The sequence below is a fragment of the Mastigoproctus giganteus genome, chromosome 4 (assembly GCF_048544385.1).
Source record: "Mastigoproctus giganteus isolate SK-2022 chromosome 4, ASM4854438v1, whole genome shotgun sequence".
Taxonomy (NCBI): domain Eukaryota; kingdom Metazoa; phylum Arthropoda; class Arachnida; order Uropygi; family Thelyphonidae; genus Mastigoproctus; species Mastigoproctus giganteus.
Genome location: NC_143578.1, coordinates 111,505,549 through 111,627,444, shown reverse-complemented (window position 1 = coordinate 111,627,444; position 121,896 = coordinate 111,505,549). Strand labels below are relative to the sequence as shown.

Sequence of the window (121,896 nt, the reverse complement as noted above, 5' to 3'; positions counted from 1 at the left end):
AAGATGCAAAAGTTACATTAGTCTGCTGGTAAAACTCCCAAAAACTTTCTTCTTACTTACTGTTTAATGCAACATTCCTACAAATAGCTCGGCTGGTATTCTGTCCACGATGCACAAAAATAAACCGCTGTACATAATAAGTATTGCATGTAAACCACAAAGAAATGGTCAGCTTGTAGAGCTAGTGCTCCATGCTCTCCAGCCTTCTGTATTTCATTCAGCTAGTGGGAGCAAATCGATGTGTGTATGTGTGTGTCGCAAGGTGGCGCACCATGTGGCCAATCAAGGCCGTGTTTAAACAGAGGATCCTTCCCAGAGGTGATAGTAGCGAGTGAACCACACATCTGAGGTGGATACGCAAGACTTGCATGCGATTAGAATGTTTTCTCTGTCCGTATCCGATCAAGTACGATTTAAAACTAAAAAGGGAAATGTAGTGACGGCGCTTCCAGTTCATGCGGAGCTGGGGAAGCTGGTAAAAGGAGACAGGAGTACGAGAATAGCTAATTGTGCCGAGTGGAAGAGGCTTGTTGCTGCCGGTCTGGAATCAGAACAGGTAAGCCTACTTTTAGTGCTGGATTCATTCACCGAACTTTAGTACGATTTGAATGACACCTCTTGAAGGTGTAGAAACAACGTACTCATTACTATTACTTATGCATCCCCTGGGGCATTTAATTCTGGACATGTCCCGGGATGTGTTTCCCAGTTAATAGTAATTTCCAAATATTTGAAAATGAGTTCGGCATAAGTTTCAAAATTGCAAGAGCGTAGAAAACACGAGATAAAATCCAGCGCCCACTCATCTGCAACCCAACAAAGTATCCCTGAAGATAAGGGCGTAATATTCAGCATCAAAAACTGGAAGGTACGTGCGATCATCAGAATAGCAATTTATTTTTAAATTTTTTAAAAGTTGCCCAATCCATTAAATTCTTCTTGAAACCACAAGATGTAAAAAGTAAGCGAAATTATCAGTTCATTCCTGGTTCGATTTGAATTATTAAACGCTGAAATTAAAAGCATTAAAATTGAAGGCACTGATAAATTGGCAACATTCCCTTAAAACTTGTGGAAATATATAAAAGAGAGCTTATAAACCATAGTATTAACTCCATTACTTTATATTCATCTCATATAATGCAAGTGACTTTTCACTTTTATTTCTAAAAAAAAAAAAAAAAACCGGGTGGGCTTAACATCTACAAGTACTCTTATAATATCGAAAAACATAATTTAGATGTCTAAGCATTCATTCGTTTCGTGCATTTATGTCGCTGAAGCATGCTTCAGTGACCACTTGCAAAAATGGGTTATGTCTGATCTGTTTGCAAGTTTTTAAGTCAGGACTATTGCCAGAAAATCCGATGTTATTATTCGCTGCAATTATTTAGGCCATGATAATCTGTACATTGTGTCGTTTTTGATTTTATTCAGTTGGATTTGTTGCGCAACGCCACCAGTAGAACTTCTAAAAGGCATAGTGGTCTCGATTTGTACTTTTATAATAGTAATAAACAGGGTTTAGAGCGTTGAATTCAAAAGTATTGAGTGTATCAACGATTCTTTCCTTATTATACATATTTATATATTTTTTTCAGTCTGTCGTGTTGTGTTATTGTACTTGAATATACAATAAAATGATGGATTTGTATTTATTTTAAATGGAAAGATAAATTAAAATATAATTTTTTTTTTTTGGTGTTGAAATACTTTCGATTGTTCTGTATATTTTTTTGGTTTCATTTTACACAGATTGAGAGACAAGACGAGTTCTTCAAGCGGTTAAAACGATGCTGAAGATGATTTTATGCTGACGGAATTAATTAAATTAAAAAAAAAGATAATTTATATAAAAAATACATTTATCTTATCCCGGAAAAAATGTTGAACGTCAAACCTTCAGTAAAATAAAATTGTAGGGGTATTCAACTTTGTCTGGACTTCAGAAAGTAACTTAATCAAAACCTATTGCAGATATGGTCTCAACTGCACCAGCTGCCGGCTGAAAATTGTACATAAACTCCCACACGAGTCTGAATACCCAAACTACACTGACTCTGTTTTCTCGACAAAAGTCCTTGTTTTACTGAGTACTGTTTGTCCATCAAAAATAACAAAGCAGTTATCATAAAAAAAAAAAAACACAAAAGTAATTTTACTAATAAGTAATAAATATTTGGAAAATGTAGAACACCGAAGCACAGTAATAAAGCAAAGTTTAAAGCTTCGCTTATAATGTTTCTAAAATATATTTTAATTTTCACGACAAGTACACGATGTCATAAATAAAAATTCTCTATTCAGCTCTCAAAGGGTTAACAATGAGCACATCCTTCAAAGCTGTCACAGCGATGAATATTTAAAGCAATAACTCATTAGCAATATAATCACTGTCCAGGTGATATAGACTAGGCTAAAGATGGTGAACCAGTGGCACGAACAGGAATATATATTTTCACATAACAACTCATAAATAATTTATACTATAAAGAAGTATTTTTACCGAGAAACAAGAAACCTAACTGCATACATTTCACTGACACTTCTTATGATTTTAAACAATTTTCCTTAAGCCCTCTGAAAGATAGTAATAATAAACACAACACAAGAGTTGATAGGGAAGTGCATCCTGAATATAATAAGATAGAATGGCAATACGCATACGCTCTATGCCTACCTTATTCAACGAAACAGGCCTTGTCATTCACTGTAGCCAAAGTATAGAGGTGAGAACTTCTGTAAACATTTGCTCTTAAATGATTACAAAATACAACAGCTGTGCATTGAAAAACTTTCTATAAAGAGCATTTCTAACTGTTCCTAATTTTATTTGGTTCTCCAGTGCCTCTTATCATAGCGAAAAGGCCTGTGCATGTTTATTTATATCCAAAAAACACAAAAATAAAAATCAAATGTGGCGCTTATTCGCTACACAAAATGTCGGAATGATTTACACCCGGTATGATTTACTATTGAGATCTCCATAGACCACAAGAAACACAGAGCCTCAGGAGCTTATTTGCAGATTACTGAGCACATTCTGAGGTTGTGTACTTTCACAATTATATAAACCTGCAAACAATTTTCCTTAGAATTAAAAATGCGTACTGCTCACAACATGCAGCCATTACGATCCATCCTTTTTTTTAATTATTCTTGGAAACCCCAGTGATTCTTGGGAAATAACACGTAATAACACGTAATAATAGCCAACACGCAGCCACGAGATTAACGCACGTAATCTGCATCAAACGTTCACAAGTATAAAATGCATATTTGCTACTTGAATGTCTATTATATTAAATTATTTAATATTTTATAATTTATTAAATTATAAATGCGCATTCTTCAGATAACTGCAATTTATATTAATTCTAGATGATTAATCAAATTTTCTGCTGACATTTGCACCTTACAGCAAAAGAGAACATACTGTCATACCATAATACATAAAACGGTCCTATATTCCAGCAATTCCCGGTAATAAATAATATAGACCGAAAACTAAGGCCCTTACAGCAGGTACAGGAATAAATATTCCTACATATAAATAATATACAACAGTTAGTCTAGACAAGGTTTTTATACAATTATCTTAATTGAAGTTTGGCTTAAAGAAAAGGAATAGATTCTTATTGTTCCGAGCATCGCTTAAAGCAGCACAAACACCAAATGTTTAAAAAAAAAAAAAGAAATAGAAATGTGAGGATTATAACTATTCTAAATGTAAGCTTGTTAAAACATGCAGAATTAGTCTTAGAATTTAAAATTCATTAATCTCAGACTCGGCGATTCATTTGATCTAATTTATTTCTTATCCAAGTCCGAATATCTGTCTATAAAGAAATCACATCTTTTCTGAAATCCATATGAACGTAGATGTCCATGTAAACCCTGTACCAAACAGCTCTTAGACACTTTGCCCAAACACCGATAATTTAGATCTTAATCTCTGAATAAAGAATCCATGTAAAAATCATATGATGTAAACTCTTACCAGTGTGTTAAAAACCACCACCCTCCTTCCTTCTGTGAAGTTTGGAGGTAGTGGCATGGTGTAGCAGCCCTTACGGTCTGAGGCGAGCGAAGGGACCATTAATTTCTCTCAATATGTACATGTTTAATTCATAATTAAGTGTCCCATGACTTTTGTTAGACCAGTGTATATCTGTAATCTATTTTCGCTGTATATTACAGCATCCAGTATTCTCTTTTCTCAGTTATCTTTTATCCTTTAACATTTTATTATGACTGCATCTGTATTTAATTTTCTGCGCACTGTAACCGGGTTTTTGTTATTCCCGTGAACCAACACTGTAACAAATTATTCAAAACCATCCAAAATCTACTTTACTCCAGCTATATGGGAAAAGAATTTATGTTCTACTAACTGTTACAAAAGGTACGGACGTTGCCCCGATGTTTGTGAACAAAATATGCGGTGTGTTCATCCTAGACACCTTAAACCAATCTATTTAATAAATGTTTATCGCTTCGATGCGTTACTCTTCCACGAACTGAATATTCCGTGTGTCCCATTCCCAAATGCAATAATCCAACACTGTAGAGGCATTAACGGTAAACAGCCATATCTTCTGAAAGCGCTTCCACATCTGTTCAAATTCTGTCTTCATGGCCGCATCACACCCATTATGCTCTTCTTAAAAGATAAACTCAGACAAACTTAATCGCAACTAATCTCATAACGCATAAAGTTCTTAATGCCATAGCACAAATCGATATTGTCTAGCTTGATGCAGCATTCGCCTTTGATTTAGTAAACTTAAATACTCAAATTTCAGTTACTGCAAGACTTAACAGCTTCGGTGACATTCTTAGTATACGCCTTAGGAAAAGCTGATTATTCAGTATTCATAATTAGGCTGTTTTGAGCCAAAGCGACGCTGGATTCCTCAAGGAAGACTCATTTTCTGCAATCTAGGCATAATTTAGGACAGTAAAAATTTCCTTAATAAGCGTACTGAACAGTTGAAAACTAAAATAAAAAAAAAAAAAAAACAATTAGGGATGATCAAACAAGACTGATCTGTATAATTGACCGTAAAATTGCACGAGCATATATCCGAAGATTCATACAGCCACCAATAACTTTCAGTCCGGTCAGGCTTGGCTCAGTGTTAATTCAGAATTATTCACCCAGCCGAACACTGGGTGCTAATCCTGTACCACATGAAAGTTACTTCTCCCAAGATGTTCTCCAAAAACTTGGATCAACTAATCTCAAATGAGGGTTGCATGGTTTCCCCTCATTAAAATTTCCACCCCTTCATGGCCCTTGGTTCATCTTTCTTCATCGTTGGCAGGAAATAAAAGAAGGAAACCGTGAACTGTGTCCATCTACCAACACTGTTTGACTGTCAAGTTCCTCTCTATCAGTTCTCGTTTCTTGAATTTGCAAGGTTTCCGCGTCCCACTCATGGTATCTGTGTTCAATGATTTTTTCAATCTGCTTTTGAGTCATAAGTGTCTCATAAGTCATAAGAAGACGTCAATAGGCCGACTGGACAGTGTACAAGATCGATGGAACGAAGTTCGTAACGAGGGTTTATAAAAATGCGAAAATATATAATCCAGGATTTATACAATGTTTGTAGTTTATGTTATTTGCGTACTTATTCAAAGAATGTACACTCACTGGAGGTGGTATCATGGTACAGGGTATGTTCCGTTGATACTGAGTCCACTCATTTATGTATCACTTACATTGATTTTGAGGAAGTTAGTCCACTATTTTCCATCTTGTTTGCACAGTACTTACCATCCCCATTCTTCCACGCCATATGCCTAAACCCTGAGTTCGAATCTCGTCAATATGGGAGGCATTTCTATGGACTATTTCCACAGCGGTTCTGAGACGGGTTCCAGGACAATTTATATAAAGTACCAGTTCTCCTTCCTTGCTATATAAAATTTCTACTGTTATGGATCACTATTTTCAAGTCACCCATGTCAGACTACAATATCTGCGAGTGTTCAGTGATTAAGGTAATCTATTTTTATGCCACAAATCTTAATTCCATTGGGCTGTTTGACGCTGGAATCCCTTACTGACTGTCGTATGTCAGTTAATATTCGCGTCTTTTCGACCATTTCATTATTTTCAAATTTATCGTGAAGTACTGAATTCACCATGGTGTCAAATTTTTAATTTCATAATAAATCTTATTGCAATTAATATAAAATAAATTTTCTATTTGTACTCAGGGACAGACGCACAGAATCAGAGCAACATAAGATACTATAGACAGCTTCTGGAAGTGAGAGGGCATCATTCTTTCGGTTCCTTCGCATAAACATCTGTGGCTGAATAGGTTAGACATACATATTCATAATTCTTGATTGACCTAGTCTTTACGTGAACCGAATACATTAAACTTATTTTAAATATTCACAGACATACGCACTCTGTCTGGGCATGAATGTTTAACTTGTAAAGTATCTGCTCCTATGGTCACTACAAGTCGTTTACGATTTTTCATCCTGGAAATAGTTTTCAAAACTTCCATATGTTACGATATTAATCCTAACTGATTAACATCGTATGACGTGCAGAGATTATTTCTAATAAATGGGATATTTTCAATTAGCCAATCAAAAAGCCCGGTGCATTATGATATGGTAGATCTCTAAGAATGGATGCATGCCAACAGTGCAACTTACTGCAGATAGCAAAACGAGTGACCAATGCAGTTTTATATGGGTCGTTAAAATTCTGTTAAAACTGGCATAAACTGATGCATTTCCCAAGAGAAGATTCCTAAAGAAGTGAGCCAATGGTAGCTCAGTTTTGTTACTGTTACGATAACAAAACAAACTATATTCCACCACGCGAGGGCAAATAGTTTTATGTAGGGCTAATTTCTTTCATACATAATTGTGTCGTTTATGGGCCAAAAAAACGTCTCGTGAAGGGATGACACGTGACGATTTCCTACTGTTTGCTTCTTGGAGTGAAAGAAATCGCGTTCTTTGAGAACGTTTATGAGGGAATAAAAATGTTTGCACACTCCACAGATGATCCTCGTTTGTAATGGAACAAAGCGGCACGTGGCCAAATCTGCATATCGATCATTCCATTCCGCCATGATGGGAAAAAAAAAAAAAGATTACTAAGCATGTGACAGGAATAGAATAACGTCTGGACACTTGAATGCTACAGCGTTTCACACAGGATAACTTGGCTGGCGCACGCACACGCAGCCAATGAGGCAAATAAAGACAAATGCAACATCTGGACATATTAAAAAGAATGATGCCATCTACTGATAATTTGGAAACCCGTGTATCGGTTGTTCAATGGATTTCAGGATCGCAAAATACCACTGACAGCCTTGTTTTGTGCAAGACTGGTGAGGGAATGATGTACTGTCCACAATATGCTTTAGGTAGTGAAAGCCTTGGCCTCTAGGGTAAATTCTTCATATTGTGAAATAGATAAACATCCGACTCACTTGTATCCGAAAAATAAGAGGGAAAGGTACAGTCAAGTAATCTTGCTTCATACACATAACTCAGAGCACCTGCAGCACGAACTTACACTTTTCTACAAAGCGAAACAACCTTCTCATTCAACATACACTTAAGAAACTGCTACTGAAAAACTGTACCGTCTCTTTTCATACGTAGCTTACACCACGAGAAGTTCTTGATCACAAGTTCACATAAAAGGAAGCGTTGCCACTACTTTTTAAACAGCTCCCCGGTAGAAAGAATTATTTTTAGCGTTGTGGTAAAACAAAATATTATGTTCTTAATATACACTAGTAGCAAGACAATGAAACTAATTTATTTTTATTTTACTTGTATTCTCTGTCGATATTCTTGTATATTGGAAAGAAAAGGTTTAGCGTTTATCTGTGGTATGTGTTCGGACGTGTTTGTTAGTCCGCTGAGTTTAGGTTGCAGCACTCAGATTATATTCTTGAGGCGAGTAATTGGCCATTATTTTAGCAAGTTTCTCGTTACTGAGCAGAACAAAGCTTGTTTCGTAAGGCATCCGTAATGCGATACCAAGTTGAGCAAGAGTCTTGCTAATTTGTCCGGGTGGTTTCTAAGGTAGGAAGACACTGTGAGTGTAGTGCTTTCGCTAGTTGCCATTTCGTAAGGAACGCAACACAATCGCTTGCTCATTTTCCTTCCTGCATTCAGTTCTGTTTGCTTTGAACGTTGAACTCGTTCAGTTTTATTGGGTGAGTATCCTCTTAATGCGAAGAATTTAAACAGACTAGATATACACTTTCTTCAATCGATACGCAGTATTTTTTTTCTTTATATATCGTGTGGTCCGAAGTTTTTATTTTCAATACTCCACTGGAAGTTTATAGTTCACATAATCCGCCGAGTTCTGAAATGAGATAGAAAACTACCCAGGTTTCATAGACTCCATTTTGTGGTTTGGTTGAAGCACAGTTCCTCTCCTCTCCAACGATGATTTCGATACCCATAACAGATGTTTATGGTACATATAGGAACTCACACCAGACCACTACTTCTGACGTAGTGGTTGGTATCTCTTTCTAGGTATTTTATTACCGTTAAAATCACACCCAATCATTTACATCCTAGCCTCATAACCTGGATTTTTCCCATTAAAAGCATAGTAAGTTGCATTAATTTCAACTTTATTGATCTAGAAATTTATCTGGTAAACTCAATAGACATAAAGAAAAAACTGTACATGGTCAAAATCTAATTTATGGTCGGTTCTTTGGGAAATTAATCCTCCGATCAATAAAATAAGAAAACTCATATTCTGAATTACAAGAACCGATTTGAGAAATAAAAACATCTGACTTTAATTAGCAAAATTCTCTCATACATGCAAAAACCATGAGAAGATCAAAAGAGAGAGAAGAAACAATCCTGCCATGAGTTAATTACATGTTGTGATTAAAGGTGCCCACAGGAAATACCATTTTATAAATACAGCAGTGCCTATGCTTGGAAAATTAAACTTCCGAGTAGACTAAATACATACACACTTATTAAAAAAAACCTTGGTTGCTATATGAATTCAAAGTGATTTCATACAGCGAAGCATTCTGTAGAGTTGAAGATGAATTGGGTGCCATAGTAAAAGCATTAGAATGGGACGTTGTGATATAGAGAGTAACAAAAGCGTTATTAAAAGTGAAAAGGCTCTGAATACGACCAACAAGGTTATGACATAGATGGAGTGGCTCGTGCTACTAGTCCATAAAACATTTGAAGTGATGATAGCGCACTCAGCTTTTCGTGCAGAAAATCTGAATTACGTGCCAAGCCAATAAGATTTGCTTATCGAACGATATCTTATTGATATATCTCTGATTAACGGAGGGATAGAATAATAGCTTTAAAAATGGCAGAGTAGGTTAAACTGTTTCTCTCAATCTTTAAAAGGGACTTTTCGAAACTGGGGTTTAAGGACCATTCAAAGTATAGACGTTACCCAAAGTTATTAAATTGAAACGGGCAATAGATTCTATTCGATATATGTTGGATCCCGTGAATAAGTTCTGTGATTAGATGATGGATGTTGACCCACGCTGAGTGAACAGATAGAGTGGAATAAATGACACCAGGACTAATCAATTAAGCTTACTGGAGTTGGATCTTTCTGTTATAAAAGATGCATATTTATTGTTTTTAAAAAAGCATCACAACTGTACCTTGTCACACCACGGACACCCTTCCATGGATGGGGAAACAGGTCCTATGCATGCAAAACGTCACAGAACCTGCTATAAATATGCACACTGGGCTTCGAACAGACAATTGCAAAAGAGAGCATGTAAGATGACACGTTCAACAGAATCACCTCAACAGTTCAACAGAATTGATCACCTCAACAAATGCTAGACATCGATTAACATGGTGTAAGGAGTGCGAATCCTGGACTGTAGAGCAGTGGAAAACAGTCCTATGGACAGACGAGTCGAGGTTCGCACTCTACCAATCTGATGGCTGTTCCTCGGTATGGCGAATGCCAGGGGGAACAGTTCCTTTCTGATTGTATCCTCCCAACAATGAAGTTTGTTGGAGGCAATGTCATGGTAAGGGGCTCCTTTCATGGTTTGGCTTGGGCCCATTAGTCGTTATCGACAAAACCACGAATGCAGTGCAATACCAGGACAGCCTGGACAATTACGCACTTCCAACATTATGGCAATACTTCGGGGAAGGCCCATATCTGTATCAGCAAGACAACGCGTCATGCCATACGCTCGGGTTGTAACAGAGTGGTTTGAGGACATGGGTGTGGAAAAGTTGGATTGGCCAGCCTAATCTGAACCCTATTGAGCATCTTTGCAATGCATTGGATCGTCCGGTACGTGCACGTCGAGATCGCCCAAGAACTGGTGGCTGCGTTAAAGGCCCCGAATGGAGGAACATATCACCTGACATTTATAAAAAGCTGGTTGAGAGTATGCCGCGAAGATTGAAGGCCGTCATAAAAGCAAAAGGTTTCAGCACAAAATATTAATGACACAATAAAAGCTCTTTTTTTTGTCTAAAGTCAGATGTCCGGATATTAATGGTAGGGCAGTGTTATACACTTAAGAAAATCATTCCAAAAGCAATGATTCAGTTTATACCCCTAAGAATTACTTCATAATTTACATCTATTTCTCTACTTATTTTTCGAATAGTCTTCTATATATTCTACACATTTGCGCAAACGCGAAGGCAATGCTTACTACAAAAGAAATGTTCAATTTATACTCTGGCATGACCACGTACACTCAGTGGCCAGTTTATTAGGTACACCTACCCTTTTCATGAAACTGAGCGCTCCTGCGATACACATAGGTGGGCAGATACACAGGGGTGCTGAAAGTGTGCAATTCAGTAAAAGAATGGGCAAGACGAAAGATTTAAGCGACTTTGAAAACAGCATGGTAGTCAGCGCCAGACGCGCTTGTATGAATATCTCGGACGGTGCAACCCAACCTTGCTGGAATTTTCATATACGACTGTCTCGGGTGTATAGAGATTGATCTAATAACCAAATAACATCCAGCTGGTGATGATCATGTGACCGGTAACAGCTCATTCATGCGAGTGGCCAACGGATGCTGACATGACTTGTGCCTCTGCGGGGGTAGCACAGTGATATCGTCACTGTTCTCGTCTCACTGTTTTCCGGGTTCGAATCCCGTCGATGACGCGAGGAACTTTAATGGGCTTTTTTCACTCCGTAGCTGAGTTAGTCGGTCTCAGGCGTAGATAGCAAGATCTTTTCCCCCCAGAAACTGGGTTTTTTTTTTCGTGCAGCAAACAGGCAAATCGACCAGAGAACACACGCATATTACAGACAAAATAAATATATAGATAGATGTAATCATTTACGGGGGACTCTAATATCATAATTTGGTTAACACGACTTGTGCAAGTTAACAGAACGGCTACTGTCAGTCAAATAACACAGTACAACAGGGAGCGGGTTACTGCTCTGTCAGAAAAAAAGGGGAAAAAACACAGGAAGGTACAACTACAATGGGCTCAGAGGCATCAAGGTTGAACAGTGGAGGATTGGAAAAATATTGCCTGGTCTGTTGAATCCCGGGTCCTGCTGCTTCATGCTGGTGAGAAGGCTGGAACGAGGCGAAAACATAAGTCCATGGGCACACCCTGCCAGTTATCAGCAATACAAGTGGTGTTGTAATACTGTGGGGTGGTGCACACTAGCCCCCCCCACTTGATACCAGTGGAGAAACATTTGGGCGCCGCTTTATCTGAAAATTGTTTCCGTTTCCAATATTCGTTCATGGCTGCAGTGTATCCATTCGTGAATGAGTTCTTCCATCAGGATACTTTATCACGTCACAAGCCAAGAATTGTACAGAAGAGTTTACAGAAAAGAGAGTGAATTCAGCCAACTGTGGTAGCATCACCAGATCTCAATCCAACTGAGCTCCTCAGATGAGAGGGAACGAACGATTCGATGTAGAGACCTGCATCCATCCATTTTGCAACAAATGTCGGACGCATTGCGCCAATATGGACCACCTTCCCTGTGGCTTTCGAACCTAGTTGAGTTAATGCCATGACGAATCCAGACTGCCTGAGGATTAAAGGGAGACTTACTAGCTATTAAGTAGGTCACAGAAGTTTACAACTAATCATTTTGACAATAATACAATAAATTCCGTATTTAGCAATTACGTGGACTCGAATTACTTTTCTCAAATGGGCTACTGCACTTCCCGCTGACCACTCCTCTTAGTTAGGGCCTAATTATTCAAATCCATCGTCGCCCATTTTGCAGTTTGTCATTCAGAGACGTATACTGATTTTGGAACTTGTTAAACCACCCTTTCACTGTTTGTAATGCAAGTTGTCTATGGCATCTTAGTCCGTATGATACATCGCTTTCTACAGCTCCTGTGGAGAGTTTATTAATTTAGTTCTGGGTTCGATTCCTGTAGATGACTACAAGAATTTCAAAATTTCTCTTCCAAGTTGTGAAAAAAGACCATAAAAATACCTCGCGTCATAAATGGGATTCGAAGAAGGGCCTTTTCCACCAGGTGCGGGGTTGTTCGGCTTCGAGGGAGGGTTTTTCATCCAGCAAAACAGACAAACCGACCACCACAGACTACACGCAATTTACAGACAGGACATAATGAAATCTCATAGCTTTGTCTGCCTTGGTGTAAATTAAAACAAGCAGAAACCAATCAGCTTCTCCGTTTTAATTTTTATTTATGACAATCCAGAAGTTCAGCTGTGTTTTTTTTTTTTTTTTCAATCAAATTTCTCCAATTACAGACTACGCATTAACACTACATTAGTAAGGAACACTAGAATTAAGGGATTTCAGCTAATTGTCTTAAGTAAAACCGAAAGTTAATGGATGTCTTTTGCTAAGTCCTTGAATACTTATTTATTGGATTCACCTCACGTCTACAATACTGCTGTAAACTGGAGAAGCAGTTTTAAAGTCTTCTCTACCGACTTTCAGCGATGCACGAGACGGGCTAATTGGAGGTTATTTATTGCCAGCACGTGCACTCGAATTAAAGACGAATTTTTTCTTTTTTTTTTAATTTTGTGCAGAACTATCGTCTTTGGTACACACCCTAATTCGTTGTTGTTGACGCGGATCGCATTGTTTGATCATCTGGGTACACTGGTGAACTCATTTTTTGTCCTTACTTCTAACATGAAAGTTTGCTAATCGTGCAGCGAACAAGACAATTAGAAACCACTCTTTCTGCCACCTAAATCTACATATCGATTTTCTAATTACCATTAAGTATTGAAAGAGTACAGCTTCCGTTCCAATAAACTTACTTGGTGCCACTTGCAGATGGGGAAATCAGTTAAAGAGTTTCCTAAGAGGAAAGATTTCGTTCCAGTTCTGGTAACACCAGAGTCTACTGAACAAGTAGTAACTTTGAGGTATTTATGGTCTATGGTTTAGAAGTAACTTCTGAGGAGTAATTATCTTGAAGGTATCGGAACGGTATTTGACAATGGGTTGGCAAAGAATTACGTGATTCAAGTAGCTATTGGTAACTACTTATTAACATGTATAAGTTATACATTTCTTTGTTAACAGTAGGATATCCATAGAGATCAACTATTTTCTGTCCCAAAAACAGGCTATAACTGATTCTTGTTTTTTGCATCTTTGAAAAGACTATTGAAGAGTTATTAGGATCATCGAGAAAACGTTTTTTGTCAAATTGTGTTCAGCGAAATTCCAGGAAAAAAGGGAATAAAGGTTTTGAGATTGAAGTTATCAACAGTTGAAGTTATTAAAAATATTTTAACAGGATTAAAAATATCCAAGTTTCAAAACTGTTTAGAGCGGTGGTTTTTCAAAGTTGTTGTTGTGGTAGGGTTTTAAGAGCATTAGTGACTAAGGCCATATTGCTCTGTGTATATTGTCTGTAAATTGCGTGTGTTCTGAGGTCGATTTTCTGTTTTGCTGAACGAAAAATAGGAGTTTCCGGGAGAAAAAACCAACCATGCTACCCTCGCCTGAGATCGACTAACTCAACCAAGTTGTGAAAAAGGCCCATGAAAATTCCTCTCGTCATCGACAGGACTCGAACTCAGGTCTTGTCCACCCGGTATGGGGAGGAAGGTGACTCTATCAACTGTGCTACCCACGAGGGCAGGTTTTCAAAGTGTGTTCCGCCGAAGCACCTTAGAGATTCTGCTGAGGTTCCGTTAGTTTGTTCGCATGTATTACTGTTTCTTAATTTGTGTTTAATTACTTTTTTTAATGAAATCTGTATTCCGCAGATGATTTTTCGAACCATAAAAAGTTAGAAAAGGTCCCATCGACAAGAAAAATCTTGGAACCTCTCTTTTCAAAAGCCTTGACACCATCTTCTCCATATTCTTCTCTAAGTACAAACTACATTTCGGGATCATTTCATTCAGGTGCAAATTAGATCGTTGCGTAAAGGCGTTGGTCCTCTTCTGAGCTCATCGGAAATATTAGTTACACTTTTTAAAAACCTTTCAGCAGTTTCCGATATTACTTACATATTTTTTCTTCTTTGAAAACCTTTAACTGTTCATGAATATTTACAGCACACAAGTGGCTTGATGCAAAGCGAAAACGGATCACCCAACGTTGTCGGAAACGGGCATCATTTACATTCGCCATAGTTCAAGGCCAGGCAAAGATAAAACTCTTTAGTTATGTGCAGTAATGAGTTAACATTAATATTATACTCGTACATTGGCTCGTACTCATACTAGTAAATTTTCTATACATATTGAGTTATGGCTGAGCTATAACGTAATGACTGTGCTATCCTCACAGATAGCATCATTACGATTCCCGTTGTTCCCCCGTGGAAAATGGGAGAGATAATTAGACTCGATTCCCGAGGATCATACGGTTCATCTCCTCCCTCTCCAGAAATCTTAGTTTTTCATTCAACAAAACATAAAAATCAGCAACAGAACAGCAAGAAATAGGTGTATACGAACCAAACATACACAGCCTCAATTTGTAGAAAAGATTATGGAGATTTTCCTTTTTAAACCTCATATCCGAAGCCGAGTGGTCAGAACCAGAGTGCAGTAGCACACGCTCTTTGAGTAGACCGGGGTTCAAACCCCTGACTGCTAAATACGGTCGATCTGCCAACCCGCATTGGACCAGCGCGGCAGATTATGGTCCATTTCCCTCAACAATGAATCGTTGAGGAGGCTTCCATCCAGAAGTGGATCGATAACGGTTGCTGCTTAACTTACCTTGCCTTTAATTGGCATTATGACAAACATCAACGTAACAGAACAAAAGAATGTCATACACAATACATTGGTTTCTACAATAACAAATTCAAAAGCAGGACCTGCAATGTTTTATTTTCAAAAAGTTATTCAATATAAAAAAGACTATGTACTTGCAAACGTTAATTATAAAATATAAAAATGTAATTTTTATTTCCGATATAAAAAATGCAATTTTGTGATCCACATTACTTGAATTTCAAGTTTCACAGAAACTAGCATGCTTCCATTTAAGAACAAAATTGCTGCTTGCATTAACAATGCCATTAAATGTAAAAACTAAACACAGAGTAAAGTGAATGGCCATTTTATTAGGTACTCTTACCTACTTAATAACGAGTAGATTCCCCTTTAGCTCCCGATCAGTCAGGATTCGACGCAGCATGGACTCAACGAAGTGTCGGAAGCGTGCTGCAGGGAATATGGTACATTTTGATTCAACTGCTTCCACATTTATTGCAGATTCGATTGTTGCGGATCTCTACTCTGAAGAGCTCGCTCCAACTCAGCCCACAGGTGCTCAATTGGAATGCGATCTGAGAATGAGAATGGCTACCGCACTAGGCTGAATTCACTCTCATGTTACAAGAACAACTTCTGTAAGTTCTGGCCTTGCGACATGGTGCATTATCCTGTTAGACAAACCCATTCTCAGAGAGATATACGGCAGAAATGAAGGGATATATCCAGTTGAAAACAATTTAAAATATCTCATTGCATCCAAATTTCCTCCATTGGCATCAAAGGGCCCCAAGCGCACCATGAAAACGCTTCCCAGACCATTAGCCTACCACTTTCGTTTGGAGAGGTCTAGGTTCGAGTCTTGTCATAGACAGGAGGAATTTCTAAATGCTTCTTTAACGTTATTAGACCGTGGATGTCATTGGACCAATTTCGATACATCCCAGATAAAGTATTAAGTGAAAACCTCAGCAGGGTTCTATTTTCAAAATATTCATACCTTTAATCGAGCTGAAATTAACCAGGATGAGGGACTAGGGCACTCGGGAGTTATTCCAGGTTTTTCAGCAGCATAATATACAAATAGGCCCAAAAATGCACTTGTACATAAATATACATGATACGTAAGCGTGCAAGCGGGTAAAAGTAGCTAATGCGTTTAAAATACTCAACAACAAGAACCACCATCATCACCTTTCTAATTGTTGACACCAGGCAAGATGGAGCCGTGGACATGCTGCTGTCATCAAATTCTGGCCCTCCCATCAGCTGTCAAACGGCAGGAACCGAGATTTATCAGGAGTGGAACCCAGTTCGGTTGTCGGCTTCAATACCCCATCGGTGACAAGGTACAACGAGTAGTGCGTTATGAAATGCCTCTTTGGCTACTACTGTCGTATTAGTTTGTTATTTAACTAATCATAGCCGTTCTACTACGTTTCATAAGCTTGTCAGTCTCCGTTGATCTCCCGCATCAAAGAGCTGTTTCTGACGACAGGCTGTTATTGGACTACAACTACGTAGCTTAAGACCACATCTTAATTGGACTACATCTTAATTCACTTACATCCCAGATAAGGTCTTAAGTGAAAACCCCAGAAAGATTGCTGTTTTCGAGATATTCATACCGGCGCATCTACTGCCGACTTCTATGCCATGTTCAAAGTAACTTTAATGTTTCTTCTTGCCCATCCTTGCACTGAATTACACACATACAGCATCCCTTCACACCTGATTTGTATCGAACGGTACAAACAATGCTGTTACTGAAGGAAGTAACAGAAGGTCCAGTGCGTAGCAAATGACTGAAAAATTCAATGTAGGCATCCGAAAGAGTTGAAGAATTTAGGATTTGGCAGTCGTATTCTTTCTGTAAAAAATCGAATGATTCGGGTGGACTCCGGTCTAGCCTTGGCCTTGACGGCCAAGGCTAGACCGGAGCCCACTACGATCTTGAACAACGACTAACCAATCTGTCCCTAGCAGAAATAGCTATTACACACACGTATATGCGCTCCATTGTATAGGTAATCAGAAACACACAAAATAATTTTGTGTTGTGTTTGTCAAAGTGTATAAACAATGGGGGATCCTTCACCATTTGAAAATAACATTCCATGCTGACAAAATATCTAGCATAGTAACCCAACCTCGTATCTTTTAAATCTCATCTTTCTCCTGCCGTGGTTAAGATACTCCCGCTACAAAAAAAGATAAAAATTCTAACATACCGAAGGAGGAAGAAACGTGTTCTTGTAGTGAATTGCCAATCAAGTGCAGTTTTAGCCAACTTCCCGAAACAGTTCTGTACCATATATGACTCCTCCTTTGTAAACTTTTCTCCGCTTCATTAATTTGTTAGTAACCCCACACGATGAAACACGAAACCGGCATCAAAAGGAGCAGCTGTTTGGTCCCAAATCTACAACCATAATACGGCGGTTTTTTTTTTTTTTTTAACTGCTTCTTCCATACTAATCCTGCAATGCGAACCTCAAGTGATCGATGCAGGAATTCCAAACCTGAACGCATAAAAAATGAATGAAAACGAGTTCGGGCGTTGTAAGCGTACTGAGATTATCGCTCCAACGTGTTATATATAAATTATGCCTCCATCGTAGTAAGGATGTCAAAGGAGAATGGATACAGTGGATGGGAGATGGAGTTATTTACTGCCACGATAACTAGAGTTCATTTTAGTAAGAAGATTCTGTTTATTTTTTAAATTTCTTTTTATTCAAAATATGTAAAAACTTCGTACATTTTTAAGCGCACGTGGATTACTAAAACGCATCGCTGTATTTTTAAAAGACGTCACAGTGGTTTAAATTTTTTCTCTCTGAAGTAACTGTGAAGAACTTAAAGGTATTAAGGCGCGCTACAAAAACTTCTGCACGCTGAAAGTGCCCACACGGCTTACATCCTTCGCAATTTTCTTTCTTTCTTTCTTTTTTTGCAAATTATCCACTCATACATCAAGTGGTACCTTCACTTTAAGGGTTTTTCAGACACGCAGCTCCTCTTGACGTCTGTATTTGTTTTAATTGGGGGAAAAAAAACATTCACTCTGAAATACTAGTTCATGTCCAGTGCAATTGCATCCATTAACTTCATAAAAGCAACTAGCAGTCGATAAAGTGAAACACAGAGGATCAGTTTATACACTAACATCTACAGCAACCCAAGCACATTAAGAACATTTGTCAGAGGGCGGATCCAGTTTCAAACGATTGATGACGTTGGTGAACTTTTCCGACTGCTTCCTGAACAGCGACATACAATTTGATCATTTCGGTTGGTGCATCATAAACGATCGATGAGGTGTATACGATGAATTTTCAGCAATTTTCCTGGATAAAGTTGTAAACATCAAGGGTTTGGAAGGCCAGAAAGGACTGCCAAGGGACGCCAGCTAAATAGAATTATTTCTATTTAACTTCTTATTAACCAAGTCTGGATTTACAGAAGTTCAACAACATTTCTGCATATGGAATAACGGTGTTGGGTCGTCTAATACCAGGTGTCCATCATGCGATTTTTTGAGTATAATTTAGTAAGGATGAGAATAATTTAGTAAGGATGTCAAAGGAAGAACTGGCGAAGGCGCTGGAGTGATACAAAATGGCGTCCAGGATTGTTTCCAACAATTTTACAATCCCTATCAAAAATGCGTTATGTTGCTCAAAGACACTTGAAGAAAATGTTACTTTTAACGGTATTCGCATTCATTGATTTTAAAAACAAATTAGGGAATTTTCTGAACGTATTACGTATTAATAAACATGCGTCAGATTATGGTTCCTCAATTCGTCTTTTCACTTCTTTTTTTCTTTCGAGGCTAATAAGTATAATTATTAACTATCAAAAACGACATTAAATCTAAGCTGGAAGAAAACCATTTACATTTGAAACTGAATGCACTCCAATAATGGTTTTTTAAATGTTTCCCATAAAGTTTGCCATCGTCAAATTCAAACCAAACATTTAAGAAATATTAATTCGCACGTTAATGGAAACTTTTGCATCTCGTTACTTCTAGAATCAGTAATGGATTGCAATAATAAGAGCAACCTGGAAACTGTTGCAATTCAACTTAACTCTTTAGGAAGCTAATATATCATTCACTTGACAATAAGTACTAATTTAGTGGAATAAGCAATTACGTGGATTCATAAACCTCGGTATCAGATTTAAGCTGAAAGGTTCGTTTCACTTAATAATGCTGAGGTTAAGCATATGGCTTAATTATACTGCAGCCAGGTTATTAAGTTACAACTATTTGGAGGTGGAGAATGCTTTATTTGTTGATTCTCACAGAAGCGGGTATTTCCAGTGTTAAAATTTATACGTCGTATACGTAACATAGATCCACAAGATACCACTGTTGTGTTCAGTTATATTTAGTGGATTGTCTACTTTATAGTAGAACAGTTCTGTATGATTTGCATGTTGGCAAACGTAAAAACCCACTTTGCATCCGAAATACTCACAGGAGAGTATTTCGGATGCAAAGTGGGTGATAAAGATAAACTTTGGACCCCTCATTTCTGCTGTGTTAGTTGTGTTAAATTACTTGCTGCTTGATTAAACGGATCTTACCATCATGTACCATTTGCAGTTCCTTTTATTTGGAGTGAACCAAAATACCATTCTGAAGATTGTCATATTGTTTAACGAACATTTCAGGGATTACTTCTAAATCTAAACATACAGTAAAATATCCAACTATAAGAACAACCTGTACCAAAATCACTGGAAACTTAAAATTTGGTTGCAGAAGAAGAACTCAGATGATTTTGAGTTTGATAGTGAGAACCAGAATGACTATGACGAAGAGTAGCAAGTTACTGACCCCCACATACGAAGTGGCATGTTCATCCCCAAAAGCAACTTAATATCTCAAGAGGAACTAAATGATCTTGTTCGTGATTTGAACTTATCTAAAAATCAAGCTGAACTTTTGGCTTCTAGGCTGAAAGGATGGAATCTCCTGCAAGCGGAGAACAAAATATGCTATTTTTGTAAACATCGGCAAACATTTACATTTATTTTCTCAAGAAAGGCGATTTCGTTAAATGAAGTGATATAAATTCTCTAATGGAAAGCAGGACACTTGTACAATCCAGTTGAATGGCTGTTATTCATCGATTCCTCAAAAGGGAGTTTGAAAGCATAGGAGAAATACATTGCCATTATTACCCTCAGAATATGCTGCACAAATGAAAGAAACATATGATAACATGCAACCTCTCTTGAGAAGAGTCATGTATAAGCAGTTTTCTTGGTATATCTGTGGTGACCTTATAGTGATTGCTCTTTTACTACGCCTAACAACTTGGCTATACCAAATATTGTTGCTTTATTCGTGAATGAGACAGCAGAGATAAGAAAAACAATGGTCCCAAATAAAATAAATGATTCCAGGAAAGAAAAATGTTGCAAGCTGGTTACTCTTGATGAAGTTTTATCGCCATCATTGCGTATTAAACTTGATTTAATGAAAAATTTTGTCAAAGCAATGGATCGAAATAGAGCAGGTTTTCTTTACTTGAGAGAGAAATTTACTGGAGTCATTGAGAATAAAATCAAAGATGGCATATTTGTGGAATCCCAAATAAGACAACCGATGAAAGATAAACATTTTGAAGAACAGTTAATGAAGTTGAACGAACTGCATGGGACTCACTTAAAAAAAAAGTTATTGAAAATTTTTTGGGAAATTTCAAGGCTGAAAATGATCAAGAAATAGTCAGTGAGCTTCTCACGTCATATGAAGTTATAGGGTGTAATATGTCCCTAAAGACCCATTTCTCGAATTTACATTTGGTCTTTTTCTCAGAAAACTCAGGAGCTCTCAGTCATGAGCACGAGAAGCATTTCCATCAAACTATTTCACAATAGAAAAGAGGTATCAGGGCAAGTAGATCCCAATCGTTCTGGTTTGTTATTGTTGGACCCTGAAGAAGGATGTTCCACAAGCGAAATACAACAGCAAATCACCAGAATCTACAGTCTTTGAAATCAGCACAAAAAATAATTTCTAATTCACTTATTTTGATATGTGTGGTAGAAAAAAGCATTCTTTTGTTTATCAGTGTAATCAGAGTTTCACTGTAGTACGCCAAGTCATATGGTTCATCATATATTACATCAAAAAGTGTGTTTACAGACCAAAGTAAAGAAGCCAAAGCGCATACCTCTTAAACCGTTTAATTACTTTACTGCGCTAATTTCTTCAAAGGGGAAGAAAGTTGTAGCAGCAAATTTATGAGGTATCAGTGAGAAGGAAGATTCTAACTTAGAGATTCCTAAAGTGCGAGGCGTGCCACCTGAGGCAGGGGGCTTAATTGTTTGTTTGTTTGTTTTTTTGTAGGGTGCGTGCTGTTTTGTTTGTTTTATTTCATTTTTCAATAATTTTAACAGTTTTATTTCCTCAATTTCATTTCAGTCTTTGAGATTAAATGAATTGAAGCATATATTAATTTATTAAAGCATAACTAAATTTTACGAGTAAAAAAATCTGTTTATCTGAGATTGTTCCGGAAAGGTGCATGAAATGCATAATATATATTAAAGGGTGTACAAAATAAATGAATTTTCTATTTATACTCTGAACTCGCATGGTTAGGAAAGTTCAAAGGGTAGAAAGAGTTTGAACCCCAGTCACTCAAAGCACCTGTACTTATGCACCCTTGCACCGGCCCTCTCTGCTACGATGACCTTAGAGTATAAAATTTTGGGAACCTCTGTTCCAGTTCAATTTACAGAGATCTTTTTTACAACAATATACTGAATTGGAATTTTTAGATTTTTTACCTTAATGCCTTAAAATGAAAATATTTCAACTTATTTACGGAAATTTATCACCAACTAAAGTAATTATTTTATTCTTTCAAAATTCAGCAAACGTTTTAAGTTCTTAAAAAAAAAAGAACTGAAAATTAGCCATCTTTATCATCTTTACCAAATATGAAACAATTATAGAATCTGAAATTAGCTTTTTCCTACACCTGCAAGACGAAACCAAAATGAATTCAAATCAGGTTCAAACTAAGGTTTGTGTATATTATTCCATGACAAGAAGCGTCGAAGTACACACAGGGAATGCTATCAGTATATAAGGGTCATTTGCGCCAACATAAAATTAATGTCGACAATTTAGGCTGGAACATTACAGAAATAATAGCACGCATGAACGAAGGAAGTTGAGTTTGGAATCTCTAGAAAACAAATTTAATCTATAACCAATCGCAAGGAGACTTAAATTCACAGGTCGGTGGCAACTGATGAGTACTGAGGACATAATGGGCCCGCACAGGCAAGGGGGAAGAAATTTAAAACTTGAGAAACTGATTAATATTTGCCTCAGAATATTAAAAATTAGAAAAAGTTATTTCAAGAAGAAACTCGGCCATAAAATCATGAGATACAGCTGGAATGGAGCACATCAATCGGCTTTTGTTGTTGTAGTAGGGTTTTAGGAGCATCAGCGACTAAGACCATATTGCTCCTTGTGATTGTTTTTAAATGGCGTTATATTCAGAGGTCGATTTTCGACTGCTGGATGAAAAACACGAGTTTACGGGAGGAAAAACCATGATACTCTCATCTGAGACCGACTAACTCATCCACTTTGCGATAAAGGTCCATAAAATTCGTCACTTCATCGACGGGATTGAACTCGGTGTGGAGAGGACGTGAATCCTATCAAATGTGCTACCCACGAAAGCACCTAGTGGGCATATGGGCTGATAAGAGGATAGAGAAAGATCTAGGTTTGGAAGGAGATAAAGAATAATTTCCAGGAGAAAATAAAAGAAAGATGGCTAAAATATAAGAATGCAATAGTAAAACACTTAAGAAAATCTGCGGGCGAACACTAGGTATAAGAAAACAAAAATAAACTCGCTGGCGGTATGTCGGAACTACAGATGTGAAAACGAAGAACAATCCATTTGGAACATTCATGCAAAACGGAACCCAAGAAAGCAAAAGCTTTACTAAACAAAAATGGAAAGAAGCTAAGACGATTATCACAGAAGAAAAGCAGAAAGTCGGAACGAATTTACCGAAACTTTGGAAGAAGATAGTAAAAGGAATGAGAAAATGATAATATGGTCACGCTCATTAAAAATAAGAAACGAGTATCTTTTTACTGGTGAGACGGAGAAAAACATGTAGAAAAATTATTTTAAGCAAGTATTCCTCAAGGGTAATGAAAAATCTACTTATAAGCATACAGCCCTATGCTGACAGATTCGAATATCAACAGAACCGAGATTGAGGAGGCGAAAGATGATGGAAAGTGGTAGAATTCCTCACCGTGTAGACGACTTTCTTTCCGCATTCTAAAAGCAGCTGTTGAGATTATAGTTATCTGGACAGATACAATATTCAAATCAATTTGGATAAATGAAGAGGTACAGTGACTGTGGATGAGACATGACGCAAGAACCAGAGAGCACGTGAAACAGCATGCAATGGAAACATCGGTCATCATCACTGTCAACGACTCAACACTTTCGAGAGCACTGCCAATGTTAGTTACGTTTGTTCTTCGACTCACTGTGCCATTTCAAGTGCAGAGGTTAAACAGTCGATTCACAAAATTTGACCTCTGCATTTGAAACGACACAATAGCAGTCCCCTGTAATAACTTAATACACTGTACAGACCATCCATATAACGCGAAGTAATTGAGTATTTTCCATACAGTCCAGACCTCTCGTCTTGTAGCTTTAATGCTTTGGAAGACTGAAAAGTGATCTGCAGAGATGTCGATTCTACACGAACGATGAAGTGAAAGAAGTTGTCAAACAGTGGTGCCCAATAGTAACCAAAAAACTTATGAGCAGAATTCTGTTGCACAGATAAGATAACTGCTTTGAAAAGCAAAACGTCAGTCATTGTTATAAAAAATGTTTTGTTTTAATTTGATTCGACCTCGTATTTCTGGATATTATAAAAGTTTTAGGTATAGTGGGCAGAGAGAAAAACCTGGAAAAATCCTCGAATAAAATTAAGTGAGATGAGAGTGTTCAAAGAGTGTTTAGGATTGTTCAAAGGAACAATCCTAAACACTCTTTGAAATGGAGTCTCTACAAAAACAGTTAGCTACAAAGCTCAAGTTATTATGAACAAAGTAACAGAGACAACACGCATTTCTAGAAAAATTAACACACCGGCTTGCGACTTCGTGTTCCAGTCCCGTTGACTGATAAGTTTATTTCTCCACGCTTGAAATTTAATTTCTACCTGTAGAAGAGTGCAAGCGTGCTTTTTTCCTTCCCTTAATGACTGCCTCGTGATGTGTTACAGACTACATAATTAATTCCTGAAGTTTAAAAGAAAATCTCAGTTGATATAGGTGGTCTGCGTTGGAACACAGGAAAAATAAGCAGTACAAGAGTTTTGGGAAGAAGTCTCTACCACGCAAGCGAAGGGTGTTTTTGCAAGCTGCTAATCGCCACTTCACTTGAAATTCATCTAGAAAAAATGGCTCCTGTAAGTTTTGAAGTGACAGAAAGTGGTAGAAAGTAATGCTGATTGAAAAGTATTGAGAATTGAATCCATGAAGTTGTACCAAGAAGGACGAGAGATTAATCCTATTCAAAGTTAATTTCACACAGTTATTCTACCGTTCCTCTCAGTGCTGAAACACTTCTCAGTCGATTTTTGAAATCGTCAAAAGCTACCCCGTCTATTTTCCTCCATTAATTCCAAATATCCACAAATTATTTTAAATGGCTGCTCTGTCATTGATTTAAAAGACTAGATAGCGCGCTACGTAGCCCCGAAAACTGTAACTCCTGTTCTACATTGCCGTGATAGCTTCTTGTCGGATTGTATTACAACGCGTAGATCCTTTTCATCTTCAGCAATAGTGTGCCATCTTCCTCTCAGTTGAAATTTTAACAGCATTGAATGCTTTGTTTCTAGGTCGGTGCAGAATCCATGCGCGGGGCTGTCATCTCAGTATCCCCATGTTTTGTCCATCCGCCTAGATGGACAAAACATGGGGATACTGCTGCGACAGCTTATTTCAGGACTTGCTGGTCCCACCCTTCTGAGAACTGCCACGCGTAAAACATGTTTTACGTGAACAACCCTCGCACATTTATAGCAACAAATTAAGAATAATATCAAGAGACTAAGATCATACATAAAGTAGTCCGAAAGCAATGGAGAGTGAGTGTGTTTAAACAGTCTGGCGTGAAGTATAACTGCAGCCATCAAGATGGAAGAACTTAAAGAGAAAAGCTTCATGCTCAGGAGGAATATCAAATAAATAGCAAACGCCAGATTAATATAACAAAATCAACTTATTAGTGCCAATTTTATTCTGAAATAAAGTATTTACATTTATAATATAGAATTTTTACTATTAAATCCGATTCTCACAACACATTTTATTCAAAAATAGTATTTTTTATTATTACTAATAATATCTATCAAACTGTTAGGTTTAAGAAAGATTTACGAAGTGAAAATATCGGTTAAGGACGGCTATACAGGCCAAAGAACTCTCAACTATATAAGTGTATTCTGGGGGGATTATAGCAGTTCTTGTACTAGAATCGTCTAGATTCGAACACAAGTCGTATTTTAATGCTACCCGCTGGACCATGGACAATTCGAGACCACACAACACGGCCAAAGTGCGAGGTCATGTATTTCACTGCACCATGCGTTGCTTAATGTTTCAGCAAGTTGAAATATTTATTTCGATTTCAGCTGCAACTACCATCATCAAGAATAACCTGAAGGTATTTCATCTTTGGCATTAAAACTGAATGCTAAAACTGAATGTGAAATGGAGCAACAATTCCCATCGTTTTCTCTGTAACCTAACATCAAGCAACCCTTTGAAAGTTTACTCAATCCATTCAAAGCCTTAAACCTCAATCAGATCTCATCGCAGGTGCCCAGTCTTCAGACTCTGCAATTTACATACCTGAAGCCCTTTCTGGCAAGAGTACCCTTTTGTTCCCCTCACTAATCTCGTTCCAACAGATCCACGTCCTTCCTAAAATTAGGCTTCCTGACCTGTATGCAGTACTCAAGATTCAACCTTGAGTTCTGCATACATAACCGTGGACAGAGAATACATTGGCATCGCAGAGTCCTCAACTACTATTTTGGAAAATCAAATAGAAAGCACGAATTCGAAACTTCAGGATCTTAAAAATCAGCTAATATGTAATTGAATATACTAAATATTAAATAAAAAAGCAGACAAGCTATTCGCGGATGAGAAAGATTTTGAAATACAGCCAAACAAACAAAAAAAAAAAAACAGATTAAGATTAGAATTAATAGAACAGGAGCCTCCCTTAATGGGCTCAGGAAGGCATCAGCTGAAGCAATAAATCAGGTCAAATTAGGCAACCAAATTACTAAAGCTCAGATAACAAAATTAGGAGAGGATATTCAAACAACGCACGCTCACAGTAAGGAAACAAAGTTTATCATGCTAGAATGACATGTTTCAGGCGAACATCTTAGGGTTCTTCAATGACTTGGATATAAATCGAGAAAACTATATGGTGAAAGAAGAATACAGAGACAGACTCTGGTATTCGCTCACAGCAGCACAGGAATTTTGTTAAATTTGTTGCATCATTAGACCAAAATAAAACCAACTGTGCATACATCAAACTGCCCAAAAGTTTATAACAATTTCTGCTACTGAATCGATGTTTTAATTAACAAAATTTCAGTCCAGTTAAGATAAAATGAACACAATCTTTATCTAATAATGCAGAAAATTATAAATCTTTCAGGCGAATAAGAGAAAAGGGGAAAAATCCTGCAAATACCTAAATCAGCAGCCCAACACTTGCCGAAGTATTCATTTGTATTAAATTAATCTAAAGAGTTCTGCCGAAGTAAAACCCAGTTCAAAAATTTCTGATTGTTTTAAGTTTTACGGCTGCTGAAGAGAATTTGACAGGGGCGTAATCCACTCAGACCCAGAAGCTATGATGCATATCGAAATTATTAGACTGTCGTGAATTCCATAAGGGAGAGAAAAGTCTAATCAGTAGAAATCCCTTAGCGTCCAGGGCTCATTTCTCTGAACTTTCAAGACGATCATTTAATGGAAGGCAGTGCGAGTTCTAGCTGTGCAGTAGGCGGGCACGTTTCTCGCCAGCTAGTCTCCTCATATATAACATCAAATTGCCTAGATAACGGCAGACGTTAATGAAAGAGAACCATTAGCAGCTCTGAGACCACCAAAAACTCCAGACGTTTCTCAACCCTTTTATCTGTATCAGATCTCCTGGCAAACCCAATACATTTTACAGCCGAAAGAGACAGGGAAATCGAAGTAGGCAGGGTAGCGATGAAAACTGGTAAGCGTGACTATCATCGAGAGGTTTGAGGACGCAGAAATTCCCCGCTGAACTGAAGTTTTAAGGATTAGTCCAGTGGGAGGATTTAATCAGCCTTCAGATAACTTCTCGACTCAGCGAAGCTACCAACTAGTGCTCTCTCTCTCTCTCTTTTTATCGACTTCCAAAGGAACGTACTAAAAGTCCTCTAAGCACTTATAATAGCTGGGTGGTAAACTGTGATTTATGGTATTGTTATAGATCAGCAGGAAGAAGCGACACTAGATAAATGAAGTACACATCCACGGTTTCAACAACCCTCTCTGAAGTTCTTATTAAAAGTAATATCTCATGTCCATGACATTCTGGCGTTTTATAGTTTGTTTTGTTCGCTAAAATTGTCCTTTTAACCAAAAGAGATTGTTGATAATAGTTTCTCGCGACTTTCATACAGAAAAAGATTATTTCATCATTCAATTCGCTCTATTTGAACATAATTCAGATCTCTTAGTGCGAATTAATAAATTTGAATGCAAACGAAGTTCAGTATCTGTAACACGTGAATTAACGTAACCATCTCGAAGGATAAGGTTAATGAAACTCTTGTGGAACGTTATTTCCCAAAAGTCTACTATAAACATAACGCATGCGCTTTCCCATCCGTTTTCGTTGTCATAAATTAGACAATGTAAAAGATGGCGGCTCCAGTTTGGTTATGCAAGAACGAGACGCAATCTGTAATTCGTTTTTATGTTCGAAAATGGTAAATGCATCCAGAATTTATGACAGAAATGTCCTCATCAGGTGACATTACATCAGATCGACGCCACTGAAGAAATATCATCGCCAGAAAATGTTCTCTGTGGTTTTCTTGAATAATTAAATATTTATGAAACTTTTGCGATGGAGATTGGTCTTTTTTTTTTAATCTTGCAACATGGACATTACGATTATGGATACACCACACTCGGGTTTTTGTTTTTTTAAATCATTTGATGAATTTTATGTTCCAAAATGTCGATTCGCATAAACAGTTGAGTTGCAAAACATGCATTCATCAAAAATGCAATGTTTTCTTGGATTTCGACATTTTTCAATATTTATGTCTAGCCTGCGGCGTCCTATGGACAACTCCACCTCCCTTCTCTGAGGTAACCGATCACCCTCGAGTGACGTCTTGTTCGCCACTGCTATATATCAACGTTTCGTATACAGCAATCCTGTTCAAAGATGTGTCCCATGAATTCAAACCCATTACTCGAAATATATAAAAACATGACAAGCGAATATATGGCAGAATAGATCTGGAACCGCATAGAATTTTTAATCCGTCCTTTTTATCCCGATGAAAATATAACACAGCTGTCTGTGAAAGCAAATTTCTTTCTAAATTCCAGCCGGAAGAGCATATCCTTGAAGAAACAAGTAAAAGAAATAATTTAAGAAAACGGGGAATACTACACGAGTAAAAAATTTAAGGATAAGAAATTTCTAAATTTCTAAATTGCATTTCCATATCGATTTTTGATGTTCCGGCTTTTTTAACTTATGCATTAGATTGGTTATTTGGCTTTAACAGGTACTAATGTTACTATGAAATAAATTACAAGGACCAGATGACCCAGAAAGCTTCTCAAATAATTTCCAGTGCAAAGCAAGGACTTGGTATAACAACTGAAATATACCCGCCAAGATGTCGCGTCGTTTTCGAATCAATAGACTGCGTATGCTCCTATTTATATAATTACAGATTTCCAATTTCATATTTTAAACATTTATCGACATATGAGTCTAAATTCGTTCCCCAACCCTAATTAAAGCTATTCTACTTTGAAGTATTTAACAGGATTGAATAAAGTATAGCCCTGTATAATAAGAAGAATCAACATTGGAAAACTGCCACGGATAAAAGAAAACAGCAAAGAAACTACTTAAGAATTTTTAAAAAAAGAAAAAAGGGGAGCTAACTCTTAAGTATTATGAACAAAGATCCGTATATTAATTCCATAAAGATAAATATGGAGCAAATGATAAAAATTAAAAACCCCAAAGGAATTGAAGGGAATCTTGAAGTTCTCCTCAACTGGGGATGTAACTTACTGGGGTGGTAAGGGGAGGGACCCTACTAGGTGTAGTGATTCTCGATACAAACACTGCCTACAACAACAGCATGAATCCACGAAAGGAAGATCAGTTACTACCAACCAGGCTGTGCTCTGGGATTTCGTGACAAACATTATTAACAAAGGAGGACAAATGTACGTCAATCTACACACACGTACCTGTCCCATGCCTTTGATTGTGTTTCACATTCGATTTTGAGCAGCAGATCAATACATTATGCCATGAATCCACTTCTCTCCTGGATAATAAGCTATATTAGCCAAAGAAGCCAAGGATTATTATAGAAGGCACTAACTTGAGTCCTAACTCGTCCAATCTCTCAACCGTATGCAGCGTTCCTCAAGTTCATCACTAGGACCGCCTTATTTTTGTTATTTTCATAAACGACCTACCCAAAATAGACATCCATCAGAAGGTACAAAATTCTTATGTTCACTAATGACCGTACAAGATGCCACAGGCAAGTTCTCTTCTGGAGCAGTAAATCTACTTGAAATGTGCCACACCTTCACGGAACCTTTAAGGAGAAAAAATAAAGTTTCGAATCATTATTCCGTCAGACAACGTTCTATCAGGCGGATAACAAAAATGCAAGGACTCGGGGATTACATCCATATCAAGAAAACAGCAATTCAAGACAGTCTTGAAGGGTTCATCAAGAAAAATACCCTTCAATTCATTAATCCTAGCTTTCTGTCTTATTGTATAGAGCTCTTGTTCTTCCGAATTTACCTCACAAATCTGAAACTCACATCAAGACCAACCAACTAGAGAAGGCACAGAAATATTCATCAGGCACCGCACAAATTGTGAACTAGTGCTTTACCACAGAAAGTATTGTACCCTTCGCTCTCTTAAAAGGGATGCAAAGAAATTTGATGTACAGAGAGAAAGAGTTTTCCGAGTGTTACATCATCGATCATTAGTTGGTAAACTATACGACTATTTTGTGACTAGGGTAAAGTGGACTGTTCCTTTATCTTATTATGAAGATGATGTTTATCTAATTATGATGTCGATGTTGTTTGGGAATTTTTAGCTCATCAACTACGTTGGTCATTACGTGCCAGTTCATATAATCCATCGTGTATTATGTTTGCACATGTGTTCATAAAACTTGGGTTTTAACGGAAAAAATTAATAAGATGTTGGCCTCTTTTCGTTCCACTTAACTCAAATACTATTCCTTCTTCAGTGCAGTCACCAGTTCAGCTGTAAGGGCATAGGCTATGCACTCCCAAAGGTTCGATAGGATTTGTCTAGATTCTTGTCTAGCTTTGACTAGGTTTCTTTATTGCTCACTGTGTGGCCATTTCTATAGAGCTTGTGAAGTGTAAGCACCACGGAATTATCCAATATGTCAATGTACGACTCGGCATTGATGGTTTTTGGCACTTCACCCAATGATTCGAGTCCGAACTTCAAAAACCAGCTCCATACTTTGACACCACCTGCTCCGAATTTCACTCTGAGCCCAATACATTGTAGTAGACGACATTGACCAAGCACTACCACATCCACACTCGATGTAGTCATCTGAAAATGGCGAAGGTGACTCGTCGCTCAAAAGAACCCGTTTCCACTGTTCGAAGGTACAAGATCGATGCACTAGAAAAGACTTCTGGAGTGTCGCTGGTGTGATGGGGAGGAATTTCGCCTTCTTGAAGCAGTAAGCTCCTTGCCACGACTCACTCTTCTTGTTTGCAAAATCTCTACTATCACATGAACATCTTTAAACTACTTGTTCCTATTTTGCATACAGTTCGTTCGCACGTTGGTTACACGGGGAAGAGTATCCGAATGCTATTTTGGGTAGGATAATGTACACACACTAATGTGCGTTTTCCACAAATAAAAATAATAATAATTAATACTCTTCCCAAAAAGCCAAACTTAAGAAATACGCTGTTTGAATATGTCGGATCCATCCTTCCCACATATTCAAAACAAAAAGCATCATAACATTCAAGTTACTGTTCGTACAAAAAGTATTTGCCTGTCTAATTTCAAACAGATCCCAACTAGGAGTGGTAAGTCGTTTCCCTTCACGCCAAATTCTAAATTATTCCACGTGTAGCACACACAGACTCCAGCTCTCGCTCATATGCGTCAGAATATCACGTCTGTAACTCTCGTGTATTCTACGGTCGATTTATCTGTTGCGTCTGGAGTGAAAACACCAGAGTTTCCACGAGGAAAGCACGTGCGACCCTAGCTCGAGACCAGCTAACTCAATCACCGCGTGAAAAAAGAAAGGGAAAAAACAGAGCTCAAAATTCCTGAGGCTTTTTCATTTGCTATTCTTTCACGAGGCGTGAGGCAGAAGACAGCATTTTAGCTGAAAATAGACAAGTTTCTCCAAGCAAACCAACTAGAGAATTCATGCAATTTTCGGACATCATACACATGAGTGGATGAGGTTGTTCTCTCGGGTAACCCTAATACGAAATATTATTATTATATTACGGTTTTAGGCATTTCGATTATTTTTACATTCTTTTAAGGAAAATGTAAATTATTTATTATTATTATAACTAGGAGAACTTCTAATTCGAACTTTATTTTCCTCCTTTATGCTACTTTGGATATCTGCTCTAGTTACACCTGCTAAGCAGTTCACTACAACTTCACCAACACGTAACAAGATTATCTTAAGCATTAGGAGAAGAAGAGTTGAAATCTGCTCATCGAATAATGGCCAAGACCACAATAGGCTTACGTTTTATGTTCTAGACAACCCGCAACATGTTTCATGAATTTAGTGCGTGATTATCGGAATACCGGTTAGTTATTGATTATTGGAAATTGCACGACTCCTGGTAAGAATCTTTTAAGTCATATTTAAGGGGGAAATGTACAAAATTCTAAGCGTTTAGTGATAATACTTTATTCTGAAAAACTTTTCGTATACACAGAAAGAGAAAGAAGATATCGAGTGGTCCTACTGACTGCATGTTCTTTTCAATGTGAAAATTCTTCGTAATTCAAGCCTTTCCTACCCGAGTCCTTATATTATATCTTTGTTATTATGTACTTCGATGCACGTAAAGTAAAGAATTACAGAGTAGCCTTTCCAGGCCCTTAAAATCGACCACTTTTGATTTTCCATAATAATAAATTGGCGTTTAGCTAAAATATCAAATATAAAATATTTCTGTTTTCTACTACAGGCTTTCATTCACGATTTATCCACCGAAAAGATGTTCATTTAAACGAAAAGACGTCTACGTTGACTTCCCTTAGATTACACGTAGCAAGAAATGGATCGATGGCTTTAGCAGTGACATTTTAAGACCAAAGGTGAATTGCAGTTGACACTAATCAATATCGTACTACAAAATATCAAGACAAGCGTAATCAGTATGGATCAAAATATACACTTTTGTATTAAACGTTCAGGAAATACGTTGCGTATAAAATCCTAGCTTATATCATCGTATAGTCAGTTCTTTAACCACCCGTAATATTTCAGCCATATTAGAGGAGAATTTTTTTAATTTTGAAAAACTTTGTAAATACGAGCCAGGGGTTTTCGTAAAACCTAATACAAAATGTGAGGTTCGAGTCCCGTTTCTAACGGAAGAAGGTTTCCTAGGGTCTTCGAAAAGGCATTCTTTCCCCATAACAAACCATATTCTCCACTGAAGCCAGCCAATATTCACTCGCGATCTCTGGTAAATCAATCATTACAAAATTAGCACCAACGCCATCACTTATCCTGGACATCGACGCAACTTTTGATACTATTTCCATTCTCCTTACGTGGCCTACTGCAATATCACATTCTCTGGATGGATTTCTTGCTCGATGAGGACGCTCATGCAACAAGCCAATAACCGCACCCTCCCTCACAAAATCACAACAGGTGTTCCTCAGGGAAGAGTTTTGTCATGCGTCCTAATCATGGCAGTAAGAGCACCATTAATCTCATTCAAAGATAACATATTCAGCTATGGAGACGATCTCAAACTCTTGACAATGATCACCACTGAGGACAGCCCTTCACATGTAAATATCGTTAACACAACCCTCAAGGGCCTTGAAGCAACACGTATTGCTTTAACCTAGAAATGAATCTAATAAAGTCTGCACAAATGGTCTCATTAAAACCCGGCACTTCGCAACCTATTCTCTCCCTTGGAGGAACTGGCACTACGAATGTTCAAGTATACATCGATTCTGGAGTGGTCCTTGATGCCAAAATATCATTCGAAACCTGTATTGACATAACAACCAGTAAGCTCTCGGCTGAAGTGGGACGCCAGGCAGCAACTGCTTTCATGTTCGGGGTCCCTCAATCCTCTAGGTTCCTCGTTACTTCAATTTATGCAACAATCCTGTACGGTTCTGAAATTTGGACTGGACCTAAGTAGATTCTTCTAACATGAAAAAAAAATCTACGCCGGAGGATACTCGCTACTAAAATGGGCCAATGCTAAACTCCATTTCGATCCCAGGATTATTGCAATGCCTAAACAGCAGGATGTTCTCCTTTAATTACGAAGGGAAAATATTGTTCACTACCAAAATGCTAAGAGGGTCTATTTCCAAATTTTGAACTCTTGCTCATGGGGAATCCCACAACCTGAACTCCGAACGTCTCCAATGTTGGTCACTCACAAAAAATACAGAAAGGATATTCTCCTGTATTTTTTGAATATAGGAGCCCAAATCACCATCCTTGGGATTGCCTGCACCTTTCTACTTTGGATGGTGAAGTGTTTGTGAAACCATACCAAAGATGACAAATCTTCTTCTGTCCATAATGGATTTTTTTCACAATGTTGTTGAGTTAGTCGGTCTCAGGCGAGCGTAGCTTGGATTTTTCTCCAGGAGAATTGGATTTTCCGTCCAACAAACAGAAAATCTACCACAGAACGCACGCCATTTACAAACATATGGCCTAAGTCGCTAATGCGCCTAAAACCTCACAATAACACGAGCTACCCATAATCCACTTGTGATACCTCCTGTATATACCTCGTATTACCCTCTAATGAACCCCTACAAGTGACTGTAAACTGCCCATGTCCACACATGGTTTACCTGTATATATGTTAGAAAAACCATTTTAATTATTCACACGCGTGTTATTGTACTATTAGCGTAATTATTATTTATATCTTTTGCTGCTTCGCTTAGGTTGTAAACCCCCCTGGCGTTGCTTATCCCTGAAGGGATTTATGCGTAATTTTTAAGTACTACAATAACGATTACAAATTTATTTATTTTCATGCGCCTATGAGTTTTGATTTCAGACGGACATCGTAGAGTTTCCACCAGAAATTCCGGATTTTCATCTCCAACGATACAGACAAACTGACCTTTAAAAATGGTGGATTACCAATTACAGGTTAAAAGGCCAACATGATAACAGATCATACTCCTCTTGGATCACTTCCATCATGACTTTAATAAGATTATTCTCACAGAACAAATGAAAAACAGTTACTGAATTCCAAATCTGCTCCAAGGAACGAACAGAAATACAACGAAGGAACAGAAATCTATTCAGGGGGAAGGCATGAATCCAAAATACAGAACGGCTTGATTTTAATAACTTAGCCATCAAACCCTGAAGTCAGCGCCACCTGGTGCTTTCATCACACTGGAAGATGAAGTAAACAGAGAAAAGAAGAGTCACCCCTTTCCCCTTCCTTACGTTAACGGAAACTTGCCGTGTATTATTTATAACCTTCATGTGTTCGCGAGCTAACTGTCCGTCTGTAATTTCCTTCGTCTCCACCCATCTTGTTCAAGTGGCCGATGTTCCGCGTGATGTGTGAAGGAAATGGGAATATTGCTTTCTCGGAGACCTCACTGCCGTGCAACTGCCAAATGGCGTGAGGGAATTTACGGTGCAGTTTCGATAGCCTTGTACGCGCTAAAAGGAGACTCTGAGTTTGTCATAGTGGGCATCGTGTGGAAGACGTACGTGCCTAACTTCCCCTAAGTTACGCTTCCTGTTGCCGAAGGCGATCTCAAACGACGAGGTCATATTTTACCAGCAATACGCCACCGTAGTTCGAGTTAGCAGAAGCCAGTGGAGGATAAATGACCTTCTCCTGGCGTCTCCAATCGTTCATCCCAATCAGGTTTTCCCATTTACAGTGCAAAGTGATCATTACAAGGTCTGTACTCGCCGGGAAACAGGTGGTACATTTATATCAGTTCAATTTTCGCACATCAAGGCAGGACGCAGGATGGATACCAAACTTTCAATACGACAGACACTTCCCGAAGGTTAATCCTGTATCAAACCACTTTAGTGTTAATGGTGATTAAAGTTGTCCAGTTTAGACCATGTCTAAATGTGTCTCGCTGGACTAACTGGACAATGTCCAGTTAGTCCAGCGAGACATTTATTTGGACATGGTCTAACTGGACATTGTCCAGTTAGACCATGTCCAAATAAATTTTAACGAATTTTGAAGAATTATTTTCAAAATTTTTTATTATTTGATAAATAATAAATAAAATTATTCTTCTTAAATTTATTTCTTATTTGACAAATAAATTGCGGATTTATATCTGCGGTTATAAATTAAGAAATCTTCAGATGGTAAGTGTCGTTCTTTGGACCATGACAAACATTTGACGATATTCCTTTAAAATCAAGCCACGATTAGCCCTTCTTAAATTATAGAATACAAAATCATTGAAAAATCTGAATACCCGTGTTTATGCTTTGAAAAGTTTTAACTAAATGGGTTTTTATAATATTTAGTGGAACTTTGGATCCTCTCTACTCAGTGTTTAGATTCATCAACGCCAACCAAAAAAAGAGACATTTTGGGGCCTTACTTCTGATCACTTCAATTCCCGAATTCGCTGCTCTGCTATTCGAATTCTTTCTTCAAATTTATATTAATAAAGTATATTATTGAACATAACGTATATTTTTTCCAAGCTAGCCATCACCTAAGGGAAAAGAACACCATTAGCGAGCGTTGTTATTGGAGTACCCAGAGAGAATTGCTACTTTTCACACGGAAGCTTCGTAATTGGGAACACTAGATTCTGGACTATCCTAGTGCTGAACATCACCACTTACCAGATGGTGCGTGTCCTGTTTCCCTCATGGATGTGATCCTTCCGTTGTTTTTTTTTTTAATCACGAAAAAAAAACGTGTGGAATCTTTAAGCAGTGCAACAGTTATTACACGATAGCCATATTTCACGCACACCTCGTGCTACCTCTTTCGTTTCTATGAAAGCATAGGTACGCACTGTCATATTTCATAGACTACCCCCTCTGGGTTTTCCTTGCGACACACAAAAGTGTCATCTGGGTGATTAATTGTAAAAGAAGCTTGACGGTTATTACCTCAGGGATGGTGGAACTGTTTGCCCAAATTAAACTTTATTGTACGCAAAGGGTGTGGTGAGAATACGAAACGAAGCACGCAGCCCACATCTGTAAAATCTATCATATATAACACCGATCTTGCGATGTTCATAAAGGTGATTGATCGATCTCTGGATAAAACTGCTTAAATCCTTCTTTGGTGTATTTTATATGGACTGCTTTGTGTTAAACACTGTATAAAGAAATCAAATTATTGTGATAAAAGATGTCCCAGAAGTTGATGGCTTTTCTACAACAAAACTTAAGCACACTACAGAGTAGCAGTGTAATACCTACCCCCTCTTATGTGTTAATGGAATTGAGTAATTTGGACAAAATCTGTGATTCGTATTGAAGCAAAAGCAGATAATTTAACTGAAAAATCCGCTTCACGCCTAATAAATCCCAAAAACATCTAATTGGTCTTTTCAACGTTCCCAGAATTATAGAGGAAATATTGTTAACAAATACAATTCTCAGACTTGCATGAATCTATTTAAAGATAATCTATAAAAGATGTAGAAAAATATTTGTCAATATTCAGATACAAATTATTTAAATAAATTGGTATCTTTTCCATTAAATTTCAGGTTATAAATTGCTTTATGAATTTAGACTTTATCTGTATAAGTTAATGCGTTAAAATTATTGAGTCTGATGGCTTTTTAAACCCATTAAAACATTTAGAACTTCACTTGAACTGTTCATTAAGCAATTACAATGAATCGTAATAATAATTGAATTGTAATAACAATTAAATAATTCGAACTATTATTACAATTCAATTATTGTTTTGATATATATAGCAAACAGAAGTGGTCCTAGTGCAGAGCCCCAAGAGCCTCCGTTATAGAAAATTTGAAAATAAATGCCTGTAAGATCAGCAACAAGGGCCAGAATTTTATCAATAATGCCGAAGCCTTCTAATTTACTGGAGGATCTGAAGGATCCTCCAACTGAAGGATCTTGCAACGTCAAGATAAATTTCATCCATTTGCAAACCGATGTTTTCTTAAGATCACGATCAAAAACAAAGAAGATGGTGGTGACAGAAAGACCACATAGGAAACCATGATGAATATCATCAAAAATATTTTTAAAATCCACTTGGATGAGGACCTCCATGATGTTTGCGAGAAAACTAACGACAACTGATAGTCCTGTATAAACTGGTGATTTTTCTAAGTAGTTAGTTATCCTGATGCCTCCTTATCTCGTAATAGTTTTTTCAGAAAAACCAATTACAGTTATTCAGCAGGTCATAAATATCGTGAAGAAATTGCTACCAAAAATATGTACAGGATTAAAAAAAAACACCGCAATGCTGCCATCAACCTTTACCCTAGTTACGGGTTAACAACAGTACCAAAATAAACCCTACTCTAATATTCCTGATGGGTAGGTCACGAGATTTCCAAATCACGAAGAAATTCGTGCATGCGAAGATATATGAATGAAGCATTGACGTACTACGTGAAGATGGATTACTCACACGAAAGTTCCAGTGGTCACTGCGTATGTTATATTTAGATTTGGGAATGAAAAACCCAAAAAGGTTACTCAATGTTTTTAATACGTATAAATAGAAACAGTTGTTAGGTCTGGAATGAGGTAGAAGTTCAAATAACATTGGAATTAATGTTTAGAAATCTTTTTTTTTTCCTTCATACTTAATCCCATCCCCTCCAAGTATTTTAACTCCTTTTCCCACTTGATTCTCTTATAATCATGGCAGCTTACAATGATCATTTTCAAATGTGGCATTAGCTAACTACGCCACGCAACACTTTTTTGTTTTTTTTGTTTCTTTTTTGTCACGTACAAGTTTAATTTCCTTTTCGAGTCCAGGACGGAAGTGAGCCTTGGAGTTTAACGTCGTAGATTTAGCGCACTTCACGCGATTCATTTAATTGGAGAAAAGGAAGAAACTGCTAAGAAAAAGAATACCATAAGTCATTAATGTACGCGGACACGTTTTCTGTGATGTTTTTCAGCATGGAAGCCATAATGAGAATGTTTTAGGGTTAAGTAACGGTCGTACCTTTGTCTGTTTGAACTGTTCGATTTATTTCGGTAACCATCGAAAACGTTCGAGTGACACTTCTCATTTAGTACGCTCACTGGGCAAAAAAATTGAAACATTTTACAACTGGATGTCAACAGATGATTAAACGCGCGATGTGCAAATGTAAATTGTCTCATGGTATGATCAGAGGTTCACAAGTATCAAATAAATACTGTGCGCTTTCCTGGGGACCCTTAGTTCGTCCAGCCATGGGGAAGACGGGTGATCTTTCAGATTTTCAGAAAGGTGTTATTGCTGGAGCACGTCTAGCAACAGCCTAGAAAGCAAACATTTCAAAAGTACACAATGAGTGGAACATGAAAGGCGAATGCAGTTCGAAAAGGCAGAAATGCTGCATGAAGTCAATCCTAAGAGAACCAGGCCTCAGGAATTTAAATGGAATTGTTCGAATTGACTGAAAAATTCAATATAGGCAAAGATGTACCCATTTCCATCTGAACCATGGGGGTGGAAGTTGAAAAATATGCGATTTGGTAGTCGTGTGTGTGTGTGTCTGTACGAAAGCCATTTCTTTCTGTAAAAAAAATCGAAAGATTCGACTGGAATGGTGCTGGCAATGCCAAGACTGGATTGTGAAACAGTGGAAAAAACTTATGTAGTCTGGTAGGGTGAAAGTTTGGCGTGAACCTCATGAAGCCATGCATCCAGACAGTCCCGTATCCATCACTCAAGCAGCTGGAGGTGGTAACATGGTCTGGGTTATATTCTGTTGATAAGAACTGGGTTCACTCATACCGTTAGAAGGTCGTGTTACCTTCAATGAATTTCTTTCTGTCTTGTCCAACCAACTCCACCCCGCAATGCTTCATTTTTACATTGCGATGGATTCTTTAAAGATCACAACGCAACTGTCCACCATGCAAAAATTGTATCTGAATGGCTGGAGGAACATTCCCAAGATTTTCAACATCTACCCTGGCTGTCTAATTCTCCAGATCTGAATCCAAATGAGAATGTCTGAGAATGTTTTGGAAAAAGCAGTTCTCTACTGACCACAATACAGCAACTGACAAATATCCTGATGGAAGAATAGTCAAATCTGGAGCTGGACTCTCTCAGGCATTTAGTGTAATCCATGCCACGACGGTGTAAAGGCATAAGATGACCAAAATAAAGGTTTCTAATTTTTTGGCCAGTCAGTGTACATTTTTAAAAATGCAATGTAAAAATAAACTGCAAATGTATGTTAAAAATAATAATAATAGGGGGTAGGAAATGCAGTAGCCCCCCCACAAAAAAAAGAATTTGAGATGGAAAAATAATTATTGTTTCTAAGAACCATTAAATAATCAACCGATTTCGGTTCACTACATCTACCTTTCCTACTCACAATAAACCAATTATTTGGCCGAACATTTTCCTCTTTCTTACATCATCTGCGGCTTTTTTTCTCCCCTTCTAAATCCGAGCACGTCTCACTCGGTATATTGTGCACGAGCTTATTTCGTATAACCAAATCTCTTTCGTTATGCCGCACGCGATCCTCATTTTACCGAATGCCTGGAAATATCCTTACACACGTTATGAGGTATGGCAGTGCTCCAAGTTAGATTACCATCCCCCGATGTATCGAAATGCGAGTGTATAAATATTAACGCTCCTATTAGAAGTGTCCCCAGTTGATGAATGGCTAAGCAGTCTCGTGTGAGTAACTCTGATGGAATAAAATGATATCTCTAATGAGTGTAAATTCCTATTATTATGCATTGTTAGAGAAGTGGGCAGGTTACTGAATATGCAGTTCAAACTAACGTGTCTATTCGAAAGTGGTTATTTCTAGGCGCACTAAAATCTACCCAAGATTGCAGATTTCACTGAACTTTTTAATACAGTTCGACCAGTAATGTCTGTGATTAGTTTTGTGAGCGGTATCAGTTTACATTCCGATAGTCCAGCTACGAATATCTATGTGTTCCAGCAGCTTAGTTTTAAAAATTATATAGTTTTAAGCAGGCGTTCCGGTTGTCTCTTACACAGGATCTATGCGTTCCGGTTGTATCTTAAACCGGATCTATGCGTTCCGGTAATCATACATTTCTACTCGGAGCGTTCCGGTAGGTACTCTTTTTCTAATTCAAGCAACAGATCTGAGAAGGACGACAAAACACACCGTAGGATAATTGCGAGTTAGGCTACAAGCACGCGACTGGTGTTGCAGTCGATCTATTTCAGTAATGAGAAGATGACATCACGAACTTAATTCTCCTTTGCATTGATCCGCATTCTGAAATGTCAAATAATACTTCACCTTTCTTACATATAATAAAATCCTATTGAATTTATGGCTTTCTTTTGTCTGCGCTAAGTGATTCCTTTTCTACTTGATAGTCCATTTTGTCTCAGATAACCCTTCAAGGTGCCTTTGTCGCTTTAAGAATATCCATGGCGGCGCTGTTAAGACGTCTTCCTGTTTTTCCACATTTAAGATTTTTGACTGACTTCTCCAATCTTTTTCGCGTTAAGAATTGACTGATTTATGTCCGAATACTCTCGCGCTCGCGGCGTAAACCCCAACAGCCCTTATCAACATCGCAGAACAGCTATATCCGAAACTGTTCTAGAGGGGAAATTCGTGTACTGAGGCTTTCTCGCTAGTGGCGACAAGGTGACACGGAGAACAGTGTTGGGAGCGATAGTCTGAAGGCTAAACGCGATCTGTGTTAGAAGTCAATATCTCAATAGTCAATAGTAATGTTACCACCTGTCTGAAGCATACAGTGACCGTTTGCGACCATCTGAAGGTCACATTAATGTCGTTATAATTTCGAATTACGCTGATGAAAAAAGGAATAAAATTCGCTTCAAATTGCAACAAATATCAAGTTGGTATTTATTTAAAAATGTATAAATGAAGGACGATCCGTTACCAGCCCTAATTTCCCTGATACAAAATCTACGCCAAACTAATAAAAAGAATGCTCAGATTAGTAATCTGAATTAATACTGCAAAATTTCACGTGTTACGAGCAAATTCCATTTTATTATTGTTGAAAGAAAGCAGCAGTTCCTTTTTTTGGTTTAAAAAAATAAAAAAATAATAATTAAATTGCTATTGTTAAGCCAACAAAATATATACTATTCATTGTCGCTTGAACCCCAAACGGTTCTTAACAATTGTTGATGTAACAATGGAACAGGCGATCATTGTAGACAGCAAAATAGAATTGTTGCTGACGCTTTCGTAATACAAAAAAGTTCGATAAAATTTTCCCCTTCATTTCTACCGAATTCGCTCCTGTATAACAGAAAATTAACGAACACTTAAGTTTCCTAAAAGAAACAAATCTTTCTTCCTTTGTAGGAAGCGTGCTTTCCATTTCAAAGGGAAGCTCTGAAAACGAACGGCGCTATTCTTCCGCTGGTTATTATTCCGCAAAATATTCCCCGTGGATTCACATGTTGGCTATTCGAGTTGTTAGCTCTCCTTTTAGCTGTTTTCTATCCACTATTCTTCGCCTACATTTTTAAAGCGCTTAAGAATTTGGCTTCTCCATCTACATGTGCGGAAACTCGCAGCTACAGTGCTTCTTCCCATACGCGGAGTTCGATTTCCAATTATTATGTAGCAAAAGAGTCTCTCTCTTGCTAACGCACACTACGCAGTTATTTATTCGCATGCTCCATCTGCCACTTCGAATTATGACACATTGATTTTCTTCTAATTCGTCGTGAGAGAAGCTGGCATAACAATTTCGCACTAATGAATTATCCAAATATAAAAGATATCTTTGGCATCCGTACCTTCCAAATTATTAGATTGTAATACACGTTAATATTGTTAAAAATCTAAACAATATAAAGGAATTCAAAGAAGACGAAAACTGGATGCTGAGTGGAGTATAGAAATGAATATAACGATAGAAACATAGAAATCAATACAAAAATCGATATTTTTTGCAGTATTTATTAATTCTGAAAAAAAAATATTTTTTTTAAAAATAGAAGAGTTATATTTACCAAAAGGCTTCAACTATTTAAGGAAAAGAAAATAAACTCATTGTATTTTTGAACTGGATGGGTGTGCAGTTCACAAATACTCAGAACTAACAGAAAATTAAAGATGAGCTTTAGAAAGGAAAAAAAATGGAGACCATAATTACACATTTAATTCTAATCCATGGTTTTTTTTTAATGTTTATAAGTTTTCGGTTGAGTTTTATTTAATTCTTAGCACAAAAATGGCCATTGTGAGGACAGCTCTGTTGACTGGTTTCGTTTTATGATTTAAACAGTAATCAAAAAGGAATAGTGGTTAATTGTATAGTTTAATTATAAATAAAACATTAACTTTTCTAAAAAGTCATTTGCATTCTTAAACATAATCTATAAAAATGAAATATGAGTTTGATTTCTCAATTTAGTAGTTAATAATCACAAATTTAATCAAACACCTTTTCTTATAATCAATAAGAATAATATAAGTTATTGCTTTTTTAAAATTCCGTGTTTTGTTTAATCTTATCTAATAGTTTGTTTGCTTTGGATTCATAGGTTGGATGTGTGAAGTTTGGTGGTAGAAATATGAATTGAAATCATTTAGACGCGTAGGATGTCCAGGAGCATTAACTAATAGAAGCAAAATCTTGAAAGGAACTTCGTTGTCTTTACAATATTTTTCAACTTCGGGAGTGAAACATCATTTAAACCAATCCTCAAAGAGAGATATTGTTATCCATGCTCTCTGGTTCGATCGGAAGTGCACGGGCAAGGTGGCTTTATTGATGCCATTAAATGCACGACGATTTCCAGAACGGCACACAAGCAGTGGTATTAATCTATAATCTCCATTAGCCCCAAGCAAGAGCGTGGCCCCCGTCTTTTGATGCCTGGAACTGTATTTTCCTCTTTGGCAATGTATGTTCGATCCGGCATTTTTTTCCAATACAGAGCAGTCTCGTCAACGTTAAAAATTAGCCTCCTTCATCAATAACTTTTTCCAACACATCACAAAATGCAGCTACAGAATCAGCACTAGCAACTTCACCACATACTTTAATGTTGTGGAAACCAGCGCGATGCTTGAACCTATTAAACCACCCGTTGTTTGCCACGAACTTCGGTTGGGGTTCGCCGTACAGAAAAGCCCAATAAACCGGAAAGTGCAAATTGTTTTTTGACCTCCAGAAAGAAACGTGCTTTAGAAAAATATCACAAAAGCGTTCAAAATTGATTCTTATAACGGGAACTTGAATTGGCTATCCGAACTGCAGTTTGATTTATTCTGCCTAGCAAAAGAACGAACAGCAACACTGTAAATATTTTTAATCTGTGATTATGAAATGATATAGAAATTTTGAACGTATACTCCTGGTAAAAGCAATTCATTCCAGCCACGAAAAAAAACCCTCCAGCCCTAATATAGCCGTATCTTAATTACGTTTCTGATACTCCGATAACCAATTTATAGACAGGTATCGTTTGGCATTTATGGTCCCCAAAATATCAATCACGTTTCTCCTTAAGTTATCAAGTATTGGATAACTGCCAGTGTTGATGGTTTAGCGATCAGAGCAAACACAGCTAAGAACAGAATCAGTCGTGGGATATACTTTTTCAAAGGAATCGCCAGAAAGAGAATTTTCTCAGGTAATTGCTAACAATCGATAGACATATTGAATGATGATTCACCTCTGATTTATTAAACGATACGGATAGCTCCAAGCCACTTCACCCGAACAGAACGTAGTTTGATTGCAAACTGGAAAAAAAAAACTTTCTTTTTGTTTTGTATGTCCACTAAGAACCGGGAAGAATTTATATTAAGAAAGTCACAAAACTTCTTTCTTTGGGAAACTCAAACGATCGATAAGAGAAGGGAAATTGAGAAAATAGATTTCTTTCAACGTCTCAAGAGGGTACAATTCTTGACAAGTAAATTATTCTGTTCCAAATGGGATGTTGTTTTGACACAACACAAAATCATCCATTATTACGGAAGATGTAGTTATTTGGCTGTTGTAGCAGACCGTGCTGCTTATATCTGTGCGTGTGTTGTGTAGCGATATGGCAACGCCAATGGAATTCCAAACGCTCTGCTGAAGTTGCCCAGGATTCGATAAAATCCAGGGTGATTTTTACCCCCCTTTTCCGCTAGTTGGATACCGCTTGCATTCTTCGAATATCATAATTTATTGCATTACACACACACACTCACACGGAATGCGATGTATGTGAGGTAAGTTTAATTAAGGTTTCGAAATAACATCAGAATTATCCGTTATGAAAATGAAGTGCTCCGTTATTTCTAGCTCAGGTATAGAAAGTCTTGTGGATGATTTTGATTCCCAATCAGTCCTCTGATTTTTAAGGAGCTCTTCAAATTTCTAATTCGACTATCAAAGTTTCAAATTCGTTAATGATGAAGGCGGATGATCACTCTGAAACTCTGGCTCGCAATGAAACTAATCCTCTGTCGACGATCATATCTATTATATTAAAACAATCCTCAAAATATTCTAGACTCTAACCCTAAAAAAAGGAACCGAAAACGGAACTTTCTTAAAGCTGAAGTAACATTTAAAAATGCTTTATTCTGACACGTGGATAAATTTTGATTCTTCTTAAACTAAAAACGAAACTTTTGTATCCTGATTGATGGCGTTGTCTCTGAAACCCCCATCACAACAACAGTTACAGAAAGAAGCAGCAGGATTTGAGATGCTACATTCAGAACCATTAAGATTTACATCCAGTGGAGAGGTATTATTGGACCGGAATTTAATGGAGGGGGGAAGTAGCTTTCATAAATATAGTATATATTAAAAGATGAGTTGATTTATGCATTTAACTTACGGTTCGGATGTCCCACGCATTCATTTTCCTTCCGTTTTGTCAATTTTTGTCCATTTCCATTATGAAAACAATTTTCTAATGCTCGCAACAAAGAAAGATGCGAAGGACAATATAGTAACAAAGAAATACGCAAAAATACAGACATTAAACAATGGATAAAGTAGATAACAATTAAATAAATCAAATAAATAATGTAATGGAATAATTAATGCATTTCTAAAACAATTCTAATAGTAAGAAAAGTGACCGGACCGTTATATATCTTTCTGATACATGAATTAAAAAAGATCAGAAGAGGCAGAGGCAGTTTATTGAAGCAGAGACCACCAGCCTGTCAGAAACATTACCATAAGTAAATTGAAAAAATCGGGGGGATAATTTTTAGTATTTTTTTGAAAAAAAGACAAGTTTCTTAACCCCCCCCCCCCAGAGGTCATTTTTGTTCAGCGCTGATCGAAGCACGTGGTCTTTTTGTCTTTTGCATATCCCATCAGTTTTACTAGATCGAAGGGCAACAGCGGACTTTCTCCATCAATTATTCATAGTGTGTTAAATATTGATATTTCGGTGGTGATTTCTCTATTGAAACTACATTGGTAGAGTTCCTAACATTAGCGCCAGCACGACGAATACTCATTGCAGCAGCAAGCTTCGATTTTTCAAACTCCGATACACAATACAGGTACGACGAAACCCTAATGATCTGCAACAACGTATGTGTTAGTTAGAGCTTCCCATGCGCTCACCAAGTTCATGTTTAACAAATTACAGATGGCTCTCGTTTATCCGATGAAATGTGGGGAAGGAAAACACGGATGCTGCGTGCTATTTTTATTTTCCTTTTTTTTTTTCGAGAAGTTCACAAAGGAATCAAATACCGACATTCTAAACATACGATACGCAGACAAGCGTCTGTTTATCGTATGCGTATCGTTCAAAAATCACCTGCCTGATGGCTGATACGCTTTCTATAAAGAAACGGAGTTTTTGAGCATTTTCTTGAGAATAGAGTCTTAGCGATAACCAAATCTAAAACTTTGCGTTCCGAATACGACTTGCTTAGAGGTGCGTCACTTCGTTCGCTGCAATCAGCCAAAAAAAAAAAACCTCCCCATTTCACGCACCCATTTGCTCCAAATGTTTGTCTAGTACTGGCTTCAATTCGTTTAAGCTGTCAACTTCTGCAATGACAGATGGAAGTCTGTTCCAGCAATCAATACCCGCTGGTTAAACGCAAATTTCTGCACATCTATTCTACAACTGTCTTTCCTCAATTTGAATTTATGTCCCCTCAAGCTCGTAATCTGAGCACGAGGAAGAATCCTATCAGCATTGAGCTTGCTCAAACCATTCAAGGCATTATACACCTCAATCAGATCATCTCGCAGGTGCCTAAGCGCCAGACACTGTAATTTGCAAAACTTAAGCCTTTCTTGGTAAGACCACCCCTTTGTTACCCTTACCAACCTTGTTGCCCTTCTCGGTATTCGTTAAAACAGCTCTACATCCTTCTTAAAAGGAGGCCTCCAGACCTGTATACAGTACTCAAGGTGTGGCCTGACCATTGCCTTATACAAATGGATAATCACCTCCATATCCCTGTAGAAAAATTCCTATATATCATTGAAATACAATGGACACAACACTGAATCCTCGGGAACTCCACTAATCACATTAGTTCACGAAGAGCAGTGTCCATTGATTACCACTTTCTGTCTTCTCCCCCTCAACCACCCCTTTATCCATAGCAGCAATTTGCCTCCAATGCCACACTGCTCCAATTTGTGCAGCAGTCTTCCATGTGCAACAGTATCGAAAGCCTTTCTAAGATCCAAATATATAATATCAAAGTTATTCCCTGCATCCAGTTCCTTTGTGACCACATCGTAGTATCCAATCAAACTGGTCAGACAAGACTTTCCCTTAACAAACCCAAGCTGTGTGCAAACTATACTTGAAACCTTGTCTAGATGATCCTGCAGTGCTTCTTTAACCAGTGTCCATTAAATTTCCTGGAACAGAAGTTAAACTAACTGGTCTGTAATTACTGCTGTCACCCTTTGATCCTCCTTTGTGAATTGGGGATACATTTGCACATCTCCAGTCAGTAGGGACTTCCCTTGAGACCAAGGAAGCTCTCAAAATTAGGGCTAAAGGGCTAAAGGTTTGCTTAGTTGCTTTGCCGCCTCCTTTAATATAACTGGATAGATTCCATCCACCCCAAGTGCCCTCCTTAAGTTTAACTTCAACAATTTCACCTCCACTTTGCTTTCAGTTATTACAAAAATCCTTTAGCTCCCCGTTACAGTTTATTAACCTTCTGGCATTTTCCTCCCTGAATAACTTCTCATGTGTGAATGAGATGATCATCAATAATAATACAATACAATTATCCCTATTTTATGTTACATTTTTTGGGAGATAACAGCAAACAGGGAGGGAGAACACATAAGCCAATGGCTTTTTAGGGTGTGTTCCCTTAAAAAATTATGAATATACAAATATACAATTGAACAATGTACAGTTCTGAAATTTTACAGGTAATGTTCAACAGGAAAGACATAAATAAATTGGAGATTTTTGTACATTTCTTTACAGAAGACTTCAAAAAGCATCACTACTTATAACAGCATTGTGAACATTTTGACAATTAAATGAGGAGAGAAAAGAAAAACGATGAGATACATGCACAGAAATTTACAAACTATTTGCCAACTGCTTCCTTTAACATTTGTACATTATTTCCATGTTGGTATTTTTAAAATTCAGGAGTTGAGTGGAAGGTAATTTGAATCAGACATCCCTGGTGATGTGTTCAATTAGTAGTTTCTTGAATCGATTTAGTGAAGTGATATTTTTAATTTTTGTAGGAAGTTTGTTCCAGGTTTTAGCACCTCTGTATTTTTTTACTTTTCTGACCTATGGCTTTTCTGAAAAGCGGAACCTTCAGGTTGGCTTCATTTCTTAGATTGTATGATATTTCTTCTTCGTCTGTGGTTATGAAAAAGGATCTGAAGAGAGGGGGAAAGTCTGCTGTCTTCATAGCATTGTAAACAAGGATCGCCTCAGTTTTCTGCAATAGCTGGTAGATGCTTAGGAGTCTCAATTCCTTGTATCTCGAACTAACCGATGCGTTCCAGGGGAGGCCCAAAATTGAACGAACGCATCGATTGGAGACTGGAGTTGATTCTCGCGAGGTTTTCTTGGCTGGTGGTACCCCATGAGATGATTCCATAGGTGAGGTGCGGCCTGCAATTAAAGAAAGGAATACTTGTCTGAGAAGAGAAGGAGACACCCAGGCAGAGGCCCTGGCGAGTATTCCCGCTAGTGACGAAGTTTTCTTTCGTAGGGTTATCAATAGTCAACCCATCTATGTTAAATGGTCCAATCTGATTTATCCCTTTCCTTCTAGAGTTTACATAAGTAAAGATCTCTTTACTGTTTTCGTTGCATCCTTTGCCAAAGATTTCTCATAAGCTGCCTTCGCCTGCCTAACCTCCTTTGTAACTTGGTTACAGATCAACATGTCTCATTAGTTCATCTGACATCCACTTAGGCCTAAACGTTGAACAATATTTCTTAGTTGGTATGTAAAGCCTAGTAGCTTCCATGATTAATTCTTTGAATGCTTCCCATTTTGAGTTTGTTGTTGGTAACATCATCAGTTGGTCCCACTGTACAGAATTTAAATACTGTCTCAGACCATCATAGTCGCCTTTACGAAAACAAAAAACCCTTCCCTTTACCTCTGATGGTAGTTACCTCCTTGAGTAAATCCCACTTCAGCACACTGTGATCACTGCCACCTAGTGGTTCCTTTATCTGCAGATTCTTAATGCATGAAGAATCACTACTGATAGATCAGTCAAGAGTAATTCTCCCTCTAGTTGCCCCCTCGAACATGCTGATGTAGAAAAACAATCATCCAATAAATCCATAAAAGCCTTGCTAGTGTGCGAGTGACCAACCCACAAATTCCAGTCAATATCTGGAAGTTAAAATCCCCCATTATAAGACAATCTGATTGACTGGCCCACTATTTCTCTGTACAGTTGTTTATTATACTAATCAGAGTCATTAGACCACCTAATACACTCCTTCTCTTAATTTTGTTTTCCCAGTGCTTAGGTCACACCAATCTGTTTCACCATTGCGCTGTCCAGTTTGATATGCAGTGTTGAATGTCAACTGGATGCACTTCCTTAGATTTTGTGTTTCTTAACTAACAACACTAACCCCTCCTACCATGCTGTCCTGTCTATCCTTTCTGTACACATTGTACTCCCCAAATTCCAGTTCTGCATTCCTTAATATCTGTGTGACACCACGTTTCCGATATTCCAACAATATCCACCTTTGATTTTTTGACCAACACCTAAAATTCATCAAATTTATTTACCAAACTCCTAGCGTTGGTGTACATGCAAGTATACATGCGCCTGGTTCTATTCTTAGCTAGCCTAACACAGCCCATATGTTTACTTGTTCTGCAATGACTCCAGGTAGTCTCTGAAATCCCCAGCACCTTGTGCTACTCATTCCAATAGAAGCAGTGCAAGAATCAGTTTCAACTCTGCCAGCGGCTACTGTTAATCTATTAGTCCGTTTATCCCGCCCCCAAGCTAGCGGTTTTCCGCCCCACTGAACAGTGCCTGGATAGCATCAGCAAAATATTCTTGCATCCTTTCTCTTTAAGTGTATCCCATCCCTGTAGAAGCAGTCTCTCCTGTCAACAAGCACAGGCCAAAATTCTTCCCTTTCAGCCTTGCACAAGCTCTCCAGTGCCGAATTGATCGACAAGGCTCTCATCATATACTCCCTCCTATCGTGTCTGGGCACAATTACAGAGACACTTTGACATTCAACTCTAACTCGTGGCTCCTCTTTTTCAACATGACCTGTACTTGTTTGGTAAGTCCTCAGTTCTCCTACTCTTAATATTATTGATGCCAACAGGTACAACGATATCACCTTTGGTGCCCTTAAAAGATGATATCTGCTCTACAACGTCATCAACCTTTGCCCCTGGCAGACATACCCTGGTCCTGTTCCACCTATCCTTTTTACATACCATATTCCCCGTTTCCCTGACAATAGAGTCCATCTACAACAACTAGTTCCTTTGGGACCAGCGCATTCTGCCTTGGGGGTTGCCGCTGTGTTGCGTGTTGTTCAAGTGCAAGCTGTGGCATTGTTGATGTGGGCAGCTGAGAGCTTGATCGGCCCCTCAATTTATATCCTTCGAGGGCACTACCCTGTTCTTCAAGCTCTCATAAAGGCCCATAACAACGCTGAGTTGGCACCTAATTTCATCACACTCCTTACATCGAATACACATAAAGACCGTTGGCAATATCATGTCCCGTTCCTGATAACCCCACAAACATCATACAAGCAGTACATTTCAAAAGGCTGTGATTTAGAGGACAATCCCTCCCCACCTCTCAGTTCTCCCCTGAGCTACAGCACTTCCACTACCTTGAGCTTTTGCTTTGCTGCTCTAGTCTGAGGCATGATTTAGATTCAATTTCAATACAATTAAAAAGATAACACTAAACTTACACCCCAATGCAGTAATAACACTATACATACATATAATGTTTTTTCCAGCATCGAGTTGTTTTATATATATATATATATATATATATATATATATATATATATATATATATATATATATATTTCAATATCGAATTTTATCTCCTACCGAGTTACGTTATATGAATTCGTATCTCCAACGAAGTTTAAGTTATACGTATTAAGTTAAAACGTCCAATGAAATGTAATGTTTTATTATTAAATGAAATTCAAGTTTATTGGATGCTACCTTTGTGTTTTGTCTTCCTTTCAAGATAGTCCCATACGATCTCTATAGATTTAAATGTGATGGCTTGACTAGCCAATTTAAATGCCGATTCCCTCCTGTTCTTCGTGCCAGTTTACAGTAGCGGTCCTGTGAACTGGGCAGTTGTCATTCTGAAATACAGGAGTATTTATTTATTTATTTTTAACATATAATATACACAACAGGCATGCGTCCAGTTAAAGTGTATAACAGAGCAAATAGTTCTACCAAATAGTTCTGTGAAACTCTTTCCTGTTCAGCTATATCGAGATCAATAAGTGCCAATGTTCTTTTGAAGAAGGAATTCCTGGATATCTCTAATCTAGAGTTACCGATGTGGAATGTAGTCTTCTGTGTGTTTATCGAAATCATGAGTGTCCCTCAAATGTTCAGCAAAAGGCACAACCTGATCATCTAGCTATTTTTATCACAGCTTAATTCATCCTGGTTTCGTGCTTCGAACAGGGCCCCAGTTTAACTATTCCCCAGCATCACAGACTAACCACGAGCTTGCGCTACACCTTTCACACAGTATTGGATAAAATGCCTCATTTCTTCATACAGATCTGATATTCCAGCAGACAGGAAAAGTATTCTTAAAAGGCATGTAAAGTCGGCAAAGAGATGACTGATGTTTAGAGGACATAGGAAGATAAAGCAGAGCAATTTTTTTTTTCCTTTATTGGTTTTTTCCGTCTGAGTACTTCCTGACCTTTTCCTCCTATGTTTTCTGGAGGTTCCTGGTGCTGGACACCGCTAGGTCAATCAGGTAGGAGCCATTTCTTTCTTGTCAACGAGGGTTATATCTGGTCTGTTGTGCGGGATCGTCTTGTCCGGCATTATGGCACGGTCCCTGGCCATATCCTGGCTACCTGGTCGTGTCTCTGAGTGTACTCCGTCTGGATGATCACCCTGCATCCTGCGGTGATGTGCTGGATTATTTCTGGGACCAGGTGGTATCGACGACATGTGTCATCTATTACTCCGAAGTCCTTGGAGATGTATATTTGCTATAGCTCCCGGTGTTGATTACCTGATTTCGGATGGCGAGCATGAATCCTTCGCTCTCGGGAAAGAACTTACCTTTCGTGAGCCAAGTATTGGAAGCTATCTTATCTATGTAGTCTTGATAGAGGTCATTGTAGTGCCTGTCATGGAGTGCCTTCTTCGTCCACCTTTCTGTCTTTGTTTCTTCTTTCAGTATGAGTGTGGTCTCCTTGTTCAGGTTGAGTGTTGTGTGCCGGTTGTCTACCTTTCTTATTGCTTGGTAGATTGATGCTGTGTTTTACTTGAAGTAACCCGCAGGTTCTTAACTGCTTTCTTCTCTTGTTCAGTGAGGTCAGTCAATCCCCTCCCTCCTTCTTTACGGACTATGGTCAGTCTCTCGATGGCCGACTTTGGGTAGTTCTTTCGGTTCTTCGACGTTATCTTCATCAATCTCATAATCTCTCCCAGCTCGGTGTTGGTCCAATCTACGATCCCAAAGAAGTACGTTACTACTGGGACTGCGTAAGTGTTTATGGCTGTGACCATGCTCCCGCCATTCAGCTTTGATTTTAACAGGCTTCTCAGTCTCTGATGGTATTTCTCAGTCAGGCGGGCCTTGATCTCCTTGTATTCTAACTGGTGAGCCTGCATCATCCCCAGATATTTATTTGTGTCTTCTTCTGTCATAGCTTCAACAATCTCTTCACTGGTTCTTCAGCTGGCAGTTTAGTTCTTGAAGTAATCCATGGGTCTTGCATTTGCCTAGGCCAAATTGCACCTCTTCGGTGATCCGGAGTAGCTGTAGAAGTTGATTCTCAGTTGCGGTATAGAGTTTGATGTCATCTATGTACATCAGGTGAGAGAGGGTGTAAAGGTTCTTCCTCCCTTCTTTAGGGATATATCCGTATTTGCAGTTATTGAGTCCGGTGGTGGGTTGAGTGTTGGACAAATTGATAGTGGGCTCAAGGCTCCTCAGATTATTCCTCTTCTGATGGGTATCGGTCTGGTCGTGATCTTCTTGACCTTGATGGTGGTCCTTGACGGTTGCTTTAACGAAGTGTATCAGTGTCGGGTTTACTTTGTAAATCTTCATTGTCTCTATCAGCCAGCTATGGGGCACGGCGGAGTCGAAGGCCTTGTGGTAGTTGTAAATGTAAATGTTGCGGTGCTTCTTGTAGGCTTGCTCCATAACTGCAGCGTCAATGGTCAATTGCTCTTTGCATCCTTTGCTTATCTACTTACATCCCTTTTGCTGCTCGGACATTATGTTCTGGTTCTATATTATTATTATAATAAAGAACCAGAACATTATTATTATTGTTGTTGTTGTTCTTATATTATTTCTGCCTGATGGGGGTTCCACCCCCGTGACGGGTACTGGTACCAAGTGCACAGAGTGGTTGTTATGTCTGGTGTTACTGTTTGTCGAGGAACTCTCTGAATGTCCTACAGGTGTTGAGTATTGCGACTCTCTAGAGTTCCTTGTATGCGTTCTCTGGGAGACCTATTTCTGCTAGGCTGTTATGTAGGGTTTTTACACCATACAGGTGGTTGACACGATGATCGGGACAGTAGTAACGTTGCATATGCCACATCTCTTTGATCGCCTGTTTTAGGTCCGTGCACTTCCTGCTCTTTTCCTCGCCCAACACAGATTGCCTGTGTTGGTCACTGCTATGTCAATCAAATAGGTCCCCTTTTCCTTCTTGTCGACAAGGGTTACGTTCGGTCTGTTGTGCGGGACTGTCTTATCCCAGTACAGCTTGTGGGTTGAGATCTCTAGTAGAGTCTGGGATTCGTACTTGTAATACGGTACACTTTCTTTGATCAAGTGGTATTTCCTCGCTAGCTTCTGTTTATTAAAGATCTAAACCTCCCAAACGCATACTCGTTCATTTCACAAATATATGTAGTCTCAGTTCCAATCTTAGTGATGTCCATTTTTACTTAAAGCCTGCGAAGCCACACTTTTTCTGAAAGAATTACAGTTATCGGTTGCTTCAACCATTGCTTACCTTATTTCTGCTAATTTGCTGTATATGATTCCTTTCGCCCCCAAGGCAGCGCTTGTGCATACATCTGCTGTGATATTTCCTGTCAAAGACTTGGTAATTTGGAATATCCCCTTTTCAATCATCCCTGGCTTAAAATCTCACTACCCCATTCTGTCAAATTCGTGTGTTGCGTCTGTTGTTCGCCCAACTCCACTAATCACTTGAAACTCTTTGGCCATCTTTCTTTGATACTTGACTTTCTCCAGTCCAACTTTCCTAATAGTGGGGTTATTCTCGTTTTAATGTTTACAGCTCCAGCTGGCTTAAGGCTGGGCCCACTGACATGGGCCCAGCTGGTCGAGGTGCTGAGGCTTTTGCGTTTACTAATGACCTCACACAGATTATTCATTTAACTGCCAAAATACCAGACTGTCCTAACCACACAGCCATCACTCTTGATCTTTTTTTCGCGAATAACCCTTCCAAGTGCATAGGCGAGGTGAGTGGTCCTCTAAGCACCCCAGATCACAACTTTGTGATGACCTCTTCTCCAATGGAGCCTTTCTCTCGTTGCCAATCTCGACCTCGTGTTGTTTGGCATTAAAAGAATGCTGAATGGGATGACCCGAGAGATTTCTCTTCTTTTCTTTGGTTGTATTTCTGTTTTAAATCTTCTGACATCAATGTTTGTTCAGAATGTACTGAAATTATACCAGCAGGGTTGAAATCTTTTATTCTACAATCCCTTGAAATCTCGTCCTTTATCAATATTGGTTTTCTGATAAATATGATAAGACTGTTCAACAGATAAGAAAGTTGCATACCACAATTGGCTCGCATCCAAATCTCCAAGTTTATTTTCAGCAACCACCAAAGCTCGCAACAATTGTAAAGCAGTTATTAATCAGTGCAACCAGATTTTGAACATGCTAAGATTAGAAAAGTTGCTTCTAATCCAATCGGCAGGCAAGAATTCTTCTCTCTTATCAAAGCTATTGGCTGCAACCTTTTCCCATCTGAACTCTCACATCTGTCTTGCCTCCTCAGCTAAAGATAAATCTGTCTTACTAGAGCCAACTTTTCTTCTAACTATTGTATTGACGATCTTGGTAAACTGCCTCCTACCATTTCTAGTATACCTCACTCAATGCCTCCTAGTGTACTCAAAAAGATATCAGAATTATGAACAATCTTGATTCAAGAAAACTTCAGGTCTTGACAGTATTTCTCCACTTCTCAAAACCTGTATTCCTTTATTGTTGCCTTTTCACAATTTTTTTTTTGTTCCATTGGTGTTTTTCCTTTTTCTTGGAAATTTGCTCATATCCAACTATTTCCTAAAAAGGGTGAAAAAATCCCTCTCCTCCCATTATCGTCCGATTGCACTTACTTCTACTCTTTCTAAAGTAATAGGGAAACGCTAACTCCTAAACTATCTCCAAACCTTCCGTCTGAATGATCATCAATGTGAATTCAATCAGTGTCGATTCACTGATGACATTTTGGCTTATGTTACTCATCTATGGATAAATTCAATAGAAAAGTTTGATGAAACTCAAGCAGTTTCTGTTAACATTTCTAAGGCTTTTGATCGTGTTTGGAATAAAGGTCTGCTTAACAAGAATCCATCTTACGGACTGTCAACGTTGCAATGTCCAGTTTTCTCGCTGACCACTCGCTGCGGGTGATGGTAGATGGCTCAGTCTTCTAACTTCTCCACTAATACTGGCGTTCCCTAAGCTTCAGTCCTTTCGTTCACTCTTTTCCTCTTGTATATCAATGAACTTCTTCCATTGATGAAAATCCTATCCACAGTTTTTCTGAGACAGCACATTGAGTTCCACATTCCAGTTCGAGAAACCTTGCCCAGCTCAAACAACTTCAACTTCTCGAATATCTACCATCAATTCCTTAAATGCCGATCTCCACGTAATTTTCCAGTGGGGGCAAAGGCAACTTAGTTGATTTCAATCCATCTAAAACTTAGTCCTGTCTTATATCTCGCAAAAAGGATTCTTCTGCTCCTATGCTTATCTTCGACGACATTTATATTTCTAAACAAGATCACACATCTTTATTAAGGATTACCCTGACTTCCTTGGTACAAGCACATTGCTTCCTCTCCACCTTTTCTGTTGGATACAGCACCTCATGGTTGCGAAATAACCCCTGACCTCTCAGTTACTGTTAGCAGTCAAGTTGTTTTCGGATTACACTTAAACATAGGCGATGTACTTGGGTGCTCTGGCTTTTACTTATGACCGTGTCGCTGTTTGAATCAACATTCCACGAGCTGGAGTCATCTTATCCATCTTGTAAGGAGATTCCTTAGGTTACAAGAAAGAATACAACGGTATACTTAAATGTAAAGGACTTCGCATGCAGACTGGCATTTCACAAACCGGCTAATTTGCTTTTAAATGTCACGAGTGAGTACTTAATTGTATTAACAATATCGAAGTACGCTTGGTTAATTTCTAACTGATACGTCTTATCAGAGGGATCACCCATTTTGGAATTGAAGCGCGCTATTAATACTCTCCTTTCTCGCTAGATCATAAACTAGAGCACTTTTTTCGCCTCTTGAAGCAAAATGCTAATGTCACAAGGCACGGGCATCCGATATAGAAACATCAGGTAAACTCTGACCTGAGTAATAATCCCGGTGAACATGATTGATTCTCCCCACTATCTGTGGAGAAACGTTGTTTGGTTCCAGCCACCGTTTGGAACAGCGTACTTAATCTTGGTTTAACGTGGCAATTAATCATGGGAGTTTAACTGGCCTGTCACATATCGCAAGGATCGAGAAATATCACACTGGAAAACGCATCCAATGAGAAGGAGCTATCAGGACTGTGTCTAATATTCAAAGCCAGCTCATTAAATAACTGCTCGCGTGTTCGCGTTCTTGTATATTTTTATTTCTTTCTTTGTAGTCACTCGCCATTAATTCCGCGCTGTTTCCGATATGGAAACGAACCATTCGCGTGCCCTAAAAGTTTCAAAAAGTCTCTGTACACGTCTTCGTTCTAAAAGCAAATCAAAAGGCAAATTAGGCGGACATCGATATTTCAGGCAGGGTTTCTCCATTATGCTAATTAGAGAAACAATGCTCGATTTTTAATGTTGTTTGGAGTTCTTATTTTGTTGCACATCCTGTGCACGTACGTACCATTGAAAAGCGGTAAATCCTTGCTCTTGGATGACGGGTTTCAAACGGATCGCGTGACATGAAATCTACTGTTGTTCGATGGTATAATTCTAGCATTATCATCAGCAGAAATAATGTAGTTTTCCAGTGAAGGAAATCGTGCAACTTTCACTATCGGTTTCAAGAGAGGGGTAGCGTGGATTTCTGCCGGAAAACTCAAGTTTTTCGTCTAGCAAACAGAAAATAGATCTCAGAACACAAAGCAATTTACAGGCATATTGTTTGTATATGGCGCAATACAGCCTAAGTTTCTGAAGCGCCTAAAATTCCACAAGTTGTGGTCCACCAATTAAGGCCACGAAGAGTCAGGAAATTGTGTCTGTAACTGTTTTATCCTTCGGTCGGTTTTCTGTTTGCTGGACGAAGAACCCAAGTTTCCGGGAGGGAAAATAAACCATATAACCTCACCTGAGATTGAATAACTCAGTCACGTTGTGAACAAGATCTTGAAAACCTGTCGCGTCATTGGACGGGGTTCGAACCCACGGCTTTCCCACCCGATGTGGGAGAACAGTGATAATATCCATTGTGCCACGTCCAAGGGCAGCGCAGTGGATATAATCATCTATTTTATCTGTTATTTATTAAGGCGCCGGGATACTGTGTTTGTAGATTTGATGGCCAGTTTGTTTGACTGGATGAAAAAACCGAGTTTTGGGGCATTTCAATATCCAAGTGGTGTCCAGATGTCATCCAATAATGTAAGTGGTGATGAATAACACTCTCAAAAGCGTTATATAGCGATCTGCCTGCATCTGGTCATTCACCTTTACAGGTGTTTCATTATTAATGACATGACGCGCTTTTGTCAGTGTCACTGGAGGTCTGTGGTGAACTGGCGACCACCCTTGTATTGTTCGCACTACTTGTAAACCGCTGCTTGCCTGAGACAGGATTTATTTAATTAAGCAAAGTCGATATTACTGGGGTCCTGAATTTAAGACGAATGTTTTCTTATAATGCAGTACACTAAGCATCGCAATACACTAGAATATATACAGTGGTGGGCAAAACTTAAGGACCAGTCAGGTTTTCACTTGTAGCTTCTCATAGGAGTGGCCTGGATATGGGAAAAGCATACCAAAGGAACCTCGTGAGGTACAAATGATGAAGGAAACGACAACAGAAACAAAACGGTACAGAAGGACTTTATTCAAAAATAGCAACAAAGCACTGGCTGCCATGATACAGATGCATCACTGCCAAAGATGGAACAAAGGGAAGAGGTAGTCCTCAGTAGGAGATATGGCCACCCCTAATGTCGATGCAGGCTTTGCATCGCCTGTCCATACTTAGGACAATGTTGTTGATAAGTTCTTGCGGTAACGTCGCCCATTCCTCTGTCAGTGCCATCTTCAGCTGGTGAACATTTTCTGGTGGGTGTGGACGTGCTCACAGGCGTCTCCCCAGAGGGTCCCATATGTGTTCGATGGGATTTAGATCGGCGGTGGAACGGGCAGGCCAATCCATACGAACAATGTCCTCACTTTCCAAAAGCATATCAACAGCTGAAGTGCGATGGGGTGTGGCGTTATCATCCATAAACACGAACTCGGGGCCACTGGCACCTCGGAACAGACGTACATGGGGAGGACTACCTCAGTACAGTAGCGTGCATCGGTTACAGTACCGTCTTCCAGTATCTGGAGTTGTGTACGTCCATCCAAGGTAACGCCTCTCCAGACGAGAACACCTCGACCGTCATATCGATCCTTTTCAGTGATGTTTGTAGGGGAATACCGTGTGCCAACCTCTCGCCAGATTAGCTGACGTTCAGAATCGCTGCTGAGACTGAATCTACTCTCATCAGTAAAGAGTACCTTAAGTAAAGATTTTGTGGTTGTAACCTTTAGAAATAGTGCTGGTCCTTAAGTTTTGTACAACATTGTAGTTAAGTAAAAATATAGCTTTTTTTTTCTTGTGATTTGAGAAATAAACAAATAGATCTAATGCATTATTATACAAATAAAAAATCGAAGTAAATACATGGAATTATCCCTGTCATTATTGGTTCTATACTTTGAATGAAATGGTGACATCTTATATTTTTAAGATCATGTACACTCAGTGATCACAGAACTTTAACCACCCCATCCATAATGGATTATGTCGCATAGCTCGCAGACTGCTAGCAGTGGTTGCCTTAATGTGGGGCATGTTTTGCTGGTAAGAACTAGGACTCCTGGTGCGTTTAGACCAATGTTTCACTGGTGAGGTCTACCGCCAGCTCTTAAGAGACCATGTGCGCCCTGCCATGTTGCATATTTTCCTCGGACAGAAAGAGGATCTTCCAAGTCGATAACGCCGTGTGTCACGGGGCCGACACTGTGCACGAGTGATTTGAGGAACACAGTGAAGATATCACCCATCTTGATTGGCCTGAAAATTCGCCTGACCTCAATCCAATTGAACACCTGTGGAAAGTGAGACGTGAGGCAAGCAATCGCCATCTATTCCGATGCCGTGGAAGGCCTTGCAGGCAGCATGCCTGCGACTCCCTACGGACGTCTTCAGACATCTAGTGGAGTCAATGCCCAGCCGAACAGCGGCTGTTATCCGTGCGAACGGTGGCCCAACACCGTATTAGGTAGTTGGTCACAATTCAGTGATCACTGAGTGTATGTTCACATATTTCAATAACTCAGAGCTGACATGGGCTTATCATTATTAAATGTTTTAAAGATTTTATTATCATCAGCGTACATTAAAAAGAACGATTTACAGTTCAAATGGAAAACAAGGTTATTTAAAGGGATACGTAGGGAAGAACCCTGAGTGATATCTATTGAAAAAGGAAAAGTTCTAGACATTTCGGTAATTAGCAACTCCTGATATGCACAGTCCTACAAATAACTGAAATGTCCACCAACAAGTGACCTTTAATACCGCTATATAATTTTTAATGCAGTAAGTTTTGCAGTATGGAACTAAAAGCCCATGTAGCCTCCAAACAACTTCACAAAACATTTCCTAGACAGTATTCCTTATGCAATCAGAATTTGAATAGCAGCACGCTGCCATAATTTCAGAAATTCAACCAGTGTATCCTCACATAAGGTGCACATCGTCACACTGCACTTATAGTAGTAAAACTGCAGCCATTATCAATCCACTGCAGGATGGAAGCCTCCTCAACAATTCATATTGAGAGGAATGGACCATAATCTGCCACGCTGGACCAGTGCGGATTGGCAGATCGACCGTATTTGGCAGTCAGGGACTTGAATCCCGGTCTATTCAAAGAGCTTCTGAACACTCGGCTACGGACGCCACGTATAGTAGTAGTAGAAGCAAATGATGCAAGAAAGCAAGCTTATATAGCATCAGTCAAAAAAAAAAAAAAAATTCATCCGTCCTTACTCTCCAAGAATTTGTCGAGTTCTTTCTTGAATTTATTCAAACCATCTTCCACAACAACAAACGGAAGCGTATTCCATCAATAAACCACTCCTGGCTGAAGGCAAACTTCCGCACATCTATCCTGCAACCATCCTTCCTGGACTAAAATTTATGCCCCCCCTCATGTGTGTAGTCTCAGCAAGAGGAAGAATGCCATTCACATTCAGCTTACTCAACCCATTCAGGGCCTTAAGCAACTCAATCACGTTACTCCGCAAATACCTAGTCTCCAGACGCTGCAATTTGCAGAACTGAAGCCTTTTTTAGACAAGAGCACCCCATTTGAGCCCTTCAACAATCAGGTTGCCCTTCTCCGCCCCCGTTCAAGCAGATCTACATCCTTCGTAAAGTGAGGCCTGCAGACCTGTATACAGTATTCTAGATGCAACCTACCCATGACCTTGTACAAAGGGATAATCACCTCCTTTTCCGTACTAGCAAAGTTTGTGCATATCATTGACAAAATCCCATGAGCTCTCCTGGCAGCACGCCTGCCTGTTCAGAGAATTTCTTATCAGACTGCACAATCTTTTTCATTTTCTACTACTCTGAGATTACTGCTATCCATATGCAGTACCTTGCATTGTTAATGATAAACTTCAACTGCGATATCTCTGCACATCGAGCTAATTTTTCTAATTTCTAAATCTTGTTGCAGTATCATACCGTCATTACTGTCGTTACCAACCCTGCTAACCTTTGTATCATCTGCAAACTTAGATATTAAAGCTGATATACCTTCATCAATATCATTGATAAATATTGAAAACAATAATGGGCCCAGCATTAAATCCTGGGGAACTCCACTAATAACATTAGTCCACGCAGTGCACATTGATAACCGCTCTCCGTCTTTTTCTCTCTTAACCATCCCTTTATCCATAGCAGTAACTTTCCCTTAATACCACATTGTTCCAGTTTGTACAACAGTCTTTTATGTGCAACCGTATCAAAAGCCTTCCTGAAATCCCAGTACACGATGCCAAAATTATTTTTGCATCCAGTTCTTTGGTCACTGTATCAGAGTAACCTATCAGATTGGTTAGACAAGGCCGCCCCTTGGCAATTCCATGCTGTGATTGCAGTATCTAATTGTCTGTCCAAATGGTCCTGTATTACTTCTTTAACCTGTGATTCTATTATTTTCCCTGGAACAGACGTGAAGCTAAAAGGTCTGTAATTACTCATGTTGCCTTTTGATCTCCATTTATGAATTGGAAATATATTCGCACTTCTCCAGTCCATAGGTACCTCCCCTAATTCCAAGAATGCTCTCATAATTATGGCTAAGGGTTTGCTCACCTTCTTTGCTGCCTCCCTTAATATGATTAAATAGATCCCATCCACCCCAGTCGCCCTTTTATGTTCAGGTTCAACAATTTCTCTTCCACTTTCCTTTCAGTTATAACAAATTCATTTAGCTCCCTGTTTGGTACACTCGTCGCAGTCATTAAGCCTATAACACACTCCTACTCTCATATTTGTGTTCTCAGTACTTATATCACACCAAACTTACTCAACATCACTCATCGCCAATGTCAACTGGATGCACTGCCTTAGATAAGAGCATAAATCCTTTCCCTCCTGTCCTGTCTGTCCTTCCTGTACACATTGTACTCAGTGTGGACATTGTGCACAATGTCTCCAGGACCGAATTGATTAACGATGCTCTCAACATGTACACTCTGCTAGCGTGCCTGGGCAAAATTGCAGACACTTTCAAATTCAATCCTAACTTGCGACGACTTTTTACCAACATTGCCCTGTACTTAAGTCCTCAGATCTCCTATTCTTAATATCATTAGTGCCAACGTGTGCAAATCACCCTTTGTGCCCTTAAATGATGACATCTGCTCTACAATGTCATCTACTTTTGCCCGTGGCAGACATACTCTGGTCCTATTCCACCTATCCTTCTTGCACAACGTATTTCCCGTTTCCCTGACAACAGAGTCACCAATAATAATCACCTCCTTTAGGACCGGCGCATTCTCCCTTGGACATCGCAGCTGTGTTGCCAGATACACAAGTATGAGCTCTGGCGTTAAGTTCAGCAGCTCAATAGGCATCCCTAAGATATATGGATGGATATATATATATATATATATATATATATATAGGCATCTCTAGCAGTCTACTCAGTGTCTATGTAATCCAGCCTCTTTCTCTTTATCGGCCATTCAACAGTTCTATGTTTCATTTATACAATCCATATATTTGCATTTATCTCCACAACTGTGTTCATTAAAAATTTTCCTTTGCGATTACAAGATTTCATAAATACTTTCAAAATTGCACAAACTTCAGCTTCAATAGCTGTAGTTATCAATAATAATTACGATTTTTGTTTGTTTTAATTAATTATTATCGTATAAGTATGATTGATTCTAGTTATTCTGGATGCAAGATTAGGGCTAACAAACAGGACGATTTATAAACTGATAGCGAACACTGCCCAAGATACTGGAAAAATTAACTACCCTTTTAGTTCTTGGTATAGTTGAAAAGTTGAACTGTTCTATTAGTTTATGGGAGAAACCGCATTAAACGTAGGAAGCATCGTAATAATTTGCAATCTCTAACATAAGTCCTCCAGAATTTTGAATTTTTCCGCTGTAACGCTAAGAAAAACATCACCTAGCAACAGCAGAAAAACAAAACATGAGATTCGCTAACGAGATAGAAATATGGAACCTCCACTACCCGATGTTATCAGCCCACGTAATGGCAAACTTGTTCGAGATAGGAAACCCGAGTAATCGATGTTCGCCAAACAAACTTCTCCAAAATGAGCAGTGTGAAAGTTTCCTTCCTCGGATTTCTCATTTCCTGTAAAGCTAGTGATTGAAATTACCTTATTCACTTGGGGAGGAAATGTTACGTTAGCATCTGGACCACCACTGGTTTGCTGGATTTGTAATTTTACTTAAAAGTTAGTGACAACGAAGTATCTTCGCTATTTCCTTCGCAATTTATATGCCTTCGTATTTACCTAGCTTTAAAAAAAAAATCCGTTGATTGACAGTCCTAATTAAAAATAAGTAGGAAAGTCCTTGAGGGGTGTTACTCGACATGGAAAAGGAAACTAAAAAAATAAAAGAAACCAAGCAGTAATTTAAGCGGTAAGAAATTTGCTTTAAAATTCTCTGCAGACGAATTTTTTAATAGTTCGTGAAGAAGTCTCGGACCACAGCGTTCACGGTTTAAACAACACGTGCATCGCGTTTTGATATACTTTGCTATAAAAGCATTAACAGAAAACCAATTTTTATTTCAGAGAGAGAGAGAAACATAACGTTTTATTTTATCGTTTTTTGGCTTTTTCGAAATTAAAACTACAACTACAGAAAATTAAGTTTTACTGTATTTTGTTTAATTCTTGCCTTTCTTCGACAATTCCAATAAACCACAGGACAAAGCATGTCCACAAGCATTTTAATACCGTGTTTATTTAAAGTTATTTTCATCGAGGTGAAAATGGATGGATATTAATGATGGGATAATCCGAATATACAAAAACCACGCCCAGTAGGGGACATACAAAAGAAATAAAAACAAAACAAAACATAAATTAAATACATTTTCCAAATACGGAATGTCTCATTACACTGAATACAAAAAGACAAACTTCGCTAGTCCAAAACAAATATTCATTAATTTTTGTATTTTGTTTCAAGCTTCCACGCTGTCGCTATTTTAATAAGGAAATGAATATTCTGCATAACTTTCCACTAAAAGACGTAAAATATGTTGATTACTGTCTGACTTTAATTGTGACTGAAGAATGAATGTGAGCGGGAATGAGAACACGTGGTTGGAATGTATGATGCAGGTAGAAGAAACAATTTCACCTCTAAGATGTCGTAAGAGGTGCATAAAGAAAACCGTTCTGCTGCTAACTGACATGAACAGATAAAGAAGTAATAAAACTAAGTTCATTTCAGAGGTGTTCGGGCTGTTAAATTCACTCTAAATTTTGTGAAATTTCTGTCGGGCAGAAGGAAGAAAGAAAGGACATTTATTCTTACTGTAGGATGCTAATCCTCTCCCTCCTGACGTTACATTGTCATCAGAGACAGGGATGTAAATTGAACCGTCTTAAATTATGTTCACGTTAAGTTAAGAGTTCCATTTTGATGAGCAAAAGCTGACGATCTTACATTTACGTCTTACACTCAGGTGCATTTCTGGAACTGCTCAAAGGATCGTAATACTTGATGCATGTTCATTACCATTTTCTTGATATGCGCAGAAGAGAAGTATATAAGTTGATTAAGGCGATTTTAAAATCAAATATAAATATGGCGACTGTTTAGTAGTAATTTGGCAGTTTGCCAAAATTGGGAAGGAACAACTACTAGAACAAGAAATGATCCGAGAATTGTCAGACATGTTTTTTTTTTAGTTTTACAAACTCGCTAATTACAGTATTAAAATAAAGATAGCCACCGTTTCTAAGAACTCTTCGCAGAAAATGGTTTGCTATTGAATACATCTATAAAAAAACTTTGATTATTGCAAATACAACTTTTTATAACGCATATCATTAATAATTTACTTTAAAATTTTGAAGTTAGAGAATTTTGTGGGAGAGGCGAAGAGAAACTGCAATCTGGGATGGTTTCTGGCTGCAAAAAGTTATCTGAAAAAAGCTATTTCGTATAGAGTTCTCTGTGCATGATAAATACAATATTAATCGTTTACCTTATCAACTCAACTCCTTTAGTCACCTAAGGGTAAAAGAGTCGTGCATATTCCATATACAGCAGGTGCCTTGGTTGTATTTATCTATTCTATTGAGCTGTCCTGGAGCAGCTAGTATATCTACCTAGATTCGCTACAGAGGCGCTGGCGTGCATGTACATATTTCCCGCCGGAAATAGCAGAACCGTTGAGGGAATGGATAAATTTCCCACCGGAAACAACAGACTCCTTGAGCTACATAATGTTTCTGGTGAGGGCCTTTCGAGAAATTTAAAAACAAATTCCACTGGAAACTTTACAAAAAAGAGGTAAAAGTAGAAGAAGACTTTATATAAACCAAAGATATATATTTTTGGAGATGTTTCCACTATTGGGAAGGAGGTAGCAGATTCGGAAGTCGCTGGAAGAATATTTCTAAAACCTAAATGCAGAGATACATAGTGTTCAAGAATAATTCTAAATATTATTAATTTAATTATATGAATATCCTCAGCTCAAGAATAATCCGACATATTAATTATTTAATCCTCTGAATCACCTCAAAATGTGTTGATCAACGTCTTCTTAATATTAACGTTAGTCCATATGATTCCATGGTTTCAAAGCGGTAAGAAGTTTCTTTAAATCGGCCTTTAAATATCTCGTACATAACTACGGGTGGTACAATGCCAGGGGGCCCTAGTGATAAAGAAATTCAAGACTTTTATGACGTTCCTCATTGCCTGCAATTGGGAATGAGGTTATCTCGGATTAAGGCCCAAGTAACCCATGCCATGAGACATCGGTATGTCGTCTTTGGAAAATTGTATGCGCTAAGGCTGGTCTCTGTGTTTTGAGATGATAAGAAAACGAGAAAATCGCAGAAGTCCTGCAACTCTCTGCTCGAGACCTGCGAACTCAGCATTACTTGAAAACACTTCAATAAGCTCCTAGCGTCATCGAAAAATTATCTTTCCAAATGGATGGAAGGTGACAATTTCATTCAACCTCGTATGTGTGAAATATGTTTGGAGGGTAGTCTACGAGGAGATACGTGACAGCATGATGCACTTGAGAGCAGGAACGCCATACTTTCACGTGACCAAATCAATAATCAGCGGGATACGACGGTAAGCTATAATGCTATTCATTTACTACTGATATAAACTAATTCACCCACTGATTAGCTGACATTTCTGTCAACAGATGGTCGGTCTCGTTAGAGGTGGCGAGTAGCAGGTGTAGCTTCGCTCGGATCACCTCTGATAAATGCGGACAGAGTCACTATTAAAGATGAACCACATCGCTAACATCATGTTATCCACTAGAGACAATGCCTTTACGGGTAGCCGCAGGAGGAGAATTCTTAAAACAGCTGAGCCAAGAATGTAAGAGCATTATGATTCAAGACCTGGTGAGGAGGTACAGGAGGATAATGCCAATTCGCCTAGGGGTTCGCCTTCCACGGCGTCTAATCAATAGACTTGAAATGTAACATCTCTCGAACAAATAAAGTACTTCCGGGACTCTTTCTAGAAGCTTCCAAAACTCAGCACTTTTCCTCAGTCAAGATAAACACTCTCCGAAGTTTATCATCTAGGATGAATAGCATCTCCCGAAAGTATTCAGTGTCCGTTGCTTGGACACGATACATCACGAAAATTCTTTGTCTAGGCAATTTGCTTTTAACTGCACCAACCCGGACAACAGATTGATTCAATATCTGCAACTGCAGGCTGTAATCCTGCAACCCCCCATTGGACAGAAATATCAATTAGCTGCCATGCCCTGCAGACACCACAGTAGAATTAATTGAGGTGGCAAACTGATTCATTTTCTCTCCTCTTATATAATAATTTTTCTTAAAACAGCTCACGGCTACTTATTGATTCAACCATTTGGAAGGGACCTCCCCGCTGTTGCTGTAATTACTCTGTTGCTAAGTGTGTCAGTGTTAAGGCCATTTGGCTGGAGGCTGCAAAACTAATCACGGATATCGACTCTCATTGCAGCATCATTTGCAAGTATCGGAAATGTCAGACATTATTGGACTCTGTGCCATCCTATTCTTTTACGCTGTGTTTATCTCTTCGTGCTTCGAATACTAACTCTCGTTTCGGGATGCAGATGTCATTAGGTTAACTTCGCTACACCGGTACAACCGACAATTTAAGGAACGATTCGCATAATTACCCAGAACCTACTTCGGCTCAAAGAGTTTCTCGGTTGAAACTGTTAATTGAATATTAAAACCTGGCAAGAGGTTCTAAAGATGATTCAGAAATGATGATATTCCAACTGAAAATTCGCGAAAAATCCCTCCAGCATTTGAATTGCAATCTTTAAACTCCTTGTGGATAAAGCATCATTGTTTCAGTGGAAGTATCGGAGATTAATCCACTGGAGTTCAATAGTAACTTGCAACTTGCTTTGTTCTGTTAAACTATGCGCAGAAGAATCATAAATATGGAGGACCACTTTCGTGGTGCGTACGTTTACAGGTACACCATATTCGGTTAAACAAATACATATAAAAATGTACAGATTACTGTACATTTTTAAAGCTAAAATTATTCGTCATAAGTCCATCTTAAATAGCGTTATTATCCAGGCGGCTTATAATGACCCATAACTCCATAAGGAAACATAAATAAAAAGAATGGCTGCTGGACTAGAATACTCACTATAATTGCATGTACACAGATTAGTTTCAACGCTGGTAAATAAATATAACCTATTCTTTATCAGGACACTGCAGGGACTGCAGCAAGATGTGTTCGGTATTAAAATAAATATCCCTTTTCTCTTTTCTTGCAGATGACGTCACCGACAGACCTTCTCCATGCTGTTGTGGCTCTGTATAACTCGTGCTTCCCTCATCTTTCTACCCAGAGCTTGTACAGAAAGGTGTGCGAGGAGGGATTTAGAACATTCTTTCTTCTTCGAGACACTTCAGGTAATTAGAAGTAGGAGTGCGGTAAGATTATTCATTACTCACATCGTCCCACGCATTTACTTTCACGCTGGACCAGGTTTCTATTAACTCTATTATCAGCTGTACGTTCACTTGAACAACTCGTTAAAATAATAACAGTTTATAACATTCGCAGTACGACAGTAATTAAGTATTCGTTATAACAGAATCTTGTATAAGACGTATTTTTAATTGGAAAGGGGAGGGTACCATTATTAGTCTCCAAATAATGCTTTTTTATTACGGATCCAAGAAGAGTGCGTTCCTGGGATGCATCCGAGAAGACTGCTGAACGTCGTCCCCACCTGAAAGAGACTCAATCAAAACGATAAAAAAGGGAATTTTCTCTAGGTTAAAACCGTGGGTCTGACCTATGCTGGACCGGTCGTGGTCCGGTAGTTAGATTTAGAGCCTACAAGTAAGAAGGGTGCGGGTTTGGACCTGTACGCCACCACAAAAAATGCGTTCTCATTTCTGTTTCTGAATACTTATTTAGAAGTGTTTTCTAGCACCTTATCCTTAACGTTTCAATATCATTATTGCAATTAATGGTTATTTCTTTCTCTGATATTGGAGAGATATCTGCAAATCAAACTAAATCTGGCCGCAGGCAGAACTTAGATCCATAAATGAAAAGTATGTACATAGTAATCATTGGAACTCATGTCACTTGCCTTTTGTTAAACAATCCACTTTTACTTCATCTTGTTATTAAAGCAAGAAGCCCATCGTCTTAATTTGAGATGACTCCTGTACTGTGTTGTCCTGGTCTACACTAAATGGCCACGGTCAATTGAAACTGTTTCCAAAGAGACTTAAACCCCTAGAAACTCTTTCAAGAAACTGGAATCGGCCATCTGGACACCTCGGTCTGCGCCCGTTCTGCTTAAATATTCCTGCAGCCAACCATCTCAGGAAATCTCCCAAAAGACAATTTCTTGTCAACTGAAAGTAAAATTGTGCGGTGTATTTTTATGGCGTTTAATAATCTAAAAGTCGCAATGCCCTTGAGATCAATTTATACTTTTAAATTATAGTAAGTATTTCACCTTCTCATGATATACTTCTGCATTTAAGACTAACTTTGTCCTCGCAGTACACAAAACATTTCAGAAGCATATTAGAGACTGTGTAGTCCTTCTAGAATCCTTTATCCCACTCATGTGTCCAATATACAGGCGTCCTATTCCAGTAATGCAAGCGATCGAAGTGACAGTGACCCACGTGTCTCCCAAATGCCCATTTTGTGCGGCCATTATACAACCTGTCTTCGGAAGGGTCAACAGTTCTCGCAATAACATTACCTATCATTTGTCTTCTCCATGGCACACTACTCCACGCCGGCTATTACTAGAGTGAGATATTGTTTCCTGTGATGATGCGAAGCATCCTCATAAATAGAAGGATAGATAGGCTGTGCGGCATGCTCTCCAAGGAATGGGAGGACCAATAGAAAATGCGAATTCTCTTGACTGATGATGGCAAGGCTTTAAGGCATATCTACGAAGGTGTCTTTCCTCCATGAAATGGAGCTGTACATCATCTTGTGCAAAACGACCTCAGCTCTATCAGACAGCTGACAGGTTTATGACAAAATACATCTGAGACGTAGGTATAAGGTGATTTTGACGAGGGTTTTTGAGAAGTTTTTCAACCGTTGGCGATTGTACAGAAAGAATCATCATCGCGTTGTAAATGAAATATAAAAAGATATAAACATGCGTATTATATACCTGTTTTATCCAAATCTAAACTATATTTGTAGAGATGGCCCTGAGAACTCCTTAAGTGCATCGTGGAAAAAGGGCCACGTGTTCGTGCTACGCGAATGGGAAAATTTTATAATTATCTGCTCGGTTAATGGGGCCTCCGTGCTCTAGTAGCTAACTACCTCTTCTGCTTAAATAAGCTTTGGTGTTTTGCCGATAGCCAAAAGAACTCTTCTGAGATTTTATGAGCTTTTTCATAGGGAAATTCCTGAAGTCATCCCACAGAACTACTGATGGGAAAAAAAAGGCGATTTAAAGACGCTAGCCACTCACGCATTATGGCCGGCACGACTTGCTTTTGTGCTACACAAACAGTCCAACTGAAATCTCAGTTCAGTGACCTCGGGACATTGTCATATCACGAGATTCTCCCCCACGATTAAGGGCACATTTCGTTGCAACGTCCGAAATTTAAATAATCCCATTATGAGACGATGACATTTTTCTAACCTTTCTTTATGCCCTCACACGCAAGCGCACGCTACAATTCAACAAAAGTTGGCGTCATGCCAAAAAAAAAAAAAAAAAAAAAAAAAATCAATTTTAACTGAACTTGTTGCCAGAATTGAAATGACATATTTTTCAGCTATTAAATCTCATTGATGTCTTTAATAATTTTGCAAAAAAAATACTGAATAGTTTCCACAGTCACATTATATAAGAATTCACTATTATTACTACGTAAATCACATACAGTATTTAACCAAATAAATTAATAGAAAATGACAGCTGTATTTATCTTGAGGAGTAACAATCTTTTATTACAGATGCTTAATGCCAATCAAATTTTATTAAACAAACTGTTGTTCATATATGAATTCCTCTCATATAAGCCAGAAATAGCGAGTGCACTTATTATTTTCACTGTTTGTCAATCTGTATAAGATTGCGTCATGCAATTCGCTTGTGAAATTATTAAAAGTGCATAATAATGTCATACAACTTTAATTATTCGTGTATGTCTGGCTCTATTTTGTCGTGTCAGCAAGGTGTTGGGCTGGCTGTGTGCGTCAGCATTTCTATTTGTGGTACAGTAGCGTTATTCTTTTCTAAGTTTTAGTAAATTAATGCAGTACTAAAATAAATGAATATTTTACGAGTATTGCATTAATGTATTTTATTTTTATTTACCGTATTTTTCGAACTATAAGATGCATCCAGGTTTAAGAAGGCAAACTGTGGTAAAAATATATATTTTTATTGCATATATCAGAAACACGAGATTCGTGTGCTTACTGAAAAAAAATATACATGTAAAACGAATTTACTAGTCATAGAATCACAAAAATTGGCTACTATTACAATTATCATTGTCGATGTTACGATACAACTTTACTTTCTTCAAAGAGGGCGTCATCTTTAGTACCATTCAGGGCATATTGCCGATTCTACATTTCTTGAACGACTTCGGTTTTTTTTTTTTTTATAAGAGGTAGAGTATTATTGATCTTTTCTTGGAAATAAAGGATGGGTTCTTTTGAGGTATATGTAAATCTTCATTCGCATACGCTAAACAAAAATAATATATAGTCTGATATAAGAAAAAAAATCGCACGCACGCAGTATACCATCGGACCATAAGAAGCAGAAAAATTTTAAACAACATTTTCCAAAAAGTGCGTCTTATGGGCGGAAAAATACGGTATTTATTTTTGTTGCTGTTTCTTTTATGGTCAACTTCGTCAATGTATTATGAAACAGGAACGCATTTGCTTAAAAATCACTTCACTAAGAAAAATTTCTGGAATTTGGGACTAAAAAAACAGAACGAAAGAAAAACATGATAAAAACAGGATGAGCAAATAAAAAAAAATACTTTATGATGATGCCAAAGCAACGATGTCGTCACTCACTTATTAGTGAACGACGCCGAAGAACTTTCCTTTCTTAACCATCAGTATATATCAGAAACGTCAACAAATTTAATAAAAATCTCCACATCTAGCGATATTTCACACAATTTGTTTCTATTATTAAACCATTTCTGAGTACATTCGTGGGTAGACGCATTAAAGTTACATCTTCAACCAATTCCGCAATGCCTTCACAATGTCTATATTCTTCAACTTTTGAAAAAATATTTTCTTTTCGACTTATTCCTACCCAATAACATTGCCTCAAATTTATATTCTGTTGTGTGCACAGTATTGATTAGAAGAATGTAGTAGTTTTAATGCTAATAAACCATTGGAATTTTTTTTTCCACTTCGAATTAGCAAACAATTTCTATCCTATTCGTAATCTTTAAAGTAAACTCGTAAAGAAAGATTAGCGATCGCATTAAAAACATGATTAAAACGAAAAAGAAAACTTAGAAAATAAGTACAGGGTCATCGATAAAGAATTTCGGCATTTTAAAATTTAATAAAATAAAATAATGAGGTTTTATAAAGAAATATTGTCGAATATACACTATACGTTGTTAGTTCTTAATGTTGAATTAGCGATCTGGACATCGCCTAGCAATAAACTTCGTAAATTATGTTTAAATAATGTGGGCTTAATGGAATTTATCCATCGATGTTAAAATATTCTTCAATTATTAGGCTCATTAGCATATGTGCAGAAAGCGTCCATTGTCTTCAGTATGTCCGTCCGCATGTAATAACCCGACTCCTAGTGGATGGATTTTCACAAAAAAAAAAAAAAAAAAAAAAAAAATATATATATATATATATATGTCTTCGAATGTTCGAAAAAGTGTTGTACTATGCAAGAAAAGCATTAAACGCTGTAATAATACATTTTATTGCATTTATTGTGTGGATTTTTATAAAAATATGTGGAATTTTATCAATATTACGCCACCAATTTAAAAACATAGAATATTACATGTAGTATATATTAATACTAATAGATAATTAATACTAATATTAATTAATACTTAAACAAAAAAAGCGATTTGAAAATTTCAAAATTCCCTTCTTATACGAGCAGAATTTGTTATTAACATTTATTGCCAAATCGGCGCATCACAAAAAATCTTGGCAATATGCTCTAGAAAGAAAACAGAAAGTATCCATGTCAACGTCAAATTTATTACGTAGTTTAACAGCACAAAACCATTATCCAATGTTGCCAGTCCGATAGGTGCATTAGTTAGCAGTCTTCGGCACGTTATATTGAAGGACAGATTTTTTTCTTTCTTCTTATGCGGTGGAAAGTATTTCAATAAAGTAGAAGGATTTCATTTTTACATTAATTGTAAAATTTTAGTTTTGACAGCGTTAGTTTTTAAAATTACGAGCCAGTATTCCAATACCTCGATTCTTTTTTAATATTATAAAACCGACTATCGAGATAATAAGTCAGTATTTTAATGGAATGCAGAAGCATGCGTGTAGCGATATTCTGTAGACCTATTAGTTGCTGGGAAATGATCGAAGAGTGTGACAACAGTTTCTTTTGTAACACAAACCGAGAAGGGAAATTCATTATGGTAAAATCAATTACACTCTGGTCTCCATGCTCATCAATCCTGGGTGGCATTTATGATGGATGCTAATTGTATAGGGTATTTGGCGATGTGGCACATGCACAAAACTGAAGTCATTTGTTGATTAAGTACATGCTGATGGCAGTGAGCTTTGTTCTCGTTTTTAAATTTCAGAATGACCTTTATAATTTTAAACATGTATTCGGAAACATTCATAAAAGTCATTCAACGTATTTTATGCATACTTTTATTTCTTAAACCATAGTACAAACGAAAAGTAACTTGACAACTCTATGTTAGCCTCTGAGTTAATTAATGATTTAATTCGGTAAAAAAAAACTTTTTTTGAAAAGTCTGCTGTACTCAGACATATTTCAGAATTCGTGTCATGAATATTAAGAGTTAATACACATTTGTGTATTCCACAACAGTGTTGTAGGATAGTATCTTATGTAGGGAGGCTCTCGAATGCAAGTTCATCTCTGCCATGTTATTCTGCGATGGAAACAGATCATTAAGTAGTCGTCAGTGTGGTGAATCTTGAATAGTAGTCTATGTAGGGAACGTTGAAGTGTTGTTAAACTGGCCAATTAACTACCAGTAAACAGCATCAACAAGAAAATTGCTCGTCGTGCCCGTCCCTGAGTTGGACCGCTACTAGTACTGATCCCATCCAAACACAAACGTAGATGCTCTACAACATATATGCAAAGCAGTAATTTTAGTTTACCCGGAGGTTCCAGGTTCTGTAATCGAGTTGTTTATGTTATCTAAGTGGATCCAGAATGCGGTGGAGGTTGGTTACAAGGGTCAAAAATAAAGTTTCTGTTTAACATTCAGTGGTTAGTTTATTTAATAAGCAAATTCCCTCCCCGGGCGAAGTGCTTTTTTGATTTATATCCCTGATTTATATTTTGGTCAAATTTTCTGTCAAATATAAAAAAAAAATGCTACGTTTGAATTTGATCACGTATACCTGAAGTAATAAAAACACTCATGAAACTTATCCACTGTTATTGTTGTGCTTAGAATATCCTGATTTACAAACTCGGTTAGTCATTTGTACAAAGTCAACAATTATTATTCAATTTCGCCTTTAAAATTAACTCATTTAAATGTTAATATCACAAACTCGATTCCTGGTTGAGACTTTTCGAATGCGATTTATCTTTGTAGATGCAAAACCATAGGCAAAGAAGAAAAATTCCCTTAATTAAAGTTACTTTAAAACACAGAACATGTAAATTAACATTATATCCGTGAGAGAATATTAAGATTCAGTCCAACAAATAAACCTCATTTCATTGATTCTATTCCACGTGAAAAAATTCTGTAAATCTTATATTCCATTTTTTAAAATTATTTTAATTGGAGCACTGTTTTGATCTCCTTAATTATGTGTTTTGCTGTTCTTTTCACATCACTTGACATTAATTTCGTTTAGGAATGGCAGTTCATTTTGAAAAACCATTAGTGTAACATTCACTTACAAAATTAAGCAACCATATTTCGATCAAACGCCAATTACTGCAACACCTAGCAATATTTTAAGTGCGCCTTTAACAATTATCTATTTCAATTCTCACTACAACTTCTAATGACATATACGACACTTCGAATTACGACACATAGGATAAAGGGCCGGCAGTGTCCACGGTCCTATTTTTCGATCGAGGAAGGATTTCTTGTAATTAAATCCAAATGAATCTTTAAAGTGGTAATTAACGATTCTTTTATTTCAGACGTCAGAAGGAGGAGGAGGAGGAAGGTACTAAACGCGGGATTTCTGTTTCGTAGGTGACAACAGCAGAAAGAATTGACTCAATATATTTCTTTTGCAGAAATCCTTAATGAGTGGGAAGGACAAACGCCCAGCAGCTTAACCGCAAGGTCAAGGGAAGAATCCGTAGCAGGTAAAATGCGATTTAATTTTTTTGATAAAATATTCCTAGCGTTAATTAATCCAATAAACAACCTCTTTTTTTTTTAATTTTAGCTCGATGAACATTATATGAACACGCAGCTACTAAACTCAAATGTGCTTTTGCGTTTAATAACCTTTCGCTTCGGTGAAAATTTCAAAAAACAAAGCAACAAAATTATGATCGATGTAATTATCGTATTAGAAATGCTCCTATGATCATTAATTACCCAATTCCCTTTTGAATACAGATCAACTTTGAGCTCATGTATATTTCATTCCATGGTAGAATCGGAATAGCTCGATAAATTTATAGCTATACGTTTTACATTTAATATTTCTCAAAATCGCTCCATGAAATTCGCATAGAGCAATGGCAGAACAGCATAAGCTGTATAATAAATTCTAATTGCTATTCGGGACTTACCTTTTCCACCAATCGTTATCTTAAATGGTGCGAGGTTACTCGCCTCACTTCAAAGGTTCTTCTGCTCCATAAACCATGACCTCACAGTGGACGTACACTAATTAAAACCGTAGAAGGGTTGAGCAAAGTATACGCAATCAGATCTGGAAGACCGGAATACTATACATTAATATCTCTTAATTGCATAAAATATTGAAATTCGTATACTATTATCAATGAACTTTAAATACCACAACTTATCAGAATGATAATTCTAAGCTAATGAAATACAATGAGTCGGCTTCGCCTTAGCAACCCCCTTGTGTAGGAATGGACTGGTCTGTGACGCTGGTGAAGGCTCAACATGGGAGTAGCTGATATAAGGTTGTAGTGGCGATCAGTTTTTGAGGGCCTGCGAGGAAGAATGGGTCGGGGCGAGATCTTTCCGACTTCGAACTTGGAATGATTGTGGGGACAAGACGCACAGATGCCAATATCTCGACAACAGCCAACTTGGTTAAGTGCTCCCGTTCTGTGGTGTCTGGACTCAATCGCTACTGGCTCAACAGCGGTCGAACACTCAGCCATGTGTAGTCGATGCCCGTGGTGAGCGTCGTGTGTCTCTTCTCGTAATACAGCAATGACGCAGCCCAGTGTCGCAGCTTAACAACCGTAGGCTATGGCAGTCGACGGCCGTGTTCACTGCGAGACACAAGAAATTGCACCTTGCATAGGCATGTCAGAGCCAACACTGGACCACCGAAATATGGAAACGTATCGCCTGGTCTGTTGAATCCCGTTTTCAGCTCAATCATGCTGATGGGAGTATCAGCATTTGGAGAAAGCGACAAGAGGCCAGGGCACTTGGATGCACTGGTGGCATTCGACAGCCTGGAGGTGGTGGTTTTAAATTTTGGGACTGTTGTTGTGGCATGTTGTGATTCCACGGATCACCGTTTAATCAACAGCTATTGTTTCAGACCAGATACATCCCGTCATGATGACAGTGTATCCAGACAACTCCGGCATCTATTAATAAGACAAGGCTCCAAGCCACAATGCCTAGCAAGCTGCTAACTGGTTTCAGGAACATGAAAATGAATTATTCGTCCTCAAATGGCCACCCAACTCATCCGATCTCAACCCTATTGAGTATGTTTGAACCTACTGGGAAAGGACATTCGATGCTACGACCATCAGCCTGACAATGTGCGAGCATTATTGGAAACATTGTGTAACGCGTTAGTAGCACTGCTACAGGACACCCTGAAACACCTTTCGGAATCCATGCCAAGCCCTGAATGGACTGTCTTATGGGGAAAAAAAAAAGGTGGTCCCACAAGGTATTAGGGGAGGTGTTGCTAATACAACGCCAACTCAGTGTATATAAATGAAAATTATAAAGGATACTTTACGCAACTTGAATATTATATGGCTTATGGTCCGGAGTGGTTTAGTCCAAAGAAACTCACTCGTCAATTTTTCTGGCCATTTTCATGAGATGACTTTAAGAAAGTCATAATTGAGAATAGTTATTGTCTCAGATACGTACACAGTAAACCCCACATTTTTAGATATGCTTAATTTAACGAAAACTCGAATTTTGAGTAATAATCCAAGAATCTTAGACCTGTATACTTGAAGGAAACCCCTTTCTTTTGGACTGAAATGTGATTTTTAGGAGATTATGGCTAAAATTAACTACTGGAATAGTTAATTTTAGCCTCGAAACAGAATGAAACTAAAGGCGATATTAAATTTCAGCGTAACTTGGTCTTCAACATGGATCCAAAAATATCATGTACTTTGAATCTGGAGCAACATTCTCCTCCATTAAATATATCGTAAATCAATATTTTAAAGCCTATGCGAAATAGACGGACACCCATTTTAATCTTTAACAATATTCATCAAGCACTTCTGAATAATTTAAATTCAAAAGCTCGAAACTAGGCCAATGATTCGCCTTACTTTACAGCATTACACGAACATGTCCGAGAAAGGGAATAATATCACGAGGGACGTTCCCGCATGAAGTAAGCTAACGCTTGCGGTGGCGTAATTCCTCCATGAAGGGCAGCGTGCTTTACAGGGAAAGGGTACACGTTTTATGACCGAGAAGTGCAAGCGGACTTTCTGCAAGTTTGTTTGGCAACACCCAGCACAGATTTCTTCCGAAAAATTTATGTAGCATAAGGTAGCGTGCGTATTACTGAATGTACGTTTGTGATGTGACACTAATGTATTCTTAATGCGTCATATTTCCACCTGTCATCTCTTAAGGTGAAATCTTTCCTTACAGAAATCAATAATAATCCGCTGAATGTGCAGGCAGAAGATAACACTGTGGCGAGCAGCTCACGTGAAGCTGAGAGACACAAGATTCATGGATACGAAGGTAGTGTGAGTTCCGGAAAAGAGCAAACCGATAATTCTAGGCTGTCTCCTCCTCAAAACGAGTGGAGGCCTTGGATACCTAAGTAAGATGTTTGACAGTTTTTCAAATTTTTCAGGGCGTTTGATGTTTTTCTTAAATTAATTTATTATTTTCCTTTTCTGTTACCGATATAAGTGAAAATTATATAAATAATTACTAATATAGGTGAATAATATATAACTAATTATCTTATTACCAATTAATGATTAATTGGACGTAATTCAATATTCACTCAACATATTATAATACTTTATCTATTTCCTCCTATTTTTACTAAAAATCGAAATGCAACCCGTGTTTCACTGATCTTCTGTGATTTAATAAAATAAACAAATAGCAACACGTGCATAATCACGTACAACACGTACATGACGTAGTGTGAGCTCAACATTAAATACTTACATCAAGATTACTTATACAGTCCTAAATTTCAATAATAATTGAAATATACAAGTATTTCACGTTTCTGCTATGACTAATATAACATGTAAACAGCAATACTTAATTATTTTTATAAATTAATTAAACTGATAACAAAAAATGTGCTATTCAGAGAGCAATGACTTTCGTATGCGCAGTGTTTAAAACGAGAACATTTCGTTTCTGCGCATCAGCCATATTGTCCATTAATTCCTCCAATCAGCACACAACAACAAACATATCTAGTGTTTCAGCTACGATATGGACAGCTTATGTGATATGTATAAAAAATTAATAACTGCTCGAGTTCTATTGGTCCTATTTTAATGAAATTTGCGGTGGCTCGACAAATCTGTTTAAAAGGCTCAAATATAAAATGTCATGAAAATCCGTCCACTGGGAGTCGAGTTGTTAGATGCTAGAGGGCAGGATGAATACAGTACGCGCATTATGCATATATGCTAAGGATTCTAAAAACGACTATCAGCTGCAGGCTTGAGAGTGAAACTCACCTCAGTTCCTAGAGCCGCAACAGGGTGATGTTGCGGCTCTAGGACTCCCTGATGTGGCTGGCAGATAACTCTAACATTAATTGCCCTTTCCAAAGAAACTACTGTCTTGTGAATTCACGACATTTAATTCCCAACACGTATCCGTAATTAATGTTCAACTTTGGCTTCTCTTATGTAACCTCTTGAACCTACCAATCTGACTTGTCTATCGTCACTGAATGACTCGTGCCTTACTGTACCTTCTTCTACAATTAGAGAATATATCTATTCTCTAATTGTAGGCTTAGAGAATATATCTATTCTCTAAGCCTACACTAACTATGGGATAAATAAAAAATATCCTTTTTTTTTTATCCCTCTTGAAGAAAATTCACGACTCCTTGTTGAAATATGCTACTGATTGGCTGAAAATTATATCAGTGTATTTGAATATCTCTTGATATGTTTAAATAAATACTGGATTTAAAAAAAAAAACACTGGGAAGTGCTGGAAGTACACTCCTTAAAGTATTTCGATCGATGATGCGTCTTGAAGAAATCTACAAGAAATTACAGTTAGTGTTTGAGAAAATTGGTATAACACTCGGACGTTCTCAGTGTTTTATCGATGACTACTGCCGAGGCAGATTGCAATTTCTGCGGAATTTCTCTCATAAGGAACAGCAGGAGGTCAACGATGAGAAAGAAGCTATCGATGCTATCAATAGAAAGTCGACTTGCACGAAAAAAAGTATTTTTCCTAAGAAAAGGCAAGAAAAGCGTAGTTACAATTGTGTTCTACATATTGATGTAAGTACAGGGACCGAGAAGTCTGGAACCACAAGGAAATACTTTATATTCTGAAAGATAAGCGCATTTTTAAACAGATTTCACTATTTCAGAAAATACAACAACACGATCGCTCTAGTAAAGCAATCAGGAAGATGCCAAATGTGTCTGGAAAAACAGAGAAGGCATGTGAGTTATTATATGAAAAATACCCAGAGAAGCCAAAGCCAACTAAGCGATTAGTAGACAAGGTTACAACGATTAAAATATACTACATTTTCTTAAAAACCTTGTATCGTCGGACGGGACTTAAAGGTCCTGATAGGTCCCATAATGGGGTTCAGTAATTTTAAGATCAAATCGGTCATTACCACAATCTTTTGAAAGCGACTGATTTGCTTATTAATTAAATTTTATATATATTTTTAAATTTACAAAAAAATTATATAATTTTTATAAATATGAAAATTATTTTTATATTTATAAAAATTGTGTCCGTACCTGATGTTGTCACTTTAACATTTTTCAAAGTATCTTACGCAGTTGATTATACAAATGAAACTTTCCCCTTCCTTCTCAGGAACAGGCCAAATGATGACCTCCTTCCGCTGCAAGAATATTTAGAAAATAAAAACAACCTTCCAAAAACTACGTCATTTAGTGACGGGATGAGAAGTGAGACAGACGCGCACGGGGATTCGCCTTTTTCAGACATATTTAGTGACCCATCCGACTTATCAGATTCTGACAGGTAAGCTTGGTTTCTTTCTCCCCACTCCCAGTTTGCGATTTCAAATAGAGTTATATTGTTTTTAATAAATTACTATTTTATGTATCTTGAAGATTTAAAGAGAAAAGTACACTTTAATTTTTAGATAATTAAAAAAACTTTCAATGTTTTATATTTATTAATTCATACTGTTCCGCCTCGCTCGCATAGCCTCTCCTCGCCAAGAAGGGTCTTTCATCCATAAAGATGGATGCAATACCTTTCAATTTATCGTAGACTTTTCGATACCTGTTAGTAAGGGTCCGATCTGATTTTCTTTCTTCTCATTCGCATTCTTATTCATGAAAAACTCCTTGCGCGCGTTCTTTGCTCACTTAGACAGCGATTTCCCATACTTTTGCCAATCTTTCGTTGCTCTAACTTCCCATTCTATCCTTTCTGCTCTATTTGAGTGGCCAGCTCCATATTCATAGATCTTAGCAACTTCCCTTTGCCACATTTTCGGAATGATTGTGTGTGTATATACATCCATGGCATCTGCGACTACTGCTTCAAAGATTCGATAATTCTAATGATTGTACAGTTAGCACGGCCCAGTTGACAGAGCCCATGTAGCGCCTCTTAAACTGCCATAGTCTCTTCTTTTCTTGAAATTATAACTCATTCTTTGCCTTAACTGCTACCTCTCCCTCACCATACAACTTAGAACTCCCTGATCGCTCCTGAACTGTCAGTCCTATAATACCATCTGGTTCGTTAGAGATGTTCAAGTTCAGAATATTTCGTAATGGATGCCATCAGAATATCCCGCGACCAACTAACTCTCAACTGGAACCTGTTGAGCGTCGCAGAAGCGTTGAAATCTATTTGTAACATTGTCAACTACGTTCACAATGTCACAAACGGATTTCATTTATAACATTTCCAACCGATTTCCACTGCTGCTCCAAGCGACTCGGTAATCGGTTGGAACAGAACAGCATTTCGCAAACTGCAGAAATGGTTTAAAAATATACAACGAAATGTCACTGTAGGTTATCAGTTTCTTTAAAAGAGACTGATAACCTACTGTGAACACAGAAATAAATTTCTGCATTCAAAAGCGAATAAATGGCGATTATTTTTTTTTAAAACCGGCAGAATGTGCCCCATTTGATCAGATCTAGCGCTCTCATTTCCTATGAAACATGCCATTTAAACAATAGATTAATTAATTCTAGAGATTACTCGGATTTTAATGCAACGAAGTGAGCTTCATGCTCGGAGATTCTGCTCAAATTAATTTTCGTTGCCTGGAGATGACGATACGAGGCGATTAATATAGAGATGAATCCGAAAGACGAGATAGTTGCAGAATAATGTATAATGGAAGAGACTATTCTTCTCTGACTTCAGCACAACGTTTAAACTTTTTCAGAAATATCACTTTTAACGCCGAGAAAAGCAAAGGTCTTCATAGACTGTCGGCTATGCCTTCCCCACTGGTTTTTAATTATGTTTCAAACAGCCTGTGGAACTTCCTGGAACGTGTCAACAATTCACAAGATGGACTCGCGACTGTCACTGCTCTTTTTCAAACGCAGAATCTATGTATCGAAATACAACAGTGACAGTCGTGATGCAGACAGTGTATATGCTAGAAGAGCATGCTGACACGCATCTGATCCTCAAACAGCCGTTGGAATACGGAACAGGACGCGCTATATACAGAGGGAATCCTAATTAACACACAAAAAATCCCGTTTTTAGTGTGGATCTCCGACTACGTGTCATTTCAGCTGATGTCGATCGAGGCCGCGCACGTGCAGTGCTAATGGAGATGGGAATCGCACGTGTTCGCGTATTGCGTGCACAAAGAGTGACAGCACATACTGTGGCGTCTCGCATGTGATGGATCTTCCAGGATTGGCATCTGTATCCCTATCACGTGCAAGAGTGCAAACAGTGGTAATTGATAATCCTCCGGACGAGTCTGCCAATCACAAATTCATCTTTGTACAACTACTGTAGGTTTCCGACTATGGTCCTGTTCACAGAAGAATAATTCACAAAAGATAAGGGTCCGGAACCAACTTCATCTCCATCCTCACTTGGGAAGACAAAAAATAAACCGACACAATACTCTCCCAACAAGTCAATAGATATTTTTCATCCAAGTGTATACTGGTGGGTGATTATGCGATCAGTTCCAATGTGCTTCTGTCCTTCCTGAAATTCTTCTACATTAGGGGTATGAACCCAATTATTTCGGGGAACAAAGTGTTGTTAGGCAACGAAAAGATAAAATAAACAATAACTTCTTTTTTTAAAATTAAAATGTACTAATTGTTTTTATATATTCCTATAAAAATATAAACTGAAATTATGTCTCTAAACAAGGCACACGAAAGATATCCATTTAAGATTTAGAAAGTCTTTTGATACAGTTCCACTTAAAAGACTGCTGTACAAATTGGAGCAGTGTGGCATTAGGGAGAAGTTTCAATGGATAAAGGGGATGGTCGAGACAAGAGGATGGTTATTAATGGGCACCCCTCTTGGACTAACGCTATTAGTGGAGTCTCTCTGAGCCCATTGTTCTTTATATATTTATTATATAGAAAAGCAGCAAGAATTCTTGGGGGGGGGGGAGATTTCCGGAGGCATAGTTTCCGAAATGAAAAATTTCTAGATATATTATTTTGAACCAGTATCACAATCCGGTACATTATTGATCACTAACTGCAAGTCTGGAACCAACGTAAATAGGCAGCAATATTTGACATAAACTAATATACCATAATGTGAGAACATTTAAAAAAAAAAATCCAACTCACATTTTACTACCTATTAAACATTCACGCTAACGAAAGAAAACAGCATATATATATTTCCATAGAAGAATAAAATAGGTTCTCTTGGTTGGCAATAAATCACCCGCACGCGATACGTCTAAGTACGTGCATGGCCAACGTTTAATGAATGTAACATACGTGCTTGTCATTACTGGGGAAACTTGACGCGTGCACGAGAACGCAGAATAAACGCGTGCTAGTCGTTCAAAGGTTTCTAAGCCACGTGCGGAGTGGAAGTGACAGAGAAAGTTAAATGCTGCACGGTTTATTCAATGAAACGAGACAAATTGGGTTTTCCGTCGCTATGCAATAATAGGGCCTACGCCGGTAGGAATGTTAATTATAATCACCTCTACCGTCAACGTAATATCTACGTTTACACACGTCAGCGATTATTGATTTATCACCTCTTCGCAGCAACTCACCCATTAAAAATTCGGCGCTTTTTTTCAATATAATGCGTAGTGGATTTTAATATTGTATCGTTTAATATTACGCAATACGTTGGATTTTTTGACAATTTTCGGATGAAATATTAACAGAAAGACGTGGCCAACAGAAACTGTGCAGCTCAACGTGCGCAAACGTTTTATATTCGAGAGAAATTTCCATTTATTCAGCCAGCTTTGTAATTCACGGCCGACTTATAAAATCGCTTAGTAGACGGGGAGACTAAGAAAAAGATGGATATTTCTTTTCGCCTCTGTTCAACCTACATTAAATCTCTCTTCAAAAGCCAGTGCACATTAATAAAATATTCCAAGTCCTTCCTATAAAATAATGTATGAGATAATTTGCATATGCGATTATTATTTTTTTTTTTTTTCTGCCGAAAGTATATTAAGTACATTCTGAAAAAACCATCCAACTGGATCATTCCCAAGACAGACTTCCCAAATTCAAGACGAAAGACAGAACAGGAAATACTTACCACTGGTCGTTGAGTTGTCACCAGCGGCATGGGGCACGCTTAGCCAGACCGTCAGAGTGTTTATAAACGGGGGCAGTCACCGCTTTAGGGAGCGCGTAGCTGTCCCTAAGTGTTTCCGATGTTGCCGATTTGGGCATACCACTCATACCTGTGCCCAAACCCAACTCACTTGTGGCCAATGTGCAAAACATGGCCACGACTACAACATGTGTCCGAATAAAGACAAGCCTCCGACCTGTGTAAATTGCAAATTCCATAAGTTACCAGCAGAGCACTCAATTAGGGACAGCGAATGTCCAGTGTACTGTAAAGCAAAGAGAACTTTCCGAATGAGACTAGATTATGGCCACACGCCCTAAATCCTATAACATCAACAAGGTAAAATTCATACAACTGAACACACAACGGTCCAAAATAGTAGCGGCGCAGCTCACAAAGAAGGCGAACGAGGCAAATATCGACATATTCCTCATCCAGGAGCCACATGCATATCGCAAGGAGGTCAGGGGTTACCTTGTGGCCTATAAGATAGTGCAGGATACCAGAGAAACACCCTGGGCCTGCATATTGATTCGGAATCCAAATATAACAGCAACAAAACTAACCAACTACTGCACATCTTGGGCTGCATGTGCCCATATTCAGTCTCCCTACCCTTCTCTTGACTATACACCGCGAAAGCCCCACGCATCCAAATTTAAATAAACACCAAAATTATTGCCCGCCTCATTAGGCCTCTAGAACTTGTCATCTTAGCTCCCCATGGCCATTTCGGCGAACAAACCCCACAGACTATCTCTTAATAGCGATCTTGCAATACCACTTTTTCTTTTTTCTTTTTATCTTTTTTTTTTTTTTTTTTTTTTTAGGACCCAGCCACTGAAATCCCAGGAAATTAGGCGGCGGGACCTGCCAGAGTATAATAAATTTCAAGGTACACCTGGCCAGCCTGCTCCCTGGCATAGTACGGACAACGTCGGGTCCCATCAGGGGCTCGACGGCCAATAGGCCAGAAGAACAATGGGCACAACATACTACACAACACATGATCCACCACTTTTAAATCTCTGGTCTTGACAGAGTACTGTCCCTCGATACAGCGAATACTCGCGGAGATGGGAGAAATTCCTGGTGCCGTTTGACCCTAAACACACTTTGTACTTTGTATAGGAATCTCAGAAACTCATATACTGCTCTAATAAGGACAAAAAAAGAAGGAATGTTAGCGGGCCTTGGTGGGGATATCCGGTAACACCAACCCTTGGGGTGTGGTCTACAGGATTGTCACCAACAAACAGCCAAGAGGTAATGTGGTGAACTCTACAATTAAGGCAGATGGAACTGCAACTCACACTTGGGCGGACTCTGTAAATAACATATTAAATAATTTATTCCAGTTTGAGAACCAGGAGTTAACCCAGGCTCAGAGTGATATAATGGCCAGCAACGAAAATTATAGCAATATGTCAATAGAACCACCCTTCACCATGGAAGAACTTCAAGCAGCACTCTTAAAAACCAAAAACAATAAGTGCCCTGGACCTGACTTAATTGAAATAGGAACCATTGAAAAGTTAGCAGAAATTTCTCCTGATACTCTACTGAACTTATTTAATCACCGCTTGGCTGAGGGTTTGTTCCCACAAGCATTTAAACTGGCTATAATTACATTAATCTTAAAGAATCCGGGAAAAAATCCTACGGAACCAAAATCATACAGACCTATAGCTTTATTGCCTGTTCTAGGAAAAACAATGGAACGCCTACTCCTCTATAGACTTAATTTATATTATACTAAAGCCAACCTAAATTCTGAACAGCAATTTGGTTTCAAGCAAGGATCCTCAACTGAGGATGCCATGCACTATATCCTAACAACAGTAAATAATAGTGATCAAAAGTTCATGCTGGCAATATCTATTGACTTCACTGGTGCATTTGACACCCTCTGGTGGCCAAGTATCCTCAGAAGACTCCGCCAGACAAATGTACCAAAAAATCTATATCTATGTATAAACACGTATCTTGGTAAGAGACGTGTAGTAGTTCGCACGCAGTTTCAAGAAAAACGCCCAGTTACAAAAGGTTGCCCACAGGGTTCAGCAATAGGTCCATTCTTTTGGACCTGTGTGCTCGATGAATGCCTGACAAAAGATTTAGGCCCTACACACAGGGTCGCATTTGCTGACCACCTTGTCTTATTGGTAAAAGGTAATACCAGAAGGGTGGTGGAAGAAAGAACAATGATTGCCAGAACCCCGAGCCAATTGGGGTCCCAAGCGCAGAACCCTGGCACTCATTTCCAGAGCAGTGTTTTCACCTGTAATCTATGGTGCTGGCGTATGGTTCCATCGTACAGCCATAGTTAGAAACAGAGCAAAATTAAATAGCATTCAAAGAACAATCTTATTAACAATAACTAGAGCATGCTGTACAGTTAGTATCCCGGCCCTGCAAGTTTTAGCCAGGACCCTACCACTGCACCCTGAAATTGCAAAAAAAAAGGGCTATATTATATATTTAAAAAGGAATCCCCATGGGTTTCTTAGGCATAATCCCAAACCTTGCAAAACACATCAGATATGGCAAACTGAATGGGAGCAAGAGACCAAAGGTGCTACTACCAAAAGGTTTTTTCCACAGGTGGCTATGGTTATACCACATGGTTATATCCATGACAGGCCATGGATCCCTTAAAGCTAGATTGCGCTCTTTGGGACTGGGCGATGGCCCCCACTGTACCTCTGGCGAAAGTGAGGATTGGGCACACGTTCTATATGAACCCAAAACTTAATGACATCAAATCGCATAACTAATACTCCTTTTTGGCTGACCTCGTTTTTTTAAGGTCCTAGCAACTGAAATCTCAGGAAATTAGTTGGCAGGACCTGCCAGAGTAAATAACTATAATACTGGTGTACCTAGTCTGCCTCCTCTGTGCGGAATGTGGGCAACGTTGGGTCCCATTAGAAACCCCTGGTGCCATTTGACACTAAACACACTCTACACTCTTACCGTATTTACTGGCATATTTCTCTTCATTCTTTCGTTCTTATGGATACAACACAGCTTTTCAAATATATATATATATATATATATATCATTATTTCTTTGTTAAGATAGCGCTAGAATTCAATAGTTCTTACTCAACGATGTAAGTTGTTGGCAGATCCGATTTCTCACGCGCTAAGAACTAGATATCATTTAAGAGGTCATAAATACACGAAATAATAAATAAAATAAACGGATCTACACTTCCTGCAATTTTTTCCTTCTTATTTTAAATGTCATTCGTCTTTTCAAATACGTGCTGCTTAAGAACAGGCTTAATATTCTTCGTATACTGCATTTTCTGATATGATACAAAAGATTGCATAAATACTTAACCCGGGATAACTCCATTTTATTCTTAACATGAGTTTTGTAGATACCAAAAGTTCACTATCTTATAACAAACATAAATGTGACTCGTTTGTGGCCAACAGGACAAAAAAAATAACAAAAACTTTCTTTCTTTCCAGCGATATGGAACAGGAAGATGACCCAGACGACTTTTCTAGAGGCTTGGAAGCTTTTTTGAAGGCAGTCGCCGTAAGAAAGCGGGAGAAACGCGTAGCAGCGGAGAGGTACTCCCTTCAGTCAACGAATGTCGGAATAGAACACAGGCTTATTGCATCCGCGACCTTCCATAAAAACTACAGGTGAGATAAGGCACGCGCACTCCAGCGTTACCCACTTTTATGTCCGCACTGATACTTCCAGTTCGTTTCTGACTCTAAAGCGACTAAATCTAATATATATCTCGCTATGAAAGTTTTTCTTTTTTGTAAGTTCACCATAAACACGATCGCCATTTTTAATCTCAAATATCCCATCGCTTAAAGTACAGCAAGGTAGTGGAATACAGATTATAACTCAAATCTCCTCCACCCCCCCCCCCCCAAATAAATCTATAAAAGAAAATGCATCCTGAAAAATATACTCTAAAGAGCGTGTCAGAACAAGTTTAAGTCATACTTTGAGGAGACCTTGCTTTTATACATCGTTGAAATTAGAGTTGAAAAGCAGTTTTTCATCCATGTACTTTAAAGTAATTATATTAAAATTTGAATCGCTCATGAAGGAAACTGAAGTCAGTGTAATTACCCCTTTCTTCCGCAGGATTCCTGGGATCAAGGTAGTCTATCTAAACACGATAGCAGTCAGGAAAAGATACAGGAAATGTGGAATCGGAAGATATATATTAAAGGTTTGTAAAATTCTAATTTTCTTTGGATCTTTATTTAGCAATACGCACAATTGTTAAGCGTGCTCAAAGACAGAACAGATTTTTGCTTTTAAAAACTGGAGAGTAGAATACTCTACCAAAGTCAGTATTGGATTCGGCTACCTGGCAATCGCTTGCAAATTTTAAGAAATTTATAAAAAGACAGCGTTGTGAAACTGCTTGAGGAAAATTGTTTCAAGGGAGACTTCCAAAAAATAAACTCCAATTAGTGAAGCAAAAAATTAGAATGTATTTTTTTGGAGTATAAGATCATTATACGTCGCCACACTTGATGAATTTAATCCTTCGCTTAAAATGCTTTCAGTTGCAGTTCTAAAACTACAACGCAATAGTCAGTGTGTTCTTAAATTAGGATTAATTCCATCCTGCGCACTGGCAAAGCTAATTTTAAGACAGTCTTACGAAAGCAACACGGTCTGACTATCAATGGACTTTTAAATAAGGACATAAATTACAGGGTGATTTATTTATTATACTACTTCTTTTCTTTGCAGGTTCGCAAGCTTCAATTTTTTCGTACAGACAACATTATTACTCTGCAGAGAAAGGTTTGCAGACTTGGTTGGCAACATTGAATACTCTCCGGAGTTGTCCTGGTGTTCCTGGAGGAAAATTTTCACAACAGGATGGTTTCTAATCGTTATCCAGAGGTATATGACAAAGGACTGGCTTGGCCTCCAATGTCCGATTTAAACCCTTGTGATTTTAATCTCTGGGACTGTCTCAAAAAAGGTTTTTCGTTAGAATCCATGAACTGTCTCTACTCTGAAGAAGGCGATTGAATATGAAGTTTTTTCTGTGCCGAGGAAACGTTGGAGCATGTTCTTCTCAACTTCACACTCAGACTGTGACAGATTATTGATAAACATGGAGAACAGATTGAACATGTTGTGGCATAAATTTCCCAACACCTTAAAATATAGATCAAGGATTGATTTCTGTTTCTAAACAATATTTTACGATTTCAGATTAATAAAAAAATCAAATAAACACAAAAAAAACTAAATTAAATAAACACAAGTTTATTTAATTTAGTTTTTTGCAATACGTAGCCCTCGTGGGATTAAAACTCAGAGTACAAAAGACCTGAGTTTGAATACCGTCGGTGAAGCGAGGAAGTTTTGTGAGCCTTTTCACAATGTGGCTGAGTTAGTCGGTCTGAGGAAATAGTATCACACGGTTTCTTCTTCCAGAAACTCGTCCAGCAAACAACAAATCGACAACAGAACACACTCAATTTATAGCCAAAACATATATACGGTGCAATATGGCCTAAGCTGCTAATGCGCCTAAACTAAAACCCTACCACAACAACAATTAATATGCAATATGGCCTTCGATTTTTATTCAAACAACCAGCCTCTTTAAATATAACATAAATAGACAGATTAGTGCCATTGCATCATACACTGAAAGGACAAATTCATGGCATACCTGGTTCCTGGGCAACGCGACGCTTTCACCCCTCTCGCTAATGGACGAACCCACCTCTTGGCAGGCATATAAGTACACTGCATCACTGCATTCACGTAGACTATAATTCGATGCCATATGGATAAACATCGTGAGTTAACTGACTTTGAAAAAAAGGATGGTAGCGGGTGCCCGACGCATGGGTCACTCTAACGACGAAGTGTACGGCAATTGCACTATCCCCGTTCGACAGTATCAAGAGTGTGTCGAGAGTACTCCATTTCCGGAATAACATCTCATCGTGGACATTGCTCTGGGTGGAGAAAGGTGGTGAATGAACGTGGCCGTCGACGTCTGCCTCGCATTGTTTCAGCCAACCGGAAAGCGACAGTGGCACAAACCACCACCACCGACTTCAACGAGGGAGGTGCCAGCAACGTCTCCACCAAGACCGCAGGCGATCACTGGCCGCAATAGGTTATGCGAATCGAAGAACCACCAGAGTTTCATTGCTAACACCACGACACACAGGACTCTACGCCTCAACTGGGCGAAAGAACATCGGCACTGGACTTTGGATGATTGGAGACGGATCTTCTGGTCCGATGAGTCCCGTTTCCAGTAATTTCGAGCGGACGGGAGGATGCATATCTGGCAGAAACAGCACGAAGCTATGCACCCAGGCAACTAAACAACAAGGAACTGTTCAGTTAGGTGGACGGTCGGTAGTGGTCTGGGGCGTGTTCAACTGGCACACGGTGGGACCTCCGGTATGTGTAGACGCATCTCTGAATGGTTCAGGTTATGTGTCTATCCTTGCAGACCATTTGCATCCCTTCATGGTCACCCACAAGGCAACGGACTCTTCCAACAGGACAATGCGCCTGCCGTGTTGACTAGAACATGGTTCGAAGAGCATTCCGCAGATTTTACCAGCATGGAATGGCCTCCCCGTTCGCCGGGCATGAACCCTGTGGAGAATCTTTTGGATGCTGTGGAAAGGTCCGTTCGAGCTTTGGATCCTCTACCCAGGAATGCGACGAAAGCGGTGCAGCAAGCATGGATGGAAATACCTGTGGAACGTTTTCGTGAACTAATGGACTCAATGCCTTGCCGTGTGAGTGCCCTTATCCGGGCGAAAGGTGGGCCTATACGAACTAGGTAGCTATCCCATGATTTCTGTCCATTCACTGTATATCTATGTAGTGAACTATCAAAGTAGATAAACTGGCATCGTTTTGATTATATCTCATATCGTGAAAACCTTCAAACGAATAACATCTGTTGTTCGTTTGAAGGCCATGACATTGGACTACCTCGAATAAGTAACGCTTCACAATGGAGAAGACTAATGTAACTTATTCTCGGAAGACACCATTTCAAGGCTCGTTAGCCTCTCTTCGGTGGGCGGGTAGGTATCCTGGTGTTGCAATAGTGACAACCCAGTTATGAAGTATAACTCTATAATATGAGATACCAGATGGGCTGCAATAGTATAGCAACTGTGGAAACTGACAAGTTAGTTCCATAAGTGCCATAAGTAACTGTAACATTAACTTTTCAGTGGGCGAAACATGTGACATGTTTCGCCCACTGAAAAGCCCGAAAAAGCTCAGGGATAGAAACCTATACTCTCTTCCCTTTGAGATCGGATAACCGCAGTTCTCGATTGAAAGACTTCTAAGAATTCCTAAAGCCTCTGACAGATATGAAATTAACTCGAGCAAAACAGACAAACAGGCAAAAGTTGGATTAATGATAATATTCTTATCGAACGAGTAGCTGTAAACTCCTTTGATCTTCGTAGTCGTGATAATATGCTAAGAATAATCAGATTCACTTCATTGATTTCAAGTTGGTTCTGCGCATAAGCAAACACATAACAAAAACTCTATAAAACCGTACTCCTTTTGGCAACTCGTAAATTACTGTACACTTAATAGATTTAAAAAAATCAAACAGATTGAAAACGATCACGTCCTTTGTGGAGATTCTGTGCAGTGGCAGCCAAATAACACCAGTCAGCTTTGGGAAAGTAAATCCTGCCATCAATTTACTTGGCACAGGGAAATAATCAAGCAAAGACGTTCCAATCTTCGCAATGAACAATGTATCACCAGGGAGTGACGTGAGCACTAGTGCAGGGTAGTGCGTTGGGACTGCAATTCCACGAAAGCCGTGGGCAAGCTGCTGTACCAAACCGCTTATCAGTAAAACCGATTAAGAACCTGCAGGAAGCCGACTAGTAGCCAGCTAAGTGTACACACCGGACCGCTTCGAAGGAGTAGCACAGGAGAATACAAAACGGCGTCTGAAGAACAGATACCAAGACAAACGAACTCTTACGTTGAGGTGAACGAACTCTTAAGGTTCGGAAGAACAAGGAGAAGGACACCGGGGAATTGGTGCATTCGCGCTTAAAGTGACACGAACGGTACCTTACTAAGGTGATGCTGACGTGTCAGTGACCCTGTGTCTGATCCAGGCAATGCAATTTTTTGTGTGTTCAGTAACTATTCTTTATCGCTTTGTATTTCTGCATTGTCGATTATCTGAGTCGGTTAATGATGGCTTATAAAAACTGGGTTTTTAGGCAATAAAAGAGAATCTAGTACTGCACTTATTTTATTTAATTTCACTGTCAACAGTTTGGGTGAGCAGGCTTCTTTAATATGCATCATTAAACAACTGAAGATGCCAATCAACAACGATGTCTCATTCAATGCTGCTCACTCCTCAAATTTATCAGATACCATCACATCATTTGAGAAAAGGGATGATGAAATTACTATAAATACTAACGTGCTTATGTTTCTAAGAGTCTTATAGCAAAAGAACCATTGAACGTACTACAAGACCAATACAGAAAATTAATGCTACAATTAACTGAACTTAATTAATGCTACCTGGGATTAAAATTGGCAAGGTGTGATTCCACTACCTAAGTACGCGTGTAGCGGGTTGTGTTCCAGTTCTTCAAAGACCCGTGGGATTTCCTTGCTAGAGAAATAAACATTTCTCATTTTTCCACTAACCTTCGGAGAAGTTCAGTTTCCCTGCAGAAATCCTTGGAAAAACTTCCAAGAAACATTTACTGGCTTAATACCAAAGCGGACCTTCAAAAGCGACTTTATGCTTGTACGAACAACGATTACTAGGGCTGCCACCATTCGAATTGTCTTTCAAAATGCAAGTATTTGTAACAAGCTAGACATTGTCAAACAGCTTCTGCTCTCAAAAACCCTTGACATTCTGCGTATTGCCGAAACGCGGCTTGAGAATGGGCGTAGAGGAGCACAACAACTCTCTTGCTTGTGCTCCTCAGACCGGTTACCAGATGCCATGCTTCTCTAGGGAGGATCGCAGAGGAGGAGGGAATCTAAAAATTCTACAGCACCACCTTGTTCTCATTGGTACATTCTGTGGTAATCCAATCCCTTATATTTGAAGCTACCATAGTCTCCCTCAAGCTCAACACTAACCTGATAGACAGAGCAACAGTATACATCCCACCAGGCCCAAACAGTGACATCATTGAAAATATAATTCACTGGCTGATAAATCACTTCCACCTACTCTCGCTCATCTTAATAGGAAACTCATTAGTAGCATGGGTTCACTGGATATCAGTCTACTTAATTACCTCCCCACGTGAGGATCTAATCTCATAGGTTTGATATTCTCCTCGGTACCCTACGACCTCGAAGAGAGTCCTGACAATCTCTTTCAATCGGATCATGAACCCATTGCCATACTCCTGCACTTAGCCGCACCTAACTCCAATATTCAAGTCCCCAAAAAGATAAAAAGAGATCACAATTCACTGATTCGCCACGATGTCTCGAACCTGCATCCTTGATCCTTTGGGAAGCTCTCAATAATTGCGATCTCGAACTCTGGACAGACCTCATGGTCAGATGGATTCGAACCATAGCTAGTTATGGTGCGAAAAAGACTGTCTGTTAACACTCCCCGTTCGGGAGTTTGGTGGACACCCGCATTGAGAAAAACAAAATCTGTATAAGACATGGAAAGAGTCAGGCACTGTACAAGATTGGATTGCCTTCTACAAACATCGGACAATGTTCAACAGCCAGAAATCATCTGCAATTAAAAACGCTTAAATGCAATCCTACGAAAAGGCAGATTGTTTTATGACTCTCAGCACACAGGAATTCCTAAAACACAGGATTTGAAAAGTGGATGGACCACATTGCATGGTTCGCAAACACTGTAACCCCAATATCCAAGCAACTTACACGTCAACAACGTCCCAACTGATATACTCGCCGCCGTTTGCATCACCAGGAAGCAACTTATAACTGATATAAAAAGATTGCCTCCGCAACTGCAGGCTTGTGCCGCAATTCTCAAATGCCTCAGCATTAACATCGACCTACCACTATCAATTTTTAACCGTGTCTTAACACAGCACTACTCTCCCCTCTTTGCAACAGATATGCCGTGAGGCCATATGCCAATCTGCGACCCTCATTAAACGGTTCGGGCCAATATCTCGCTCTTCCAGCCTCTTAAAACTCATGAACATTACTCTCAACCATCACCAATCAAATCATGCCTCACAGATCTCCACAAATTCATTATGCCATTCCCGGAAGATCCACAGTCACCAATTTAACATCCATGACCAGCACCATTCTCAGAGCACTAGAAGCTAAAGCAGAACCTACCGTCACGTATGTCGATCTGGAAGCTACCTTCTCCTTCAACCCATTTTAACCCAAGCACGGTACTAAGTACCATAGGTTCTAATACCTCTCGTGTTTGGGGTTCACATAAAAAAAAAAAAACCTTCGAACTTAGAATCCTATCTCTATCAATTCAGACTACCGAATGACCCTGCCAAATCAGCTCAAATTGTCTTTTTCTCTCAAACACCAACTCACTAAAATCAAAGCTTCTCTAGACGGTGTTCTCATTCCAGTGGTCAATACGCACACGGACTTGAGAGTCGCCTTCGATTACAAACTGAGCTTCAACCCCAACATTGATAAGCTAATGACGACATTTTGCCAAATGAGCTGGACTGCCAAATAACAACTGCTCCAAGTTAGGGATATGAATGTGACTCGTCGGTAAGTGTATGGTGTATAGTCTAACGGCACCAGGGATTTCCCCCATCTCCGCGAATCGTCGATAGGTACACCGTACTGTATACCCTGCCGTATTGTATGCCTCAGAAATTTGGGCATCTGCAGCCCCCACCACCATCAAGAGCGTGTACTCCGCCGAATACTGGCTCCTTCGTTGGACTACGCACAAACGTCGTCGTCCACCCCAACAAAGAACAACTGAGATGGTGACCTCACTAAACTTTGTCCGACTGCCATTTCTGGTAATGGAAACACTCCTCGTCCTAACTGCCAAATGATTACCACAGAATGATCTCGGAGCCAAACATCTGGGAACCATGCGGCGGGAAAGTCCCTCAACACGGACTGAGGTCAGCTCCCACACTTACAGGCTAGCCCTTTGTGATCGTTTTCTCTCCAGGCAGATGCTCACCACAGTCCAAGCAATTGACGGCGATCTCTATAAATTTGAGAAGAACCTCCTGAGACATACCTTAGAAAGATCCTTAATGACCTAATCTCAACGAGGCAAACTGCACATTAAATGTGGGCATTTAAACCAAAAATACCTTCCTTTAGAAGAAACAAGTCCATTCACTGCAGAAGAACTTACTTCAATCTTGAATAAAATTCAGTCAAACAAATGTCCTGGCGATGACCTGATTGACAACATATTTATCAAACACTTTTATGACCTAAGGCCCAAAGTTCTACTTAAATTATTCAACAACTGCTTAAATACTGGAACGTTTCCCAAACCGTGGAAACACGCCATTCTTAAGATTTTACATAAACCTGGTAAGCCACTAGATAATGCGAGATCCTACCGCCCCATAGCCTTGCTCTCTCACCTGGGAAAAGTGTTAGAGAGATTAATTGCCAATAAAATAACCACACTGCAGGGAGCCACAAGCTCCACATCCTCTCTTCAATACGGATTTAGGCAAGGGCTTGGATGCGAAGACGCCTTATTAGAACTCCACCACCTCATTGACTGCTCCACTTCCAAGTACGTTATGGCAATCTTTATCGATTTTGAGGGCGCTTTTGATAATTTATGGTGGGAAAGTGCCCTCAGCAGACTCCGTTCCAATCACTGCTCTCTTCAGCTTTATAAACTTGTCAGAAACTACTTTGCTGATCGCACCGTCACCGTCATCACTAAAAGCACGAAGATTAACAGATCTGTCTCCCGTGGTTGCCCCCAAGGATCTATTTTAGGTCCCTTGATTTGGAACCTAGTTCTCGATGATTGGCTGCTTAGGACTCCTGAATTTCAAAATGTGCGACAACTTGCGTATGCAGATGACATTATCATTTTAGTGAATGGAAACTCAAGATCTGAATTAGAACTCTATGCCAATAAAGTACTCTTTGAACTATCGTCCTGGTCCTCTAAGAACAAATTAAAATTATCCCCAACAAAATCGAAGATCATGATTTTTAAACACAAATTAGACTATCGCAGACCACCAGTTGTAAAACTTGACAAGAAATCACTTCCACTTGTCCGAAGCACCAAATTTTTAGGAGTCATCATCGACGACCGCTTTTCCTTTACTGAGCATATTCAACATCTGTCTGTCAAAGTTAAGAGTTTTACCGCGATGCTGCTCCAAATTACCAGACATGACTGGGGACTGAACACTAAAACCCTACATCTATTTTACAATGCTGCCATAATCCCAATTACAACCTACGCTGCCAGCCTTTGGTTTAGACGTACTGCACTCAAAACAGTACAAACCAAGTTATCCACTATTCAACGTTGCTTTCTCCTCAGCCTACTTCACGTTTGCCGAACAGTATCAACTCCAGCTTTACAGACTCTTGCAGGCACCATACCACTTGACTTGCATGTTGTGTTTAGAGGGCTTTGCTTTTACATCCGCAAAGGCATTTCCGTGGAATTTCAGGGAATCATTGTTAACCCTCAGACTGATCCCAAAACTGAGCGAACCAGATGCTGGAATTTGTTAGTGAATACCTGGCAGAATAGATGGAATTCTACCGAAAAAGGAGCTATCACCAAAAACTTCGTTCCCGACGTAACTGCACTACTTGCATCATCCACCAGAAAATGGTTTTCACCCTCACTGTTTACCTCCTACATACTAACTGGGCATGGTTCGCTTAACGCAAAACTCTACCAATTCAGACTTTCCAATACAGTCTCCTGTCGATGTGGGCTACCGGAAGACTCTCCTCACGTACTTTTTGAATGCTCCATTTACGATGATCTAAGATCGGCTCTTAAGGCAACAGTACCAAACTTGTGTCCCGGAGGTGAGAAGATACTCATTTCTGTCAACAATTTCCAGGCCCTTCAAACCTTCTGCAATGCTGCTTTTAATCGCAGGAAGGCTCTCAACCTCAATGTTAATTCAAGAAATGAAACTGAAAATGCATCATAAATCATAATACAACTGTGCGCTGCCTCGTCGTCCTGATGACGTCATATACAAAATTGTTGTGGCTTTCAAGAACACACAAAGATTTTGACAGATGCTGCACTTCTCTGACTCATCCTTTATCAAGACTCTTTTCAACTAAACCTCTGCTCAGTGATACCGTCATCTACCAGAGACTTCTGACACCACTCTAGATTAACAGAATTCAGAATTATATCTAGAACTTGTTCCTGCCGATCATGATTGAATGACATTACAACTTCTGTTTGACAATACACCTTTTCTCTTTGTGGACCACTTTGGGCAGCACTGCATACAGATGTGGGCAAGAAATGGATAAAGATTTTATTTTATTTTTATTTTTTTTATTTTTTTATTTTTTTTTTTTTATTTATTTTTATTTTTTTTATTTTTATTTTTATTTTATTTTTTTTTTATTTTTTTTTTTTTTTTTTATTTTTTTTTATTTTTTTTTTTATTTATTTTTTTTATTTTTTATTTTTTATTTTTTTTTTATTTTTTATTTTTTTATTTTTTTTATTTTTTATTTTTTTTTTTTTTTTACTTTATGCTATTCTCATCCTTATTTCTTCGTCTTCTGCTGTCCTTTCTCCTGGGAGTGTGTGTGTGTGTGTGTGTGTGTGTGTGTGTGTGCGTGCGTGCGTGCGTGCGTGCGCGCGCTGTTGCCGGCTTGCTGGCGCGGGGTTCTTTTGAATGGCTCCAAATCCTCTTTGGACATTCAGTACGTGACTGTTGAGGTTGGCCATGGTTCTTGCGCAGTTGTGGCCTACCTCCCCGTGGTGTAGACGGACACTGGGCAGGCTTTCCAGGTGATCGCCTGCCTGGTGACAAAACGGCCAGAAACAACTAAACAACACAACAACACACACACTGCACGAACATAACGTTACACACATTTCTGGCCTGTTACAGTGCTTTCTGTAACCATCACAGTGTACAAAGACGGAGATGAACTTTCGTTCAGGTGCCGTCCTACATAAGATACTATACATGTCTACATGTCTACATTAAATGTGGGCAATTTAATAATGTATAATGTCTGTACTAATATATTGTAAATAATTCCTGAAATTTATTTTGTAGTTGACTATAGGGGATGAAACCGAATTCTCGATCTGGGCTCCATCTTCCAAGGGCTATTCTCCACTAACCAGTGTAAAACCCTTGCCATTGCTGCTGTGAGGGGTATATATATATATAAGACGATTTGGTTTCACGCTGATATCTTTGGAGAGGTAGTCTCACTTTGACGCGGAGACTCCAGGTTCCTGTGAACGTTTTCGAAGTGATTTTTCCACAAACAATACGTAGACCGCAGATGCAACACCCTGATAGATGGATGGTTCACTAACCGTGGTCTATCCTTAATGGAATCAACTTCAAAATCCTTCTTCTCATAGCATAATGCCGTATTATTTAGGTTAATTGTTTTTGTAACAAAGCAACTAAGGCTATGAGGCGTATTCTGTCTGTAAATTGCGTATATTCTATTTTATATTTTTAACCGATGAAAACTGGAATTTCCGAGGGAGGGGAGGCCGATAAAGTCAGCCACGGTATGCACAAAAACCAAAACAATTCCTTCAGTCTTGACCGGATTCAATCCGAATCCTTTTCCACGTGATGTTAAAGAACAGCGATTGTAATCACTGTGCTACACGTGAGGGTGTAATCTTTGGTAGTGGTGCTGCCTTAGTGGATGTTGCATTGAACCAGTTTGGATATCTTTCATGGTTTTAACAGTATCTGGCTTTTCATGAGCCCATATATTCAAAGTGCAAGTGGATGCTATTTGAGTTCTCACTGAAACAATTCGCCTTTGAGATTAGTCATCACTATAAAGAGAAATCGCTACACTTTTACAAGCATTTATCCTTTATTAAATGCAGTAAAACCTCATTAGTCTCAAAAAAGAAAGAACGTATTAATCTTATATAGCTCTGAAATAACTTTATTATAACTAAGAAGATACTTCACTGCAATACATCAAAGTGCTGCGATAAAGCTACTTTTAAGTCGATGCAGCGGTTTTACTTTGTCACTATAAAGTACCGTTAAAAGTTACTCTCATTTTTATTAAAGCAATTTTTATTAAAAAAATAAACGATAATAAAGTGTTACAACTCTTCGAAGAATATTATTCACAATTTAGAATTGAAAACAGTTCTAATCAATAGATTTTTGGCTAATAGATACCGCTAACAATAATTTATTTCTTTAAAGAGGCTGAAGAGTCCATCCCATGTAGGGCCCTACGACGCATTGGTGCTTCAAGGGGATCAGGCTTCCATGGGCTTCTTTTTGAAGAATGGTTTCACAGACGATATCATCCTCGGTAGCAGGTTTAGGTAAGGTTTGTATACATTAAACTGCCTTTTTGGCTAGATTCACTATGGTACGTCCATAAACAAACTTTAATATCAATCATCTTCATGGTGTAGGCGACATACATCCTGACAATGACAGTTTCGATCGGAGCTTTATTTATTCGTTCATTTATTACAAGCTGTAGAGCAATCATACGAATCCTTCGGCGCCTTCTATTTGGTAGGGCAGCGCTGAGACAATGATCACCAGTTCTCAAAGCAGACGTCACTTCCCAGTCACCCTGACAACCATATCGACAGGTGAGGGCACTGCTTGTGATCGACGTCTCCGTAACTCCAGTGGCTGTCGTAGCTTAGACAATTGTGGTACAGAATGTGAGACTGATGTCCGTGGCAGGGCACCCGTGTCAGCAGATAATGTTCTGTTAGTCGAGCTGTTCCAAACGCCGTTCAATGACAGCGTTAGACCACCCTCCTTATTCACGTGATTTGTGTCCAGGCGACTCCAGAAACAAAAATTGTTCTGGAAGGTAACGTCATTTATTATATCGTCTAGGACTGGGCAATCAACGTTAGGCGGACAATCGATCGCTTTTGGAGAAGGTGGAAAACCAGAATGCTAAAGCTGTTGTTTGGCCCTTTACAATGCCCTAAAAGTCATTATTTGAAGCAGGTTGTATCCACGTTGTAGATAAAAATACACTTCTTTGTTGGTAGTCAGTCCATTAGCAGAATGGTACTGAAATTTGGTCACAAGGAAAGGCTGAAGATCGACCACTAGTAATGATTCTTTACCACGATATCTTATTTATTAAAATTACCAAGGTTTATAAGCTGGAAGTAAAGCTTTGTTACCTGCGTTGGAAAGAAAAAAAAAAGGCCTAACATACGCCACGAGTTTCCTCGGTGTTACACTTAAAATAAACAGCACTGTAGGTTTACAGTGCTGTTTATTTTAAGCGCAACATTTGGGAAAGTGTTATACTATTTTGAGTAGAATTCTACTGCTCTCTGGCAGCTACTTAGGGGGAAGATGGCCAGATATACCAGCAGGATAACATTTTACGTGTGATGATCTGCGTTATAAGAAGAAAGATAGCAAATGTTAACAGATAACAACGCCAATTTTTCTTTCTCTTTCTAGTAGCAACTCTTGGAGGAAACAGAGAATTAGGGACCAGATGCAGCCCAGCGTGTGCTGTCTGACAACCCTTGCATGTTGTCAGATAACTTCTACTCAGCGGGCAGAAAGAAGACAAACAAAGGGAGGTAATCGCAATGGTAGAGTATTGCAACGATACTCTGTAGTTTCAGCTATTTTAACAGTTCACGCGTGCTGTTTAACAGCCAGGTATTAATGCCTCCCCCGAAATAACGAGGTCAAGCTAAACCTCACCAGTGGGACCATGCCACATTCGGGTAGATGGCCTCCCCACTCTGGATGGACACAGGCTGGACGTTGTCACTAAGTTTAATGCGATGCCAAATCTCTTTCCTTTTATCCTTTTCCTTATGTTTAGTACTCGAGTTGCGTATGAGAGAGAAAAGTTTATCTTTTAGTAATGTTTTACTGATTTGTACTTCTGGATGAGTTTGCTCAATTGTGTGTCCTGTATGTCCTGGCCAGATGGGGATTGGAGGAGGAAGAGTACAGCGAACAAGGGCAGGGGAGAATCTTTTGCTTACGCATTCGTGCGATGTTCTGGTGGGTAGCCCAGTTGGTAGGATCGCCATCCTTCCCACATCAGCTGGAAAAGACTTGAGTTCGAGTCCCGTCGATGTTGGGAGGAATTCGTATGGGTATATTTTACAACGTGGTTGAGTTAGTCGGTCTCAGGCGAGGGCAGCACGGTTTTTATTCCCATCGACTCGGGTTATTTCAAATTTAATAGGTTTATTGTCTTTCTTTCAATTTTATCCACACTTTTAGAGCATTATAGATTCGAAAAAAGGTGCTGAGATGAGCATAACAAAAAAGTAAAACTTGATCTTTTGCATATGGCTTCCTATAAACAGACCACTTCAAATCCAGGATATACCGAAGCCTTTTATGACATTATATAACTAAAATACGAACTCTGACCTTGAGATTTCAACGTATCAACGCAGTTTCAAATGATCTCATGGGTTAATGCGCCATGTTTATCAAACGTTTGCCACCACCACCTACCGCCCGCGTTCATAAGAACGCAGGTAATACAGAGCCATCTATCGAGGAAAATGTGAACTTCAAAAAAGACCACTCAATTTATGTTAAATCTGTATTCAAGAATGTTCCCAAAGGGCACGAGGGTCTCAGCACTCACAAATTATAGTAAGGGACGAGTTAATATTATTAATAAGAGCTACATTGACAGACACAAGTGTCGTAGCATTCACGTGCATTCAGTTCTTCCCTTCAGCCAACATTCCTTTCAGCTATCGATCGCCGGTTATTCAACTCCGTTCCCCCCGTAGCACGTGAAACTTCGCACAATCATTTCTTCCAGTTTAGAGTGCTAGTTCTACTCGAGCTTCCACTCCACATGTACAGCTCTCTCTCTCTCTCTCTCTCTCTCTCTCTCTCTCTCTCTGCTTAAGTTTCGAAAAGTTAGTTTTGAAAGTGTTTTAGAGCAAATTATTCTAACTAGCATTAAGTTACACTTCAGTGGTCATGTAGATAAGCATTTTAAGTTTATTTATAATGAATTATATTATTAGGCTGGCACGTAACAAACAGGAAATACAAAGGAAGATCGAAAATACAATCTTTCATCGCGTGATGTATTTCGTTAGCAGAATCAATCTCAATATATTAACCATAATTTTCCGCTTATGACCGTGACCTCCCCCCTCGTTCCCACAACTTGAAGCTTGCCTGGTGTATTTAGTCAGAGAACTAACTATTCACTTCGTGTGGGAATAAGTACAGATGGGGTTGTAAATGACTTGAACTTGTTTTCAAACAGTTAGTTGAAACTAGTGTAAACTTTTCTAATTAGCAACTCATTATTTTCAACAAAATTCATTACAAAAACAACTTGCAGTACGCTGTATGTAATGCTACAAGTACTTACACTGGTGCAGGTTAGATCCGTGTGCGTGTGTGTGTGTGTGTGTTAAGCGCCAAAGCAACTAAAGCCGTGAGGCGTCAATATTATTGGTTGGCCAGTTTGCTGGACGAAAAACGCAAGTTTTCAGGAGGAAAAAACAGCGAAACTCTCGCCTGAGACCAGTTCGAATTCCATCGATGGCGCGAGGAACTTTTATGGGCTTTTTACACTCCATGGCTGAGTCAGTCCATCTCAGGCGTAAACAGCTAGGGTTTTTCTTCCTGCAAAGCGGACAAATCTACCAGAGAATACACGCAATTTATAGACACATATGGATAGATGAAATAACTTTCCGGGTGACTCTAATAGTTTTATAACTCAATGGATACTGCTCTTCAAGGACTAATGTTATTACTAGAGTCCCTCGGGGTTCGCTGTTGGGCCCATTATTGTTTTATATGTGTATAAATGATATTGATGCAGGCACATCAGGCTTAATGTCCAAGTTTGCAGATGATACGAAGGTTGGCAGAGTGGTTAATGACACTAATGACAGTATGCTGTTGCAAAAGGATCTAAAAAATTAGGCAAATGTACCTGAGAAATGGCAATTGAAGTTTAAGATTCATAAATGCAAGATGCTGTAGCATTAACCCCACAGTAATGTAACAACTAAAGATCTGGGGTAATTGTGCAGTCAGATATGAAGTTGGTTGAGCAATGCGGACAGGCTGCCAGGACAGCTCATGGAGCTGTCCTGGGGGCAATGAGACTGGTGAGCGGAGTAGAAGGGTGCTCCTACCAAGAAAGGCTTCAGTTTTGCAAATTGCAGAGCCTGATGATTAGGCACCTGCGAGGTGATCTGATCGAGGTGTTTAAGGCTTTGAATGGATTGGACAAGCTCAGTACTGATGGGATTCTTCCTCTTGCTCTGGCCACGCACATGAGAGGGGACAAATTCAAATTGAGGAAGGACGGTTGCAGAAACAGACTTCCATCTGTCATTGTGGAAGTTTATAGCTTAAATAAATTCAAGGAAGAACTAGACAAATTATTGGAAGGAATGAATAGATAAACTGGGAGATGTGTGCTTTTTCTTTTCCTTTTTTGGCTGATGCTGTATAATGTTGTTTTCTTGCCTCATTTGCCACTGCAGATGCTAACTAGGCCGTGGCGTGTAAATATCCATTAAAAAGTCATCACATCATTGATGGGAAGCAAATTCGGACCTTTTCCACTACTCACTACTGTTGTACCCACGAGGATGTCACTGTAGCAAACTCAACCTCATGCGAAACGATTTTGCAAACTTTCAAGTGTCGTCCTTCTTGATGTGAACTGTCTTAAATGATCACAGCCCTCTCAAAAAGTCCTCGCGGCAAGCACTGTCCTTCTACACAGTGTGGAAAAATCTGGATTCGTTTGCATTCCGTCTAAACGGCATGAAGTTTAATCGGCTTTTTTTTCACATCGTGGCGAGTCAATCGGTTTGAAGCGAAGAGCGCATCCCATTTTATCTTCCAAAAACTTGAGTTTTCCATCCAATAAACAGGCAGATAGACCAACGAATACATATTACTACAGACATGACATAGGACAATACACAAACAAACCATTTCGGAAAAATCCATATTACGCACCGCACTAATAAACGCTGAACTGCTCTTCGAGTACTACTGCTGTCACCAGCCTAAAAATATCTCGTTCACTATATGAAGACATCAGGCGCCCTGTTGCCATAGTTACCTCGATATACACTGATAACCAATGGGATGGGCGAGATAGAGAGATGAAGTTATTACAAATTGGAAATTGCATTAGACTTCAACAGTATAATCGGACGCCATTTTTTTTCTTTAGAAAATGCGGAGAGCGTTCTAAAACTTCTTTTTCTTAATGATGCACTGTGAGCCTGCATTGTCGATCCTGAAAAAGAGATTAATGCATTTCCCCAATCGTCCAATCTTAACCACTCAAGGAGATGCTCTCCTATTCTTCGCTGGTATACTCCTGATAAACCTTGATTTTTCTGTCAGCATGGAGAGATGATTACCAAATATACTTTAAATTATGCTAATCATTAAGATCTCGCATCATCCTAGGATAAGCAGTGTTATTATGGGGGAAATATGCCCATTCATCCTTTATAAACAACCCACACTAAGAGAGGCTTTAGATTTAATCCATCCCAGAAAGGATCAGTCTCTCGGCAACACATTGTAGATCTTCCAAGTTTAATTCCAAACTTAAACGACCTGGCAGCATGCCAAGAGTGATCTAACTATTGAGGAAAAGCTACCTCATTCTTTCTCGGAACTTTTAATAGGCTCTCTTTTTAAAGAAAGCGATAATCTTAACGATGTTTTATAAGCACACGATACACCTTCAAAATTCTAAACTGCTATCAGCTCAAATCCACTTCATTAACAGTTTCTAAACGAATATTCTGCCGTTTATACAGAACATTAAGTTACTACACGTTATTATCTGCTCCATTTAGTTGTTTAGGCAAAACAATCGCAATTTTATCCTTTAAAAGAGAGGGGGGAGGATTCTATAAGTTACGATCCAAAGTCTGATTTTGTTTAGACGGTAATTTGAGCATAGATATGTTGGTCGTAGAATTGTGTTAATCTACATGAAGATGTTGTGTTTATCTAAGAACCATATTAAACTATGTCCACGTGTTTCATCCATCTCCTTATAGTTCTTTTATTCATATTTCTTTCAGAGAACTCACAGAAAAGTGGGAAAACTACACAATTATGTGTTATCTGCCACCCTTTGATGGTAAGAGATCATTTCATTTCATTATAATTTTTTTATAGATTTCAGCGCTTTCCTAATTAGAAAATTTCGCATCGCTGTTAATGAGAATAGCATTTATTAATTAATTAATCTAATTAGTTAAATTAAAACAACGGTATTTTAATTTGATGCTGTTACTGCCCACCGTGGTTAAGGTCTACAAAGAATGGTGTCGAGACTGCACCAGAAAGAGATGTGAATTCAGTTTTCTTCCCTCACCTAAGACCACTGTACATCAATTCTTCCTTTCTCGTTTCATAATAGAGTTTGATAGGTTCTAACATTATTTCTGACAAAACTGATGCTGCAAAACGTTTATTGCTTCATCTATCTCTTTATCTTTAATGAAGAAGTACGGAAAACAAATCCACAAAATATTATGCCTTCGCTAAGATGAAATTTGTGCTTCCTCGGCATTTATAGCATCCTTTTTCAATGGAAACTTTTCAACCATGTAGTCACATGCAAAAAATAACGTACTTCTTCAATGAACATAAGAATAGAATCTTCTCTTGTTTTATACTCTCCATGGCCTTGGCACTAGAAATGTTTACAACCAAGTCAGAATCACCCTACCCTACTCAGTACTTGGTGTGACGTGCATTTGATTTAAGAGCTATGTTCAGATTTTCACGTTGGTATACCATTTAAAAGAAACAAGCAATCTTTGGATGGATGGATGGATGGATGGATGGATGGATGGAGCAGAGTTTTAGAAGTATCAGCAACTAAGGTCACATTGCGCCATTTATAATATGTTTGTAGAGTGAGTGTATTTTGTGGTCTATTTGTTGTTTGCTGGACGAAAAACCCAAATTTTTTGGAGAAAAGTCCGTGACTCTCCCCTTAGACCAACTAACTCAGCCACGTTGTGATAAAGGTCCATAAAAATTCCTGGCATCATTGACGGGATTCGAAGTCAGGTCTTTTCCACCCGGTGTGGGAGGACGGTGATTATTCTACCTATCAGGGCACTCCTTGAGATATGAACATTGGCACATATTTATTTATATAAACAAGGATGCACATGCCGATTTCATTTTAACAGTATGATCCCTGATTACCTTGAAGAAAAACTTTATAATGCCAAAGAATGTCAAGTCATACGGTTATTTAAAACCGCTAGCAAGTATTAGGAAATTCAATTGACAGATACAAGGATCTTGTCCTGGCACCTCTGTTTTGGAAACATTGTTTTAAATAGGTTGCTTGTCAGACAATTTGAGTTTACTGTCCCAATTGCCTAATGCAGACGGCTTGCTTCTTATTGTTTCTGGATATTCGAGAGTGCAGCTTTAAACCAGGGCATCTACGGTGCTTCTGGACCTAATTGGACGAAATCAAGATGATGTAATTTAATCTGGGCCGTCCTCCTAGTATTGAGATTGCTGGCAAGCAAATACCCTACGTCCCTAACTCGAAATATCTTGGTATCGTGATAGATGACTGGCTAGACTTCACCCTACGCATCAACCATCTTCTGGAGAAGATCAAGAAATTTACTATGACTATAGTGAGGATCTCAAAATCTGACTGTGATCTGTACTGTCTTCAGCGCCTAATGCTGCTTTGTATGCTACGTGCCTGCAGGACAGTTCTACGGATACCCTAGAAGTGATAGCTGGAACTTTGCCATCAGATCTTCGTCTTATATTTAGATCGTTCTGTTATCATCTCAACCACGCATTGCCAACGCAGTTTTCTGGTCCAAACTTATCAACACCTGGCAAGATCTCTGGACCACTTCAGTCAAGGGTAGTAGAATCACGTACAAGTTTATCGATTGCTTCTGATCGGTGAATTTCATCTTGATTATCTCCTAATACCTGCATGCCCTTTCTGATCACCGGGTATGCAAGTATTAGGAGAGAATCAAGATGTTCAATTATTCGATGGGTGTGGGATCTGCTCCTTTTGTAAGAAAAGTTTATAATCTGAAGGAGTTTCTTAAACAGAATCGAATGATTGAAAATGGAAGGTGTTTGTGTATATGAAAATAAAAAAATGTAAATGTAGTTCATAAATATAAATGATTTCTTACAGACTTTCTTCAATCTCTGTCTCTCTCTGAGATGTTTTCTCTGTATCATATTTTTAGGCCACTATCCAGCTCTACCTGGGTCTCACGAATGGAACCGTCCTGAAGCTGTTGTTGCCATGGACGAGGAGATTGAGCGATGGTAAGTTCACTGTTCGTGTTTCCATTTATACAGCTGTACGATTCGCGTTTTTCCTAGCAAAATGTTGGAGCGTGATGTTATTATAAGATTGACAAAGTTAACAACACCTTGTCACCATGGCTACGGCGAAATAATGACGAATTAGTGAACAGATAAATCGTCAAGTTCATGGTAAGACGTACCAGAAAACTGCACGAAGCCAGAGCAGGTTTCAGTACTGAGACTCATAAAAATGCTTCCTTTATTTAAATATTTAAGATCAACATTCGTGTATGACGCATAATATAGTACGCATCTTAACCGAAAGAGCGCTGTCTGTAAATACACGCAAGTCCAGACCAGAGAGGGACAGACAGAGCTGGATCTAAATATAGTAACACGCTCTGTTTAGATGCAGTTGCAATTTATTTATTAATTATGGCCAAACGTATATAAAACCTAGTTATGTGCATTGTAAGAAACGCTAAACAAAGAGTTCGTTTCATTTTGGGTAACAAAATCGTAAACAGATGACGAAGTTCGTCACGCAGGTCTTCATGATTCATGAGTTCCAAATAAACGTTTCTTTACTGATTATGGAGACAAAATACGTTAGACAAAATACGTAAGACTTTTAGACTTTTCAAGATGAATTGGTGCGTCTTTGTAATCTGCGTGCGTTTTAAGGCTGGTTTGTGTACTTTTGAAGGATACAAAACCCATGGAAAATCCCACATGAAACCCAGCACCTCTACTGACTCGGCCAGTCTCAAATCCATCTAGTGAACCATTTTGGCACTAAAGAATGTCTAGATACACCATTGAAGCGTGTTAGAGAGGGGTTAAAACCTCCTTTTGTGCGGAAATGAGAAACTCATTCATTCGTTTTTGAAGCTTAAGACGAGGTATACCAAATAGTTGTATGATCTGTTCATTTTGATTTAAAACAAACCTGTTTAACGTCTTTGAAGATGCTCATGTTTATCTTAAATATTTAAGTCCAGAAAACCATAATTTGGGACATGAAAGTCTCACGAAATGAGCCATGAATGTTCAGTTAGTTCAGTTTCATAAATGAATGTTCCAACTGAACCTTCATTTATGAAACTTAATCTAATAGTGTTTTGAATTGCTTTGAGTTGTCTGGTTATTGCAGTAAGTATAATAACAAACCAATGGGAGGTATATTAGTTTGGGAACTGACACGAAGAAATAATTACACAGTCCATGAGACCTGCCATTAAGTTTACAAAATATTTCTTTCGTTTAGGAGACAGAAAAGCCTGGAAGCCTACCAAGCCCAAGTTACTTGCCTTACCAGGTTACAACAAGAAGTTCTAAGGCTTCACAATTTGGTAAGTATCAAAAGGTATTTTTAGAATAATATAAGGTTGCGTGGTTATTATTCTTTTTGTTGTTTTTTTCCCCCTTCGACTACCCAGACGCATGCTCTATAAAATGACATCCAACTCGGACTGGAAGAAAACAGTGCTCAGCAAGGAAACCTGGATTCATCTCTGTCTGTTCAAGTTACCCCCATTTCCCTCATCTTTTCATTTCTGCTTTTTCTTTAAGCTATTCGATCTACCAATCTCGTCTTCTCTTTTCCTTTATATTTCTCATCTTAGCCATATAACAACAAGCGAGTCATCTGATCTGAAGAAACGTACCCAGTTATTAGTATAAGGATCAAGGCGTAATGGAATCAAAATAATAATCGCAAGAAGTGTGTGCGTGTGTTGGTGTTTCAGTCGCTGTCAAGTTACTCGGCTAATGACATCCATTAAGTTATATAAAACACATGCAATAAAGCAGACCTCCAATTACAAGTTCATTTGGTTTAAGTGCCCATTTTCAGTCAGAGCTGGAGGCAATATCTATTATCTTAATTGCACGGCTCTTTTCTAATTATTGAGAACTGGGCCTGTTTAATTGCATCCCCAGGTATTTCACAGACAGTATTCACGTCATTAATTTTTTTTTGTTTGGATGGCGAGTAATCCAACATGATCTTCAACCGCGACGGTTACTTTTTGGTGTTATTAGCATCGTAATATAAGGCAAGGTTACTCTTATTTGAATGGATTCGTGCCCGAGGTCCTCAGCGTTTTTGAGATGCTAAATGTGGTTTATAACTCAACTCTTTTTGATGCTCTGAACTCCAGTTTCAAACAACATTAAATATTATTCAATTTTATCTAAATTTTAATCTATCATCTTATTTTATCATCTCTTCTTTCAATTTTAATCAGTTTTTATCATTACAAATCGCGATGTGATTGGTAATCTTGTTTGCTATGTCCAGAGACTTAAAGTAAAAGATGTGGGCCTTTTATTGGCCTTTTCCTTTTGTAACCGCAATGAATTGATGTAAATTATGTCTTTTTTAGGAATTATTGTTTGTACCATTTATGAATTAAAAATATCTTAAAAAGTCGCGCATCATTGATCTATTTTGAAAACCAGAAGTGAATTTATCTTCGTATATCTAAGTGAAACTTTTTTAAAAAAAACGTTTGTGCTTATACCTCACGACATAAAGTATTTTTTGTTTTATTTGTATTTTTTCCCATATGCGCTCATCTGAAATCTTGTAGGAATCGTCTTGAGGCATATTTTAAACTTTATTGCTATTGAGAATTAACCTCCCAAGAAACTTGATACAAACTTGAAAGACCTGTTCAATAAGAGAAATAGTACCATTGCTCATTGCCGTCAGTGGAAGACTGTCTCCGACTTTTCGAGCCGACCCCTCTGCCTAAGGCCTGAACGCGAGTGACTTTATCCTGCACCATACTCGATGCAGTTCAATATTTCTACTTCTCATCTTCACCCAGCTATGAATGGTGGTGCACCAGTGGTGGGTGGTAGTTATTGGGAGTGACACCAGATGGTGCCACTCTCTGCCTCAGCCGTCACTTTTACCTTTGTGGAGATTAGGTCCGATGAAGCGACTTTCGCGATTTTTCTCGCGCCATTGTTATTATTATAGTTATTGCTAATTATTACACTTATTTTATATATTTATTTCTCTTAACAATAGGGACTAATACTAAACATGTTAACGTCTTACTTTAAATCAGTTTATTTAATGAAATTAGCTTATTAAAAGTTATGGACTTTTTTTTTTTGTCAACGTTTATAGATCACATTTAATAAGCATTTCTTAATAACTTATTAATGTTTGCAGTTACGGCAACAAGAAACGACGATTGGTTTCTTGAAGAAAGAAAACCAGAGGTTACAGAATAAGCTAAGTAAAGGTAGGACCTGAAACTTTCCTAAACAAAACTCACTCATGGAATCAATCTTAATATTATTTCTTAATTTTATTTATATTTCCACTTATCAACAAATAAATATTACTAATATTACTAAAACCATTTTACAATTTCTTAACATATTCCTTAATTAATTTCTTAACATATTCCTTAATGACTTAACATATTCCTTAATGACTTAACATATACCTTAATTAATTTCCAATACGATAAGCGGACAGATCCTAATTTAAATATTTAATCGTAATTAGTCTGGTTTTAAGTACCGTATTTTTCGGACCATACGACGCACTTTTTTTCCCAAAACGCCTACAATTCCCTTGCATCGTATAGTCCGAATGCGTACTAGGTGCATGCAGCGAAATTTTTTTTTAGATCACATTGCGTATTATTCTTGTCTAGTATATGCGAGTGAGGTTTTATGCATGTCTCACTTCCTTCTAAAAATCGGAAATATTTCAAGAAATGTAGAATCTGTAATACCTTTGATGGTACCGAAGATGACGCCCTCTTTGAAGAATATAAGTTTCGATTATAACATCGGTAATTCAGAGTGTGACAGCAGATAGTGAGAATTTGGGATTCTAAGAACAAATTCGTCCTACACAGTTTTTTTTTAGTGAATTTTGTATTTCTAATATATATTCAATAAAATAATTTTTTACTAAAATTCTCCCACTTAAATCTGGGTTCTTCTTATAGTCCGGAAAATACGGTATTTAAATTCCTCATCACGTATTCTGATTTTATTGCTAAAAGATGGCGTAAAAGTCGAAATAACATTTTGTTTATTATTTTTACAGCTGAACGAAAATCAACTCAGGCATTAATTCAAGTTCTAGAGAAGGAAGCATCCGATTTCGAACGGTTCTGTACCTTAAAATTGGACCAAGCAGATCTCAGCTAAAGCGATCAAATTATAAGAATGTACACTATTTGTCCATCAACGACTGTATTATATATGTATTTGTTTCCTGTACATATTTTAGTTTCCGTTTTGAAAAAAGAAAAAAAAAAAAAAAGCGAGATTACTAGCGTGTGTATGTGTGTCTGTGTACGCGTGCGCATAAGAGGAAATTAACAATTAGACTGTTCTGTATATTTTACTGTATGTCTGTACAGAATTTCAACGTTTATTCTAAAGACTTCACAACTTATGGACCTGAAGCAATGTCGGTGCTGAGAGGTTTCATCTGGACTGTAGATATGAACAAATATCTCTCGTTCTAGTGATTCATCTTGCCATTTCCGTCTGATCAGATCACTGGACTACTATTCTTGTCATTCAACTTTGTATCATTGTACGTAACCTTGTTTGTATCTTAGAATAATCACTTTTCAATCAAATTTGTGTAGTACTGTTTGTATAATAGGGTTAAGACACCTACACGTAGCTACTAATTCCTGTTTCTTTTACTGACTGCTATACCTCAACCCACTCATTGAAGAAATCAGATATGTACAGTAAAATTCGGTGACAAACGGAGAATTAATTAAAATGTATATTTTGTTAAAGAAAAATCTATAAACAACCAAAAGGATAATTTTTAATTAAAAACGTAAATTTAAATTATAACTATAATAAATAATAAATGCGATGTAAATATACGGATCTTTCTCAAAGCCAGAAATCTATAAGCAGGGTTCTAAAACCACAGTTGCCATGGCGACCTAAGAAAATTTAACTGGAAGACTTTACAAGGTCAGTCTAGTGACTGCATCGTTTAATTGTTTTACGATTGTTATAGTCTATATATCTTGCAAGAATTGGCACGACTTTCAACAAACAAGAGTATTGTGTATTTTATGATCTTTATTCACATGGACGATGGTCGTAAGTTGAGTGATCGTAACTCGGGGAATGTCCCAAAAATTTACCATCTGTTGTCCTTATTTGATTTTTGTTGCTTCAGTGTGTTAGCAGTAATTAATATACCATGTAGGCCATAATTAATTTAAAGTATAGAAGTGTCCTCGCAGTTAGCACAGTGGATATAATCAGCTTAACACACGCATACATACAGTAACCCATATTTTCTTTGATCGAGTAAGTGATATTACATAACTCTACTTAAAAGAATTTTTCCTCTTCTTTAATCCTCCCCCCAAAAAATTATTCAAGTCTCAACGAGTTAGTGGCATCACTCAGAAAACTTTTACAGCAGGAAATTAAAAATGCTAGCCAAACTGAGCAAGATATTTCAGCAAACACTGTGGATTTTAAATGAAGGAAGTCGTCAAACCAGCCGTCAGAAGCGGTAGGGAAAATAAAGTCGGAGGTGTAGAGTTCCAACATCGAATCGAAGTTTGGCGGAAATTGAATTCCTTGATTGAAAGGTTACTTTACGGGGTTCGTAGAGGAACGTCACACGAATCAAAATCTTGGGGAAACATCTCTCATCCTCGCTAAACTGGAAGAAAGAAACATACGAAATCTGGCGAATAACTTGAGGAAAGTTTTAAATGGAAATATGATGAATACTGCTGCATTTAATAGCACTTTGAACGTCCTCCTAAACTCGAATTTAAGCCACATGACGGGGAATTTATATGGAAGAAGTGGCTGGGGATGAGTATGAGTGGTGTTTTGTAAGATGGTAAATTGTCACTGAATTGGAAACTCTTTTGTTTTAACACCAACAAGGTGTTAAGCTATTCATTGGCAACTTAAATTTGAGCAAAAGAATGCTGGCGGAATGAAATTTAAAAGATGCATTATTTATTCTGTGAATGGGGTCACCACTGTATAAAACTACGAATGCGCATACGCATGCAAGAGGTAGATGAGCATGGAATGAATTCAGCAAAGATGAGCATTCAATTACCCCAAAAGAGAGTCGTTTAAATCTACTCAACGTGACATTGACAATTCTGATGTAAAAGAAAATGCGCACGACAATAATTCACTCATTCTAGAAGAATTGGAAAGCAATATATCTAGCCTCATTTTTTGAAAGCAATGCTTTCAAATATGCTTCGACTTGCTCAGTTATTAGCAATGGCCGCATGCTGCAATAAAACCTATGGCTTATGCTGCACCAGCCAAAAAAAAAAAAAAAAAACGAATAAAACAATGATAAAAAACTAATAATTAATAAAAGAAAAGGAAATTAAACCTATCATCCTATGCGCTTCCCTGACCCGAAGGTACTATCCAGATGACCTTTGAATTTCCCCAAACTGTCAGCCTCTATCACCCATGTAGGCAACTTATTCCAGTAATTTATAACTCACTGGCTAAAATAAAACTTCCTGCAGTCCAATCTAAACATTTCTCCCCGTAACTTGAATTTATGTCCCCTAGTTCTAGCATCATTTATAATCTTGAAAATTTCGTCCTCATTCATTTTACTGATGCCTCTCAGAGCCTTAAACACCTCAATCAAATCTCCTCTAAGGTGTCTAGTTTCCAAACTCTGCAACCCACATATTCGAAGTCTTTCTTCATAAGGACGCCCTTTTGCCGATCTCACCAGGCGAGTTACCCTTCTTTGCACCCTTTCAAGAAGCTCGATGTCTTTCTTTAGGTGCGGTCTCCATACTTGAACACAGTATTCCAAGTGTGGTCTAACATAAGCCTTATATAATGGGATTATCACGTCCCTATCTCTACTTGCAAAAGTTCGATAGATCATCGATAGGACACCATGGGCCTTCCTTGCAACCTGTTTACAATGCTCAGAGAATTTCATGTCTGACCGTATCGTAACACCCAAGTCCCTTTCCTCCAGTACTGGGTTTAGTTGAACTCCACCAAGTGAATAATTTATTTTGGGATTACTGTTTCCCAGGTGTAATACCTTACACTTTGTTGGATTAAAGCACAGCTGCCATTTTTCTGACCATTCCTGAAGTCTATCTAGGTCTCTCTGAAGAAGCTCAGCTTGACAGTGATCATTAACTACTCTACCCATTTTAACATCATCTGCAAATTTAGACATCACGCCCTCTATCCCTTCATCAATGTCGTTTATGAAAATTAAAAACAACAGTGGTCCTAATACTGATCCTTGGGGAACCCCACTTCTTACATCAACCCAATCTGAGGAATAGCCATTTATCACAACCCTCTGCCTCCTGCCCTGAAGCCATCCTTCTATCCATCTAAGGATTTTCCCAGTGATTCCAACCTGTTCTAGCTTATAAAGCAACCGCTCATGTGGGACTGAGTCAAAAGCTTTGCTGAAATCTAAATAAACAATGTCGAAATTATTCCCTAAATCCAGCTCGTGAGTGACCCTTTCGAAATAGCGAACCAGATTTGTTAAACAGGATTTTCCCTTTACAAAACCATGCTGAGTATCCTTGAGGATTTCAATTCGATCCAAATGATCCTGAATTCCCCCCTTGATCATTGCCTCCATGATTTTCAATACTACTGAAGTCAGACTGACAGGTCGATAATTTCCAACTTCACTTTTAGAGCCACCCTTATGTATGGGAGATACATTTGCACTTTTCCAATCCAAGGGAATCTCCCCAGAGTCTAGTGATCTCGCATAATTAGCCTCAATGGTTCAATGCACTCAATTGCCGCCTCCCTTAAGGTTATATGGTATATTCGATCAACTCCGGGGGCCTTACTGTCCTGTGGGTTCGAAAGTTTTTTCATTAAATAATCTTGCGAAATTTCAATATCATTAATTACATATTTTTCAACTTCGCTCCCACAATTTCCCATTGCCACAAAAGGCTTTTCATTTGCAAATATCGATGCAAAATAACTGTTGAGTTCATCTGCAACGGCAGCTGGTGTATTTATTACTATCCCCTTTCCCTCACGTAAAGGTCCGATCTGGTTTGTCCTTCTCTTCTTGGCATTTATATATGTGAAGATGTTTGCTAGTGATTTCTCATAAACTGCCTTTGCCTGTCGAACCTTTTCTGTGGCTCTATTACAGATCGTCTTGTAGCTGTTATAGGCTTCAATACTTTTTATTGCTCTGTAACTTTTCCATGCCAACTTTTATGTTGTAATCACGATGATGACCATCTGCAACAAGCATCGTTGTAGAATAATGAATGTTAACGTAAATATTTATCTCTAGCACTCTTTTACTCTAAGTTATTCGCATTTCCATCGGTACTCGTTTAAAATAATCACGCTTGTATAAACCTTGTACCCTATAAAGAGAAGAATAGTTGAATCTATTATCTTGTTAAACGAGATATCCAAGCGATATGCAATAAGTCCAGAAGAACATAAGTACAGTATATGGAGTACATATGTTAGGTCCAGTTGAGGAACCGCGAGGTACTCTATAATTTAAAATACAATTCTTCCTTTCTTTTTCTGCACACCAAGGAGAGGAGGGAACAAATCACTGTACATTGTAAAAAAGTGATTTGACAAGGCACTTAACGCAATAAACATTTATTTTACTGAAGCCAACTCTCTGAAAGAATCCTAAGACCTTTGCTAAAGGTCACAAGAGAGGTTCAGTGTCTTTAGTTGCAATCCAACCGCTACTACCAGCGACAACTGCGAGCGTTACTCAGTATGCTTTCCAAAGAAATATGTTTTCCCTGTAAACCTTTGATGAATAACCTCCAGGAGTTCTCGGATAGCAGCCAAGCCAAGCGGAACAGGAGAATCAATGAGACAATATGAGTTTTCCTGTAAGCTGAACAATCTGGGTTTCGTATTTCATCAGTGCCTCAATCTCTCGAAATGATGGTTCCAAGTCCAGAAGCTTTCTCTTTTTCCTTATTTTATGCATGAACGAAGCTGCAAAAGAACTTGGGATTATTTTGAGAAGCAGTTTCCTTGCATAATTGATCTCGCAATCGATCACTTCCTTCAAGAACTTAATACCAACTCTTACGGGTGGTACAGATGGAATCGAAGTTGAGAATAATCGGTACAGAAAAAAGAAAACGAGACACTTTCAGAATTTTAATAAATTTTCTTCCGAGAAACCTTGACGATAGATGAATAAGGCATTCACAGTTTTTTAATATGGGGAGGGAACGATAAAAAAAACACGCGCCAGTATTCAGCAAGTGTATGATTTGTTAGCGAAACTTTAAAAAAAAAAAAAAAGTCTTGCCTATTTTTGCATCGGTTTGAGGTAAGTTTTCTCCAAGATTATTTTTTCTCTCTTTTGCGAGTCAAAGCAGTTCCGCTGCGGAAGATTAATGACGGGGAGGTGTGCCGTAATCTAAAATCTCTCTAGTGAAATCTCATCAGTCAATTAAAGCGTTTAAACAGGTCAAGGAGGTCAAAAAGAAAAATCCGGAAAAAATGGATACCGGATTTCCCGATAAAATCTTCCAAATCCTTTTAAAAACTAAACTGTTTTTTCTCTTCATTGCCCTGATAACGACACACCCAATAGGAACATTCTTTTATTATTAACCCATTTGTTTAAAATTATAAAATATATTATTAATATAATAATACGTTTGCATGCTTTAATAATGCCGCCAGATATTGTCCATCGTCCTTCCTTGTACTCATATATCGTGGACACCCAACAAGCAATCTTCTAGAGAGGTGACAGTAAAGAAAAATCGATTGAAGTATTGCTAGACAACCTACGTTCCTAGGGACGGTCGCCACATCACGAACTCTGTCAAGCATGAAATGCACCTATCATACGTAACCGTACGACATTACCGATCACTCGGGATTGTTGCCGATGTTATACATCAAGAGAGGAGCACCCCCTTCCCGAAATCGTTATGCAGTATCCAACAACCCTAATGATTCCCGACAGCGATGCCCAGCGGAGAATTATGAACCTGGCGACACCTTCCGAATAGCAATCGTGTTTAAAATTTTCATCCCGCAAAGAAAATTGTGATTTTTTTTGTGCAGAAAGAAACCTAAAAAAAATTATAAACAATAATAAGATGAAAATAAACAATAAACATGACAAAAGTAAACAATTAAACAAGACAAAAGAAGCAAACAATAACGTGAAAAAAGTAAACAATTAAACAAGACAAAAGAAGCAAACAATAAACGTGAAAAAAGTAAACAATTAAACAAGATAAAAGAAGTAAACAATAAACATGACAAAAGAAGTAAACAATAAAAAAGGACAAAAAAGTAAACAATAAACATGACAAAAGTAAACAATTAAACAATAAACATGATAAAAGAAGTAAACAATAAAAAAGGACAAAAAAGTAAACAATAAACATGACAAAAGTAAACAATACAAATGAGAAAAACAAACAGAAAAAATATGGAATTTTTAAATAAATAAGCTTTTCTGTCCGAATAGCAAGCATTTATGAAAATAAATGGACTAAATTCGTCCGATTAATGTGAAATGAGAGCATTGCACGCAACAGAACAAAAACTAATTAAAATAAATGCGAAACTACCGGATAAAGAGTTTGTTTGATAATGTGAAGTTACTACTCGTTCATTCACAAGAACTTGCAATGAAATTCCATCAGCAGATATTAAATGTACGGGTACAAATGAGCGTTACCATAGTAACCGATTTACTTTTCTGCCACTTAACTTTTCATTAGTGGGAGGAAAGATAAATAAAAAAAAAAAGAAACGCGTCTTATTCGGTGAACTGGATTATCTTTCAGGATATCGATCGTCCTTTAGAAATGATAATGGAGGAATTGTGTCAACCGTCCACTTATTAAGACAAAACACTCACGAGAGACGAAATAAATTTTAATCACGTAAAAGCAGGGATTCTTTAATATGAGGACAGAGAAAGAGAGAGAAAGCGTTTGAAGCTCTAGTTCCACAAAATAATCACGATGGAAGTTCAACCGATCTTTGACGTTCGCAACTCAAATAAACCCGAAAGCAGAGAACAACGAGAAAGTGCTGAACATCGATTGCAACCGACAGAGTCACTTAGAGACGGTAATTGTGTTTGTGGAGTAAGCCAATTATAATCCTGCATTCACTACATAAAGTAATACTTTTAATATACTGAAGGACATCTGATTGGAGCAAATCGATTCTGGGGCTTGGAGGCCATTGACCGCGTGTTTTGCAAGTCATAAGGTTTGTCGTGAGACTCAATTTCTTCTTGAATGGCTACATAGTGTGAACCCAACCATAATTAATCTTTTTCTCTTCTATATACACTGATTTCCAAAATAAAAGGAGACAGAAGTTTCTTTTTTCTTTTGCGGATGTTCATTATACTCGAGGATATCGCAGACGAAAACATCTAGCTAAAAATATGAAATGGCTGTACACGCTTCCCATAACCAGATGGCTTCCAGAGAAGAAAAAGAGTTGTATAGGCTTTGAAAGCGATTCCAGAATCATCAACGTCTCTAGGTTAGCCAGACAAGAATGGCCAGACTTATATCCAGAATTCAAGGCGACTTCAACTGCGACTTCAACCAGAATTCAACTGCGACTAGCAAATCAACTGAGCAGAAGAGGAATACCAACTGAACAGAAGAGGAATACCAACCCAGCAAAGACTTAACCTCAATGCAGCCAAAAGAATCTTATTATCCGTTTCAAGTACGCAGATGACTATATGTGGTAAGCCTTTAAGTATGGCGACTGGCTTTTTGCTTTTCTTTGAAACCCCCACCTCTAAAGAAAGAAAGCCAATTTTAGATCGGATAATCCGTCTGCTAGAACCATCAATACGACGAGTCCACTTAACCCTCAGCATGACTTACCACAAGCTGTGATTTGGGGAGGTAAAACTAACATCAAAACTTTCCTTAAAGGGAACCTCAGAATCTCACATTGAAGAATTTTTTGATGGTAATACAGCACTGCTAAAAACTCGTTTGAATGGACTTTCCATACTTTGACTTAAAGGAGCACAATCCTCGGACCATACCATAATATTTAGTAGGACATAGAGCAAACTACGTAGCATAGGGAAAGGGTTAAGATTATTTCGAATATGCAAAGAAGCAACTAGAGTAACTTTTGTTTTAATGAAGATAATATGTCTTCTAAACTTAAGAATCAAATTAAAATTGAATTGAAACCATTTCCCGAAGGCTTTACTTATGGTGATCAATGATCTCCATTATGAGACAATCATAGAAAATAAATAGATGTAACTTAAAAGTTCTGATCTCACATAACCATAAGGAATGAACCCCTCAAAGGTAGATAATTAAACCAAACGGAAGTTACCAAATGAGTCAATAAACCTACATTTAATCTTGATGCACGAAGGTGTTTCGGTTAATGACCTGGTTAATCTTTTTCTAATTATCTTACTCAAAATAAAAGAACCTAATGATTGAACAATTAGTGGACCCCAATTCCACATAAGGGTAAGCAGAACACAACTCTTGGTTAAGACAGAAAATTATGAGCCAATAGTAAAACAAAAGTGCCATCGGCGAATAAATAATTTAAATCAACTAATAACACAATGGCTTCTTCATTGATCCCACTGAATTGTGATGGAAGCCAAAGAAAAAAATCACAGAAAGTTTGCCTTTAAATTGTCATACATTTTTTTATAATACCGATTGCACTGACTGCAATTTCAAGATTATTATAAGAACCGTAATCGAAAGTTAGTCGACTTTGGGCGTGAGGCGCATGATGTAGTCGTCCAGAAACGAGTTTTTCATCCAGGAAATAGACAAACCGACCAAAAGAACCACGAAAATGCGGACACAATATACGGACCTTGTGACCTTAACTTTCTTGGCGCTTAGCGTACAAAACACAACGTTAAATTAGTACTTGTACGTTCTGTTATTATTCAAATTCATATTCCAACGAGATCACATGGTGTTTGATGGAACCAACACAGCTTTCGTCTTCTTCCAACAAATCAACAAGGTTGTGTGGTAGTATTCTTCAACATTTACTGTTTCGTTGGAAGCTTATTGATTATGCCAGTTAGTCTTTGCCACATGATCGTTTCGGAATACAAATTGAGACAAATAAATTAAAAGCGAACTCTCCACGT

The 121,896-nt window shown here is 38.3% G+C and overlaps 1 protein-coding gene across 1 annotated transcript; it reads left to right on the top strand.

Annotated features, from left to right (window-relative positions):
- Positions 1 to 336: 336 nt before the first annotated feature.
- On the top strand, positions 337 to 113,022 carry LOC150086994 (uncharacterized). The gene is made up of 13 exons (XM_090371733.1): positions 337 to 556; positions 68,853 to 68,991; positions 76,056 to 76,127; positions 78,844 to 79,021; positions 81,259 to 81,429; positions 88,695 to 88,874; positions 89,335 to 89,422; positions 100,623 to 100,747; positions 106,490 to 106,548; positions 108,665 to 108,746; positions 109,996 to 110,080; positions 111,916 to 111,988; positions 112,810 to 113,022. The coding sequence occupies exons 1-13, from the start codon at positions 380 to 382 to the stop codon at positions 112,911 to 112,913; spliced, it is 1,533 nt and encodes a 510-aa protein (XP_090227859.1). The 5' UTR covers positions 337 to 379; the 3' UTR covers positions 112,914 to 113,022.
- The last annotated feature ends 8,874 nt before the right edge of the window (positions 113,023 to 121,896 follow it).

Excerpts from the sequence above, each read along its gene's own strand:
- LOC150086994 (XM_090371733.1), top strand. The coding sequence starts at position 380 with ATGTTTTCTCTGTCCGTATCCGATCAAGTACGATTTAAAACTAAAAAG. Across the intron at positions 108,747-109,995 it reads GACGAGGAGATTGAGCGATG|GAGACAGAAAAGCCTGGAAG; the intron begins GTAAGTTCACTG and ends TCTTTCGTTTAG. Across the intron at positions 110,081-111,915 it reads TTCTAAGGCTTCACAATTTG|TTACGGCAACAAGAAACGAC; the intron begins GTAAGTATCAAA and ends TAATGTTTGCAG.